Below are 144,179 nucleotides of genomic sequence, written 5' to 3'. Positions count from 1 at the left end.
TTTTGAGGGAGTTTTAGCTACTGTTTGCGTTGATATTAATGCATGAGTATGAGTCTTGATAGGTTACTTAGCTTACAAGTTAATTGTGTAGTTAAATAATGTAAATATGCTCAAAATTTGTTTTAAAATGCCAAGTAAATCATGTTGCCTTAATTCCCATTCCAAGACCTAATTCTAGACCTTTAAAAATGCATTGGAATGTGAGAATTATAGGTCATATGGTTCTTGCATTCTATGAATAAATTTTAGACATATTTGCATTCATTTTGCCTTTATTTTCTATCCTTTATATTCTAATATTTCTCTTGCTTTACTTCCTTTGATATTGTCATGTGCTACTAACTCATTTCATGTTTCATCATTTCATAAGCATCTCCATTTCATCCCATATCCATCTCTATTTCCTTCTTGCAATTTAATTTGTATCAAAATTAGAATGTAAAGATTTAGGAATTCTTGTACAATTTTACTTTCACACTTTTAATTTTCTTGGCAAAGAGGCCATAGAATGTATCTAGGGTATGATGTAAAGGACAATGGACTCTAATGATGTACACCGACACAAGCACCGACACATGCACACACACCACTATAGCTAGAATATGCATGTTTAGATGTATGTTTAGGATTGTATGTTTAGATGAACGCCTAGGACTTACACTTAGAAAAAAAACCAATTTTTCAAACAAATGTGAACAACTTCACTCAAATCTTTTCCAAATAAACCTTGGGATCCAACATCCCATTGAATTTTCCTTTTGTTTTCTTAATCAAAAATTCAATGAACTCTAATCCTACTTTGACCATATTTTGCAATTCACTAATTCAACCTCACTACTTTCCAATCTCATGCCCTTGAGGCCTCTTTCTATTCTTCAAAATTTCATTTTCAAACTTAAAATCAACCAACGAAAACAAAAGCATTTTTTGAGAGAGAACTACGGTGGATTTGATCCCTTAATCGGGTACGTAGGCAAGGAACAAAATTCCTTCAATTCAAATAAAATAAAAATCCAAAAACATTCTTCTCCCTCCAATTCTTCACTTAGAATATTCTTAGGTTTAATAAACATTTTCAAAATAGCATTTAAAAATAAAGCGCGCGCGTAGAAATTAAAGACGGTTCCTATAGGTTACTATAGTCGTTATGGGTGCCTAACACCTTCCCGTAGCGAAAACAACTCCCGGACCCCGATTCTCAAGGGTTTTGCTTACTTTTTCCCTTCCCAAGAAAAAATAAGATATCACCGGTTTAAAAGGTTCAAACGTAATCAATGTTTGACACCCGAAAACCAAGATAAAACAGCTGGCGACTTCACTGGGGAGATTCGAGAGTTACGCCTAGTCTTTATTTCCACGCTTGCGCTTGTATTTTTACTTGCTTCCTTTACTTGCTTTCCTATGTGAATAAATGTTTAATTTCTTGCAAACGTGTGGGGTGAGAATATCAAAAGTCCTGCACCCGGGCTGAGTGAACTTAGGACTTAGGGGGGATATAATCGACAATTCATTCCGGGGGTTGCCTCGTGTTTTGGATTATGCGATCAATCCCACATAGCTGAGGCATTTTGGAGGTGATGTTGTCGGCGCGTGTCGTCGCGTTTAGGCACTTTGCTTCTAATTGTTCTATGACGCTATGAACCGTAGATAACCAAACCCATCCATGGCCATTTTCTAGGATGTAGTGCGGAGGCTAAACCGAGTGTCGTCTCGAATTTTAGTCGTCACGCGATACTACACTCAAGTTAGACCTTCCACGTATAATCATGGAGCGAGTGTTGTCTCGTGACACCATGAGATACGTCGGAGAGGTTGCAACTTGGGAACCTTTTTAGAACCCGGTTACTATTATCCTAAAGCCCTAGTTTCACCGGACACCGTGTCCACCCATGACTCCTCGACTTTGAACTTTAACCCACCATGTTTTCTCCGAATTTGAACATAATCATGCATTCATGCATACATGCATACATGCATAAACTTTTGTCATGCATTGTTATCGAAGGGCTTAGACAAGTTGAATTTGTAAACATTGTAGAGATGAAGATGACTAAGTCCTACAAGTTCAAGGAGGTGGATTTGGCTAGTTTGAGAGATTTGGCACTCAAGATTGAGGATCCGACTGGTTTCCGACGCCGTTACGGGGCTTTACTTCCTATTCTCCATACTAATGTGGATGAGAAGCTTGTGCACACTCTAGTGCAATTCTATGATCCGGGGTATCGGTGCTTCACTTTCCCAGACTTTCAGTTGGTGCCTACTCTAGAGGCTTATTCTTCCTTGATAGGTTTATCTATTGCTAAGGGGATACCCTTCTCAGGACCTGAAAATCCTCCTCCTCCATTGGTTATTGCTAAAGATCTCTATCTCAAGACCACCGATGTCTCCAAGAATCTTATCACTAAGGCACGCATCCGAGGGTTCACTTCAGAGTATCTTCTTGGGAAAGCCAACCTCAATACCACTTGTCAGGACACTCTCGAGGCTATTCTTGCACTTCTCATCTATGGGCTTATTCTCTTTCCGAATCTTGGTGGCTTCGTGGACATGAATGCTATTATGATCTTCCACTCCAAGAATCCGGTTCCTACTTTGCTAGCTGACACATACCATGCTATTCACGATCGTTCTAACAAAGGTCGTGGATACATTCTTTGTTGTGTGCCTCTCCTCTATAGGTGGTTTATTTCGCACCTTCCGAAGTCTTTCCACGACAATCCGAGGAATTGGTCTATTTCACAAAGGATTATGGCTCTCACTCCTAATGAAGTGGTTTGGCTCACTCCCGCTTCTAGGGTTAAGGAAATTATCTTTGGCGGTGGAAAGTTCCTTAATGTACCTCTTCTTGGTACCCGGGGTGGAATCAACTATAACCCGGAGCTTGCTTTACGACAATTTGGTTTCCCGATGAAAGATAAACCCATCAATCTTGCTATAGCTCCTTACTTCTTTCACTACTCCAGTGCTCCCACGGGAATTAGAGAAGATTTCATGCAAGCTTGGACCAAGCTTCGGAAGAAAGAGGTGAAGCATATGGGTGTAAGGTCCGGTATTGCTCATGAGGCCTATACACAGTGGGTGATAAACCAAGCTGAGGAGATTGGTATGCCTTACCCCTCTATGAGATATGTGTCTGCATCTGTTCCTACCATGCCTTTGCCGCTACTTCCACCTACCCAGGAGATGTATCAGGAGCATCTAGCTATGGAGAGTCGGGAGAAGCGTCAGTGGAGAGCTAGATACTATGAGGCTGAGAACTTGATCATGACTTTGGATGGAAAGGGTGAGCAACAGACTCATGAGGTCTTGACACTGAAGAAAGAGCTAGCTAAGGCTAAGAGAGAGATTGAGGAGAAAGATAGATTGCTTATGAGGGACTCCAAGAGAGCTAGGGGTGCCCGTGATTTCTATGCACGATACTGTAGCTATGAGTCCGACTCTGAGGATGACGCTTCCACTTCCTATGCTTGAGGACTTCCATTTCCTGTTGTTGTTTCCATTAGTTTATGTTGAAATTGTCTTGTAAAACTATATGTTGGTTGTTTGTTTCCCGTTTATGTTAATTGTTGTTTAGTAATGTTTACGAGTTTTTAATTTGTCTAAAACCCTTCGATAACATAAAAAGAGTCTTTTTTGCATGTGCATTAACACATTTCATGCATCATATGCACTCATCGGTCACAAAAAACTTCTCTCGTGCTCATTGCCTCCTGGTTTTGTCCGCCGCAGTCTGAAAAGTGGCTTGTGTTCGCAAAGTCTACCAACCAGATAGAATTCATCAAACAAGATTTCACAAGAGAAGGATGATGGCTAATTTTGAAGAAGAAAATGCTCAGCTCCGTGCCGAATTGGCTGCTATGAAAGAAGACTTGGCCAAGGCTCATGACGCTATGTCCGCTATGATGGCTTCACAAGAACAGCCAGCCACTTCTGTTCCAGTTACTGCTGAGGTGATTCCCTCTATCCCACTATCTACTGTGGCTACTGATGCTCGTTTTGTTATGCCCAACGGCCGTCCTTATGGCCTCTCAGCTTACTACTCTCCTAATACTGCTGCTGGTGTCTCTGGTTTTGCTGGTCAAGGACAGATTCCCGTGTCTACTGCTATGCCTCAAGTAACCACTGTTGTTACCGACCCTATTGTACACACTGTGCAACAGGTGATTGATGTTGACACTCCGCGTGGACAAGATCCCGCAATGGAAGCTATGAAGAGACAATTAAGGGAGTTGGCTGGAGAACTCCGTGAGGTCAAGGCTAGCCGACGAAACAATGGTGCTCCTGCTAAAGCTCGTGATCTATGCTTGGTATCCCGATTTGAAGTTCCTAAGAAATTCAAAGAGCCAGAATTTGACAAGTATAATGGGACTTCTTGCCCACACAACCATGTTATCCGGTATGTCCGAAAGATGGCTAACTACGCCGACAATGATGCACTGATGATCCACTGCTTTCAGAGTAGCTTGACAGATGATGCAGCAGATTGGTACACTAGTCTGAGCAAAGACAACATTCATACTTTTGAGGAACTCGCTGCTGCCTTTGAAGGTCAATATGAGTTCAACACCCGTCTGAGACCAAATAGGGACTCTCTTAAAGCCCTATCTCAGAAATCAGATGAAACATTCCGTGAGTATGCTCAAAGGTGGAGAGGGGCAGCTGCCCGTGTTTCTCCTCGACTTGATGAGGAAGAGTTAACACAAACATTCCTGAAGACTCTGAAGAAAGAATACAAGGAGAGAATGATAGTCTCTGCCCCAAACAACTTCTCTGATATGGTTACAATGGGAACTCGTCTAGAGGAGGCTGTCAGAGATGGTATTATTGTCCTTGTGAAAGGTGAATCTTCAAACAATGCACCAAAGAAGTATGGTAACGGTCATCACAAGAGGAAAGAATCTGACGTAGGAATGGTGTCTGGTAACCCATCTGCAGCTGCTACACAATTTCCTCTGCCTTATCATTACATGCAGTACTCTCAACATCCTTTCTTCCCACCATTCTACCAACAATATCCTCTGCCACCGGGTCAACCACCAATGCCCGTCAATGCCATTCCTCAACAAGTACAACAACAGCCTCCTGCTCAACAGCAACGGCAGCAACAACAAGGTCCCCGACCCAAACCTTCTTTTCAAACGATACCAATGCGGTATGGTGAGCTGCTCCCAACTCTATTGGCTAAGGGACGCTGTGTTACTAGACCAGGCAAGCCTCCGCCTAATCCATTGCCTCCCAGGTTCCGTCAGGACTTAACATGTGAATTCCACCAGGGTGCTCAAGGCCACGATGTTGAAGGTTGCTTTGCTCTGAAATATATTGTGAAAGATCTGATAGAAAAAGGACGATTGACTTTTGAGAACAGTGTTCCTCATGTCCTTGACAACCCGCTTCCAAACCATGCTGCTGTCAATATGATTGAGGCCTTTGAAAGGGTTCCTGTCCCTCCAGAGGATCCCATTTTGGATGTCCGCAATGTTGTTACTCCTTTGGTACCGTTGCATGTCAAGCTCTGCCAGGCTACTCTGTTCAATCATGATCATGCTGCTTGTTCAGAATGTCTGCAGAACCCTATGGGCTGTTGTGTTGTGCAAAATGATATTCAGAGTCTGATGGATGACAAACACTTGATTACCAGTGATGTATGTGTGATTGTACCAGTGTTCCATGACTCTCCTGCTGGAAGTGTATCTCAGGCAAAGAATGTTGAACCTTTGGTGATCAGGTTACCTGGTCCGGTATCTTATACCTCTACCAAAGCAATTCCCTACAAGTACAATGCAACCATGATTGAAAACGGAGTGGAGGTGCCTCTGGTGTCCCCAGCTACAGTTGATAATGTTGCTAGTGAAGTTACAGTCCTCAGAAGTGGAAAAGTCCGTCCACCTTTGTTTCAAAAGAAAGTGGTGACACCTATTGCCACGGTAACTCCACCAATTGCTCCTCCTGTTGACAAGAACACCGGCCCAGCAGGCCAATCTATTGAAGAGTCCAATCTGGACGAAATCCTGAGGCTTATCAAGAAAAGTGACTATAAGATTGTTGACCAGCTGCTACAGACCCCATCAAAGATATCCATCTTGTCTCTACTCATGAGCTCAGAAGCTCACAGGAAGGTGTTAATGAAGATACTGGAGCAAGCTTATGTTGACCATGAAGTCTCTGTGGATCAATTTGATGGGATAGTGAGCAATATTACTGCCTGCAACAACTTGGGGTTCGGTGACGATGAGCTCCCCGAAGCAGGGAAACGCCACAACTTGGCTCTACATATCTCGGTGCACTGTGGATCCGATATGATATCCAACGTATTGGTGGACACTGGATCGTCTCTGAATGTAATGCCTGAATCCACACTAAGGCAATTGAGCCATCATGGAATTTCTCTGAGGGGTAGCAGTTATCTGGTTAAAGCTTTTGATGGATCCCGCAAGGATGTTCTCGGGGAAGTGGACTTGCCAATCACCGTTGGTCCCGAGACATTTCAAATAACTTTCCAAGTCATGGATATCAATGCCTCTTACAGCTGTCTCCTCGGAAGACCATGGATCCATGACGCTGGAGCAGTCACATCCACTTTGCATCAGAAGCTCAAGTTCATAAGGAACGGTAAGGTTGTCACTGTATATGGTGAGGAGGCATTTCTAGTTAGCCAGGTATCATCATTCTCTTGTGTTGAAGCAGGATCCGCAGAAGGGACGTCATTCCAAGGCTTGACTGTCGAGGGTGCAGAACCCCGGAGGGCTGGTGCTAGCATGGCCTCACTGAAAGATGCCCAGAAGGCTGTTCAAGCAGGGCAAGCTGCTGGCTGGGGCAAGGTGATTCAGATCTTGGAAAACAAGCGTAAAGAGGGCCTTGGATTCTCCCCAACCTCTGGTGTTTCAACAGGAACTTTCTACAGTGCTGGGTTTATCAATGCCATTGCTGAAGATGCTGCTGAGAGTAGTTATGTGCCTACATTTGTTGTACCAGGAGGCACTGTGAGAAATTGGGAGGTCATTGATGTTCCTTTAGTCATGCATGCTTCCATGTAATGTGTCGTGTTGCTCATGTTTTCTTTGTTTTCAAAATAACAATCCTGTCGCTCTGCCCAAGGCGAAAGTGATATCATTGTAAGGGCGTGTTTGTTTCGGCATTGCTGTTATCAATAAAAGTTGTCGTCTTTTCCGCGACTCTTTGTTTTTTTACTTTTTTTAGTGCCTTTTTCTTGGAAATAATGGTAATGCCAGAAAAAACCAAAACATTTGTTATTTTCTTATTAATTTCAAAAATCTGCATAAAAACTTTTTCTAAAAACATCCCAATCATATTATGCAGATTGAACCACAATAAACCCGTTGAACACAGTGACCTTATGGTTCCTCCAAATTTTGAATTCCCTGTATATGAAGCTGAAGATGAGGATGATGATGATGATGAGATACCGTATGAGATCACTCGACTGATCGAGCAAGAAAAAAGAGCCATTCAGCCTCACCAGGAAGAGATTGAGCTTATCAACCTGGGTACTGAAGAGAACAAGCGAGAGATCAAGATTGGTGCCGCACTCGAGCCGGAAGTGAAAAAGAAGATCATTCAGCTTCTCCATGATTATCCAGATGTCTTTGCATGGTCCTATGAAGATATGCCGGGTCTAGATCCCAAGATTGTGGAACATCGGATACCGACAAGACCTGAATGCCCTCCTGTCAAACAGAAATTAAGAAGGTCTCGTCCAGACATGGCTCTTAAGATCAAGGCTGAAGTACAAAAGCAAATTGATGCAGGTTTCCTTATGACAGCTGAATATCCTGAGTGGATTGCCAACATCGTACCAGTACCAAAGAAAGATGGGAAAGTTCGAATGTGTGTTGATTACAGAGATCTGAACAAAGCCAGTCCAAAAGATAACTTCCCATTGCCCCATATTGATGTGCTTGTTGACAGTACTGCTCAATCCAAAGTGTTCTCCTTCATGGATGGTTTCTCTGGTTATAATCAGATACGAATGTCTCCTGAAGATAGAGAAAAGACGTCCTTCATCACTCCGTGGGGAACATTCTGTTATAAAGTGATGCCGTTCGGCTTGATAAATGCTGGTGCTACCTACCAAAGGGGTATGACCACTCTGTTTCATGATATGATTCACAAAGAGATTGAAGTATATGTTGATGATATGATTGTGAAGTCAAGTGATGAAGAGCAGCATGTTGTGTACTTGAAAAAGATGTTTGAAAGACTGAGAAAGTACAAGCTGCGGTTGAATCCTAACAAGTGCACATTCGGTGTACGATCTGGAAAGTTGCTAGGCTTCATTGTCAGTCAAAGAGGCATTGAAGTTGACCCTGACAAAGTCCGAGCCATCAGAGAGATGCCGGCCCCTTAAACTGAGAAGCAAGTCAGAGGTTTCCTCGGACGTCTGAACTATATTTCAAGATTCATATCTCACATGACCACTACCTGTGGACCAATTTTCAAATTGCTCAGAAGGAATCAGCCTGTTGTATGGAATGATGAATGTCAGGAAGCTTTTGATAGCATTAAGGAATACCTGTTAGAGCCACCTATCCTTGTCCCACCAGTGGAAGGAAGGCCTTTGATTATGTATCTGTCAGTGTTAGATGATTCAGTGGGCTGTGTTCTCGGTCAGCAAGATGAGACTGGTAAGAAAGAGCATGCTATCTACTATCTGAGCAAGAAGTTCACCGACTGCGAGACTCGGTATACAATGCTCGAAAAGACTTGTTGTGCTTTAGCTTGGGCTGCCAAACGCTTGCGTCATTATATGGTGAATCATACAACTTGGTTGATTTCCCGAATGGATCCAATCAAGTACATCTTTGAAAAGCCTGCTGTTACTGGAAAGATTGCGCGTTGGCAAATGCTGTTGTCTGAATATGATATTGTATACAAAGCTCAGAAAGCAATCAAAGGAAGTGTCCTTGCTGAGCATCTTGCTTGTCAGCCTCTTGATGATTACCAGCCAATTAAGTTTGATTTCCCTGATGAAGAGATTATGTATCTGAAAGCAAAAGACTGTGAAGAGCCACTGATCAATGAAGGGCCGGATCCCAATAGCAAGTGGGGATTGGTGTTTGATGGTGCTGTCAATGCTTATGGTAAAGGAATTGGAGCCATCATTGTAACTCCGCAGGGGCATCACATTCCTTTCACCGCTCGAATAACTTTTGAATGCACAAACAACATAGCTGAGTATGAAGCATGCATCTTGGGCATTGAAGAAGCCCTTGACCTGAGAATCAAACACCTTGACATCTATGGAGATTCTGCACTCGTTATTAATCAGATAAAGGGTGAATGGGAGACTCATCATGAGAAGCTGATCCCTTACCGTGACTATGCAAGACGTCTGTTGACATACTTTACAAAGGTTGAGCTGCACCATATCCCTCGGGATGAAAATCAGATGGCTGACGCTCTTGCCACTTTGTCTTCCATGTTTCGTGTCAATCATTGGAATGATGTGCCTGTAATCAAAGTGCAGCGTCTTGATAGACCCGCTCATGTGTTTACTATTGAAAATATGCCAGATCAAGCTGACAAAGATGTGAATGACAAAAGGCCTTGGTATCACAACATCAAACAATTCTTGCAGAATCATGAATATCCACCTGGTGCTTCCAACAGAGATAAAAAGACCTTGAGACGATGGGCTAGCAGATTCCTTCTGGACGGAGAAATCCTATACAAGAGGAACTATGACATGGTCTTGTTGAGATGTGTTGATAAGCAAGAAGCTGAGAAATTGATGCATGATGTACATGATGGTACTTTTGGGACCCATGCTTCGGGTCACACCATGTCAAGAAAACTGTTAAGAGCTGGCTATTACTGGATAACCATGGAGCGGGACTGCCACAAACATGCTAAGAGATGTCACAAATGTCAAATTTATGCTGACAAGATTCATGTGCCTCCACACGCTCTCAATGTTATCTCTTCCCCATGGCCTTTCTCTATGTGGGGCATTGACATGATCGGAAGAATTGAACCAAAAGCTTCCAATGGACATCGTTTCATTCTAGTGGCAATTGACTATTTCACCAAGTGGGTTGAAGCTGCTTCCTATGCAAATGTGACCAAGCAAGTGGTTGTCAAGTTTATCAAGAATAACATCATCTGTCGATATGGTGTTCCCAACAAAATTATCACTGACAACGGTTCCAATCTGAACAATAGTATGATGCATGCTTTATGTGAAGAATTCAAAATCGAACATCACAACTCTTCTCCTTATAGACCTCAGATGAATGGTGCAGTTGAGGCCGCTAACAAGAACATCAAGAAGATTGTTCAGAAGATGGTCACTACTTACAAAGACTGGCATGAAATGCTACCTTTTGCCTTGCATGGTTACCGTACTACAGTGCGCAGTTCAACTGGGGCAACTCCTTTCTCTCTTGTATATGGCATGGAAGCAGTTCTCCCTCTGGAAGTGGAGATTCCATCTCTTCGAGTGATCATGGAAGCAAAGTTAACTGAGGCTGAATGGTGTCAAAGTCGGTACGATCAATTGAATCTGATTGAAGAGAAACGTATGGATGCTATGACTCATGGACAGTTGTATCAAGTGCGAATGAAGAATGCTTTTGACAAGAAAGTCCGACCTCGAGAATTCAAGGAAGGCGAACTTGTATTGAAAAGAAGGATAAGCCAGCAACCCGACCCAAGGGGCAAATGGACACCTAACTATGAAGGTCCTTATGTTGTCAAGAAGGCCTTCTCTGGTGGTGCTTTGATTCTTACCCACATGGATGGTGTTGAACTCCCAAATCCTGTTAATGCCGATATAGTCAAGAAATACTTTGTCTAGAAAGAAAAGAACAGCGTGGTAGGTCGAAAACCCGAAAGGGCGGCCTAGGCAAAAATGCGCTTCCCGGTGGATCGAAAACCCGAAAGGGCGATCCAGGCAAAAGTTAGGGACAAAAAAAATGAATATGAAAAAGCTCGCTGAGATTGTACGCAACTCAGGCAAGAATGAGCGCCTCGATGAGCCGAAAACCCGAAAGGGCGGTTCATGCAAAAATGAGGTCAATAAAAGACAAGTAACTATATCTGGCAAATCACCATCACCCCTTGGGGCATCTGCAACTGTCAATGATCTTCTCCATCAGAGGCTTTTGTACTTGTGGATTCAAAATTTCTATGAAATGTAGCGGTCATCGTGTTCAATGTATCACCAACCAATAAAATTACCATTTTCCAAGCTTTGTAAATCCGTGAAGTCATGCCTTTGGCTGACTTTCACTCTTCTACATCAATTTGAGCCTTTCTACTGTTTGAAACTCTATTTTTCTTTCTACTTTCCAATGCTATATACCAAACATTTTCTTTCTATTTGATAATGTCAATATCTGAAACAAACATTTTTGAAAATTGAAAAATCTTTTTCTGTCTATTTTGAAAGCAAACCTGAGCAATAGGGTACATTTCAATGAAACATGCATGAATAAATGAGTGTCAATGTCTATTTCAATACATGATACAAGCAGGTTACTCCCCAGGGTGATCTGTGGTCAATGGCAAGAATGAAAAAACAGAATGAAAATGAAAAAAATGATGAAAATACAAATGAAAAGCTCGCTAAGTTGAAAACCCGAAAGGGCGGCTTAGGCAAAAATGAGCACCCCGCTGATTGACAACCTATGAAGGCAATTCAGGCAAAAATGGGGCAACGAAAAGAATTTATTCCCCGGTGAATCGAAAACCCGAAAGGGCGGTTCAGGAAAAAATGGGGTTTGAAAATGAAAAAAGAATGAAATATTGAAAAAGCATTGACCACAGATGCGAACATCCAATGTTTACCCAGCACTGACACGCCTAGCAACGGCGACCTGTATCCAAGGACTTTCCAAGGGTCCTTCCTCTACAAGTTTTATTGCCCTCAGCCATGGTTTTGATGCATCTCCCAAACGACGGTCTCTCCAAAGAGGTTTTCCCCCTGTGAATATGTTGCAGCACGAGCCACTATGCGCCCAATCTTCCAATGTTTCATCTGCCTTTGTGAAGCTTCTCTATCCAACTGCCAATCAATCATGCATTTCAAGCATTCATACATGCATAATCATGCATTTTATGTGCTCATACGTCCAATAATCTTGCTATACCATACGTACATGTCGCATATCCAACTTTCAACTGTCAAATTCAATCCAAATTTCAACTGTCAAACTCAACTTCAATTTCAATTTCAATCTCAATTTCAACTGCCAACTGTCAAATTCAATTTCAATTTCAATTCCAACTGTCAAATCCAATTCAATGTCAAACTGTCAAATTCGAAGCAATTTCCAATCTCAATTTCAATTTCAACTGTCAAATTCGAAGCAATTTCCAATCTCCAAATTCCAATTCCAATTCCAATGCCAATTCTAATGACAATCTCCAATGTCAATATCAATCTCCAATTTCAATTCCAATTTCAATGACAATCTCCAATGTCAATGTCAATGTCAATATCCAATGTCAATTCCAATTCCAATGACAATATCCAATGTCAATGTCAATTTTCAATCCAATTCCAATCCAATCTCAATGTCAATGTCAAATTCCAATTTCATTCCAATTTCAATGTCAAATCTCCAATGTCAATTCCAATTCCAATGTCAATTTCAATTGCCAATGTCAATGTCAATGTCAATGTCAATTTCAATTTCCAAGCCAATGTTAATGTCAATGTCAATGTCAATTTCAACTCTCGATGTCAATTTTCAGTTCAAATCAATGTCAATTTACTCTCAATCTACTCTTGGGCCAACAAAAATGGTCATGTCTATTTGCAAATCAGGTCAATGACAATTTACCCTCAATTGGTATCTTGTTAAACCAGACTCTCAATTTGTATCTTGTTACTGGTCAAGTGCCAGGTTCGAGCCAAAAAGAACCACTTGTACCTACTTGTATACCTCTGCTTCCGGACAAACGGCAAGTTCGATTTGAAGAACAGTTTGTACCCAGCTCATGCCTTGTTATCAGTCAGACGGCAAGTTCAATCTGAAGAACAGTTTGTACCCAGCTTATGCTTTGTTATCGGTCAAACGACAAGTTCGATCTAAGAGAACAGTCTGTACTCTCCCACATGATGTGGTGATAATCCAACAAGCAAGTTCGATCCAAAGAAACAGCTTGTATCAACCCTTTTGTCTATGTCTCCAGCCAAACAGCCAGTTCAATCCAAAAGAACAGTTTGTGTCTGCCTATCTGTTTGTATCTCCAACCAAGTGTCAAGTTCGATCCAAAGAACAACTCATATCTGCCTATGTGTCTATGTTTCAGGTCAAGTGTCAAGTTCAATCCCAAGAACAGCTTGCACCTATCTCTTATTTTGTATTCCTTGGTCAAGTGACTAGTTCGACCCAAAGAACAGCTTGTACCTTATTCTCTATCCCTGGTTTGTCTACCCTGCCAATGTCTATCTGAATCCCCAGCGACATGATAGGTTCCATAGACTCCAGTTGTTTGTCTTGCATTCATAATCAAATATTGCATAACATTCATGTTTTTGAATATCTGAAAACGTATTTTTATGTCCAAAAACAGTGCAAATGTTAATATTTAAGTATCTTCGTCCCGTCAACTCTAAGACTTCGTCTCTTGACTCTCCGGACAAAGAAACTTAAATAGGGGCAGCTGTTATACCCTAATTTTGGACCTAAAAATATTAGCTCAATTCCTCTTTTCTTGCATTATAAGTCATTTGAACTGTCTCTGATCAATTGCATTTTTCTCTGCATTTCATTTCAATGTTATTTGCAAAATTTACATGCAAGGGTATTTTGGTCATTTCCTATGTCAAATCTCTCTCAGTCTTTCAAAATTTTGTTTGAGTCCTTTCAATTAGTGTGAATAAGTCCTCATTTCAATTCTATGTCAAAATCCATTTTAAAAATTGCATTTGAAGTCATTTTTGAGTCAGTTTTGCCCCTAGGGGCATTTTAGTCTTTTCATGTGTTAAAACCCTGTTTAAATTCTAAAAATTGTCTCTGAGTCTTTTAATTTTGCTTGTATGAGTCTTTGATTCAATTTCTGTCAAAAATCCATTTTTCAACTGCATCTGAGTCATTTTTGGTCGTTTTCAGCCCCAGGGGCATTTTGGTCATTTCACGCGAAATTTCGGCAGAGAGGTACTTTAAAGTACCTCATTTAGGCCATTTGTTCGTTTTAGTCCGTTTTGTCAATTTTAATCGTTTCACTTTACGTTATTTTCCAATTACCAATTTTAATTCATTTTATTTTTTATTATTTTTAAGTCCTAAATTCCTAAAAATTGCATTTTTAGTCCATTTTTGTCCAAGTCATAGTCCAGTGCCACATGTCAGTCTTTTATTTGTCCAAGAGTTAGTTACGCCACATGGCAGTTTGTCATTGGTCCAGGCAGTACAGTCATCAGCTATATAAGCCACATCACAGTCAAAGGGTCAAAGATACCATTCATTTTCTGCCAACTCAACAAACTCATTTCACTTTCTCTCTCCCAAGAATTTTCGATCAAAATCCCAAGAAACTCAGAAAATCACATGAACACCATGAACATTCATCCACCTCCAAACCCTAACCGAATTGCTTGAACTCAGAATCAACATCAATCCTTCAAATTCATGGCAGTTTCATCATAATTCGATCAAATCCAGCAACGAATTCACAAAAAAACTAACTCGAATTCCAGAGATTCTCAGATTCCGTAAGGAATCTTCATCATCGAATCCCCCTCCTTCCTGCAATTCGAACCAGAAAGCGATCACAAGAAAGAGTTTGAGAGAAGAGAAGAAAACGGATTGAATTCGAAATCGAATTAGAGGAGAAGAAGATCGAAGAAATCAGGGCAAGAATCACAGCAAAACTTGAAACCCTAGGGTTTCGAATCAAAATCGAAGCATCAACGAAGCAGATCAAGAATCAAACAAGTTCACAGAAGTCAAAAGAAGAAGAACATTCGAAGAAATTCATTATCTCTTCCGTCCAGGTACCAAACTTCTTCTTCCCGTTCTTTCTTCATTGTTCCTCTGCAAATCATGTTAGATTACCTCATATCTATGCCGTTTCTTCAACAAATCAACGTAGACAGAGGATCTTTCTCCAAAACGCCGTTTAAAAGAATTTGAAAACAAGAACGTGGCGTTAAGTCTCTTTCTCCGATCTACGTTGATTCGTAAGTCCTTTGCCAAAACGAGCCTTAGAATCAAAAAGAGGAGGTCAAGAACGTCAAGAAAACATGATTAGGTTTCCGTTTAGGGTTCCGACGCGGCGGCGCCACCGCCGGCCACCGCGTCGGAGAAGTGAGGAAGATGACCGGTGTTTGGTCGGAGAAGAGAGAGTCTGCAGACTCTCTCTCTCTAAGATTTTTGTAGAGAGAGAAAGGAGTGAGAATTGTGAGGTTTCTTCTTTGATTTTGCTTATATACCATGCCTTTGATCCCACGCGCGCGCGTCCTTGCTCCTTACTGTGTTCTCTGATGTTTAGACCGTTAGATCTGTCCTGTTATGTGCTGTGTGGTTCTGATGCGTGCTGGATTTGCTTCACTATGCCTTGTGCGTTTTCAGCCCTTGGATCTTGGTCAAAATTGGACCTGGATCAATCCAATGGCTGTATAGCTGATGGATGATCCAGATCCATGCATGACCTTGGGCCTGGGCGTGTTTCTCTGCAAATTTTTCTATCTCCTCTTATTTTTGCTATTTTCTAACACTGTTTTGCTTTTTACACCTCTGTTCATGATCAAAATTACTTGAAAAATTCTATAAATTTTTGTACATGTTCTTGTTAATTTTTGTGATGTTTTTATGCATTTTGTTTACTGAAAATCTTGATGAAAAATATTATTGCATTTTCTTGCTTTATTTCCTTGATTGTTTGAAAATTCATGAAAATTTTGTCCAATTCCATTTCAAATTCTTGATAGTTGTGTGTGATACATGTTATATGATTTTGAGGGAGTTTTAGCTACTGTTTGCGTTGATATTAATGCATGAGTATGAGTCTTGATAGGTTACTTAGCTTACAAGTTAATTGTGTAGTTAAATAATGTAAATATGCTCAAAATTTGTTTTAAAATGCCAAGTAAATCATGTTGCCTTAATTCCCATTCCAAGACCTAATTCTAGACCTTTAAAAATGCATTGGAAAGTGAGAATTATAGGTCATATGGTTCTTGCATTCTATGAATAAATTTTAGACATATTTGCATTCATTTTGCCTTTATTTTCTATCCTTTATATTCTAATATTTCTCTTGCTTTACTTCCTTTGATATTGTCATGTGCTACTAACTCATTTCATGTTTCATCATTTCATAAGCATCTCCATTTCATCCCATATCCATCTCTATTTCCTTCTTGCAATTTAATTTGTATCAAAATTAGAATGTAAAGATTTAGGAAATCTTGTACAATTTTACTTTCACACTTTTAATTTTCTTGGCAAAGAGGCCATAGAATGTATCTAGGGTATGATGTAAAGGACAATGGACTCTAATGATGTACACCGACACAAGCACCGACACATGCACACACACCACTATAGCTAGAATATGCATGTTTAGATGTATGTTTAGGATTGTATGTTTAGATGAACGCCTAGGACTTACACTTAGAAAAAAAACCAATTTTCCAAACAAATGTGAACAACTTCACTCAAATCTTTTCCAAATAAACCTTGGGATCCAACATCCCATTGAATTTTCCTTTTGTTTTCTTAATCAAAAATTCAATGAACTCTAATCCTACTTTGACCATATTTTGCAATTCACTAATTCAACCTCACTACTTTCCAATCTCATGCCCTTGAGGCCTCTTTCTATTCTTCAAAATTTCATTTTCAAACTTAAAATCAACCAACGAAAACAAAAGCATTTTTTGGGAGAGAACTACGGTGGATTTGATCCCTTAATCGGGTACGTAGGCAAGGAACAAAATTCCTTCAATTCAAATAAAATAAAAATCCAAAAACATTCTTCTCCCTCCAATTCTTCACTTAGAATATTCTTAGGTTTAATAAACATTTTCAAAATAGCATTTAAAAATAAAGCGCGCGCGTAGAAATTAAAGACGGTTCCTATAGGTTACTATAGTCGTTATGGGTGCCTAACACCTTCCCGTAGCGAAAACAACTCCCGGACCCCGATTCTCAAGGGTTTTGCTTACTTTTTCCCTTCCCAAGAAAAAATAAGATATCACCGGTTTAAAAGGTTCAAACGTAATCAATGTTTGACACCCGAAAACCAAGATAAAACAGCAGGTTACTCCCCAGGATGATCTGTGGTCAATGGCAAGAATGAAAAAACAGAATGAAAATGAAAAAAATTGAAAAAGGAAAATGAAAAGCTCGCTAAGTTGAAAACCCGAAAGGGCGGCTTAGGCAAAAATGAGCACCCCGCTGATTGACAACCTATGAAGGCAATTCAGGCAAAAATGGGGCAATAAAAAGAATATTACTCCCCGGTGAATCGAAAACCCGAAAGGGCGGTTCAGGCAAAAATGGGGTTTGAAAATGAAAAATGAAAGAATGAAATATTGAAAAGCATTGACCACAGATGCGAACATCCAATGTTTACCCAGCACTGACACGCCTAGCAACGGCGACCTGTATCCAAGAACCTTCCAAGGGTCCTCCTTTACAAGTTTTATTGCCCTCAGCCATGGTTTCGATACGTCTCTCAACGACGGTCTCTCCAAAGAGGTTTTCCCCCTATGAATATGTTGCAGCGCGAGCCACTACGTGCCCAATCTTCCAATGTTTTGTCTATCTCTGTGAAACTTTCTCTGTCCAACTGCCAATCAATCATGCATTTCAAGCATTCATACATGCATAATCATGCATTTTATGTGCTCATACATCCAATAATCTTGCTATACCATGCATACATGTTGCATATCCAAATGTCAATGTCAATATCCAATGTCAATGTCAATGTCAAATGTCAATGTCAATGTCAATGTCAATATCCAATGTCAATGTCAATGTCAATGTCAATGTCAATGTTAATGTCAAATGCCAATGTCAATGTCAATGTCAATGTCAATGTCAATGTCAATGTCAATTTCAATTTCCAAGCCAATGTCAATGTCAATGTCAATTTCAACTTTCAATTCAGTTCAAATCAATGTCAATTTACTCTCAATTTACTCTTGGGCCAACAAAAATGGTCATGTCTATTTGCAAATCAGGTCAATGACAATTTACCCTCAATTGGTATCTTGTTAAACCAGACTCTCAATTTGTATCTTGTTACTGGTCAAGTGCCAGGTTCGATCCAAAAAAGAACCACTTGTACCTGCTTATATACCTATGCTTCCGGACAAACGGCAAGTTCGATTTGAAGAACAGTTTGTACCCAGCTTATGCTTTGTTATCGGTCAAACGACAAGTTCGATCTAGAAAGAACAGTTTGTACCCAGCTCATGCTTTGTTATCGGTCAAACGGCAAGTTCGATCTAAAAGAACAGTTTGCACCTACCCCCCATGATGTGGTGATAATCCAACGGCAAGTTCGATCCAAAGAACAGTTTGTATCTACCCTTTTGTCTATATCTCCAGCCAAACGGCCAGTTCGATCCAAAGAACAGTTTGTGTCTGCCTATCTGTCTGTATCTTCAACCAAGTGTCAAGTTCGATCCAAAGAACAGCTTGTATCTGCCTATATGTCTATGTTTCCGGTCAAGTGCCAAGTTCGATCCCAAGAGCAGCTTGCACCTATCTCCTGTTTTGTATCTCTCGGTCAAGTGGCAGGTTCGATCCAAAGAACAGCTTGTACCTGTCTATTTGTTGCCCGTTCTTTCTACCTTGATGTCTATAAATCCCTTGGTGGTGTGACACAGCCCGTAGATTCCGGTTCGATTGTCTTGCATTCATAAATGAAATGTTGCATGGCATTCATGTTTTTGAAAATCTGAAAACGTATTTTTATGTCCAAAAGCAGTGCAAATGTTAATATTTAAGTATCTTCGTCCCGTCAACTCTAAGACTTCGTCTCTTGACTCCCCGGACAAAGAAACTTAAATAGGGGCAGCTGTTATACCCTAATTTTGGACCTAAAAAATACTTGTTCAATTCTTCTTTTCTTGCATTATAAGTCATTTGATATGTCTCTGATCAATTGCATCTTTCTCTGCATTTTATTTCAATGTTATCTGCAAAATTCACGTAGAAGGGTATTTTAGTCATTTCCTGCATTTAACTCATTTTAATCCTTGAAAATTGTTTGAGTCTTTTAAAATGGTTTGTATAAGCCCTTGCTTCAATCTCATGTCAAAATTCATTTCAAAAAAAAATATCAGTTAGGGCATTTTTTAGTCAATTTAGCCCCTAGGGGCATTTTAGTCATTTCCTGTGTTAAAATTTCTTTCAGTCTTTTAAAAATTTGGTTGAGTCCTTTCAAATAGTTTGAATAAGTCTTCATTTCAATTCTATGTCAAAATCCATTTTTAAATTGCATTTGAAGTCATTTTGAGTCAATTTTGCCCCTAGGGGCATTTTAGTCTTTTCATATGTCAAAACCCTGTTTAAATTCTAAAAATTGTCTCTGAGTCTTTTAATTCGCTTGTATAAACTCTTGCTTTAATCCCTTGTTAGAAAAACCATTTTAAAATTGCATTTGAGTCGTTTCGAGTCATTTTAGCCCCTAGGGGCATTTTGGTCATTTCACATAATATCTCTGTTTCATTTTAATCTGCTGTGTTGTTTTTAATCGTCTCATTTTACGTTAATTTTCAATTTACTTTTTCAATTCAATTTTAGTTTTAATTTTCATTTTTAGTCCTCGCACTTTTGTTATTTACATTTTAATCCCTTTTAAGTTTGTTAGAGTCCAAGTGCCATGTGTCCAAATGCTATTGGTCCTTAAGAGTTTGTTACAAGTCTAGTGCCACATGTCCCACTCCAATTGGTCCAAGCCACTCCCACATCACCTATAAATAAGTCCAAGCCTTGGTCAAAATTAACAACTAATCATTTTTACACTAATTATTTTTCAATCATTTTCACAAAACTTTTTCTCTCAATTTTCCCTCCACCTCTAACAAACTTTAACCACCTCCATCACCACCCTAACAAACTTTCTCCACCACTCTAACCACCATAACCAACTTCCACCACCATCTTCAACAACCGTAACCACCACAATCCTCCATAACTACCACCCCTTTATCCCTAACAACCTCAAATCTCCATCAATCTATCACAATTTTCTCACAAACCTCAACACAAATCATCACCGAATCGGATTCAAGCACCACCGGCGATAGCAAAATCGAACTCAAACGGTGAAACACAACAATCCGGCTCAAACTTTCGAATCGAGTACCTAAATTGCACAACAGATCAAAACGCAGAATGCAATGGAGGAAAACCATTCGAGAATCTGGATTTTCACGTGAAGCTTGGTGAAGATGGCTTCGGTACAGTTTTCCGTTGCTGCAATGTCGAAGCTAAATGAATCGTGGCTGTTAAACAAAGCAAGAACAAGAAGAGGGAAGAGAGAACGTGAAGCTGTTCTTCACAACTGAAGGAGATGTGCAAGACGAAAATGGAAAGGAAGAAAGCACATAAAAGCTGCGTTCAAAGAAGAAGATTGAATCCAAGGCGAAACTTGAGGTAATTGTTCTTTTATTCCTTCGAATCTCCATTCGTAGATCTAGACTCTGAGGTTTGGTTATTGAAAATTTCGTTTGCGGATTCGAATAGAGGAAGGAGAGAGGATTTGAAATATGTAAAAAATTTCACGTTTAGAGGAGTTTTGAAACTCCGGTGCGGTGGTGCCACCACCGGCCACCGCACCGGAAAACAAGTTTCCACCGGAGAAGAAAGAAGTGTGGGGCGCTGCAATTAGCCTTAGGAAAAAGGAAGAGGAACTTTCATGTATTCTTTAGTTTGCAACGTGACCATGTCTGTTAGCAACTCAACCATTATATCCTTGATCCATTTCCTAACCCATTCTTTCTAACAAACCATGACCCGCTCCAGGCCCATTTGTCTTCTTGTTTTTTTAAAAATTACTACAGTTTTGCTGTTGGCACCATGTTACATGCTAAATACACCTCCGCCATGTCCTTTTTATGTAGAAAAACTCCACAATTTTTCTTGTGACTTTCTTGACGATTTTGTGAGAATTTTTGACGTATTTCGTATGTTGATTTTGATCCAAAGTAGGTGAAGTAATTTTGATTGCGTCGATTTCGTTTTCTTTTAATTCTTGGTGTCAAATTGTGTTAAAAATTTCTAAGACTTGTGTGATTCTTTTTTGGCTCATAACCGTTGGTACTTGATGTTCGCTTGTGAAATGTGATTTCATGCTGAAATTCACTTCAAGATTATGTGCAACTTTCTTGTGCTTTTGGCTCACTTTTTCTTATAAAACTTTGTGCAATTTTGAAGTGATTTTGGTTCTTGAATTTAGCACATAATAGTGACTTTGAATATGCATTTTTTTGAGTGAATTGGCCTCTTGATTTTGTATGTACTTGCTGTTCGGATTGGTCTCTTATCATGGATTTTGTACTATGTGAATAATGTGTATTTCTTGCGTCAAGTAAAGTGCAAATAGACTTGGAAATACTATGATTGTATTGCATGCTAATGTCCCTTAATTTCTCACATCATGATGAATTTAAAACTCTTGGAATATTACCATTGACGTGAGGATTATAGGCCTTAGTTTTGTCTTAGAATTTTAGTAATCTTTCAAGTACTATTTCATCATGTTTTTTGATTAAGTTCTTGGTCGTCTCTTTGTTAATTTCTAGTTACTTCAATTCTCTTTACTTGTTTCTATTTCTTTTCTATATTTTTGTGCTACTAACCGCTTTCCTTTCATGTTTCATGAGCATATTTCATTCTTCCATTTTAGTTTCATTTCTTGCATATTAATTTTTACCAAAGCTTAGAATGTAAAAACTTAGGAGCTTTTGTAATATTTTACTTCATGTCATTTAAATTCTTGCAAGACCATAGAATGTATCTAGGCCAATGATGTAAAGGACAATGGACTCTAATGATGTACACCGACACAAGCACCGACACATGCACACACACCACTTTAGGTATATAGCTAGAATATGCATGTTTAGATGTATGTTTAGGATTGTATGCTTAGATGAATGTTTAGGCTTTATAATTAGAAAAACCATTTTCCAAAAAAATGTGAACAACATCACTCAAACATTTTTCATAATAAACCTTGGGATCAAAATCCCATTGTATTTTCCTTTTTCATTTTCTTAATCAAATTTCAATAAACTATAATCATACTTTGACTTGTTTTTTGCAAATAACTAATCAAACCCCACTTTTTTCTTAAGTCTCATGCCCTTGAGGCCTCTTTCTCTTATTCTTCAAATTCCCATTTTCGAACTTAAAATCAACCAACAAAAACAAAAACATTTTTTTGGAAGAGAACTACGGTGGATTTGATCCCTTAAACGGGTACGTAGGCAAGGAACAAAATTCCTTCAATTCAAATAAAATAAAAATTAAAACACATTCTTCTCCCTCCAATTCTTCACTTAGAAAATTCTTAGGTTTAATATCATCTTTCAAAATAGCATTTAAAATTAAAGCGCGCGCGTAGAAATTAAAGACGGTTCCTATAGGATACTATAGTCGTTATGGGTGCCTAACACCTTCCCGTAGCGAAAACAACTCCCGGACCTCGATTCTCAAGGGTTTTGCTTACTTTTTCCCTTCCCAAGAAAAAATAAGATATCACCGGTTTAAAAGGTTCAAACGTAATCAATGTTTGACACCCGAAAACCAAGATAAAACAATTGGCAATACAATTTCTTACATTAATTACATAGTATCAGAAAGCTTAATAATTTGATCGAAATACTTGTATTTCTTCCGATCAAGCAAGACACCAGCCATTGATCCAACAGCAGCGGCAAGTGATACTACAAATGCAAGCAAAACTGAATATATGTAAGCAAATCCATCTATTACTCTATTTTGGGAACGGAAGCAACGTTGATATAACAGTGGTTAAGGTAACAAACACTTTTCTCCAAACCAATCTGAACATTCAATTTAATTTGTATTTGTAAGGTGGAAGGCAAGGAATTTCAATTTTGAATTCTTTGTCAATGTTGAGCCATCTTTGAATTGCACTTTTATCCACAAAGGTAAAATTGGTTGAGAAAATACTTGATATGCTACACAAATGAACTACTATAGCTGCATTTGCTCTATGTCAATTAGCCAACATGGATTGTAGAATCCAAAACACCAGTTAGAAGATTTCCAGGTGCATCATCTCCAAAATGCAGCATATCCCATGCAGCCACAAAGCATGTAAAATATTGTGGTCACTGCAATACTTTCTTCATTGATTTTGCCTCAGATGGTGGAGATTTCAATGTGTCCTGCAGTATTAAGAATATTATATGGATATAAGTTCACTGACAAATGGTCTAAATAAATATTGGTTCAAGTTTCAACTAGTTGAATCATCTTCACTGTTGAATGAAGATTAGATGATTCATATTGTAGCTTTGGAAATTTAGGTTTGTTTGTAAATATAAACTCGAAATATGAATCGTTTAATCTTCATCCAACAACTAACATCTAATACGAATTCCATTTCCGAAAGGTATACCTAAATTTCAATGAAAACCACGACATAGGAATAGGCAAAGGCTATGTTGTCAAGAGCTTGAGAAGTCCTCCATATCATTTGAGTCTCTATAATAGCTCCAATGTATTCCTGTGAGGCAACCCAAGATAGTACCATTTTATGCTAATGAATAAGCCATACTATTATCAGTTTATGTGAGACTCTCAACATATATACTCTTGTAAGTTGATAATAGATTTTGATACTATAACAAATTATTAAAGGCTTCAAAGTCCTACAATACTTATATTTTATTTTATTTAAAATAAGTATGATACTATTTTAGTGTTTTGTTATGGGTGGGATTATACCTCTTCTCACTCTTTATATTTGTCAAATAAAAAAATTTAAAAATTTATATAGTCACGATTCTGACATTTTTTTTTACAAAACAAGAACATATTATCACCTTATCATATGCTTTTTATAAAATATATGTTATGTATAATCGTGTATATAATCTTGTTTCGTTTGAGAAGGACATCATCGTTTGATGGTGGCTAGGGCTATCTGTTGTTGTTGTCGTCACTTTTCCGGTCATGTTAATTTGGTTAAATGAAACAAGTAGACATTTTTTTTATATTTTGTATGTGATCTCGTATTAGTCTTTTTCTGTTTTCTTTTTTATTTTTTGATCATATCTTTTCTCGGTTTATTTCAAGTCACATATATATTACTACAATCGCTAAAACCTTGGATATTTGATCTAGTTCCTTTTTAATTTTTGATACGTATCATTTTTGTTTATTTTAAGTTACACTAATGTATTTTCTTGGTTTGGTAAAAAAATGTACTTTCTCGGTGTTACCCATGTTATATACATAATATAAATGTTTTTTTTATGTATAATATTTATTAAAAGTTCATATAACTCAGGAGTTATAAAAGTAAAAAGATTACTCATATTATGACACATATTTTATTAATAAATTATTAATATTGTCTTCAAAAAAAAAAATTATTAATATTTGCTTAAATTATAAAATAAATAAATTCTAGTTTTTTTTGAATAAATAAATAAATAAATTGTAGTTATCTTAATTGAAAAAATTATTAATAATATTATTATTTGTGTTATATGTATAACATTTATTGAAAATAAAGTAATTTAAAAGTAATAAACGAAAAAAATTGTTATCCCAGTGAGTTTAGCTCAGTTGGTAAGGACAATGCATATGCAAGGTCTGGGGTTTGAACCCCGGACACCACCAGAAAAGAAAAGGAAAAATGATTGCTTATATATCTATACTATATATAAAAGAAATTACCCCTTTCAGCAATTTCGGGTTGAATTTTTCTTTCCAAAAATGCCCTCAATTTTCAATACAAATAACACATACAACAAATAGATAAAAATAAATTTAAATATTAAAAAAATGTAACAAACACGATATGGATATATATATATATATATATATATATATATGTGTGTGTGTGTGTGTTTTTTTTCCCTTATCATTTAAAAAGTGTAACAAACTAGATAAGTATATCTCCTTCAAAAAAAAAAAAAAAACTAGATGAGTATATTTATAATTACTTTTTCATTATCCCAAATATACTTTTAAAGAAATTTATCTATAATAAAGATTGTTGTTGGTGTCATTGAAAACAAATTAGATTATATTTTTTTTGTTATATTGTTAGTGTCATTAAAATAAATAATCATGATTAGTTTGATTGTTATAACTTGAATGAAACAAACATTTATATTTTTAGTTTTGATACAAATCAAAATTTCATAGAAAAAAGCATCGTTAATAATATTCAAACGTTGGCGCACTAAAAAGAATGTGCCCGTCTTTTCGCTAGTAACACATAATTTTTTTGTGGTGATTCGGGTTAGTCGATCATTGGACTAGATACCGAGTTTTAAAAAAACTAATTAAAATATAAAATAAATAAATCCTAGTTATCTAAGTTGAAAAATTATCAAGAGTGCGTGTTTAGAATGAAAATAATGAACAAATGTAGGAAAACAAAATTATTTGCTTGCAAATATATGAAATTGATTAAAATAAATAGTTTAATCAAATAATTATCTAAACTTTTCTCTATCAATTTAATATTTTAAAAATGAATTAATTATCTATTAAATTTGACAAAATCTATGCTAAATAAGATATAATTTTAAAAAAAAATCTCGCAAAAAAGATATAATTTAAAATGAAATTTAAAGAAAAAGAAATTTAGAAACGAATAAAAAGTTTGAAATCAGGACGAAACTTGTGAATTTCTTTATGTGTTTTTCATATGATTCTTAGATAAAAATACACTTTTCATGAGTAGTTTATTTAAAAACCATGTGAAAAGCATAACAAAATACACCTAAATTTCATGATAGAATCAAATTAAGGATAAAACTTATGTGCATTTTCTTAAATGTTTTTCGTGTGGTACTTCACATATAATATTCATACTACCTATGATTCTTCAAATCTACAATTTTTTCAAAGTTTGTTATAACCACGAAAAATGAATTTCAATTATGTGAAAAGAGAAATGACACACATTTTAACACACACTTTTCGACACACTCTCTTTGATTGGTTAAATTTCACATGGGATCCACCAAATTTATATGAGACCCACATAATTTGGGTTAAATAGAAATAATAAAAAGTCATCCCAAAATCTTTTTTTTTTTTAAAGAAGTCATCCCGAAATTTTATATTCCTTTATGTATAGTACTGATATAGATTTAAAATAGATTGCAAATTTTAATTTAAATAAACAAATCATTAATTACCTTATTTAAAAGTTAAATATATCCCATTACAATAGGAACAATTTATACTTTAAAATGAACATATTTTGATTTGTTCACCAAGATTAGTTAAATGTGATAAGTGCAGTAAAAAAAACAAAAGGCTATTATTTTTTTCTCCCTATTGTTTTCTCACGCGTCCTATTTTTTTCTCCAAAATATCTTTCATTCGAAAAATATAATCCAAATTGCATTTCGGATTGTATTTGCTGAAATCAGATGAAATCCAAAAAATGGCTATGAAATCGATATCAAAGGTCTTTGTGGACCATTGTACAATCCCCACATAAAATGCAAAGCAATTGCAAGGATTGTATGAATGGGCACATTGACCATGATATCATAAGCTACTCAAAACTAAAAAAAATAGAAATTAGAATGGATGACAAGTGAAGAATGAATGAAATTGTTGAAGGATGCAAGAATCGATCAAAAATGCACGTTTACAGTAAATTGATCAAAAGTACACGTTTATAGTGCCTAAATCGATCAAAAATAACATTAAACACACCACAAATCGTCCAAATCTTTGGTGTAACTCCACCGTCCACGGGTCTGGGATGGTTCAGATTGTATATACCAAACACATCTTAAACATTTTGATTTATATAATCCGAATTGTCCAAGAACATGTTTAACCTTGATCTTTATAGGGTTCTCATGGTGAATATCATACGAAATAAAAAGTACAAAAAAAAAATAATCAACGAAGTAAAAGTAAATAATAAAAGGAGAGGTTTGATACTGGATGAAGAGGAAGGGAATGTGTTCGAAGAGGTGCTTTTGTCCTTGATCTAGTTGGCCTGCCAACTGGCATATTTCTATCGGCATGTCAACTGAATCAAGTGCACAACAACCTCTTCATAATCAGATCTGCAGAATAATGGCGAAAGATAAGGTGTTTCAAGATTATTGTTTTGATTTAGATCATGTTGCTTTGCCAACCGACATATTTCTATTGCCATGACAGCAAGATCTAGCTCATATACAACAACCTCTTGGTATTCAGATTTGTCGCTTATTCATATTTACGATAAATGAACCAAACATATTAATTTATAGAAGTTTATGTGCCTCGTGGACCACAAATATTATCGGTTCAATGTGCACCACATAAAAATCTTGTATTTGACAAGTTCTGATTATATAATTCGAACATGTCTTTCACCTTACAACATGTAATAAAACAAAACATAACAGATCAAGGATCAACTAAACTACTTTCTTCATATGGTTCCTCCAACAGAACCCTGATCTCTTTATAGTTTCTTCAACGGTTCTAACCAATGAAGCATCCAACACATTTAGTAATGTACTGACCAAATATTGAGAACATCGTTCTCACGTCGTCATCATTCCTGAGCTTCATCTCGGTGAATTGCACTATTCCAGTTGAGTCGGTTAATGGACGTCGATATTCGACATCGTCCACCCTACTTGTGTCTTTGTGGTTGATTTGATTCAGTTGATCCTTCAACCTGAATAGCATGAAATCATTCCAAACCTTGAACATATGGGGTGGTTTTCCTTTGTTGTAGTAAACTGCAATTAGCTTGGTGTTCAGATCAATGACCGAAGTGTCCATGTTTTATTTTTTGTATGGTTTACTGCTTATGAAAACATGCAAACTAATTTATAGAAGTTTGTGTGTGTCGTGGACCACAGAAACTGTCGGTGCAATGTGGACCACAAAAAAAACTCTGTCTTGAACTGGTTTAGATTATTTAATCAGAACTTTCCGTCACCTTATAAAGTGTCAAATTTAATGCAGTCTTGAACTAGTTAAACATATATAAACCGAACATTTTTGGGATGAGTTCGACTAATATAATATGAACCATCTCAAAGTTTGGACAGTTACTTACTCAGCAAGAGTTGCTCGTTAAACACATTTTTTCTTTGGTATTGACTGGTCATGCCATGTTTTACCACTTTTTTTTACCGTAATTAATGGTATGTTGCAATTTATGCACCATCCTTCAAAAATTCCTCTCTATAAATACTCATCAATCCTTCACAATTTCTCATTCCATCATCTCACATTCTCTCCTTCTCTTTTCTTCTACATGTGCTTCCATCGTTGGTCTTTCGTACAAAAAGATAACTCTAGCTTTTTAAGGATTGTATGAATGGGCAAAAGACATGGTGCCACTCTGCAAATTTGGTCCATTTGTTTGGATGTCAAGTTGACCTGTCTAGGTGTAAGGTTGACCTTTAAAGTCTCCTTTGCCTTAGAGACGAAACAAATTTTACCCCAAACTCATTCCATCTCCATCTTCTTCTCCTTCCCCCCCTCCATCTTCTTATGATGCAGGTTTAATTTTAGGTGTTTAATGTTTAATTATTTTGTGTAATAAGTTTCGATGACAATGTAAATGTACTATGAAAGATATGATCTATTAATAAAATGAGAGTTTTTTTTTTTATAAGGCAAGAGCAAAATGACATAAAAAAGAATAGTGTCCGACTAAGTTGGTGACCTACTGTAATCTTTTGTCAATTGTTGATAGTTGTGTGTGATACATGTTATATGATTTTGAGGGAGTTTTAGCTACTGTTTGCGTTGATATTAATGCATGAGTATGAGTCTTGATAGGTTACTTAGCTTACAAGTTAATTGTGTAGTTAAATAATGTAAATATGCTCAAAATTTGTTTTAAAATGCCAAGTAAATCATGTTGCCTTAATTCCCATTCCAAGACCTAATTCTAGACCTTTAAAAATGCATTGGAATGTGAGAATTATAGGTCATATGGTTCTTGCATTCTATGAATAAATTTTAGACATATTTGCATTCATTTTGCCTTTATTTTCTATCCTTTATATTCTAATATTTCTCTTGCTTTACTTCCTTTGATATTGTCATGTGCTACTAACTCATTTCATGTTTCATCATTTCATAAGCATCTCCATTTCATCCCATATCCATCTCTATTTCCTTCTTGCAATTTAATTTGTATCAAAATTAGAATGTAAAGATTTAGGAATTCTTGTACAATTTTACTTTCACACTTTTAATTTTCTTGGCAAAGAGGCCATAGAATGTATCTAGGGTATGATGTAAAGGACAATGGACTCTAATGATGTACACCGACACAAGCACCGACACATGCACACACACCACTATAGCTAGAATATGCATGTTTAGATGTATGTTTAGGATTGTATGTTTAGATGAACGCCTAGGACTTACACTTAGAAAAAAAACAAATTTTCCAAACAAATGTGAACAACTTCACTCAAATCTTTTCCAAATAAACCTTGGGATCCAACATCCCATTGAATTTTCCTTTTGTTTTCTTAATCAAAAATTCAATGAACTCTAATCCTACTTTGACCATATTTTGCAATTCACTAATTCAACCTCACTACTTTCCAATCTCATGCCCTTGAGGCCTCTTTCTATTCTTCAAAATTTCATTTTCAAACTTAAAATCAACCAACGAAAACAAAAGCATTTTTTGAGAGAGAACTACGGTGGATTTGATCCCTTAATCGGGTACGTAGGCAAGGAACAAAATTCCTTCAATTCAAATAAAATAAAAATCCAAAAACATTCTTCTCCCTCCAATTCTTCACTTAGAATATTCTTAGGTTTAATAAACATTTTCAAAATAGCATTTAAAAATAAAGCGCGCGCGTAGAAATTAAAGACGGTTCCTATAGGTTACTATAGTCGTTATGGGTGCCTAACACCTTCCCGTAGCGAAAACAACTCCCGGACCCCGATTCTCAAGGGTTTTGCTTACTTTTTCCCTTCCCAAGAAAAAATAAGATATCACCGGTTTAAAAGGTTCAAACGTAATCAATGTTTGACACCCGAAAACCAAGATAAAACAGCAGGTTACTCCCCAGGATGATCTGTGGTCAATGGCAAGAATGAAAAAACAGAATGAAAATGAAAAAAATTGAAAAAGGAAAATGAAAAGCTCGCTAAGTTGAAAACCCGAAAGGGCGGCTTAGGCAAAAATGAGCACCCCGCTGATTGACAACCTATGAAGGCAATTCAGGCAAAAATGGGGCAATAAAAAGAATATTACTCCCCGGTGAATCGAAAACCCGAAAGGGCGGTTCAGGCAAAAATGGGGTTTGAAAATGAAAAATGAAAGAATGAAATATTGAAAAGCATTGACCACAGATGCGAACATCCAATGTTTACCCAGCACTGACACGCCTAGCAACGGCGACCTGTATCCAAGAACCTTCCAAGGGTCCTCCTTTACAAGTTTTATTGCCCTCAGCCATGGTTTCGATACGTCTCTCAACGACGGTCTCTCCAAAGAGGTTTTCCCCCTATGAATATGTTGCAGCGCGAGCCACTACGTGCCCAATCTTCCAATGTTTTGTCTATCTCTGTGAAACTTTCTCTGTCCAACTGCCAATCAATCATGCATTTCAAGCATTCATACATGCATAATCATGCATTTTATGTGCTCATACATCCAATAATCTTGCTATACCATGCATACATGTTGCATATCCAAATGTCAATGTCAATATCCAATGTCAATGTCAATGTCAAATGTCAATGTCAATGTCAATGTCAATATCCAATGTCAATGTCAATGTCAATGTCAATGTCAATGTTAATGTCAAATGCCAATGTCAATGTCAATATCCAATGTCAATGTCAATGTCAATGTCAATGTCAATGTTAATGTCAAATGCCAATGTCAATGTCAATGTCAATTGCCAATATCCAATGTCAATGTCAATGTCAATGTCAATGTCAATGTTAATGTCAAATGTCAATGTCAATGTCAATATCAATGTTAATGTCAATATCCAATGTCAATGTCAATGTCAATGTCAATGTTAATGTCAATGTCAATGCCAATGTCAATGTCAAATGTCAATGTCAAATGTCAATGTCAAATGTCAATATCCAATGCCAATATCAATGTCAAATGTCAATGTCAAATGTCAATGTCAAATGTCAATATCCAATGCCAATGTCAATGTCAATGTCAAATGTCAATGTCAATTTCAATTGCCAAGCCAATGTCAATGTCAATGTCAATTTCAATTGCCAAGCCAATGTCAATGTCAATGTCAATGTCAATGTCAATGTCAATTTCAATTTCCAAGCCAATGTCAATGTCAATGTCAATTTCAACTTTCAATTCAGTTCAAATCAATGTCAATTTACTCTCAATTTACTCTTGGGCCAACAAAAATGGTCATGTCTATTTGCAAATCAGGTCAATGACAATTTACCCTCAATTGGTATCTTGTTAAACCAGACTCTCAATTTGTATCTTGTTACTGGTCAAGTGCCAGGTTCGATCCAAAAAAGAACCACTTGTACCTGCTTATATACCTATGCTTCCGGACAAACGGCAAGTTCGATTTGAAGAACAGTTTGTACCCAGCTTATGCTTTGTTATCGGTCAAACGACAAGTTCGATCTAGAAAGAACAGTTTGTACCCAGCTCATGCTTTGTTATCGGTCAAACGGCAAGTTCGATCTAAAAGAACAGTTTGCACCTACCCCCCATGATGTGGTGATAATCCAACGGCAAGTTCGATCCAAAGAACAGTTTGTATCTACCCTTTTGTCTATATCTCCAGCCAAACGGCCAGTTCGATCCAAAGAACAGTTTGTGTCTGCCTATCTGTCTGTATCTTCAACCAAGTGTCAAGTTCGATCCAAAGAACAGCTTGTATCTGCCTATATGTCTATGTTTCCGGTCAAGTGCCAAGTTCGATCCCAAGAGCAGCTTGCACCTATCTCCTGTTTTGTATCTCTCGGTCAAGTGGCAGGTTCGATCCAAAGAACAGCTTGTACCTGTCTATTTGTTGCCCGTTCTTTCTACCTTGATGTCTATAAATCCCTTGGTGGTGTGACACAGCCCGTAGATTCCGGTTCGATTGTCTTGCATTCATAAATGAAATGTTGCATGGCATTCATGTTTTTGAAAATCTGAAAACGTATTTTTATGTCCAAAAGCAGTGCAAATGTTAATATTTAAGTATCTTCGTCCCGTCAACTCTAAGACTTCGTCTCTTGACTCCCCGGACAAAGAAACTTAAATAGGGGCAGCTGTTATACCCTAATTTTGGACCTAAAAAATACTTGTTCAATTCTTCTTTTCTTGCATTATAAGTCATTTGATATGTCTCTGATCAATTACATCTTTCTCTGCATTTTATTTCAATGTTATATGCAAAATTCACGTAGAAGGGTATTTTAGTCATTTCCTGCATTTAACTCATTTTAATCCTTGAAAATTGTTTGAGTCTTTTAAAATGGTTTGTATAAGCCCTTGCTTCAATCTCATGTCAAAATTCATTTCAAAAAAAAATATCAGTTAGGGCATTTTTTAGTCAATTTAGCCCCTAGGGGCATTTTAGTCATTTCCTGTGTTAAAATTTCTTTCAGTCTTTTAAAAATTTGGTTGAGTCCTTTCAAATAGTTTGAATAAGTCTTCATTTCAATTCTATGTCAAAATCCATTTTTAAATTGCATTTGAAGTCATTTTGAGTCAATTTTGCCCCTAGGGGCATTTTAGTCTTTTCATATGTCAAAACCCTGTTTAAATTCTAAAAATTGTCTCTGAGTCTTTTAATTCGCTTGTATAAACTCTTGCTTTAATCCCTTGTTAGAAAAACCATTTTAAAATTGCATTTGAGTCGTTTCGAGTCATTTTAGCCCCTAGGGGCATTTTGGTCATTTCACATAATATCTCTGTTTCATTTTAATCTGCTGTGTTGTTTTTAATCGTCTCATTTTACGTTAATTTTCAATTTACTTTTTCAATTCAATTTTAGTTTTAATTTTCATTTTTAGTCCTCGCACTTTTGTTATTTACATTTTAATCCCTTTTAAGTTTGTTAGAGTCCAAGTGCCATGTGTCCAAATGCTATTGGTCCTTAAGAGTTTGTTACAAGTCTAGTGCCACATGTCCCACTCCAATTGGTCCAAGCCACTCCCACATCACCTATAAATAAGTCCAAGCCTTGGTCAAAATTAACAACTAATCATTTTTACACTAATTATTTTTCAATCATTTTCACAAAACTTTTTCTCTCAATTTTCCCTCCACCTCTAACAAACTTTAACCACCTCCATCACCACCCTAACAAACTTTCTCCACCACTCTAACCACCATAACCAACTTCCACCACCATCTTCAACAACCGTAACCACCACAATCCTCCATAACTACCACCCCTTTATCCCTAACAACCTCAAATCTCCATCAATCTATCACAATTTTCTCACAAACCTCAACACAAATCATCACCGAATCGGATTCAAGCACCACCGGCGATAGCAAAATCGAACTCAAACGGTGAAACACAACAATCCGGCTCAAACTTTCGAATCGAGTACCTAAATTGCACAACAGATCAAAACGCAGAATGCAATGGAGGAAAACCATTCGAGAATCTGGATTTTCACGTGAAGCTTGGTGAAGATGGCTTCGGTACAGTTTTCCGTTGCTGCAATGTCGAAGCTAAATGAATCGTGGCTGTTAAACAAAGCAAGAACAAGAAGAGGGAAGAGAGAACGTGAAGCTGTTCTTCACAACTGAAGGAGATGTGCAAGACGAAAATGGAAAGGAAGAAAGCACATAAAAGCTGCGTTCAAAGAAGAAGATTGAATCCAAGGCGAAACTTGAGGTAATTGTTCTTTTATTCCTTCGAATCTCCATTCGTAGATCTAGACTCTGAGGTTTGGTTATTGAAAATTTCGTTTGCGGATTCGAATAGAGGAAGGAGAGAGGATTTGAAATATGTAAAAAATTTCACGTTTAGAGGAGTTTTGAAACTCCGGTGCGGTGGTGCCACCACCGGCCACCGCACCGGAAAACAAGTTTCCACCGGAGAAGAAAGAAGTGTGGGGCGCTGCAATTAGCCTTAGGAAAAAGGAAGAGGAACTTTCATGTATTCTTTAGTTTGCAACGTGACCATGTCTGTTAGCAACTCAACCATTATATCCTTGATCCATTTCCTAACCCATTCTTTCTAACAAACCATGACCCGCTCCAGGCCCATTTGTCTTCTTGTTTTTTTAAAAATTACTACAGTTTTGCTGTTGGCACCATGTTACATGCTAAATACACCTCCGCCATGTCCTTTTTATGTAGAAAAACTCCACAATTTTTCTTGTGACTTTCTTGACGATTTTGTGAGAATTTTTGACGTATTTCGTATGTTGATTTTGATCCAAAGTAGGTGAAGTAATTTTGATTGCGTCGATTTCGTTTTCTTTTAATTCTTGGTGTCAAATTGTGTTAAAAATTTCTAAGACTTGTGTGATTCTTTTTTGGCTCATAACCGTTGGTACTTGATGTTCGCTTGTGAAATGTGATTTCATGCTGAAATTCACTTCAAGATTATGTGCAACTTTCTTGTGCTTTTGGCTCACTTTTTCTTATAAAACTTTGTGCAATTTTGAAGTGATTTTGGTTCTTGAATTTAGCACATAATAGTGACTTTGAATATGCATTTTTTTGAGTGAATTGGCCTCTTGATTTTGTATGTACTTGCTGTTCGGATTGGTCTCTTATCATGGATTTTGTACTATGTGAATAATGTGTATTTCTTGCGTCAAGTAAAGTGCAAATAGACTTGGAAATACTATGATTGTATTGCATGCTAATGTCCCTTAATTTCTCACATCATGATGAATTTAAAACTCTTGGAATATTACCATTGACGTGAGGATTATAGGCCTTAGTTTTGTCTTAGAATTTTAGTAATCTTTCAAGTACTATTTCATCATGTTTTTTGATTAAGTTCTTGGTCGTCTCTTTGTTAATTTCTAGTTACTTCAATTCTCTTTACTTGTTTCTATTTCTTTTCTATATTTTTGTGCTACTAACCGCTTTCCTTTCATGTTTCATGAGCATATTTCATTCTTCCATTTTAGTTTCATTTCTTGCATATTAATTTTTACCAAAGCTTAGAATGTAAAAACTTAGGAGCTTTTGTAATATTTTACTTCATGTCATTTAAATTCTTGCAAGACCATAGAATGTATCTAGGCCAATGATGTAAAGGACAATGGACTCTAATGATGTACACCGACACAAGCACCGACACATGCACACACACCACTTTAGGTATATAGCTAGAATATGCATGTTTAGATGTATGTTTAGGATTGTATGCTTAGATGAATGTTTAGGCTTTATAATTAGAAAAACCATTTTCCAAAAAAATGTGAACAACATCACTCAAACATTTTTCATAATAAACCTTGGGATCAAAATCCCATTGTATTTTCCTTTTTCATTTTCTTAATCAAATTTCAATAAACTATAATCATACTTTGACTTGTTTTTTGCAAATAACTAATCAAACCCCACTTTTTTCTTAAGTCTCATGCCCTTGAGGCCTCTTTCTCTTATTCTTCAAATTCCCATTTTCGAACTTAAAATCAACCAACAAAAACAAAAACATTTTTTTGGAAGAGAACTACGGTGGATTTGATCCCTTAAACGGGTACGTAGGCAAGGAACAAAATTCCTTCAATTCAAATAAAATAAAAATTAAAACACATTCTTCTCCCTCCAATTCTTCACTTAGAAAATTCTTAGGTTTAATATCATCTTTCAAAATAGCATTTAAAATTAAAGCGCGCGCGTAGAAATTAAAGACGGTTCCTATAGGATACTATAGTCGTTATGGGTGCCTAACACCTTCCCGTAGCGAAAACAACTCCCGGACCTCGATTCTCAAGGGTTTTGCTTACTTTTTCCCTTCCCAAGAAAAAATAAGATATCACCGGTTTAAAAGGTTCAAACGTAATCAATGTTTGACACCCGAAAACCAAGATAAAACAATTGGCAATACAATTTCTTACATTAATTACATAGTATCAGAAAGCTTAATAATTTGATCGAAATACTTGTATTTCTTCCGATCAAGCAAGACACCAGCCATTGATCCAACAGCAGCGGCAAGTGATACTACAAATGCAAGCAAAACTGAATATATGTAAGCAAATCCATCTATTACTCTATTTTGGGAACGGAAGCAACGTTGATATAACAGTGGTTAAGGTAACAAACACTTTTCTCCAAACCAATCTGAACATTCAATTTAATTTGTATTTGTAAGGTGGAAGGCAAGGAATTTCAATTTTGAATTCTTTGTCAATGTTGAGCCATCTTTGAATTGCACTTTTATCCACAAAGGTAAAATTGGTTGAGAAAATACTTGATATGCTACACAAATGAACTACTATAGCTGCATTTGCTCTATGTCAATTAGCCAACATGGATTGTAGAATCCAAAACACCAGTTAGAAGATTTCCAGGTGCATCATCTCCAAAATGCAGCATATCCCATGCAGCCACAAAGCATGTAAAATATTGTGGTCACTGCAATACTTTCTTCATTGATTTTGCCTCAGATGGTGGAGATTTCAATGTGTCCTGCAGTATTAAGAATATTATATGGATATAAGTTCACTGACAAATGGTCTAAATAAATATTGGTTCAAGTTTCAACTAGTTGAATCATCTTCACTGTTGAATGAAGATTAGATGATTCATATTGTAGCTTTGGAAATTTAGGTTTGTTTGTAAATATAAACTCGAAATATGAATCGTTTAATCTTCATCCAACAACTAACATCTAATACGAATTCCATTTCCGAAAGGTATACCTGAATTTCAATGAAAACCACGACATAGGAATAGGCAAAGGCTATGTTGTCAAGAGCTTGAGAAGTCCTCCATATCATTTGAGTCTCTATAATAGCTCCAATGTATTCCTGTGAGGCAACCCAAGATAGTACCATTTTATGCTAATGAATAAGCCATACTATTATCAGTTTATGTGAGACTCTCAACATATATACTCTTGTAAGTTGATAATAGATTTTGATACTATAACAAATTATTAAAGGCTTCAAAGTCCTACAATACTTATATTTTATTTTATTTAAAATAAGTATGATACTATTTTAGTGTTTTGTTATGGGTGGGATTATACCTCTTCTCACTCTTTATATTTGTCAAATAAAAAAATTTAAAAATTTATATAGTCACGATTCTGACATTTTTTTTTACAAAACAAGAACATATTATCACCTTATCATATGCTTTTTATAAAATATATGTTATGTATAATCGTGTATATAATCTTGTTTCGTTTGAGAAGGACATCATCGTTTGATGGTGGCTAGGGCTATCTGTTGTTGTTGTCGTCATTTTTCCGGTCATGTTAATTTGGTTAAATGAAACAAGTAGACATTTTTTTTATATTTTGTATGTGATCTCGTATTAGTCTTTTTCTGTTTTCTTTTTTATTTTTTGATCATATCTTTTCTCGGTTTATTTCAAGTCACATATATATTACTACAATCGCTAAAACCTTGGATATTTGATCTAGACATTTTTTTTATATTTTGTATGTGATCTCGTATTAGTCTTTTTCTGTTTTCTTTTTTATTTTTTGATCATATCTTTTCTCGGTTTATTTCAAGTCACATATATATTACTACAATCGCTAAAACCTTGGATATTTGATCTAGTTCCTTTTTAATTTTTGATACGTATCATTTTTGTTTATTTTAAGTTACACTAATGTATTTTCTTGGTTTGGTAAAAAAATGTACTTTCTCGGTGTTACCCATGTTATATACATAATATAAATGTTTTTTTTATGTATAATATTTATTAAAAGTTCATATAACTCAGGAGTTATAAAAGTAAAAAGATTACTCATATTATGACACATATTTTATTAATAAATTATTAATATTGTCTTCAAAAAAAAAAATTATTAATATTTGCTTAAATTATAAAATAAATAAATTCTAGTTTTTTTTGAATAAATAAATAAATAAATTGTAGTTATCTTAATTGAAAAAATTATTAATAATATTATTATTTGTGTTATATGTATAACATTTATTGAAAATAAAGTAATTTAAAAGTAATAAACGAAAAAAATTGTTATCCCAGTGAGTTTAGCTCAGTTGGTAAGGACAATGCATATGCAAGGTCTGGGGTTTGAACCCCGGACACCACCAGAAAAGAAAAGGAAAAATGATTGCTTATATATCTATACTATATATAAAAGAAATTACCCCTTTCAGCAATTTCGGGTTGAATTTTTCTTTCCAAAAATGCCCTCAATTTTCAATACAAATAACACATACAACAAATAGATAAAAATAAATTTAAATATTAAAAAAATGTAACAAACACGATATGGATATATATATATATATATATATGTGTGTGTGTGTGTTTTTTTTCCCTTATCATTTAAAAAGTGTAACAAACTAGATAAGTATATCTCCTTCAAAAAAAAAAAAAAACTAGATGAGTATATTTATAATTACTTTTTCATTATCCCAAATATACTTTTAAAGAAATTTATCTATAATAAAGATTGTTGTTGGTGTCATTGAAAACAAATTAGATTATATTTTTTTTGTTATATTGTTAGTGTCATTAAAATAAATAATCATGATTAGTTTGATTGTTATAACTTGAATGAAACAAACATTTATATTTTTAGTTTTGATACAAATCAAAATTTCATAGAAAAAAGCATCGTTAATAATATTCAAACGTTGGCGCACTAAAAAGAATGTGCCCGTCTTTTCGCTAGTAACACATAATTTTTTTGTGGTGATTCGGGTTAGTCGATCATTGGACTAGATACCGAGTTTTAAAAAAACTAATTAAAATATAAAATAAATAAATCCTAGTTATCTAAGTTGAAAAATTATCAAGAGTGCGTGTTTAGAATGAAAATAATGAACAAATGTAGGAAAACAAAATTATTTGCTTGCAAATATATGAAATTGATTAAAATAAATAGTTTAATCAAATAATTATCTAAACTTTTCTCTATCAATTTAATATTTTAAAAATGAATTAATTATCTATTAAATTTGACAAAATCTATGCTAAATAAGATATAATTTTAAAAAAAAATCTCGCAAAAAAGATATAATTTAAAATGAAATTTAAAGAAAAAGAAATTTAGAAACGAATAAAAAGTTTGAAATCAGGACGAAACTTGTGAATTTCTTTATGTGTTTTTCATATGATTCTTAGATAAAAATACACTTTTCATGAGTAGTTTATTTAAAAACCATGTGAAAAGCATAACAAAATACACCTAAATTTCATGATAGAATCAAATTAAGGATAAAACTTATGTGCATTTTCTTAAATGTTTTTCGTGTGGTACTTCACATATAATATTCATACTACCTATGATTCTTCAAATCTACAATTTTTTCAAAGTTTGTTATAACCACGAAAAATGAATTTCAATTATGTGAAAAGAGAAATGACACACATTTTAACACACATTTTTCGACACACTCTCTTTGATTGGTTAAATTTCACATGGGATCCACCAAATTTATATGAGACCCACATAATTTGGGTTAAATAGAAATAATAAAAAGTCATCCCAAAATCTTTTTTTTTTTAAAGAAGTCATCCCGAAATTTTATATTCCTTTATGTATAGTACTGATATAGATTTAAAATAGATTGCAAATTTTAATTTAAATAAACAAATCATTACCTTATTTAAAAGTTAAATATATCCCATTACAATAGGAACAATTTATACTTTAAAATGAACATATTTTGATTTGTTCACCAAGATTAGTTAAATGTGATAAGTGCAGTAAAAAAAACAAAAGGCTATTATTTTTTTCTCCCTATTGTTTTCTCACGCGTCCTATTTTTTTCTCCAAAATATCTTTCATTCGAAAAATATAATCCAAATTGCATTTCGGATTGTATTTGCTGAAATCAGATGAAATCCAAAAAATGGCTATGAAATCGATATCAAAGGTCTTTGTTGACCATTGTACAATCCCCACATAAAATGCAAAGCAATTGCAAGGATTGTATGAATGGGCACATTGACCATGATATCATAAGCTACTCAAAACTAAAAAAAATAGAAATTAGAATGGATGACAAGTGAAGAATGAATGAAATTGTTGAAGGATGCAAGAATCGATCAAAAATGCACGTTTACAGTAAATTGATCAAAAGTACACGTTTATAGTGCCTAAATCGATCAAAAATAACATTAAACACACCACAAATCGTCCAAATCTTTGGTGTAACTCCACCGTCCACGGGTCTGGGATGGTTCAGATTGTATATACCAAACACATCTTAAACATTTTGATTTATATAATCCGAATTGTCCAAGAACATGTTTAACCTTGATCTTTATAGGGTTCTCATGGTGAATATCATACGAAATAAAAAGTACAAAAAAAAAATAATCAACGAAGTAAAAGTAAATAATAAAAGGAGAGGTTTGATACTGGATGAAGAGGAAGGGAATGTGTTCGAAGAGGTGCTTTTGTCCTTGATCTAGTTGGCCTGCCAACTGGCATATTTCTATCGGCATGTCAACTGAATCAAGTGCACAACAACCTCTTCATAATCAGATCTGCAGAATAATGGCGAAAGATAAGGTGTTTCAAGATTATTGTTTTGATTTAGATCATGTTGCTTTGCCAACCGACATATTTCTATTGCCATGACAGCAAGATCTAGCTCATATACAACAACCTCTTGGTATTCAGATTTGTCGCTTATTCATATTTACGATAAATGAACCAAACATATTAATTTATAGAAGTTTATGTGCCTCGTGGACCACAAATATTATCGGTTCAATGTGCACCACATAAAAATCTTGTATTTGACAAGTTCTGATTATATAATTCGAACATGTCTTTCACCTTACAACATGTAATAAAACAAAACATAACAGATCAAGGATCAACTAAACTACTTTCTTCATATGGTTCCTCCAACAGAACCCTGATCTCTTTATAGTTTCTTCAACGGTTCTAACCAATGAAGCATCCAACACATTTAGTAATGTACTGACCAAATATTGAGAACATCGTTCTCACGTCGTCATCATTCCTGAGCTTCATCTCGGTGAATTGCACTATTCCAGTTGAGTCGGTTAATGGACGTCGATATTCGACATCGTCCACCCTACTTGTGTCTTTGTGGTTGATTTGATTCAGTTGATCCTTCAACCTGAATAGCATGAAATCATTCCAAACCTTGAACATATGGGGTGGTTTTCCTTTGTTGTAGTAAACTGCAATTAGCTTGGTGTTCAGATCAATGACCGAAGTGTCCATGTTTTATTTTTTGTATGGTTTACTGCTTATGAAAACATGCAAACTAATTTATAGAAGTTTGTGTGTGTCGTGGACCACAGAAACTGTCGGTGCAATGTGGACCACAAAAAAAACTCTGTCTTGAACTGGTTTAGATTATTTAATCAGAACTTTCCGTCACCTTATAAAGTGTCAAATTTAATGCAGTCTTGAACTAGTTAAACATATATAAACCGAACATTTTTGGGATGAGTTCGACTAATATAATATGAACCATCTCAAAGTTTGGACAGTTACTTACTCAGCAAGAGTTGCTCGTTAAACACATTTTTTCTTTGGTATTGACTGGTCATGCCATGTTTTACCACTTTTTTTTACCGTAATTAATGGTATGTTGCAATTTATGCACCATCCTTCAAAAATTCCTCTCTATAAATACTCATCAATCCTTCACAATTTCTCATTCCATCATCTCACATTCTCTCCTTCTCTTTTCTTCTACATGTGCTTCCATCGTTGGTCTTTCGTACAAAAAGATAACTCTAGCTTTTTAAGGATTGTATGAATGGGCAAAAGACATGGTGCCACTCTGCAAATTTGGTCCATTTGTTTGGATGTCAAGTTGACCTGTCTAGGTGTAAGGTTGACCTTTAAAGTCTCCTTTGCCTTAGAGACGAAACAAATTTTACCCCAAACTCATTCCATCTCCATCTTCTTCTCCTTCCCCCCCTCCATCTTCTTATGATGCAGGTTTAATTTTAGGTGTTTAATGTTTAATTATTTTGTGTAATAAGTTTCGATGACAATGTAAATGTACTATGAAAGATATGATCTATTAATAAAATGAGAGTTTTTTTTTTTTATAAGGCAAGAGCAAAATGACATAAAAAAGAATAGTGTCCGACTAAGTTGGTGACCTACTGTAATATGGAGGGGAAACTTTTTCAAAAATAATTTGAATTAACTTCTCTATTGAGAGTTTTATTCATTTCTTGTCTCTATGCATTTTTCTTTTTGAATTTTAGTCATTTTCAATTATTTGTTCTTAATATTATATGCAATGTTGTTCTGGAATTCTGGGTTTCATCCAATTTCGGATTATATATTTCGAAATGCGATTCAGATTTTATTTTTTGAGCAAAGGATATTTTAGGGGGAAAAATAGGTCGCTTAAGAAACCAATAAGATGAGAAAAGTAACAATCAAAACCAAAAGCCTATAAACAGACACATTAACACGTTAGTCTTACGGCCAGTAACTATCATAGCCCAATTTGCTTAAGAAAAACAAAAGTAACATTTTCGAGTTGTCAACAGAGGTCAAGATTAACGATATATATATATATATATATATAGGGGTTTGCTAGGATACACCCACTAGATTTTATTAAGGTGTGTTTTAGCAAAAATATAACTAAAAAGTTGTTAAATACACCTTAAGGTGAATGTTGCTAAAACACATCTTCTAAAAAATAAGTGGGTGTATGTTAGCAACTCCTATAGGCATTTGCTAGGATACACCCACTTATTTTTTAGAAGGTGTGTTTTAGCAAGTTATAACTAAAAAGTAGTTTCTTCAAAAAAAAAAAAAAACTAAAAAGTAGTTAAATACACCTTAACTTGCTAAAACACTTCCACATAAAAACTAGTGGGTGTGTTCTAGCAAATCTCATATATATATATATATATATATATATATATATATATATATATATATATATATATATATATATATATATATATGTGTGTGTGTGTGTGTGTATGTAAAGAAAATATAAGCGTTCGGGCTGATTTTTTCCCTTTCCAATTTTATCCTTCATTTAAAGTATTTTATTTATTATTTATCCTTTTTATAACAATATTTAAATTATTAATTAAAAAATAGATAAATCTCATTATAATAGGAACAATATTATCTTAAATATATATATATAAAGGAAATAGGAATATTGGTTTGGATTTTTCATTATTCCAATTATAATCTTAAACAAACAAAATAAAACTGTAATAAAAGACTTGTAAAAAAAATTATAAACTGATTTTATATATAATTGGCGTTCAGATGAGCAATATTTTTAACTGCCTTATCATGTATAAATAATAATATTTTTTATGAACTATATATTTTGATTAAAATAAGTTAGATTTTGATAAAGATTACATGTATAGATGTTTGTGACTTTAAATAGTAACATCATATCTTTTCAATTACATAAACTATATAATATAAACTCTTATCATTTTCAATGAACTATATAACATTTTTATAGAAAAACTTTGTTTAAGGGTATAATTGGAATAATAATAAAAAATACAGTCCAAAATCTTCTATTCTCTTTATATATTATCATAGATAATATTATTCGTATCGCAATGAGTTGATTCCTATTTAATGGAATTTAACTATTTTTTAATTAATTATTGATGTAATATTGTAAAAATGACAAAACAGTGAATAAAATACATTAAATGAATGGCAAAAGTGGAAATAGAAAAAGACAACCTAAATTCATGAATTTTTTTATGGAAAATGTTAACCAGTGCTCTTAAGGAAGCCAAATGTAGTAATGTTACATTGGAACTTGTGCATTCAAGGTCATAAAAGTATAAAAAGTGACATTTTTAATTTAAAACTTTCCCTTTTAACTTCCTTAACCAGTGCCCGGGGGGCACTGGTTAACATGACCCTTTTTTTATACATAGTATAGATGTTCCATCTTTTTATAGTTAGAATATTCTCTAAGATTTTTTTTTATTAAGTTAAATTAGCTCACTAAAATTGACATCGGAGATAATCGAATCTGAAATATTAAGGAGTGACACACTCCCAGTTCCAAAGTCAAACTGTCGGGTCAACCAAGTGAGAGAATAATCTAAAATTAAGAAGTAATGACCATTTTGCTCAACAATAAACATGTAATCAAAATTTCATATAAAATACTCCCTCCGGTCTCAAATGTAAGAAATAAAAAAATAAAATTGATGGTCTCAAATATAAGAAAAAGTATAGTAAAATGAACCTATTAAATGCCACTATTTCAAGTTTACCCTCATTAAAACCACTTCATTAATGTCTTTACTACTCCAAGACAAGGGTAAAATTAGAAAAATAATACTTTTTATAATGACTTAAATGTGCTCAATTCACTTTCTTAATATGTGTGCATTTTTTTTCTTATATTTGAGACCGGATGGAGTATTTAACTAAATACCACGAATAATAAATCTTGGGAAATGTTAACCGGTGTCCCGAGGGCACTGGTTAAGGAGTTATAAAAGGAAGTATTCCCTTGGAAATTGTGTATTTTATGTTTTAAAAGTTAAAAAAACTGCTATTTTTAATGCAGATTATAACTTTTCTTTCTACTTTTAGTTTCTTAACCAGTACTCCGGAGCACCGGTTAACAAGACCCATAAATCTTCAGTCAAATAATCCTCTAGATGAAAATATTGGGCATTTTTTAAAACAGTTACCGTTTCTTCTTTTTGTTAGTCAATGCCAATATTATACTCCCTCCGATCACATTTATAAGCAAAAAGTAGTTTTTTAGGTACATTGAATAATTAATGTATCTGACCTATAAATGTGACTACATACATTAAGTATTCAATGTATCTAAAAAAGTGCTTTTTGCTTATAAATGTGACCGGAGGGAGTATATAATTAAACCGTCGTTAACTATTATCACAACTTTCCATTGTCGTCCAGCGGTTAGGATATCTGGCTTTCACCCAGGAGACCCGGGTTCGATTCCCGGCAATGGAAACTTTTGTTTTTGCTGCTGAAACCCATTGTTTTTAATCAATAATCATTTTTGCTTTCACCCATTGTTTTCGATAATCCATAGAGAATCGATTTTTTTCACCCAGGAGACCCGGGTTCGATTCCCGGCAATGGAAACTTTTGTTTTTGCTGCTGAAACCCATTGTTTTTAATCAATAATCATTTTTGCTTTCACCCATTGTTTTCGATAATCCATAGAGAATCGATTTTATATTACCTAGAAGTTTAGTTACAATTGTTGCTTGATGTCAGTAGGTTCATTGAACTACATTTTGGACAAAATTAAACCAACATAACTTTATGTTTTTGTTGTTTCTGATATTTTTTTATACACTATCTTCATTCTTTTTTGAAATGGCACTATCTTCATTCTTAATATCTAATAACTCCAAGGATTTCTATAAGAATAAAATTAAGAAAAGTGTTACAAAATTCAAGTCGTAATATTGACTGCCAAAAAAAACAATGGACCAGTTCTTCATATGTACTTTTAGCTTATTGAGTTTAAAAGTATGTTTTCTAACTAAATACTACTAATAGTTTTAAAATTTAAAGCACTTATTATTGTACGTTTACACGTGATGATTTACATATAGTTGGCTCAGTATAAAACAACAACATCAACAACCTAGTTCCAAGGTCTCTAAACTCCCACCATCCACTAGGTCAAAGAAAAGCATTACAGTAAACAAATGACTTGCTGGAAAAGTAGGAGCACCACAAAAGATCAGAACAAGGATCATGCAGTTCTTCTAGTTTCCAAAGTCTTCTCATACTCTTCAATGGATTTGAAAAGCTCCGAGAAGTTTCCTTTTCCAAAGCCCCCACATCCTCCCTTTTGATACTCCTTCCCTTCTTCGTCCTTGAGCATGCATCCAACTCTCTGAATTATCTCTATAAATATGGTTGGCCTGCACATTTTACACAAGTAGCAAATCAACACCAACAATATTTAACTAATCATTACTCCCCCATTATACGGCAAGAGGCTTAAACACACTGACACAACACACTATCAAATTGATAGTCAGAAATAAACAGGGCGAGAGGGACTAAGAAGACAAAACACTCTCAATATATAAAATAATGATTCAGATTGCCTGCAGTAAAAATATAGCGTAGTTTTACACAGTAATCAGTTTCGGCCATGTGATTTGAGATCGAATGGCTTAAGATTACACATTTGCTAAATCAATTTTAAACAATCTCAATCATTAATTTAGATTGAAGGTCGAGATCAGTAATTATGTCCCAACGAACTTGTTCCCATAAATTACTGTCAAGTCAAGGAGTATTTTTATGACTCAAGTACACGAAAGCATCAAACCAAAATAAATGATAAATTAAGCGATTCAATTCCTATATGTTGGGTTGATTACTAAACTACTCCTACCTATTCTGACATTCTTCGAAAATTATGTAGGGAAAATCTTTCATGTTACATATTGTAAAGGGAACAAAATGTTAATCAAATTGTAAACAATATTTACCAATACTCCCCTTAAACATTACCATTACCGATCATTACTATATGATGAACCAGTTAAGTCGACCAGAGCCACACACCAAGCAGGTTTAGTCCAATCCTGTTCAGGTCCATTTGTGGCTAGGTAGGGTAGGGGTTAGTTTTTGAGGTTAGTTAAATTACACTTCATTATTGGAGGAGAAAACTTATGATTCTGATTATGCACAAGAATGGTTCTAGCAACGCTAAGAAACTGATCATGCACAAGAATGGTTCTAGTAACGCTAAGAAACTGATCATGCACAAGAATGGTTCTGGTAGTGTCTTTGATCCCTAACTGAAATAATCGTTGATCAGTCAATGGATAGTCCAAATTAGTCAATGGTCTTTTCTCCCAAACATAATACAGAGAGTTAAAACTAAAACAGGAGTTTGATCAAGATAGTCCACAAACGTGGTAAATCAGTTAACACAGATCATGTGTAACATTATTTTGCCCTATGATTTCCATCCGTAGCGTAGGCAATAGAGATTATTCTCTTCAAAGAATTTGAAGGCACTGAAGTGGCTTTCTGCTCTTAACTGGGCACTTTACATGCACAAGAATCAGATTTGGAACCCCTAACTATCATCATTGCGTAAATCACGTGTAATATAAGAGAAAGAGAAAGGACAAGGGTTTGTGCATGCATTAAATCAACTATTGAAAAGTTTACACGACACCAATGCAGCTGTTGCAATGTCGTTGGATTCAGGTGCAGTATTGTATCCAACGGCTCAGGTGCAGCCGTCAAATGATCCTGGCCCCCAAAACAAACAAATAAACTACTATAATGGTATAAGTTGCTATAGTCATAATCCGGAGTTCGGGGGATAGAGGTAAGTAAAACCTAGTCAATGATTGTTCTAGGCAAAATCAAACTCAAGTGTTTCATATCGATTTGATTCTAACTTATCTGAAGCTTATTAACAACATAGTCTAACCACTTGACTATAGTCTAAGTTGCTATGCTAATAATGAAATCAAGACAACAATGAATAAAACTACCAAAATGACATGTAATTACACGATATGATTCAAAAAGAGCATTACATACCTATCTCCAATAGGCTTGGTAAAAATCTGAAGCAGAGTACCCTGATCATCTCTATCAACCAAAATCCCAAGCTCTTCACACTCCTTAATCTGTTCATCACTCAAAACATCGCCAACGCGATTCTTCAAATTACGATAATAAGTGACCGGAGGAGAAGGCATAAACTCAAACCCACCAACACCACTTCTCTTTCTCATTTCCCTCAATGTCCTAAATATATCCTCAGACTTCAATGCCAAATGTTGTAACCCAGCACCTTCATTATGTTCCAAATACGTTTCTATTTGACTCTTCCTCTTTGTTCCATAAACCGGTTCATTCATCGGAAGCAACACTGTTTCTTCATTGTTAGCTAACACCACTGAGTTTAATCCACTCTCACTCGTTCCAACGTCTTCCGCTGTAAACTCAGCAAATTCATGAAAACCGGTGAAATCTTTCACGTATTTCACAGCGGATGAAAGCTCCGGTACATTTCCAACGGCATGGTCTAGTCGCCGGATTCCGAAATCTAACGATGAATTAGATGATTCATCTGATACACGTTCAAAACCAGGGAGGAAGAACAGGTTCGGATTCTGGTTTGGGTTCGGGTCGTTGTAACTGACGTAACGTAGAACAACGTCGCCGTAGAGACGAACTTCGGCCAGTTTGACGTGGTTTTCGAGGATAACTGGAGGAGACGATGGAATGGCACCGTTGTTTACGCTGGTGGTGAAAGCCAGTTCGGCGTCTTCGACTTCAACAGCAACAGCACGGACGGCGAGGCCGTGGGAAGCGGAGAAGGAGAAACAAGTGGATGCGGAGAAAGTGGGGATTGCGGCAGTTGAGGAAGGTGAGGAGAGAGAAATGGAAGGGGAATAAGCGGCGGAGAAGAGGAAGTTGAGGTCGCCGGAGCGGAGGAGATAGGAGGCGTGAGTTTGATTTCCGGTGGAGAGGTCTGATTTAGCGACAATCGGCATACCGAGTCCGTGAGAGAAACGGCGTGCGGTGTTTGTTGCGTCGGTGCACCAGAACTCAACATGGTGGAAGCGTTTTACTTTGAACCGGTCTGATTTTGGATTGGCTCGGACGAAGTTCTTGAACCCAACTAGTTTGAACCCGGTTTGGATTTGAGTTTCTGTTTCGATGGCCATGGAGATTGTTGTTTTAGTGTTTGTCTTGGTGGTGTTGTTAGAATTTGTAAGAGTGTTGTTGTACTTGTTGGTGTTTTTATGTTGAGGGAAGGTGAAACGTGGAGAAATGTGATTGGATGAGAGTAATGGAGCGACGGCGTAGTTGGAATTTTGTGTGTTGCGTGGGAGAAATGGTGTGTAAGAGTGGATGGATGAGGATGAAGGAAGAAATGGTGAAGATGATAATTTCATAGGAAATAGACAAGAAATAAAATATTGGAAGTGGAGAAGAAAAACACGACTTTCTATAGTAGTATTGTTTTAGTTTTTTGTTTTTTTTGTCGGAATGTTTTTAGAAATATTGAACCGGAAAAAACATCCTCCACACTCAACTTTCATTAAAGTAACCTAAGTTAGTTAACTCCAAATAAGAATGGCAAACGCAATCGCAATTTCATGAACTGATATTACTTTCTTCGATCTTACGATCGAATAATTTGTCACAATTATACTTCAGTAGTGGTTGATCGAGATTGAATAATTTATATTAAAATATGAATAGTTCGGGCTCGATCAAACGACTACTGATGTATCAAACGTGTGAACACGACAAATATAAACATCATATTTTCCTTATCCATTAAAGTCTACGTTAAACATGTCAACCATTAAAAGATGTTTATCTAACACAAGATAAGCATGACATCAAACATCCTCACACATAATAATTAATAAACCGACTTCTGCGCAAGAATATAACTAAAATCTAGCATCCTCATCACCATATTCTTTAAATACATTGTTAGAAACCAATCAAAATTTACATTGCCAAAAACCAGCATAGCACCTTATATCTATCTACAAAACACATTCTCTATCAGTGCCTCCAACCACATCTTAATTCTGCTCATACTTATGAGCTACCACAATTATTTCTTATTAGATTTAAATTGTCAGCATCATTTATCTAAAAGTGTCATATTAATTTAAGTGTCATTTTTTTTCTATATATATTTTTCAGTGAGGTACATCAAACACCTAATATGTACATCTGTTTCAACCGAGATTTGTATGCGGTGAAGTGAAAATCTACACTCAATTCTTGTTGATATGAATGAACCAATTTATTAGTTAAGCTAAATAATTTAGGCAATATGTTTTTTTTAAGAGGCGTAATATGCTTAATTCTTGCTTAGTGTATATACCCGAGTTTGATTCTTGGATGGAACAATTTTTGGTCAGGCTATGATTACCTCGCGGCCGAACTCTAGATTACTAAGCCTTTTTTTTTTTATAAGCAATAAAAATTATTAAAAATAAAAGAAAAACCTCATTAAATACCACATCTTTGAACTTTGGATGGGAATTGAGACATACTACAACCCTAAAAAAAATCAAAAAAAGAAAGAAGAATCTCATTTAACTGCTTCTGTACAACTTGAGATAGATATGATCCCATGGCATGGACCATACATTGATTAAGTTTAGTTTGCAAGCTGTGCACCCACCAATACCCTCAACTAATGCCCTTTTGAAATTTATTATTCTTGATGATAGATGCAAGGTTATTTATCTCACACTTGGTATTTTCATGTCCATCTCATGAAGCAACTTTGGTGACATCTTTACTAGATCTGTTGTATTTCATGTGGCTTTTAACAAGCTGCCCAGCTGCAATTGCAGACATGAGTGAGAGCTCTCCTGCAAGGACTGAACCAGCTACTATAGTTGCCAATAGCCTAGAGTTTGCTCCTGGAGTCTCTTTACTAGCTCCCTTAACACCAAGTAAATTAAGACAAGCTGATTGAGATGCAAGTTGTGTGCCCCCTCCAACTGTGCCCACCTCAATGGAAGGCATAGTGACTGAGATATGAAGGTCCTTGCCATCATTAACAGCTTCCATCATGGTCATACAATGAGAACTCTCAACATTTTGAGCAGGATCTTGACCAGTTGCCAAGTAAATAGCAGAAACAATATTACTAGCATGTGCATTGAAGCCACCAAGAGCACCAGCCATGGCTGAACCAGTAAGATTTTTAAGCATGTTAAGCTCAACCAAAGACGCCACACTAGTCTTCAACACTTTCTTCACCACCTCTTCTTTAATTACAGCCTCGCACACCACTGATTTACCTCTCCCTTCAATCCAATTCACCGCCGCAGCTTTCTTGTCCGAACAAAAATTTCCAGATATACCAATAACATCCATGTCAGGAAAATCGGTTTGAAGAAAATCAAGTACGTTTTGTACGCCTTTTGATACCATGTTCATCCCCATTGCATCACCCGTTGAACAAGTGAATCTAGTGTATAAATTTTTTCCTGCTATAGTAGCTTTAATACTTTGTAATCTCGCAAATCTACTTGACCTAAATATATATCCAAACAGAATCAATTAATTATCCAAATGAGTTATTTCAACAAAAACTAAAATGAAATAGAAGAAAGAAAGTTCAAAATTGAAAAATACTTACTTGTTGAATGTATGAGAGATGGAATCAAAATTTAGAGGATCTTCCAAAAAGAATTTCAACTGAGAAGCTCTTTTAGCGGAGTTGAATCTTACGACGGGGGCTCTGGTCATTCCATCACGAAGGACAACTGCGGAAGCACCACCGGAAACATAAATAGCTTTACAACCTCTGTTGGTACTTGCAACTAAACAACCTTCAGTGGTTGCCATTGGCACGGTGTATTCTTTACCATCGAGCAACAAAGGACCGGCAACACCCACCGGAATCTGAACAAACCCTATTGGCATCTCGCAACATTGTCCTAATATAGAATCATAATCAAAACCTTCCATTGGTAAACCTTCAAGTGACCTTCCAGTAACTCTCTCCACAGCTTGGTTCCTAATCACAGCAGCACGTCGGCAATCTCCAAGCTTCGATTCAAGCGAGTAAGATGGAATTGTTCCAGACACCACTGCACCAACAACCTCCTCGTCTTCCATCGACAAAACTTTTTGAACAAGGATTTCCTGTTGTAGCTTTGGATTGACTTCGGTGGTTTTCACAGCAATGTCAGCAACTTCATCTTCTTCTTCATCGTAATGAAGGATGAAGGCAACGCCGAAGAAAGCCGTAAGGTAGATTAGGCAAGCAATGAGGGAAACTAGAGCGAGAATCTCGGAGATTGTGAGGACATGGAGAGGTGTAGAGGTTCGGATCTTTTCACGCCACCGGTTAAGAAGAAAGTATGCGACGGAGAAGAAGAGACCGAAGAAAAAAGTGTTTGTTAAGTAAAGTGAAGAAGGCTGTGACAGTGAATTCTGCTGCTTTTGGTTCTTCTTTGTTTTGCTGGAGGGATCAGAATATATTTGGCGTTGAACTTCCATTTCTCTCTTGTTAAGTGAAGGATTTGAAATCCAGAAAATGAACAGAAAGAAAGGAGTTCAGGGAATGATTGATTGGTAATTGGTTTGAAACTTGAAAATGAAAGCCAAGATTTAGAATGTTATATAGACAGACAAAGAATAAGAGAGTGAGTGAGTAAGTTTCATAGTTAGATCGTAATTAACTCGTGAACAACGAGGGAATATTGTAGTAATGTCAAGATAATATATTTTGTGGAGATGCTAACATCACATCATCACAAGAAGCCCTTACTTGACCATACACGAAATAATACTACTTCTCATGTGCACAGACTAATTAAGTATATATATTTTTGTTGTTGAAATAAACTAGAGTTATAAAAGAAACAAATTTGAAAGAAACAAAGTTTTAAATAATACATTGAACGTAATTTTTTATTTTATTTTCAAACTTTGCGACAAACGTTTTAAATGATGGAGTTATCATTATTATTATATAGCTAACGTCCATTGATTTATTGTAATATTTAAACTACACAGTCTATTAGCGTGAGTTTTTCATTCCAAATTGTACAACACATTGTATCCATTTTAAAACAAGTTCACGCACCAGATTAAAGAGTAACTGAAATATTCTTCGTGAATTTAACTCAGTTGGTAGAGGCGTTGCATTACATATGCAAAGGTCGGAGTTCGAACTCCAGACACCTCACTTATTCACCTTAAAAAGGTTGGACTATTTGGAAGGAAAAAAAAAAGATAATTGAAATAAATTTAATAAAATGCATGGTAATTCAATTTTATTACTAGACTAGATTCGGATGATACAATTCCTGAGTTGGAAGGATCAGCTGCAACCAAGTGACTAATGAAACAAGGGACAGCTACACAAACCCTTCCTCAATAATGAATATCTTTTAAAGAAGAAAGGAAAGATCATCAATGATAATGCCACTGTCTCAATCTCAAAGGGCTTTAGCTACACACACAATGTTAAGAATCCTCACATGAATATTCAGAAGCACTTTTAACGAGTGATTTGATCAATCACTATAATATCGGTGGATTAGCTTTAACAGAAGCCTCAAGAAAATTTCTCGTGAATAAGCCAGCATTGATTGAATTGGTTTCATTGTGCTACTTTCAATTACAAATGGGTGTTGCTCCTTTGTTGAATGAAAGTTCAAGCAATATTACTTCAACCATGAGTTGAAAATGCAGTAAAATGTGAAGTATTCATCAAGTCAAATTCATGGAAAGGACAATTGCTGACTCATAATAGTTCATGGCAGATTGTAATAAAGGTTAGTACAGTCTCACCACAAATCATGGGAGTCCTAAAAAAAACTGAAAAGTCGGTCTCCTAAAAAAAATCAGTTATTATAAACCTAACCATACGAAAATATTTGCTGATTCAACTTTTCTCTTTTCTTTATCTGAGTGTCAATTGTATGAACTCCAACCATCTCCATCCAAATTTTTCCCAAAAAAGTGAGAAGTGATGATATGGCTGATCACACTCAAACAGCCTCATATGATTGGTCGAATGCTTATAAAAATGATAGTTTTCCTCCCTAATTAAGCACCATAATTGTAACTAGATCCTAGTGAATTTATTTACACGTATTTTTCACTGAGCTTACTCTAAGATCATTAATAGTTAGCTGAAATGAGTGAGTCAACCGTAACTAAACTAATTTAACATGGTGATCATATGAAACAAAAAAAAAACTTTAATCAAGAGAAATGATATTTGTGAAACTATTTTATGACAATTTTTGGGACAACTCTCCCTCTTTCTATCTTTTTGTCCCAAAAAAAAAAAGAGGGGAAAAAGATTCTCTCAAAAGTTGTCCAAAAAATGGTTCTACAAACATCATTTCTCTTAATAAATCAACTGCAATACTTTATGCCAAAATACAACCCAGCAGTGCAAAATACAAGTACAACAACTTGAAGTATTTAATTTAGAATGTCCAGAAGGTGTGGTGAGTGTCGAACCGTTGTCCTCTGTAAGGTGTGGTGAGGACAACATATTCAAAGGGTTTGTGGCGTCATGAATCTTGGCTAACTTTATAATCAACCTCAAACAAAACAAAAATGGCTAATGCTATAGACAACTATTGATAATTACATAACATAGTATACTAAGATCAGTGTCCTATATAATCTGGTAAGCTATCACCAAAAAAAAAAAAAAATTGTAAACAGAACATTCAATATATACTAACAAGAGGATCATCATGATCTTGAATAAAAAAAAAAAATTGTAAACAGAACATTCAATATATACTAACAAGAGGATCATCATGATCTTGAAGATTGTTAAGAGCCAATATATGTTTCTGAAATGAAGTTGCAGCTTCTTCCCTTTCCTCTAATTGCCCAAGTTTGTCATAGACCATGGCCATCAGGTAGAATGCTTCAGCCGCCAATTCATGAAACTGCAGAGCACTCAAGATGTAACTTTATAATGCGTAACAATAATGAAGTCAAGTCGCATATAGTATTTTCTATGCAAGAGCAAATAGTAGCACATTTATTTTATTTTATTTACAAATGAAGGAACAATAACCGATTAGTACTAAGGATTTCAAAATTATAGAAATTTGACTGGGAATATGAAATATCTTCTATGTCAGTTTTTCTGTCCACTTGGTAAAAGAAAACCAAATCATATGGAAAATATACTAGAGATTTGGAGGTTGAGAAGAAAGAGTTGCTAAGATGAGATGCGAAGAGAAAAAAATCGTCAAATACATCAATTCTCGTAGTGGTATTTTATTAGGGACTTTCCAGTTTCCACATCACAACATAGCATAATCTCATGTCTGAGGTTTATAAAATCAACTTCAAAAGAGTTTATCTATATTCTATATGCAAGCATATGATGACATCTCACTTTCACTTTAATTTATCATTGTAACAATTATTCGTAATAAAGTATGAATATCTTTAGTTTCATATGCATAATTAGTGCCGATGAAGTAAATAACCTGACCCGACAAATAAACACCAATATTGTCCAAAATATATGGTACCGATAAAGATAGGTTATAATTGGATAAGATAATCTATGAACGTCATTATAAAAGATCAAAAAGAGATGATTCACATACTTAGAAAACAAAAATAATGAAAATAAAATATCCAAAACAAGTTACAAACTACTGCAACCGCATTATTAAAAAAAAGGCACAATATATCATTAAAAATGTCTCTTCCCACCATAAAGGTGTCCTATCGGTGTCAGAGATCTATCAGATTGAAAAAGTTATTTTGTTAGACGGACACCTAAATGGGGATGTTGATACACGTCAGACACGGGACACATGTAAAACCAGAGGTGAAACAGATGCTTCCTTTTCGCTTACAAACGGAAAACAAACAATGGAAAATCACATACACAAGACTAAAATGCATAAAGTCTGCTTACCTCCAAAGGTTGGAGTTCTTCAGAAGCTTGTTTTAATGAATCTATCACAAGATTGTAATCTTCACCAACTGAAATAACAATTCAAATGAGCAAAAGGAGATTTAGTTGAAGGTTCAACAGGGGGGGAGAGGATAGGGCCTCCACCCTCTCAGGAAGCTATATGACTTGAAATCCACAAAATATTTTTCAAACAAGTTTACAGTCATCCTCTAAATTGCTAAAACTCATTGTTGCCCAAAGTTTCAATTAGTTATGGGTCTGATTGCCCCAAGGATTTATTTAACCTTTTCAAAGCTTGCCAAAATTACCTCACATAAGTTTCAATCTGACACCATTTTTAATAGTTCTTACATAGTTCTCCAGCTATTTGGCCAATATCTCTTACAGAATTATAAATTCAGTTTTGCAGAAACAATATATGAAATATGAATGTAGAAACTAAGAAGCTTGAATGAACAAATAGCAGTCTTTTTCTTTTGGGTGCAACAATGTATAGCATAGTCTAAATAGTCTACCATCTAGAATCTTCAGCAACGTACCATTGAAATTTGTATCACATAGATAGCATTTTGCTTCAACAATATAGGCCCGTGAGCGGAGCTCCAAACCTCCATGACCAAGAATTATCGGAAAAGCTCCATGGACAAGGTTCAGTGCCCGTGTGGCATGGCTTGATCCAAGAGAGAGCCATAGCTCAGCTAAAGTAAGAGTAGCTGAGGCTTTTAGAAGATCCAAGTTAAATGATATGCAGAATGAAAGGCTTGCTAAAGCATATGGTATCCCTAAAACCGCATTGCCAGATTTCTGATAAAATTAAACATAATAAAAATCAGGGATTTAAAGCAAACAAACTGTGGAGAGCATATGATGATTTAAAGCAGTATACATCAAGTAACATAGAATGTGCATATAGATAATGCATTAAAAAGAAAATAAATCATCATACAGTTAATAAGAAATAAAAACACGCAGAGTCATGACTTGTGACAAATATTTTTCCTTCAATAATAGAGTGATGCTAGTGAGTGCTTATTACAAGCTTAAATAACATCACCAACATATGTCTTTGTTTATTAAATATTCATATAATAGCTTGTTTAGCACATAATCTTAACTGTTTGATACACAACTGACATTTCGTGCAGTGAATTGGAGAGGGGATATCACCACACTGTCAATTGTAACCCAACAGCAAATTTTGATTAAACAGAAAGCTATCCGAAAAGAGACCAAACACGATAAAATAGCTGGATCTCAACTACATGAATTGCATAGTGTATCAGACAGATGTGATCACATACCTTATGAATCTCAGCAAGCAAAAGAAGAACAGATGCATTCTGAACTTGCAGATTGTATTTGTAACACATGCAAAAGAGGGAGTGTGCCACAGAAGCTGCCTGAAAAAGAAAATCATTATTCAAAAATTAAATAAAACAACAATTTTTCTGTTCTCAATTTAGCCTAGTAAAAAATGATTGATTTAACTCCTGTGTTTTTCCTCAAATGCATGAGAAGCTATGATCCCACAGAAATACTCTAAGACATAAAGGTCCGGCAATTTCGGCATTGACAATGCACAAACGACACATGTATTTAAAGGGGGTGGTATTAATTCAGCAGCAAAGTAGTCATTCATGAGTATAAAAATATCGCATCAGAGTAGTACTACTATCAATGACAATAACGCAAGGATTCTGATAGAATAATATATTTCAAGACTTTCACCTCTAATTACCCATAAAGAAACAACTACATATGCACTTATACTTTAAAAAATATCAGGATTTTCTTATATTACTAATATTACTAATCTTTAAAATATATCGCATCAGAGTAGAACCACTATCAATGACAATACCGCAAGGATTCTTATAGATTAATGTATTTCAAGATTTTGACCCCTAATTACCTATAAAGAAACAATTACATATGCACTTATACTTCAAAAAAATATCAGGATTTTCTGTATATTACGGATCTTTAGAGCATACAGAGGGAGGGGAAAAACCTCTCGGAATTGCTTTGCTGCGAGCAAGGTACGGGCATGGCGAAGGCTTGCTTCTGTCTTTATCTCCATATCTACACCAGTAACAGGTGATGCCAAAGCACCAAGTTCATCACACAGTTTCTGGGCCAGCTTTAAACGTCCGCTGCATAATTCTCAATTAAGTTATTAACAGTTCTTAAATCATAGCTGCTTGCAGAATTTAAGAATCTGAACTGTTGACCTAGACTACTCACCCGTGTAAAGCATGCTCATGAAGCAGCTGCAGCTTTAGCAGTATGATTTGTGATTTTGAGACAGATAGAAACTTCTCTTCTGCTATTTTAAGGGCAGAAAAGGCCTCTAAACACAGAATGAAAACAGAAGAACGATAAGGAGCAAATAAAAGAAAGAAAAAACAACTCGTATTAACAAAAGACAATTTGCATTACTAATGAAATTATACACACACACACACACACACATATAAGGGCAGGACCGCAGGAATCTATTCTATTTTATGCAACCAATCTAACCTTTGTATCCTTTAAAGACTGCTAAATGTTGAATGAGCTTTACATATGCTAAGGCTGCATCTGATGAGCTGGAGTAACCAAAATTAAAGTTAAAGCAAGCATAAAAATAGTCCTAAATATATTTTTAATCCCTAAAATATGATGATTTTTAAATTAGCCCTTATTTAAATTTATTTTGTTTTTAGTCATAACATTTAATAAGAAATAGTTTGCTTTAGTCCATTTGAGGACTAGAAACCTTTTTTAAAAATATAGACAAAGGTGAAAAAACGATAGAGTTTATTTTAGAAAAAATGTTTTTAGGGATTAAAACATTTAAGAGGAAAAAAATGGCTGTTAAACAGCTGCTTTATAATAAACAAAGGCGATATAGAATTAGCAACTCAACATAATCTTTGTAGTCTCTAGTATATTCAGCTCAGTAGTTACCTTGATGCATCAGCAAAGCAAGTTGCATGCACTAGCGCATTTATGCGAGACATAGGAGTGCTAATGACAATTCAAAAAAAGAAAAAGAACAAATTCAGATGACGAAATACACACAGCAAGCTTCCAAGATATTACAAAAATATGAAGAAATAAACATTATACATGCATATCCAACAAGTAAATATTGTTCATCGCCCCAGAATGATGAAAAGATCTCAAAACAAAACAAGCATTTTGGTTGATTTTGTTTATCCAAAAGTCTGGTATAATAAAATCAAGGCTTCAAGAATTTTGGTCAATATGGTTGTGCTTATGTACCACCCATTTTGATACAATTTATCTTGCTGAGTTTGAAAACCATATTACAACAAAAAAAACAACCAAGCCTTATCCCACTATGTGGGGTAGTCTACATGGATCAAATTACGCTATAATGTTCTATCATAAACCAAGCCCGGGTAATCCTGCCTATGTTTGCCTTGCTATACATAGCCGGTCCCAAGCCCGGGTAAAAGGAGAGGGTTGTGTTAGTCCTCGACAGCCAACGTAAAACTTTGTCGAATCTCTATGACATGAACACCATATTAACTAGATTAAATCCGAATATAGAAAACATCCTGAATGACTACTCGGTCTGCATGCATGTTTGTAAGTAAGGCCTTACCACCTACTAAACGGTTTAATTATGGTATTTAACATTACAAGGATATCTGTGTACACACTTATTATTGGGAACCACTCTCCCTATCAAAATATTCTCTGTTTTAAAATATCTTAATTTATTTTGTTGACTTAACTCGGAAGTTTTTGTTGCAGCCAACACTCAGTGGATTTAGTCCCACATCGGATAGATAGGATTCTTGAGAAGAGTTTATAAAGAGGAGGCTCACCTAACCATACAAGCCGATTTTGTAAGGATGAGATGGGCCCCATAATTTGTGACAGTTCTATAGGAATCATGACTATTGCTCACCTTTTGCATTCATTCCACTCTGGTACTCACTCTTAATGATATCATTTTTCTCAATACATTAGCTTTTTCTGTACAAATTTATTACAGAGTTTTAGCCCTTCTATTACAGGCTCAATTACATTCTTTGATTAAATCATTATGACAGGCAGTTTGAAGAAAAAGAGAATAATAGTTCAATGTAACCTTAATTGATATAATCATGTATATCTATAACACAGATAGCAACTTTACCTGCCATATAACTCCCAAGCTGTTGCACGAAGTATATAAGATGATCCCAGTACTTGCAAAACAGATCCAGGAATTGATGTTGGTTGGGCACAGAACTGGGGAATATTAGAACTGTTGCCAGATCCAGAATCCTGACAGAAAATATTTGAACCATTTGGCTTTTGTAAATTCCTGAGCCAAGCTGTACTGAAGGCACCATCAATTGTCATTGCAGAACTCTCAGAGCTAAAATCACTAATCAAATGAGAACTCAACCTGAGTTCCTGCCAGATATAAAAGAAAGAAAATGCATTAAGTAATTAATCTAATTCTCTAGTTCTCAAACAGTCACTAAACAAGAATAATCACAAATTTTTACTACCTTGGAAACGTTAACTGGGCATGTACTGAGCTTCATGGAAGATTTTGGACCAAATGATAACAAGGGCCTTTGAACATGCTGCAGAGAAGATACTACTATGATGTAAAATGGGATCAGATAAAATTCAAGTTTCATTTGCAGCTAACAAGACTAAAGAATCAATTCAGTTCACACTGGTAGAGCTTTAAGTAACTTAAATATGACAAATAATGATGATATACTGTTAGCTACATGGACTACGGATTCAGCCATAATAGAAATAAGATCTTAAAATTTATTATAGAATTAGGGCCATATTTGAAGATACCTCCTATTTCGTTTCCGTTTCCATTTTTTGTTTTCAATTCCTATTTTTACTTTAAAATTTAAATTTCAAAAATGCCACGCTGTTTTCAATTTATTTCTTGTTTCCACAGTTTTGTATAAGAAACAATGAAAACATCCTTTTTTAAGTATTTTCGCTGTCTCCTATCCAAATCACTGAAAACAAGAATCAAAATAAAAACAAGATGAATCATTTATACTTCAACGTAAAAAAAAGGAAATGAAAACGAAGAAAGAGAACAAAACACTAATGGTCACTAGATTCCTGCGGGAAAGTTCGTACTCTATTCTTTCCTTCACCGGGAATAATGGCCTTGGATTCCCAGGGGAATTCCTAAACTGTACAAGTTCAGGTATGTTATGATCCCTAACTTTCATCTTCAATAACCATTCCATATATTTCATATAATTCTTTTAACTCCAACTTATCAAAAGCCTTCAATTCAAACCTTCTCTCCACAACTGAAGTTTAGAATTTATTGTTTCATAAACAAGGAACACGTAAGTAAACAACCGTCAGTAAAAAAACATAAACTAAGGTAAGGAGATATGGACCATTGTTATATACCGTGCTCAAATCCACTACATCCCACGTTTGGGAATGTTCATACTCAAACCAGGTCTTTTGTAACCCAAAACATTCAAAGCAATGATCCAAACTTAGGTAAAGAAGCAATAAGGACTTATAAAGTAAAACATAGATCAAATGACACATTTAGAGGTTCTTTGAGGGATAAAAAGATACAAACTTTTTTCATCATAACAACGGCCTTTCTACTTGGTATAGAGCAAATGCTATAACTTGAAGTTTATGCATGACAACAATCAAATCCTAAACAAACTTCAATCTTAGATAGCAAATCAACCAAGTCATGCCCTACAGGAAAGTCATGCTACATGCCGAAATGAATCAGAATCCATTTAGCTTAACAAAGATATTGACTAAAAGTTAACCCTCCTCAAGAGCCTTTCAAAAGACTTCTCGTAATACCCCCTAGCGCACATTTTCTGAATCTCAAACGTGACCATGTGTGTGTCTTTTTATTTCCTTTTTATAGGTGCATCAAACCTTGCAATAGATATACAGCTTCTGTCGTTGACCTCCTTGGATAAAACCAAACCAATTCTCTAATGTGAAGATCTCATCTAAATCTACCCTCAATTACTTTTTCCCATATTTCTAAAGAGTGGCTCTGTCTATAATTTGCACAATTTTGTATCTCTCTCATATTCTTATGCTAGCAAGCTACTCCCTCCGTCCCTAATCTTTGGTTCTTTTAGCTTTTTATTTTTGTCCTGCAACTTTGGTTCTTTTAGGAAACCAAGATACAACTAATGATCTTTTTCCTTTTATACCCTTAGAAAAATAAAAAGCATGCATTAAATGATTTTTTTTTTTACTAAATACATGTAAAAGGGTCTAAATACCTTTATTACTTTTTAATATGTGTACCCAAACTTCCTTCAAAAAAAAAAAAAAAAAGTGTACCCAAACCTTAATGGAGCAAAGATTACGGACAAACCTTAAAGGAGCAAAGATTAAGGACAGAGGGAGTAATGTACTTGAGGATTGAATTTCTTGAGATACTAACAAGCTAATGTTCTTATACTGACAAGACAACAATGATTTCACACTATCATTTAGGGGACAAATTCAAAGAATGTGCTAAATGACCACTTTCATATAGAAAAATTATTAACAGTGTAACCAAAAAGTTTAATGTGGTCAGAAAATCACATTACCGTTAAATCAAACTTCGCCATTGCCAAATGATTGGAAGCCAACAACCGTTTTAGCTTTAAATTTTCTGCTCTCTTCAAAGAACCTCTCAAGAGAACAAACAATTGTTGCTGAACAGAGAGTGAAATACCCATACTAGTAAACGGTGAATATGATGATCCTAGTATCCCAGCAGTGCTTGAGATGCCATTTTCAAACAGCAAGTTTGAGATAGCTGCTAAAGTATATGCAAGATTGGTATCGTTACTGTGCTGCATAAATGAAAGCTGTCAGTATTCACAGCACAACATATAGCTAATGTATGGGGAAGAAGTGTTTGGGTTTAAATGGAAACACTTGCTGAGATTTATTTTTCCAAGTATCTGTAATACTATAGCATATATACTGTAAGGTAACATTTGCTGTCGCCTTAGTTCTGTGCTACTTGATGAACACAGATCAGGTCAGCAATTTTAATGAATAAACAAAAAAAAAATTATATGATTATTACCTGCTGAGAAACACGAACTGCTTCAGTCAAAACCTAAACATAACCAAACAATATAAGTAACGCACCAAAGTATAATAGACATTGCGTGCTGACAACATAGTATAAATGATAGAAAGCCTTTAGGTCTAAGAAAGGTAGAAAAATGGAGCAAGTATCCAAATCAAAATGTTCAAAGAATTCACCTCCAAAGCCAGCTTTGGATGCCCAAAGTGGAAATGCATCATCCCCAAACATAATAAAGCAATTTCATATGTTCCAGAACTATTATTACCAGCCGGAGGAACAAAATCAAATCCTTCTTTCCCTGCACTTTTGTCCAACAAACAGGCATTTTATTAGAACCTAGGGTTGGAATGATTTATAAACTTGAGCAGCTCCCATAATCACGTGGAAGACAACAAAGAAACAGAATTCTTTTAACAGAAGGTACTTAATTCCTAGGCAACAACTCATTTTCTACATAATTTATTTGTATTGTTTCCTTACTCACTCAAAGCAATTCATTATATTTAGAGTAAATTACCCTCCCCTCCCTTCAAATATAGTGATATTACAACCCCCTCCCCTCATATTTCAAAACATGCACAACCTTCCCTTCAAAGATGCAAAATTATATATTTTCATCCGAATTTATATTTTTCCGATAACTTCCGTTTAACCCTGTTAAAAAAAAAAATATTATACCAAAATGACCTTTGTCCAATCTTTTTTCACTGTCATGTTTTCTATCTTCCCCATTCTATTGTGGAGATTCCATCCCGTCATCCATCATCGCATTTGATGTTAATATATTCTCTTAATTTTTAACAAGTTTTGTTGAAAAGATAGTGCACTTTGCTATTATTGTTGTGTTTGTGTTGGAGCTTCGAAATTTTGGGTGGATTATACGGAGACCTACTTCAAAAGCTTGGGACAAGAGCAATTGATCTCCTTTGATGGCTAAGAAAACCGATAGATGAATTGGACAAAAAAAGGTCATTTTGGATCAAAATATATAATTCAGCACCTTTGAAGGGAGGGTTGTGTATGTTTTGAAACATGAGGAGAGGGGGTTGTAATATCATTATCTTTCAAGGGAAGGGAGAGTAATTTACTCTTATATTTATGATTTTACAATAGATTACTAGGAATCGTAAATCAAATAGATATAATATCAACAGTGAGCTATGATCATTGATCAGACATGTCTGCGAACATATGTTGACCGACCGAAAATTCATCAGGAAGTTTAATACTAAGAATTTACAATTAAATTTTCAAAAACATAAACTGGAAACTATAACGTAAAATTGAATCCAAGAGAAAGAGATTGTAGAAAAAGTAAAAAAAAAAAAAAAATGGAATGCTGGCAGGGTGACGAGGGCTTTGGTAACATAAAATAGGCAATAGAGATATTAGATATATAACTAACTGTTCAATTACCTGTAATCAAAATAGCAATGAAGATTTTCCAAAGCAGCAGTATAATCATCATGAGAAAGAGCATTCAAGTAGCTCAAAAAGTGAACCTGCATAGAAGTGAAACTCAAGCATTAAACTTCAGGGAAATCTAGAAAAGAAAAACAGGTTTAATAAATGTTATCCAAATTTACCCCCTAAACTTACTCGATGCAGTTCAGGTGCCAATTTCTGTAGCTGTCGCAGAACAATTTCAAACCCATTCAAAGAAACGGCACTACCATTTCTGCAAAATGAATAGAATTTGAAAATAACATATACAACCATACAGTTAAAAGTATGTTTAAAAAATCATACAATTTCAGAACTTCAAGTTGCTTACTTTTCAATTGTATCAGCATGTTCTTGTAAGTAGCCTTGTATCTGCCAGTTTGTGCGCAAAAATACTGCACCACTGGGATCAATATCCCGTACCATGTTACTTTGGCGGTCTTCATATGGACTACCTACTCTTAATTTATCACTCTGTTTGGATACTGAATCAGCAGGCACATCAATATCTGCGTGTGAGTTCCATAATTGTGTCAATCAGAAAGACAAAAAGCAAAGCCATAAATAGAGAAAACCAAAAGTGAAGTCGGGGAAAAATAACGGTCTGAGCAGAAAATTGGGATTTTGTTACTTTAAAAAATCCAGGTCTTTAGAACTTCCTAGTGCTTTCAGAATTACATACAACACTAAAGAAGGGATCCCGTTTATACCATCTACTAAACTCAGAAGTGCATTAGGTGTATGAAGATGAAACGGAACTCTTCCACTGGCCTCCTTTCTTGCTTCAATTTCTTCTGAAACCTTATCATAGAAAAAGTTCTCCAAGTCCATGTTCTCGTATTCTGAATACGTCTCGAGATTACTACTAGAACCATCTAAACTAGTTTCTTCGTATGGAGGAATACTTGAGAATTCTTCTTTACAATAGATCCCTATGTTTGTTAAGAGACGGCATACACCCTGGACATTTAAATTAATGATTACACGGATGATACAATTTCGCTATGAAGAATAAAAGTAAAATGAGTAAATATAAACTTGGCATATGAGACAGAAAAAGTAAAATATTTTCTTTGTTGGGAACATGTTATTAATGGCAGATGCGGTTCATGGAGGAAAGCCAAAAATCTACCCATAATATATATGTATATATATATTTACACACACACACAGAGACACAGTGAACAAATAAATAAATAAATAAAACAAAAGCTGACAAAAATGGAGAAACAAGAGAATAGCAAAGTTGAAATGCTCAAACAAATCTGAACTAGTGGAGAAAAGAGAATAACAAAATAACAGGACCATGAGAACAGAGCAAAACTAACAAAATGCTCAAGTAAAAGTGCAGTAGATAAGAAAAAGAAAACCGAATAACAGAACCGTGAGAACAGAGTGAAGATAAAACAATGCTCAAATAAAAGTGGACTAACACGCACTTACTAAACCTACTGCTGCATTACACCTTCTCCAACATTTCACTAATTTGTATAACGGTCTTAAAATATACTGGTCACAAAAGGAAAGTAGGAAAACGCCATACCTCAAACGGTAGCAAATTGAAAGCAAGTATACAACGTCGAAGAAATATCCCCAAATTACTGTTCGCATCCAAAATAACCTGATCAGCTTCGATATCACCTGAATCGGGACCTCCAATTATTCCTAAACAACAACATTTTCATATCAATAAACACAAAATAACCAACTACATTGCAACTAGCACGTTAAAATAAAAAGCGAAACGAATTAATCAAAATTGAGCTTGTAAAAACAACGCCGGTAAACTAACCTCGTATATCGGTGAAAAAATTAAACAAATCATCGGGTGATGAGAGACATGACAGTCTACTAATCAACTGATCAATTAGCCAAGTTGCTTCCCAGTTTTGGCTTATCAATCTCAATTGACTAATGAGTTCTTCCAATTTTGGCTCCAAAATATCATCACATGACTGCAGAATTCACACAAGAGTCACATCACAAACATATAATATAATACAATAGAATGAACATTGTTAGCTTTATAGCACCGACACTTCTGATCAAAGACATCTCCGGTGTCTGACATGTGTCAGTGTTGGACACTGATGCAACACCCACACGTGTGATTTCATTGAACTATGTTAAATTTTCAAATTATCAGGATCGACATGTCTGTTTGGATGAAGAACTAATTCAGACATGACACTGACACCACAACTGACACATGGAATAACTATTGGTGATGAAAATTCAACATAATTCAGTGAAATCACGTGTGTTGGTGATGTATCAGTGTGGGACACTAACAAGTGTCAGACACCGGATACGCCTTCAATCAAAAGTATCGGTGCCACAGAACATAGAATACAGTGGAATAACTATTAGTGATGAAATCGACGGTACCTTGGTGAGAGCTAAGATGAACAAGCCAAGACGATTATGTTGAGCTACAGATTCGAACGGAAAAGGAACGGAAACTTGACCTGGAGGAGCGTAGATCTTGAGGAGTATACAGAGCGATACTTTGTGTGGAGTTATCGTAAATGCACCTGGTTGTTTCAACATCACAGCCATTGATTCTCAGTTTTCTATCGCTCTGTGTGTTTGCCTACTATCTGTTCGATGAAATGACAGAAAGAAAATCAAGCAACTGATGAAACTGTACTTGGAAGTTGGAAGTTTTTTCTAGGGTTTGAATTTTGAACTTTGTTTTCTCAATCTCAAAATGAAAATGAAAACTGTGGGTACGCTACGGTGCTAGTTTAGATAACCGGGAAAAATATTTATATGCCTCTTGGTTTAAAATTCAAAAGTCGAAATTATTTTTCTTCTTTCAAAAATAAAAAAGTGAAAATTATTTTTTAATAAATGTTTTTTTAAGGCAGAATAAAGATTATTTTTTTAAGAATCTAACCTTGTAAATTTTGTAATAATCGGGAGCTCTAGTTCTTACACATTAAAGAATATATTCTATTTCCGCCTCTTTTTCATCGGTCATGTCTTTCTCTTAGAGTTTTTATTGAACCGACCTTACTAGAGATGAAAGAGACAAAGGAGAAAGACAAATTAGGGGTCTAACTGGTAATTATTTTAAACTGATACTATTTATTGTTATCTACCGTGATTTTGTTTTTTTTTTCTTGTAATTTTTTTTTCTTTTTTTTTTTTAAGAATTCAACCTTGTAATGATAAAATTATTCTCTTTTAATCTTTTGTGTCATTAGAATGTGCAACCATTATTATTTTTATCAAAATGAGATTGAAATAATTCAAATTTTAAGAGGGTTTAAAGACATTATTTGCAGGGTTTAGAGACATTATTTGCTAAAATTAGATATATCATTTATTAGGCAATAATAATTTATCATAACTGAACCTAGATCTAAACCACATTTTCCATCTTGAGATTTTCTAAATACTTTAATTGTTTTCCCAAACTTAACCTTTTACTTTTACTGTTGTGACAAATGTTTTATTTTATTTTTCTCCAAACAAGTTTTCTTTTGAAAAGTTATATGAAGTTATAGATCAATATCTTTTTATACTGTAACTTGAACAGTGTATACTTGCACTTAATCTCTCCATCTTAAAATACTCTTAGTGTTTTGGGAGATGTATCATACTTGCACTTGTACTTAGAATGGTCGTTGCATGTTAATCTAGACGTTGTAATAAATTATAAAACTCATAAGTTTCATAATTGGATTATAGCTACAAATACAAAACTTACATTGAGTGTGTGTAGGATTTTAATTGTACATTGGTCATATTTACTCGTGAAATATATTTTTAACTTGTTCTCAACACAATATATGACAACTATCTAAAATCATGACTCTTGTTTGAGTGTTTATTTCGTACATCCAAGGATTTAACATCATCATTATAATTGAAGAATCATGTTAAACTCTCTACGAATAATGTTTCATTCTTCATTCACCATTTACACATTTGAAACTAATAATAAAGGTAATACATTTGAATGTTATAGACCATTCTAAATGGTTTAATGTTTATGTCTTTTTCCCTAATAATGAATAGATAATATAAGGTCATTAAAATAAAATTTCATTTGTATAAGTTAACACCAAATAAAATAGTGCTGCATAAGAATGTTGAATAATATTAATCAAAAAAATTGTTGAATAATAGTTTTAAAAAATAACGATTCTCATTCAAAAATTAAAATTTTTGAATAGGGAATGATTTTATGAAGAGTGGTGAAGCAAAACCAACGGGAATATAATAAGACTCTTTTGAAGGAGAAGATTGCAACATAAGGTATGGAACGCGATTTCATTCAAAAACTAAGTACATATTGTGACAAGCACAAGGAACAAATTAAGCTTTACCATGATTATGGTTTAAAGCGTTTAAGGCTAAACTAATCCTTAGACGCTAGTTGAATGACACATATTCCGTTATTTTCTAAAAACATCCCACTTCTATTGAAGTTGAATACAATTCAGATTCAAAATTAGGATTTTTGATCATATTTGATTTCACTGAAAATTAATATTTTTTCAATAAACGCATTTCAAAACGTTTTAACTTTCACGAGGGAGATATAACATCATTTGAATCTACACCTATAAACTGAAAAGTACATTTTTCCGACATTGTTTCTGAAGAGAGTGATGACGAGAACGATAGTGAGTTAATGAGTTGATGACACAATGACATTGACATACAATGACAAACCAAAAATGTCTATGAATAGTGTCCAATGAGTGTAAAAAATAGGGCGAATAAATAATGTATGGTGTGGGAAAAATAATAAGTGAATTATTAACCTTTCTTTCCTTTCTATAAGTGGCCCGGACCAAACACTTAGCCCAATAACACCGATCTGTTTCCTTTATTTCTCTGTCTCATTCATTTCATCTTCATCTTCATCTTCATTCGCAAGAAAGAACAGAACAGGTTTTTGAATCAAAGAACCGTTGTTTTCCTTTTAACATTACCAAGAATTGACGGTAGCATCTTCCCAACGTCGTCGCTTGTTTCTTCTTTTCAAGAGTAAATGAATATTGCTACTGCTTCTTCTGCTGACGAAGACAAAGAAGAAAAATCTTTAACCCCCGATTCTCCTTCTCTTGTTGCGACTGTGTCACAAACCGTTCTTCCTACTGAGGTTGAAGAAGATATTTTGGCAAGTTGTACTCCTCACCACTTAATCAAACTCAAAGTAGTATGCCAATTCTGGAATGACTTAGTCTCAAACCCTTGGTTCTGCCGTAAGCAACTCGAATTTTCAAGGGGTCGGTTAAACAATTAGAACCTCTATCTGATCACTGAACAAGGATACATGGATCGAAGCTGTTGGATTCCGAAGTTATCCAATGTTTTCAATGCAGTAGTGTCGGGTGCCGAGGATGTCGAATTAGGTCCACCCAACAATAACAACTACCCTAATAGGTTTCTTCAAATTCCTGTCGTCTGCTATTGTGATGGAATACTTGGATTTCTTGATTACTTAGATCACTCCATTATTCTATGGAATTCTTCCATTCACAAATCAAAGGCTATTGAACTTCCGGTTTGGGTAATCAATTACACTACATCACCTTGTCTTGGTTACTCTAAATCTTTCAAGGATTATGTTTTGTTTGCTGCTACTTCCTTTTTGGATCAGAATGATATCTCGTATTGCACCGTGGTTACGATTCATTTCTTAGGGAAGAATTCATATTCTAAGTTCGACCTGTTTCTCTACAATGCCGAGCCGATGAGTACACACTCCCAATTTCTAGACGACACCGCTTATTGGTTGGCGACTGACAATGAATACAACGATTTTATTGTATCAATTAACTTGGTTTACCTATTGCAAAAGACCCTACAGTTTCCATTTTTGGGTTGTTTACCTATCTGCAATTTCATTTAAATGATTAAAGGTTCATTCCACTTATAAGTGAATTCACCAGGTTTTTCTTCCCATCGCCTAAATGGGCAAAGTCGCGCTTAGTGCAGCGTCAAGATGCTGAATGCAAGTAATTCACTGTCAAATTGCTTCATTTGGCTTCATTCGCGCTTAGTTCCATGTCTTACTATCATATTCAATGTTTCCTGTTTTGGGGTAAACTGTGAGGAAATTTGAAGACTCTGATAAACAATAATGAACCAACATAGTTATTAGGGATGATGAACCAAATAACAAGACTCACACATCTAGTTCATTCAAATCAAATTTTCTCTCTTGTGAGTCAAATTGAATCACAACTCTCGATTTATTATATTATAATATCACAATGATAAATTGTTCTTTCAAAGTTAAACGACTTTAAATTTTCTCCAACTTTGTTGTTTGCCTTATAGAATCAATTACTAATATCTTACTTCACTAGTAATGTCAAACATCATTTCTAAGGGATGTTTCAATATTAACGAGGGTCAAAATCTGTTGGTTATTTAAATATCACTCAAGTCTGATGATTTTTCCTTTATCGAATAGAATTTTCTCTAAACAATAATTACTGGTAATTAGATTAATCTAACAACAATATGATGAAAATACCACGATTTCAAAAAACACCATAACAATTTTAAATGACAAATCGAAGTAAGTTAATGATACATCAAACCAAATAGAAGTAAATTATTTGATGTGGAACTGTGAGAGCTTACCGGAAGGCAAGGCAATATAGGTTTTATGTTTATGGGATTATGGATTTTTTGTTTGTTTAAGGTTTTCTTTTAAAATAAAATTATAACAATTGATTTCACTTACAAACGAGTTTAGTATTTGACCTATATAAAACAAATGCACAAACTAAATCAAAGAACATAAAATCATAGTGACTCTCGGTCACCGACTTGCAATACAATAGATGCAATTAATATATCATTCTTTAACCAACTATTTGATTATCTGGCAATTTCATTAAATTTGTTTGATCGAGGGATACCATGATGTTTTCATAATTATCTTTTAAGATTTTGCAATTGAATTTCCTATGGACTATTCTAAAATCTATGTAATTTTTTAAATCCACGTTACTGATTGATATGGTGTTTTGCAGGCACTTTATCACATAGTGAACATGATCATTCTTCTTTCTCTCGGTTAACATTCATTAAACTTTTTTCATACTATATATTCTTAAGATTTTCATTGGAGTTTGTGACACACTTAGTTGTATAGAGAAATTATTTGTGTATAATCTCATACCACGGTGTAAATTAAAATATTATTAAGTCACAACCCAAAAACACTTGAAGAGATGGTAAAAGATTTCTTCAAATTGAACGAGAAGCTTTGTATTCGAATCCAACATGAGAATACAACATTGTTGAATATTTCGAGGAAATACTTTGTCACTGATCATGACCCTATTTAACATCCATTAAACTTTTTCCCTACTGTATATTCTTAAGATTTTCACAGGAGATTACGACGCACTTAGTTGTATAGAGAAATTATTTTCGTATAATCCCATACCACGATGTAAATTAAAATATTAAGTCACAACCCAAAAACACTTGAAGAGATGGTAACATATTTCTTCACATTTAACGAGAAGCTTTGTGTTCGAATCTAACCACGATGTAAATTAAAATATTAAGTCACAACCCAAAAACACTTGAAGAGATGGTATAAGATTTCTTCAAATTTAACGAGAAGCTTTGTGTTCGAATCCAACATGAGAATGCAACATTGTTAAATATTTCAAGGAAGTACTTTGTCACCTATCACGACCCTATATGAGTTGAAGGGTTAGTCTTTACAATTGAACATACGAGATACACGATTCACACCCAAAACAAAATTTTTGGAGTACTATATAACAAAATAAATAAATAAATATATATGTGTATATTTTTTCTAGGGGAAATACATATATAATATCAATATAATATATATATATATATATATATATATATATATATATATATATATATATATATATATATATATATATACATACACAACAATAGAATCAGATGAAAACAAATGACTATCAGAATAACGAATATGGCGTTTGGTGATAAATGTGCCGAAAGTATAAGCTCTTCTAATCAGCTCCAATAACCCAAGTAATCTTCTAGAAGTAGAAAGATTGTGGTCAAACGGATGTGAGTTGAAGCTGTGCTTCAGTGCAAAGCGACGTAACTCTTTCACGTACACCGGCTGCAGTGATGGCATACGAAAAGTAAAGGGAATTCCTGTTCTAATCACCCGGAGCATGCTTAGTACAAGCCCGAAAACATTCTTCTCCTCAACCTGGACATAGTTATCTGTTGGAACAAAATGTGTTTAACAATAAACCTTAAAGAGTTTTGATGATAACAAGGTATTAAAAATTGTAAATTGGACTAGCTAATATTTGTTCAAGTGTACAGGACCATAATTATAAAGTTACATCATCATTGGTTCTGAATGAGCAAATAAAGAGCTATGGAAACAACAAAAATTTGAAGCTTGGACGCTCCTGAAGGCAACTTGCTACTGAAGAGAAAAAGCGCTCCTGAAGTCAAGCTGCTCCTGAAGAAATAGCGCTCCTGAAGTAAGATGCTCCTGAAGAATAGTGCTTCTGAAGACAAGAGGTCCAGAAGCCACATCATCAGAAGCTGCGTCATCAGAAGCTGCAGAAGTCATATCATCAGAAGCTGCATCATCAGAAGCTGCCTCATCAGAAGCCATTTCACCAGAAGCTGAATATCAACTGGATTTGCAAAGAATCAAGAATTGAAGAATTATCAATGCAAAAGCTGTCTATTGGATTCGAAAACACAAACAAAGGATTAGTGGAGTTTGCAACGGTCATTTCAAAGGTGTTTGAAGGCGTGTGTTTGCAATTTGGACGAAAGCGTTGACATTGTACTTTGTACGAATTGTACAACCACGTTCTCCACTACTCTGTTTTGTGTCCACGCTACAGGACAAGAAAACAGCTCCAGAATACGGTTTCGCCTGCATAGATGTTCCTTTGGATAAGGAATGGATTTCAAATTTGTTCTTCATAGGACAACAACCAAATCAGGCAAAAGATCATTGGTGAAAGATCAAGCTTCAACAACGACTCTTTGGTGTGCTGGCAATTTCACAACGTCTCTTTCACACCTCTATATAAAGGAGTGAAGACCTAGAGATTTGGTAATGCAAGAACGCTGAACGAAAGACTCACAAGATTTTCACAAGTACCAAACCTCTGCTGAAATTGTTCTGCATTCACTTAGAATTTCTGTGTCTCAAAGTCATATCTTAGAAATTCTTAAGTCCATTGAGTCTGTATCTGATTTGTATTGCGAGCACCTCTGATTGTATATCAAGTGTTCAACCTTAAACAATTTTCTGTGTAATTTTGTTTAGTTAGGAAGTCTCTTGCAGTTGTGCTTGAGCAGGAAGTCTCTTGATTGTGTTCTTGAGCAAAGGAAGTCTCTTGCTTGTGTGCTTGAGCATTGGAAGTCTCTTGCTTGTGTGCTTGAGCATTGGAAGTCTCTTGCTTGTGTGCTTGAGCATTTGTAATCAGATATTACTCATAGTGAAATCTCCTTGGAAGTGCAAGGGGGACTGGACTACTTCCGGATTGTGGAAGGAACCAGTATAATTGCTTTGTGTCGTTCTTCTTCTCTCTCTCTGTTTTATTCCGCTGCATTTAGATTCTGATCATCACTTCAGAAGCTGTCTCACTTAGCTTCTGATCAGTGTATTCAGTTGTTTAGAGAAACGAAGAATTTTTCAAAACACAATTCAACCCCCCTTCTTGTGTTTTTTCTCACCTTCAATTGGTATCTAGAGCCTTGGTCTGTTGTGTATCACTTAACCGTGCAACAGTCAAAGATCTGAGAAAAACATGACTACTCCTCCTCCTGATGGTGATACTAGCTATAAAAATGTCTCACATGATTATAGTGATAGTAAGAAAACCAGTGTTGGAAAAGTTCCAAAGTTCAATGGAGATGCTGAAGAGTTCTCTTGGTGGAAGACCAATTTTTACAGTTACATCATGAGCCTAGATGAAGAATTGTGGGATATTCTGGAAGACGGCGTTGGTGGTTTAGTCCTTGATGAAGAAGGAGCTGCTGTGGACAGAAAGAAACATACTCCAGAACTGAGGAAACTCTACAAGAAGCATCATATTATCAGAGGAGCTCTTGTCACGGCCATACCCAAAGCAGAATACATGAAGATGAGTGACAAATCCACTGCTAAAGCTATGTTTGCTTCTCTCTGTTCAAATTATGAAGGGAGCAAGAAGGTCAAAGAAGCAAAGGCTCTCCTGCTTGTACATCAGTATGAGTTATTCAAGATGAAGGATGATGAAACTATTGAGGAGATGTACTCAAGGTTTCAAACTTTAGTTTCTGGGCTACAGATTCTAAAGAAGAGCTATGTTGCTTCTGATCATGTAAGCAAGATACTCAGAAGCTTACCTGCCAGATGGAGACCGAAGGTGACTGCCATTGAGGAAGCTAAAGATTTAAACACTTTAAGTGTCGAAGATCTTGTTAGTTCTCTCAAAGTTCATGAGTTAAGTCTTAATGAACATGAGTCTACTAAGAAGAGTAAATCAATAGCTCTTCCATCCAAAGGCAAGTCATCAAAAGCTCTCAAAATGGTTGAATCTGAAGAGGAAGAACAGTCAAGTTCAGATTCTGAACCAGATGCTGCAGAAATGGCCATGCTCTCAAACAGACTTCAATATCTGGCCAAGAAGAACAGAAAGTTTCTCTCCAGAAGGGGTAACTCCAGAAGCTCAAGGAAAGAAGATCAGAAGGGATGCTTCAACTGTAAGAAGCCAGGTCACTTCATTGCTGAATGCCCTGATCTTCAAAGAGAAAAGTCAAAGGACAAGTCAAAGAGGTCTACACTCAAACCAAGCAAATTCAAGAAGCAGATTAAGCAGAGTTTAATGGCAACCTGGGATGATTTGGGTAGTGAATCTGGATCTGATAAAGAGGAAGCTGATGAAGATGCAAAGGTAGCTGTTGGGTTGGTAGCAACAGCAACTTCAGAAGCTGGGTCAGATTCAGACTCAGAAGATGAAAACGAGGTATATTCCAAAATTCCCAGAGATGAACTTGTTGAGTCACTTAAAGAACTTCTTACACATTTTGAAGTAAGAACCAATGAGTTGAAGGATTTAAAAGAAAAATATGCTGATTTGGTACAACAGCAAAAATCAACTTTATTGGATCTGAAAGCTTCTGAACAAGGACTTAGGGGCTTTGACTTCATGTGTAAAACATATGAAGATCAGCTCAGGTTCTTATGTCAGAAGCTACAAGAAGAGTGTAATGAAAAACCTTTAAGTAACCATGAAATTGCTCTTGAAGATTTTATTATATCTGGCATTGACAGAAGCAGAGTGGCTTCTATGATTTATAGCATTTACAAGAACAATGGCAGAGGAATTGGCTTTCCAGAAGTGAAACTGGAGAAAACCAATCTAAAGTCTTGTTGTGAATGCATCAAGGAAGGTCTGAAAACATTCTTTGTACCAGAAGGGGCTGAGTTGGAAACTGTTGTTCAATCAGAACCTGAAGCTTCTAGTTCTAAGGCTAAGATTACTTCAAAGCCAAGGAACTCTAAGTCAAAGGCTATGATCAAATCTGATTCCAAAACTTCAAAGGTTAGGATCCTGAAAAGATCAGAACCTATTCCTCAGAGTCTGGTGAAACCAAAATCTGGGGTTCTGAAGTCTAAGTTTCAGAAGAAGACAGTTACTACTTCTGAAGTACCAAAACCTAAGGTGATGGTTAATCAGAAGCAATCCAACTCACAGCACAAGGTACAAGAAGTGAAGAGTAAAGCCTTATGTACTAACCTTCCAGGACCCATAGAGCAATGGGTACCTAAATCTAAAAATGTCAATGATGCAGGTATGTCTAAGAGCAGTGCCAAAGCAAAGATCATGGTACCTAGACAGTGGTTGCTCAAGACACATGACAGGAGACAAGTCCATGTTCCTCAGCCTAACAATGAAAGAGGGAGGAAATGTGAAATTTGGAGGCAACCAGTCAGGCAAGATCATAGGTACAGGAACTATTGGTAACTCCTCTACCTCGATTAATAATGTATGGTTGGTAGATGGTCTTGAACATAACCTTTTGAGCATTAGTCAATTTTGTGATAATGGTTATGATGTGTTTTTTGAAAAACCCAACTGTACAGTAATCAACAAGGAAGACAAATTCATTGTGTTCAAAGGAAAGAGAGTTGACAATGTCTATAAAATCAATTTTTCTGAACTGGCTGATCAGAAGGTGATTTGCCTACTATCAGTGAATGATAAGAAATGGATGTGGCACAGAAGGTTGGGACATGCTAACTGGAGGTTAATCTCTAAGCTTAGTAAGTTACAACTGGTGAAAGGGCTACCAGACATTGACTATCATTCAGATGCACTCTGTGGTGCATGTCAGAGAGGGAAAATTGTGAAATCATCTTTTAAAACAAAAGATATTGTTTCAACCTCAAGACCTTTAGAATTACTCCATATTGATTTATTTGGACCAGTAAGTACTGCATCCTTATATGGAAGTAGATATGGATTAGTCATTGTTGATGATTACAGCAGATGGACTTGGGTGAAATTCATAAAGAGTAAAGATGTTGCGTGTGATGTATTCAGTAGCTTCTGCACTCAAATTCAATCTGAAAAAGAATCAAAAATTTTGAAAGTCAGAAGTGATCATGGTGGAGAATTTGAAAATGAGCCATTTGAAGCTTTTTGTGAAAAACATGGAATTTTCCATGAATTCTCTTCTCCTAGAACACCACAACAAAATGGAGTTGTAGAGAGAAAGAATAGAACTTTACAAGAAATGGCCAGAACCATGATTCATGAAAACAATTTACCAAAACATTTTTGGGCAGAAGCAGTGAATACAGCATGCTATGTTCAAAACAGGATCTATATTAGACCTATTTTGGAGAAAACAGCATATGAACTCTTTAAAGGAAGAAAACCCAATATCTCTTACTTTCATCAATTTGGATGTACTTGTTACATTCTGAACAACAAGCTCTACCTAAAGAAATTTGATGCCAAGGCCCAAAGAGGAATCTTTTTAGGTTACTCTGAAAGGTCAAAGGCATACAGAGTGTATAATTCAGAAACACTCTGTGTTGAAGAATCTATGCACGTTAAATTTGATGACAAGGAGCTTGAAGATAAAACTTCAAAGCAGGGTGAAAGTTTTGCAGAGATACAGGTTCCTGAAGCTACTCCAGAACCTGATCAGATAGCTGAGTCTGAAGATAGTCCAGAAGCTGAACCCACATCAGAAGCGCAAGATGAAGCTGCTTCTGATGAAGCACAAGATGGCTCACATCAAGAAGATCCTCCCAGAAACACATTCAAACACAAGTCTTCACATCCTGAGGAGCTAATCATTGGAAACAAAGATAGTCCAAGAAGAACAAGATCACATTTCAGACAAGAAGAGTCAATGATTGGACTAATCTCAATGATTGAACCTACAACAGTTGATGAAGCACTTTCAGATGATGGATGGATCCTAGCTATGCAAGAAGAGTTGAATCAATTTCAAAGAAATGATGTGTGGGATCTGGTACCCAAACCTCAGCACAAGAACATTATTGGAACAAAATGGGTATTCAGAAACAAGCTGAATGAGCAAGGTGAAGTAACAAGAAACAAAGCCAGACTTGTTGCACAAGGGTATAGTCAACAAGAAGGCATTGATTACACTGAAACGTTTGCTCCAGTTGCAAGATTGGAAGCAATCAGGTTACTTCTTTCCTATGCAGTTAATCATGGCATAATATTATATCAAATGGATGTCAAGAGTGCATTTCTAAATGGTGTCATAGAAGAAGAAGTGTATGTCAAGCAACCTCTTGGATTTGAGGATATTAAATATCCTGACCATGTTTTTAAACTGAAGAAATCACTATATGGCTTGAAACAAGCTCCCAGAGCTTGGTATGATAGACTAAGTAATTTCTTAATCAAAAATGATTTTAAAAGAGGACAGGTTGATACTACACTCTTCAGAAGGACCCTTGAGAAAGATATTCTTGTTGTGCAAATATATGTTGATGATATAATATTTGGTTCTACTAATGCATCTCTTTGCAAGGAATTTTCTGAGTTAATGCAGGATGAATTTGAAATGAGCATGATGGGAGAGCTGAAGTTCTTCCTGGGCATTCAAATCAATCAATGCAAAGATGGAGTCTATGTTCATCAATCAAAGTACACAAAGGAGCTTCTGAAGAAGTTCAAACTTGAAGATTGTAAAGTGATGAACACTCCAATGCACCCTACATGCACCTTAAGCAAAGAAGATGAAGGAGCTAAAGTAGATCAGAAGCTGTATAGAGGTATGATTGGTTCTTTGTTATACCTCACTGCATCTAGGCCAGATATTTTATTCAGTGTATGCTTGTGTGCAAGATTCCAATCAGATCCTAGAGAATCTCATATGACTGCTGTCAAGAGAATCTTCAGGTATTTGAAAGGAACGACCAATCTTGGACTCCTTTATAGGAAATCCTTAGATTATAAGCTAATTGGATTCTGTGATGCTGATTATGCTGGTGATAGGATTGAAAGAAAGTCAACCAGTGGCAATTGTCAATTTCTGGGTGATAATCTTATATCCTGGGCTAGCAAAAGACAAACAACTATTGCTATGTCTACAGCAGAAGCAGAATACATTTCAGCTGCAAGTTGTTGTACACAACTACTTTGGATGAAACATCAGTTGGAAGATTATCAGATAACTGCTAACAGTATTCCCATTTATTGTGATAATACTGCTGCTATTTGTTTGTCTAAAAATCCAATTTTGCATTCAAGAGCGAAGCACATTGAAATCAAACACCATTTTATCAGAGATTATGTTCAAAAAGGAATTTTAGATATACAATTCATTGATACTGAAAATCAATGGGCTGATATATTTACTAAGCCTTTAACTGTTGAAAGATTTGATTTTATAAAGAAAAATTTGAACATGCACTTTGTATCTGATTAAATGCTTGCTTGCTCCTGAATAGGATTTTAGGTTCTGAAGTTAGTTCAGAAGCGGTAGTCCATCAGAAGCTCTTTATTGAGGTTCTGAGGAAAACTCGCTTCTGATGATGACGTCAGCATCTGAAGTCCAGAAGCTGGATTTGTTGCTTCTGAATAGTTGAATTAGTGGAAACGTTGGAAGTTACCTTTTAAAAAGTAACTTCTGGCCCACTAACTTGGTAGTTACTCTGTGAACTTCTTACGTGGCCTGTATGTGTTGGTGTATAACTAAAAGGGCAATGATGATTTAAAAGCTTTGAAAGTACTTTTCACGCGCCCCCAATTTTGTCATTAATGTTATGTTTGTTTGTCTCTTTTGAATTGCAATCGTTTTACTTTTAACACTTTGTCAATTCACACACTACTCACTCACAACAAACACATTTGCTCTCAAACCTCTTGCGAAGTAAGCGCATTCTCTCAACCTTAGAACCCTAAAAATCTTCATCTTCTTCAAATCTTCGTCAATCATCAAATGGCATCATCAAGCTCAAAAGTTTCAGAACCTACATCAAACAAGCAAAGCGTATCAGAATCTGGGTCCATCTACAAAGAGAAGACTATGGATATTCCATGGAAATCCTTAATCGTCCAAGTAGAATCACCAGTGGACTTCACTTCACTCAAGAAGTACGAAGTGGACATGGAAGGCTACGTAGAAACTCAGAAACTGTCTGGCTACTTCAACATGCTAAATGGGCCAACATATGTGAACTTGGTCAAAGATTTCTGGTTAAGGGCTGAAATTGTCAATAGAAAGTCTGTGAAGGCAGCAGATAAACCAGCTGGGTCGAAGAAAGGAAAGAAGGAGATTGAGTTGAATCTCACTTCCTTCAGTAGCCTTGAGATAAGGTCTGAAGTGATGGGTATTCCCGTAATCATCACAGAGGAGATTGTTGCTAAAGCTTGTAGAATGGATGCAGAAGGGAGGTTTCAAGAAATTGTTAAGAAGGATGATGTCCTGCTGCAAAACTACTACAACACTCTTCTGGGTGGTAACAAAGATGCTAAGCCTTCTGAAATGGAGATTCACAATAGAATGTTGGTGAAATTCAGCAACGATTGCTTCTTTCAAAGAGCAGGTGGGTCTGATCAACCCAACAACCAACAGAAGCTAGCAATCTACTTCATGACCAATCTGGAAAAGATAAACTTTCCAAGATATGTATTGGATCATCTCTGCTGGGCTATTAATGAAAGCACAGTCAAAGGAAGGAAACAAGTGCCCTATGGAAGATTGCTCTCTGAGATCTTTTATCAAGGGAAGGTGCTGGATTTGTTGAGAAGAACAAGGGATGCTTCTGATAAATGCTTCGAAGTTTCTACTGCAGAGAAGACTATCAGTAGCAAGACTTTGCATTCAATGCACTTTTTCAAGACAGCTCCTAAAGATGAGAAATGGTTGGAGTTGACCACAGAAGAATCTGAGATTATCAGGGACTTTCCTTCCATAGTTAAGGAAAGTAATCCTGAACACTTAGCTAGATTAGTAGCTGAGTACGTCTTGGAGGAAGATGCGAGGTCTCAGGAGGAAGCTGCTCTTGCTAAAGGGAAAGGCAAGAAGGCCAAAGCAGTTGCTGTGTCAGAAGCTGCTGTTTCTGATGCACCTAAAGGAAAAAGGGCCAGAACTAGTTCTGAATCTGATGCTGCTCCTACTAAAGGAAAGAAGGCCAGAACTAGTACTGAGTCAGAAGCTGCTAAACCTGTTTCTATCAAGGAAAAAGGAAAGATGCAGAAGGTTGGTGCTGCCTCTATTCCTCAGAAAAGAAGAAAAGGTAAGGCAGATTTGGTAATCACCCAAGAGCAGCTGGAGGAAGCTCTTGAAGAAATGGAGAAAGAAGAGGCTGATCCCAAGCTGAAGAAGAAGAAGGCTCCCCTTCAACTTGTGAGTCCTATGGTTGAGATGACTCCAATAAGGAAAAGGATGGCAGATGAACGTGCTTCTGATCTTATATCAGACAGAAAGGAACAAAAAGCACAATACATTCATCAAAGAGATGAAAAGCTCAAGGCCTTGGGATTGGAAGATTGTGATAGGTTCTACAAAGATAAATTGGCTGAAGTAAGAGCCATTGCTGGTAAGCCTACTGAAGACAATGAGGAAGACGATATGATGCTCATTTTTGAAAATGCTCCAGAAGAGGGAACTTCAGAAGTAGTTCCTCAAGCTGCTGATCCACAAAAGATCACTTCTGAAGCTGGCCCTGCAGATCAGGTAATTCAGATTCCAGTCACCTCTCTCCCCATTTCACCCTCTTCACCATCAGCACCTGAACCAATAGAAGACACTTCTGTCTTAGACAATCTTGCTCTCCACTACTCAGGTGAGTTACCCATAGACAAATCTACCTCAGAAAAGGCCTCTGAAACAACTCCAGAAGCAGCTGCTTCTGAAAAAGTTGTTTCAGAAAACCCTCATCAACAAACACCTGAACCACAAAAACCCACAACACCCCCACAATCACCAACAGCTACCATTGACCCCCAACTCAACACTCAAACAACAACTTCACCACAACAACCACCATCTGAAACTGAATTTCAACCTTTACCTGAACACTCTCCTGAACCAACTCCCATGGATGTTGACATCTCTCTAGTCAATGTTCAAGCCTCAACCTCCACCACACACATTGATTCTGACCAGCCCTCATCTTCTAACACACAAACACACCTTACCATTCCAGTTCCTAACCCTATTCAAGACTTAGAAATCAGTGATTCTGATCTTGAAATCCTTGAACATCCACCCACAAACATCCTGGAATCTGGATATATTAATTCTGAGCTTCTCTCAATCCTAAGTCAGTTGCATAATCTTGTGGATCAACGAAGGACAATTGATCTCACAAGTGCATATGATGACTCCTGGGCATCTCTTCAGAACCGGGCAACTGAGCTAATTGAAAGCATAAGGGCTAAGTGCATCAGAAGCAAGGAAGCTTCTGTCAGGAAGTTAATGGAGAATCTGAATCAGAGTCTCAGAGTAAGAAGTTCTACACTGCTCCTGGCAAACCAGCCTTTCTTCTCAGAAACGGACTACTTGACCAGAGAAGCCAGGTTGTGTAAGCTTCTGAAGAAACAGATGGCACAGCAGCAGCAAGAAGCTAAGGAAAGGGAACAGGCTCTTCTCCAGAGGCAACAACAGCTTGAAGAACTGTTGTAGAAGAAGATTGAAGAAATGGAGGAGATGAAGAAACAACATCAAACCAACCCTTAGTTGCACACCCTTGTGTTTTTCTTTTTGTTTGTTGTTTGTTTTAAATTCCTAGTCCTTGCTTCTGAAACCATTCTGATTTAATTCTCTTTGCATCTGAATGCTTACTGATTCTGACTGTTTAGCTGCTTCTGACAATTGATATACATGTTCATATATTTTTGCTCTGACTTATTTAGTTCATTTTCTTTTATACTCTCTCCTGTTTGAGTTTTTTTTTTCTCATATCTTTTTGTCTTTTATGCTTAAATTTATTCTAATTTTTTTTGATAATGACAAAAGGGGGAGTATATGTGACAAGTATTTAAAGGCTCTGAGCCCCATTAATGGCATTTGAAATTTTTGAAAAACTTCTATCTTTTTACCTTATTGGTATAAGCTATGAATGAACGAAGGAGTATCAAAATTCAAGTAAAGTTAATTGAACCATTCTTCTTATCTATAAGTTAATTCTTTCAATGATTCAATTTTGTTTTTAAGCTCTGATAATTTTATTGCGCGAAAAATGAATTTAATTAACCTGGATAGAACTTAGGGGGAGCTTACAAACCTCACCTTAAAGACTATCAGACTCAGGGGGAGTTTGAGCTTACAAACCTCAGATTCTGAGCTTACAAACCTCAGAACCCCAAAGTCAACTTGTTAATTAGATTAACAACAATTGATCAATTTTAAATACTTTTGTTTGTCATCATCAAAAAGGGGGAGATTGTTGGAACAAAATGTGTTTAACAATAAACCTTAAAGAGTTTTGATGATAACAAGGTATTAAAAATTGTAAATTGGACTAGCTAATATTTGTTCAAGTGTACAGGACCATAATTATAAAGTTACATCATCATTGGTTCTGAATGAGCAAATAAAGAGCTATGGAAACAACAAAAATTTGAAGCTTGGACGCTCCTGAAGGCAACTTGCTACTGAAGAGAAAAAGCGCTCCTGAAGTCAAGCTGCTCCTGAAGAAATAGCGCTCCTGAAGTAAGCTGCTCCTGAAGAATAGTGCTTCTGAAGACAAGAGGTCCAGAAGCCACATCATCAGAAGCTGCGTCATCAGAAGCTGCAGAAGTCATATCATCAGAAGCTGCATCATCAGAAGCTGCCTCATCAGAAGCCATTTCACCAGAAGCTGAATATCAACTGGATTTGCAAAGAATCAAGAATTGAAGAATTATCAATGCAAAAGCTGTCTATTGGATTCGAAAACACAAACAAAGGATTAATGGAGTTTGCAACGGTCATTTCAAAGGTGTTTGAAGGCGTGTGTTTGCAATTTGGACGAAAGCGTTGACATTGTACTTTGTACGAATTGTACAACCACGTTCTCCACTACTCTGTTTTGTGTCCACGCTACAGGACAAGAAAACAGCTCCAGAATACGGTTTCGCCTGCATAGATGTTCCTTTGGATAAGGAATGGATTTCAAATTTGTTCTTCATAGGACAACAACCAAATCAGGCAAAAGATCATTGGTGAAAGATCAAGCTTCAACAACGACTCTTTGGTGTGCTGGCAATTTCACAACGTCTCTTTCACACCTCTATATAAAGGAGTGAAGACCTAGAGATTTGGTAATGCAAGAACGCTGAACGAAAGACTCACAAGATTTTCACAAGTACCAAACCTCTGCTGAAATTGTTCTGCATTCACTTAGAATTTCTGTGTCTCAAAGTCATATCTTAGAAATTCTTAAGTCCATTGAGTCTGTATCTGATTTGTATTGCGAGCACCTCTGATTGTATATCAAGTGTTCAACCTTAAACAATTTTCTGTGTAATTTTGTTTAGTTAGGAAGTCTCTTGCAGTTGTGCTTGAGCAGGAAGTCTCTTGATTGTGTTCTTGAGCAAAGGAAGTCTCTTGCTTGTGTGCTTGAGCATTGGAAGTCTCTTGCTTGTGTGCTTGAGCATTGGAAGTCTCTTGCTTGTGTGCTTGAGCATTTGTAATCAGATATTACTCATAGTGAAATCTCCTTGGAAGTGCAAGGGGGACTGGACTACTTCCGGATTGTGGAAGGAACCAGTATAATTGCTTTGTGTCGTTCTTCTTCTCTCTCTCTGTTTTATTCCGCTGCATTTAGATTCTGATCATCACTTCAGAAGCTGTCTCACTTAGCTTCTGATCAGTGTATTCAGTTGTTTAGAGAAACGAAGAATTTTTCAAAACACAATTCAACCCCCCTTCTTGTGTTTTTTCTCACCTTCATTATCATCCGTCGCTTTTTGCGGAATCGGGTTACTAGCTCTGAAAATGTTGAAGGATGCAATAATTTGTTGTGTTTCATTAATATATATATATATTTAACGAGAAGCTTTGTGTTCGAATCCAACATGAGAATGCAACATTGTTAAATATTTCAAGGAAGTACTTTGTCACCTATCACGACCCTATATGAGTTGAAGGGTTAGTCTTTACAATTGCACATACGAGATACACGATTCACACCCAAAACAAAATTTTTGGAGTACTATATAACACAATAAATAAATAAATATATATGTGTATATTTTTTCTAGGGGAAATACATATATATATATATATACATACATACATACACAACAATAGAATCAGATGAAAACAAATGACTATCAGAATAACGAATATGGCGTTTGGTGATAAATGTGCCGAAAGTATAAGCTCTTCTAATCAGCTCCAATAACCCAAGTAATCTTCTAGAAGTAGAAAGATTGTGGTCAAACGGATGTGAGTTGAAGCTGTGCTTCAGTGCAAAGCGACGTAACTCTTTCACGTACACCGGCTGCAGTGATGGCATACGAAAAGTAAAGGGAATTCCTGTTCTAATCACCCGGAGCATGCTTAGTACAAGCCCGAAAACATTCTTCTCCTCAACCTGGACATAGTTGTCATCCGTCGCTTTTTGCGGAATCGGGTTACTAGCTCTGAAAATGTTGAAGGATGCAATAATTTGTTGTGTTTCATTAATATATATATATATATATATATATATATATATATATATATATATAGTAGACTTAGTCCTTTTTAAGCAAATTGTAAGGAAAAAAAACTTTCCCTCACAAAAAAAAAGGAAAAAAAACCTTATTTTCTTTATCCCTAACCAGCGATAAGTATAAATATAAATCGTTGCTGTTTTCATATTATAACAAATCTTGTTCTTTGTCAAAAAAAAAAAACAAATCTTGTTCATTTATTTCAATAACGGCAATAATCAATAGTATAGTGTGTGTGTGTGTCTAATATATATATATATATATATATATATATATATATATATATATATATATATATATATATATATAGTAAGGTTTTTTATGCCACGTGTCATTTGCACGTTTATTGGCAATATTTTTATTATTTTTTCTATTTTTAAAAATAATATTTTATTTAACATAAATATCTCAACATACTTTTAATCTTATCTATTAAATATTTTCCTTAACTTTTTTATTGAATTCCTAATATTTTATGTAACAGAAATATCTCAACAAATTACATACGATACCCTTCAACTATAAATCATCAATCAATACTATCAATCAATCAATCAATCAATCAATAATATCAATCAATCAATCAATAGTATATATATAAAGTAATGTTTTTTATGCCATGTGTCACTTCCACGTTTATTAGCGATATTTTTATTATTTTTCTATATTTGAAAACCAATATTTAATTTGGCATAAATCTCTCAACAAACTTTTGGTCTTATCTATGAAATATTTTACTTAATTTTTTTATTGAATTCCTAATATTTTATGTAACAGAAATATCTCAACAAATTACAAACGATACCCTTCAACTATAAATCATCAATCAATCAATAGTATATATATCAATCAATCATCAATCAATCAATATCAATAGTATATATATAAAAAATAAGGTTTTTTATGCCACACGTCACTTCCACGTTTATTAGCAATATTTTTATTATTTTTCTATTTTTTAAAACCAGTATTTAATTTGGCAAAAAATCTCAACAAACTTTTGATCTTATCTATTAAGTATTTTACTTAACTTTTTTATTGAATTTCTAATATTTAATGTAACAGAAATATCTCAACAAATTACATATGATACCCTTCCACTATAAATCATAAATCATCAATCAATCAATAGTGTGTGTGTGTGTGTGTGTATATATATATATATATATATATAGTGAGAATGAGTTAATTATGTGAGAATGGTGAGAACACTTATCAACCTTTAGATCAAAAATTAATGGTCTAGATTAAAAACTTCACATGTGTCTCACCCAATTCTATCAATTCTCGTTAACTCATTCCTTTGTTCATTTTCCCAGCACCATTCAACAACACCACTTTCATCTGTGCACCAACAACCATTGACATCACTCTTCACCACCATTAACATAAACAATGAGATCCAAATCTTTTAATTGAGTGTAAACTTGAAATAATGCCTCTTTGCCTTCATCTTTTTTATTGTAAATATGTTCAATTGACAATAAACCATAAACATTGTCCTTATCATATAGCAGAATTTCTACCGAAGAGTAATTGATTGTTTGTTCCTTTTTCAATCCAAAATTGACATAAAATTTTAATTAATTTGGGGAAAGAAAAGCTAAAGCAATTTTAAGGGGCCAATTTAAAATACAAATCTGGTGAGTTACACTATTTGGGTGAAATTGATTTGTGGTTTCTTTTATGGGGTTTCCGACCGCGAACATGTGCATGAAGGTGGTGACGGCGGGTTTCCGACCGCGAACCAATGGTTGAAGGTGGTGATGGCAGGCTTCGCGCCGGGGAGGTTTGGGTCGCCGGAGAAGTTCATTGATGGTGAGGGGAAGAAGAAATAGCTGCTTTAGAAGGAAGAAAAAGACTTGACGTAAAGAATGAAAGGCTGAATGAAAGGAATCGGTGGTGGAAGGTGGCGCCGGTGAGGGAAGATGAATTGCTGCTGTGAGAGATGGCCACCGGAGGAGAGTTGGTCCCGGAGAGAGATGGCCGAGAAAGAGAAGACGAACAGTGAAGGAATTTGGTGAGAGAGAAAGTAGAATTAAAATGGCACATGATAATGGTACATTAAGTGAGGTTTAATCTCAATCATTACTTTTTAATCTAATGGCTCATATTCATTCTCATCATTCTCATATAACAAAGTCATTCTCATATGATATGTCCTATATATATGGGTTATGATAGAAGACACCTTTTGTGAAGGTGTCTTTTATCAAGTTACTCTATGAGCATTTGCGAAAAGACACCAACTTACTTTTATGAAGGTGTCTTTTAGCAAAGTTATAACTAAAAAGTGAAAATCACACCTTAAGGTGTGACTTGTTAAAAGACACCACCAAAGGGTGTCTTGTAACAAAACCCTATATATATATATATATATATATATATCTTATTTTTATTATTTTTCTATATTTTAAAACCAATATTTAATTTGGTATAAATATTTCAACAAACTTTTGATCTTATCTAATAAATATTTTACTTAAATCCAAACGAGGTATTCGTAAATTACTAATCAAACAAAAATCTTTAATTAGGAGATCCAGTTATATATTATTTTATGTACCACAACAATTGTATAATTTTATTAATTTAATAACGAATATGGATTTATGTGAGTCCGAAAACTTAAAAAAAGTTAATTTTATTCTATATGCGTTAATATTTTTACTAAATCCCGTTAATTTTATCTGCATGTGCATCTATAAATTTACGAATATTTATAATATGGTTTATTTTATTATATTCGTGTGTATTTATTAAGATATTTGTCACATACCAATCCGTGATAAATTTTATTTGCGGATATCATACATATAATTTTTTGATCTTCTTGAATATGTTTAACCCGAGCAACGCCGGGTAAATACACTAGTATAACAAAAAAATAATAATTTAAATTCTTATCTTTCTAATGACACCAACAACAATCATTATTCTAAAAAAAAATGTTTTTGAGTATAATTGGGATAATAAAAAAGTCATCCCAAAATCTTAGATATATATTCGAATATAATATTTTGACACCAAAATATAAGCAATCAAGACAATCACACACCATCAAACAAGGTGGCATTTAGGGTGGGTGAGGGAAAAAATTTCCCATCATGGGAAAGTAGTTTTTACCCATTAGATTAAATAGAAACACTGATCTTATTTTAGTCTCTCCATACTAGATTTTTATCCACTTTATCTTCAACCTCTTAACCATAAAACAACCCAGAAAGCTCATCAACTACAATCATCCAATATGACATTTAATGCCCATTAATGGATTTATTCCCTTCACCTTCTCCATCTAAACCCTTTTTTTTTTTTGCGAGATCTAAATCTTTTCTTCTCCACCATAAATCCATTTCCTCATCTTCTTCTCTTTACCACTAAACTGGACATTCAAATTGAGAATGGCTTTACAGCTCATCTCCAAATTATTCAACTCACGAAGGAAAATCACAGGACAAGTCCATCCACTTATGTCTTCTCTATCGAAGTCAAATCGCTTATTAACATTGAATCACGTTTCTTCTCACGAATTCTTCTTTCACAGTGCCTCGAACCTCTATTGAGACTGATTTTTTTAGATCTTGAAATATACACCCTAAATTTTTCGGACATTCTTTCATTCGCTGGTTTTCGACCTCGTTTCCGTCGTTGGTCTTCTCTGATTAATTTGACGTCGTTGGTCATGCCCACATTTGAACCTGCGTTTTTCTTTTTTAATTACCATTTTTACACAGAAATTATCAAAACTTATAAAGCTTAGAATCAACAACTTAAATAAATCCATATTCCAATTTTAATTAGAATTAAGATCCGAAAATTATAATAAAAACTGAATCAGTAAAGGCATGATAGTTGGAGCATAATCATGATTCAAGTATGGGTAATGATGTTAGTCAGTGAGTTGGGATGGAGGAGAGAAGGGTGTGGGAGATAGTGTGAAAAAATTTAGTGGTGAGGGACTATAATAAAACTATGCTCTTCATTTGATCTAAGGGTTATAAATTAACTTTCCCATGGTGGGGAATTCTTTCTCATACCCACCCTAAATGCCGGGATTTAGTATGGGAAAGGGGAGTTTTTTCCCACCATGGGAAAGTTAATCTTGACCATTAGATAAAGTAGAGAACATACATCTATCATAGACACTCAACACTAGATTTCTTTTTTCACATTGACCCACCATCTGTTGTAGCTGTTGAATCTTATTCTTTTTCTTTCTCTCCTTCCTTCTCGTGTCTGCAGATCTTTTTCAAAAGCTTCATAAAGCTTTCAAAGAAAAAACAAGCCAAGAATGGCTTCTCTCCCCCAACAAACTAAGGAGTCTTCTTCCAGTTTAAACACATTGATGCTGATCTACAACCTCTTATGTTTGCTAAGCAACATCTTTCAAATCTCAATTAATAAAATTATTCACAGATCGATGGAAATCAAGTAATAAAAATAACCCAAGGATCCAAAATCCCAAAACGGATCGCAAAATAAAGAGAGAGAAATCCATGGATTGGATTTGGGTGTGGTTTTTCAGTTTGGGGGAATTGCCTTCAGGGATCAGAGAGAAGCACAAGCTCAAACTGAAAAAACTTGTATATTTTCCTCAATTCTAAATGAAATCCTTTCCATGATGTTATGTTTTAATTTATTTATGCTTAATTATTTGTCACTTGTAGAGAGAATCACATGCCCAAGAAAATTTTGTCCCTGTAGAAAAGGGGATCTACTACCTCATACTCATTTTAATTGTGAAATTGCGGTGACGGTGACAAGGGAATGGTTTTTAGAAAATCAATTTTTCTGTGCACAAGGTTTGAAGGAGAGGAAGAAAGAGAGTTGGAGCAGCCGTATGTTGGTGGTGAGTGTGAGAAAAAAATCTGGTGTTGAGTGTCTATGATAGAAGTATGTTCTCTACTTTATCTAATGGTCAAGATTAACTTTCCCATGGTGGGAAAAAACTCCCCTTTCCCATGCTAAATCCCACCCTAAATGCCACCATCAAACAAAGTGCAACTACTAGTCAGCATACCATTACCAGATTAAATTACCAACAAAGTCTTCCTCCCCTTAATCTTTCCCATTATATTAATTTAAATAAATAATTTATTTTCATTTAATTTTTAAAAATAATTTACTGTCTCAAATAATAGTATTTATATTCAACCATATAAAAAAAAAAAAAAACAAGAACAAGAAGCAAATCTGAAGAAACATAGTATAGTATCATCCATAAACAAAAACCTTTTGTTGGGTTTGAAACTTTGAAGCTTCCGACAAGAGTTGTTGATCTACGCCTTATGGCTTCTCCGGTATTCTCTCTCTCTCTCTCTCTCTCTCTCTCTCTCTCGTCAAACGTTGTTAATACTGAGCTGAATTTGCAATGTCGCAGCGAGCTGTTGAAAACACAGAGAATAGTTTGGAGAAGATCAAGCGTCAGCTAGCTTCTGCTTCTGGTAGAAATCTGTTGCAGGGTCCACTTCTTAAGAGATCCGAGACTGTAATTAACTTTTCCTCTTTTTATTTGATTAACTGATCACTTTGTTGTGTTATGTTTGTTTAATTACTAAGATTGCCCCTTTTCATATTAATCTTCAAGTTTCAATTTTTATTGTGTTAATGGAATTATGATTACTTTGTAATTCAAATGTGCTGTGGGATTATTGTGTAAATAGAATTAGAGTTTTTTTAGTTACACCCCAAAAACATCTAGTTACACCCAAAATTGATTAGTATTTTATCGTTATACCAAAGTTGCCCTTTGTCACACATAAATTAACACTTACGTGATCTGGTTTAACTTATAAATTAGATATAATTTCAACGTGAACTCAATTTACGTTGGTGTAAGTGAATTTAGTTCACGTAGTAAATTTTTCAATTGCAATCTTTTTTTCAATTTCAATAACCTTGAATTCAGGTATGCTATGAATAAGTCTAAATTATTCTATGATATGTTCCTAGATTTCGTACTGATCCATTCTAAGTGCAACCAAGGTGCAGAAGAAAAATAACTTAAGTAACCAATTCACGTGAATTAAGTAACACTTTTCAATTTCTTTTCATGTTTTTAATTGCCCTAAGTTTTGAATGTGTTGCAGTGATTATGTTTCACGTACGCTGCCAAATTTAGGTAAAACCAAGATGAATTGTAAAAGTTTAATTATGTTCAACTGTGAAAATTGAGTTCAATTGTTTTAATTGAATGCAGAAGAAGATGAAGAGGAGGAGTAATTGTTGAAAATTTAAAAAGGATTGAAGGGTATTTTTGTCAAATCTGGGTGTAACTGAAATTTCATGGGGTGTAACTAAAATAAGTCATAGAATTATGATTACCTTGTAATTCAAATGCGTTGTGGGTTTTGTGATCTCTGAAGCACAGACACTTAGTGTACGACACATTGAATTATGTCATGTTTTCAAATTATTATCGGTGTGGACGTGTCAGCGTCCCTGTTTGTGTCGGTGCTTCATAGTTTGTGATCCTTTGAATATCCAATCTTGTTTTGACTTTCTTAGAAAAAAATGCTATGCTGTTTGAATTTTCCCTCGAATGTTACCTAGCTTATGTGAAAAATTTGTTATTTTTTTGGTGACAGCTGAGGAAATGGAACGAACGTTGGGTGATCTTGGACCCAACAACTGGGAAAATGGAATACAAGTAGGTTTATATATAAATAAGCTTCATATATTATTTTTGTGTGAAGGGAAAAGTAGTAACACTTTGGATGCTGATCATCTGTGCTGTTATTTTTCTTTGATTTTTAGGTTAAGAAGAAATGAGCCAACTGTCAAGGGAACAATTCTATTTGACGCAAATAGCACCATTACTGTATCTCCTGTGAATTTCAAGTAAGCATGGTGTTTTTTTTTTAACATAACCCTATTTTACTTGGTGCCTTGGGTTCTAATATGATTCATGAATGTTTACTTTATGAATTTATCGTTTTATACTAATTTGATTTATTTCGGTGAATTACAGTGGGCTACCGAAGTATGATGGATGCTGCATTTGTATCCTTTTTTTGTCATTTTTATATTTTTATAATTTTCGGGTCATACAAATCATATATTGGTAATGTATGTATCAAAAATACTCTTCTTGTCGCATCTTAACTTCCTCATTTAGATATCGGGACACCACAGAAGAAGGATTATTTCCTATGCGCGGAGACTCCTGGTGCAGCTCGAGCATGGGTGTCAACATTGCAGTATGTTTCATAATCCCCGACTTTCCTCGCCTTGTTTTTAATTTCATATTGGTGTGCAATATATTTTGAAATTAAATGGCTCTAACGTTCTTTTGTACAAAACATGAATTTATAAGATATTTTTAGCGGGTGTAGTTACATACTTGAGCCAAAAACTCCGTTAGGTTCCTAAAAGGAAAAAGAGTAGAAAATAAGATGACTGCTTAGTTGTTTGGTAGGAGAGGAAACATATGGAAAGAAAGTTATAACTTTTTTGTTCTCTTGCTTGATTGTACAAAAATACCTTCCAAAAACTAAAATATAACAAAAAGACAGTTCAAATCAGAGAAAGAAAAAGAAATTATTTGCTTGCTGTTTTCCTCCTTCTGAGAGAGATATATTTTGTGAGGGCCACAAAGCATTTTTCCTTCCTCGCTCACTGTTACGGAACGCCAAATGACGGAGGAGTTTTTCGAGTTTTGTACTTTCCTTTTTCCGTCCAATTTTTCAGTTTGTTTTTTTTCGCTCTAAACTGAGCGTAAAAGTAATGTTACTTATGCGTATAGTTCTCCATTACTTTCACTAAATTCTTGCTAAAACTTGTAAGGAACGTTACAATTTCATGCCCTGTTTAAAATTATGGAATGTTCTTTACTGCAGTATCTTCCTTCAATAATTTTCTAAGGGTTATCAACTAAATGTTTTTTATACTCACGTTAATAGGTTTCTTCTTGGAAAGGGAGACCCATAGTTTAGCTTAATCTTCTATGTTCCTCTTATTGTTATTTATTCTATTCTATTATCTTGTGTTCTTGCTTTCCATTAAAATGGATCAATTTGTATGATTACTGCACTGTTTCTGCAATTTTTCTTGTGTAATAGTTTGCAATTATTTCCTTGTCTGATTTATTTTTACTCTCACACCAGTGCCACTCAGTTGGTTCTAAAAGCTCATAAAGAAGCTGTGAATTCCTTAAGTGGGAATGGTTCTACAAAATTAGGAACTGTTGCAACTGTTGTTGCTGCAGCCAACTCAACAGCCTCGGAATGTTCTAAAGAAATTGAAGCGGCAATGCAGATTTCTTTGCGAAATGCTCTTGGAATGATGCCAAATAGGACTACTGATGGTCCTATGGATGATTTAACAATCATGAAGGTACACCCTCATTTTGGTTTGTTCTATCTTTCTTTCTGTTTCAATGCATTCAGCTTTCATGATGGTGATGCAGGGTCGATGATCCTTATATTTTTCCCTTCAGTACCGTGTTTCAATCTTAATCTCCATATTGTAAAATTTTCTCTAAAAGCTTGGCTTTAGTACACCCTTTGTGTTTTTTTTCTTTCTTCCTTATCTTTGTCTGGTTTGGACTTTGCTGGATTCCTTTTGTTGCTTCTTGATGTGTTGAGTCTGTAAGTAGTTATCAGTTGCCATCTCTCTAGTCTTTACTTTCATCATACCTTATACTGTTAGAAGGAACGTTTGTTGAATTAGTTCAATCACTCTTAGTATCCTAGACAAACAATTCAATCGTCTTCATTGACTGGAGGTTTAAGAGAGGCAAGGATAGGTTAATTAATATTTAATTAATAACAATTAATGAAACCTTAATGAATGAAAAGGGGCCGGCATATACAGTCTCAGGTCTACATGGTATCAGCTAGGATCTTCACTCTTAACATCAAATTCACCTTCAATAATAATTGAAGTCTTCAGAAAAACACAATAAATGGGATCATAATAAAATTTGAGATAATTTGTTTTTTTAATTAGAAAAAACTGCAAAAGAAAAAGAAAATTAAGGGCTTTTCTGAGATGTTGAAATGTGTAGCTTCTTAAGAACATAGAAGTTACTTTTTAGAGCTTATCCAAGCTTAGCTTTGATTGGATACCTTTTTGCTAGAAAATTTTCCAAAAAGAAACCTAAAAAAATTGAGTGTGTGATTCTATGAATTTAATTGTCATACTTTTTATGCAATGCATCGAATTGAACAGTGGCTGTGGCAAGGTCCACATTATGGCTGAATCCAGTTTGTTGAATCATAATGAGGATTTTTTGTATGTCATGCACTGAACAAAAGAAATAGGTATTTCCTTATTACTACATTGCTTGTATTTTATAAACGGTTCAATTTTTCCCTTCGGCTTTAGAGTTTGTAGAGGCCCCTTTGTATCGCTGGTTTGTTGGCTCTCTGACCTTCATACACTTCTGGTTTGCGTTCTCTTGTTTCGAGAATAAGGAAGTGAAGGGAAAAAAAAAAGTGTCACTGGGAATTTCCTTTTTTTCTTAGTATATTGTGGGGCTTGAATCTAGTGGCAAAGGTTTCGAAGAAGAAATGCAAATATGATATATAAATAGAGAAAATGAAATTTTTAATTAGACAAGGAATATTTGTATAGGGATGTAGATCGGTATCTTGGGCCTTTATGGTTCTTTATTGCTTTGGATTCAGTCTGAAAATGCTGTTTTACTCAATAGGAAACACTAAGAGTTAAGGATGAGGAGCTACAAAATTTGGCTCGAGACCTTCGGGCACGTGATTCAACTATAACAGAAATAGCGGATAAATTATCTGAGACTGCCGAAGCCGCCGAGGCAGCAGCATCTGCTGCTTATACTATGGATGAGCAACGGAGAATTGTTTGTGCAGAAATTGAGCGTTTGAGAAAAGATTCTGAGAAGCAGCAGGAGGTGTATGCACAGAAGGTATGCTTTAATTTTTGGCGGATAGAAATTTGAGCAACTCTTGAAAAACTGTTTCGGATGAATGACCCTTGGCCAATGTTGTTAAATAGCGGTTATAGTGGTGCTATAGCGCTTTACCGTAGCGGAATTTGAACAAATCGTTATTGTTCTGCGATATGCTATTTAGTACAAAATGCTATCAAATAGAGGTTATAGCGGTGCTATAGCACTGCTGTGTAGCATAATTTGAATGAACCGTTATTTTCCACAATCAACAACAATGTAGCTATTGCTATGTGTATTATTTGCTATGAAATTTCTTGAATGTTCTATAAATTGTTTGTTGTAGCTAAAGGAGTACGAAGAAAAAATTATGGGCTTAAGCAAAGAAAGAGAGCAATTAACCGACCAGAGAGATGCTGCTATTAAGGAGGCAAATATGTGGCGTACTGAACTGGGAAAAGCTAGAGAGCATGACGTGATCTTAGAAGCAACTGTAGTAAGAGCGGAAGAGAAGGTCAGGGTTGCTGAGGCCAATGCTGAAGCTAGGATAAAGGAAGCTGTACAGAGAGAATCAGTGGCAACAAAAGAGAAGCAGGAACTTCTTGCATATGTTAACATGCTAAAAGCACAACTTCAAAGGTCAGCGTCTGGTTTTTTTATCCCTTGCTTGAAGCTTTGTTAATAACGGTTATCAAAATTGTGAATTGGAATATCGATTTTCGGAATCCCGAATCAAATCTTCTTATGAATCATAAGATCCATTAAGTAAAAACAAGCAACATAGCAAACCTATAAACTAATGTATCATCTACTAATCTGAAAATGATTCAAGATTCAAGTCTTAAATCAAATGATAAAAAAAGTGGCTGGCTATACAAAGTTGACAAAAAACGTGGCAGGCTACACCAAAGGATAGATGGTGATTCATCAGAGTGAATTGGACTCGATCGTAGTGTATCAGGATTTATCATAATGAATCAGGATCGACCACAATGAATCAGGATTCAAGATGAGATTAATGTTCAATATAGATACACACTAAAAATTCATATGGATTAGGTTCAATTTTGTATCGAATCGAGATACACATGTATCATAAGATGGAAGTATTATATATAATACTAGAGAATTAAATGGAAACTTCAGATGGTTTGTTTGTCTTTTATGAATTATGAGTTCGTTTTGGTTGAATTTGTATGCCAGCTATGAAATGTGGAGCATCAGAAAAACAAATTTGACATAGCATATTTTTTTTAACTGTTAACAGGCAACACATTGATGCAACTCAAGTTGTTGAGAAGACAGAGTCATGCTCAGATACAAAGCATGTTGATCCCACTGAAGAAAATGTGGATAAAGCATGCCTAAGTGTTTCTAGAGCAAACCCTATCCCTGCAGAGAATGTAGTTCACATGGCAACAGACCAGGTAAACAACATTCAGCCAGTTGGTGACAACGAATGGAGCGATATTCAGGCTACAGAGGCAAGGATAGCCGATGTAAGGGAAGTCGCAGCACCAGAAACTGATGGAAGCAGCTTGGATATTCCAGTGGTTAGCCAGCCAGGTATCAATCATCACCACGAACAAGGATCAAACTCTTTCCATCAGCCCTGATGATAACAACCAAACATGTACAAGATAGCAAAATTTTCAATATTAGAGAATGTAATTATATACCATTTTGTTGATTGAGTGTGTAAACTTAATTGATTTTTCATTTCATCAGTTGCTTATTTAAATTGTGTTATAATGACCTTGAAAGGGAGTACCTTTTTCTGACAAAAATGTAATACAGCTAGAAACTTTTAACAACAGTAAAAATCTCATATGATTTAATACTGATGCATTGCTTAGTTTTCTAGAAAGCCTATATAAGCTTTAATATTTATTTAATGATGACTTACAGTGTCAATTGTCTGCTACTGTATTTAAACAATAAAACGAAACACCCTCAAATTGGTTTCTTTTACGTGTTTTTTTCTTCTTCTTCATAAGAACCATAAATATTATATCTTCACACTCAAACCAACATGATTGCCCAAATTACTCTGGCATGCTTGTTCACCCTCAAATTGTTACCAATAATTACTTTGGTCACCTATTGATACTAAGTTTTGAAGAGAGAACAAGAACTATCTTTCATTACTTTATAAATGCACATAAAAAGAACCAAAATCTTCTGTATATAGATTATGAAAAAATAGATAGGGATATAGTACATGTAAGATTTGTCAAACTTCAATTTTTTTTGGATTTAATTGTTATGTATGGTATGTAAAAATAATTATATCAGTGTGTTATATTGTGTTTTAAAGCCTCTACAAATATCTACGTAGCGAAAAAAATAATTATATCGGTATGTAACGTTACATTGGGTTTTAAAACATCTCTACAAATATCTAGGTAGTGAACCGTGGTCGAATGTACGCATGTGAATATCCTCTAGAATTTGTAATAAGTTCACCAAAGACAGCTCCAAACAACATTATTTCCAAAATTTAATAGGCTGACCATTGACAATCAATCATTTGCTATACTTTTGATGACAGATAAAATTTCTTTAATACCACCACATATAGAAGAATACTGTACATGTGATAATTGATGAAACCAATTTCTTGATCGCTCTAGCTCTAAGAAACACATCCAAGTGACTTTGTGAGTTGATGAACAAACATTTTAGGATAAATTAAAAATACGAGACATAATTTTAAGCATAAATACGAGACTATTTTGTATATTCGCAAATTTTAAGGATAAATTATGTGACCCTTACAATTTTAGGAGGCAAATTTGTGAAATTTTTTCAAGGTTCGTTTCATTGAACACGTGCTTCCAAAATCCAAATCATATTAGGGAGCTTTGGTATTTCAGATGTTTTATAAAAAAAGAATTGAATCTTACTATTTCAACAAACTTGTCTTGACCTTCCGGTAAAAAAAAACAATATTGTCTTGACCTTCTTCAAAAATAAAACAATTTTATCTTGACTCTATTGAAAGAAAAAAAATAATTTTATCTTGACGGTCATTTTTTAATCTTGCTCATTGAAGGTCATGGTTGAATTTTATTATAATGAACCCACAAATTTTCTTTTATTAAAAAACAATTTTATCTTGACGTAGTTTTTTTTTTTAATCATGCACATATAAAGTTATGGTTGTAACATTACCCACTAATTTTCAACAACTTATACGGTGTGAATTTTTTTTTAAGAAGTTAAATTAGCCCACTTAAATTGATACTGAAGAGGATCAAACTTAAGACCTCAAGGAGGAACACACTTAGAGGTCCCAAACCTATACCATCAAGACAACCCAAGTGGGTTTTATACGGAGTGATATTACATTAATATCTTCATTTATAGATGTCTAATGTGTTTTGATAAAAATGTGTCAAAAAAAAAAGTGTTTTAATAAAAAAAATGTTATGCTGAAAACTTTCTAATGTCGGGTGAATTTTATTATAATGAACCCACATATTTTCTTTTATAAAAAAACAATTTTATCTTGACGGTGTTTTTTGTAATCATGCACATATAAAGTCATGGTTGTAGCATTTAATATATAATCAAACCACTAATTTTCAACAACTCATACAATGTGATATTCCAGTAATATCTTCATTTATAGATGTCTAATGCGTTTTAATAAAAAAATGTTAAGTTGAAAACTTTTTGGTGTCTAAAACTTTATGTATATGTACCCACACAATATAGATCTGATTTTTGTTTTTTAGTACTTTTTTGCTCTTTTGTTAAGTAAAAAATAATTATAAATAATGTATTTTTATACGGCATCAAAATATATTGTCAAATTTAAAATGTTCAAATCACACTGATTTACGAATACAATGACCAATTTAGTAGTTTACTCGTCTAAATATTATTGTTGAAAAAGGACGAAATTAAAGCAACAAGCACATAATGCCCCCATATAAATAGACAATAATGCTCTTATGGAGACACACTACCAAGCTCACCGCAATAACAACAATTTTCTTACCATTTTCCTCAAAAAAGACAAAAGAAAACCCCATATCACATGGCCAACGAAACACAAAACCAAACCGGGTTCAAGTTAGTTGGGTTTAAGAATTTCATCCGAACCAACCCAAAAGCAGACCGGTTCAAAGTAAAACGCTTCCACCATGTCGAGTTCTGGTGCACCGACGCAACAAACACCGCACACCGTTTCTCTCATGGACTCGGCATGCCAATCGTCGCCAAATCCGACCTCTCCACCGGAAACCTTACTCACGCTTCCTATCTCCTCCGCTCCGGTGACCTCAATTTCCTCTTCACCGCCGCATATTCCCCTTCCATTTCTCTCTCCTCACCTTCCTCAACCGCCTCCATTCCTACTTTCTCCCCCTCAACTTGCTTCTCCTTCTCCAACTTCCACGGCCTCAACGTCCGCGCCCTCGCTGTCGAAGTTGAAGACGCCGAATTCGCTTACACCGTCAGCGTAAGCTGCGGCGCACTTCCATCATCTCCTCCCGTCGTTCTTGAAAATGGCGTCAAACTCGCCGAAGTTCGTCTCTTTGGCGACGTCGTTCTACGTTACGTCAGTTACAACAACCCGAACCAGAACCTTTTATTCCTCCCTGGTTTCGAAACTCTTTCAGATGAATCATCTAATTCATCACTAGATTTCGGAATCCGGCGACTAGACCACGCCAACGGAAACGTACCGAAGCTTTCATCGGCGTTGAAATACATCAAACAATTCACCGGTTTTCACGACTTTGCGGAGTTCACAGCGGAAGACGTTGAGAGTGGATTGAACGCAGTAGCATTGGCGAACAATGATGAAACGGTGTTGCTTTCGTTGTGCGAACCTGTTCACGGAACAGAGCGCAAGAGTCCGATAGAAACGTATTTGGAGCACAATGAAGGTGCTGGGTTTCAGCATTTGGCTTTGGCGTCTGAAGATATATTCAAAACTTTGAGGGAGATGAGAAAGAGAAGTGGTGTTGGTGGTTTTGAGTTTATGCCTTCTCCTCCGGTGACTTATTATCGTAATTTGAAGAATCGCGTTGGCGATGTTTTGAGTGATGAACAGATTAAGGAGTGTGAGGAGCTTGGGATTTTGGTTGATAGAGATGATCAGGGTACTCTGCTTCAGATTTTTACTAAGCCCGTTGGAGATAGGTATATATATGCTCTATTTGAATCATATTCATATCATACATATAACATACATGTCATTTTATTGCCTTGAATTCATTATTAGTAGCATACTAACTTAAAATATAATCAATGGTTTGACTCAACTGGTTAATAAGTTTCAGTTAAGGTTGAATTGATATGAGCGCACTTGAGTTTGATTGTTATCTAGAACAATAACTAGCTAGACCTTACTTGACCCCGCAGGAACTCCGGAATCCAGATAATTATTATCGCATCTTAGACTATTATAGTAGTTTGTTTTCGTCCTTTGCAGTGCTGCAGCTTAGCTGTTAGATCTAATAGTGCATTGAATCTGATGGTTTTGTAATAGTTGGATTGTGCATGGTGCTGCATAGGATTTTAGTTAGTTGATTTATCTTGCACACAAACCCTCATCCTTTCTCTTATGTTACACCGTTTTTACCAACTCTAGATCACTTGAGCAACGACGGCTCTAGTCTAATACGCATGTAGTTCTCATAAGCAAGTAGTTCAGAGTTTGGACATTGATTTTTTTGCATGTAAAATGCCTATTTGAGAGGAGAAAACCACTATAATGCCCTGAGATTCTTTGAAAACAATAGTCTCTATTGACACTGCAAAATACTAGGGGTGGCAATTGGATCCATCAAATCCATATCCATCCGATCCATCCAATACAAAATCCATCCGATCCATCCGTCAAACATTTTATTTTTAATGGATTGGATTCAATCCATCCATTTAAAAATATGGATGGATCCAATCCATCCAACTTATTTTAATGATCCAATGGATCATTTTTTATTATTTATTTTTTATCCAATTAAAATATAAAAAAACAAACAACTTAAAAAATTAAAAGCTGATTTATTCAAAAAAAATTTAAAAGCTGATAGTTTACTTCTTCCCCCACTGAACCCTAATTTTTGTTCTTCCCCAAACTCCTCTTCGAAGAAATTCAGAATGACACCGGCATTCTCTAGATTTCGAATCACACCATGAATCTGTAGCAATTCTCTTCTGTTCCACCCATTCTTCAGTCGTCACCGATTCTTCACTCGTCAGTCATCACCGATTCGAATTTTCTGATTTTGTAAAGGTGAGATTTTAGTGTTTTTTGAAATGGGTTTCTAAGATTTTTGTTGTTTGTGAGTCTCTAATTTGTTGCAATGTGAGATTGTTGAGTTTTCTGAATTGGGTTTCTAAGATTTTAGTTTGTGAATTTTAACAATTGATTTTTGTAAATGTGAGATCGTTGTGTTTTACTTAGTGTTTGTTTGATTCTTGTTTTGTTTTATGATTTACACTTGATTTATTCAGCTGGGTTATAATGTTTAATCATTCTGATGTTGATTTTGAAGTGAAATTTGGGCATAGAAAGCATAGAAAATGGATAATAATGTATTTGTCTCGTATATCAGCCATTCTGAAGTTCATAGAAAATGGCTCGATGAACTCAAGAGTCAGTAGTGCTGCTGGTGCTCTTAAGCCTAGTAGAAAATCTCGTAGTTAACTTGAGAATTTTGTAGGATCTGTTTGGATAAACAAATTAAAAAGCTATTGTTTAACAATCTCATAGTTAACTTGAGAATTTTTTATGTTAGCTATAAGTTGTTTTCATAAGCTCTTCTCGAAAGCTTATGGAAAATAGCTTATAGATATATCATAAGTGGTTTTCATAAGTTCCCCCAAACCCACTGTCAAGTGCTTATACCAGTAGTTAAGCTCAGAAAAATACCATGTCCTTGTAAAAATGAAGGGTATCTACTTATGCTTGTAGTACTTGAGTAGTTAAGCCTATTTTATGTTTTAAAAGTCTCATTCTTTTTACTTGATTATTTGACATTCTTTCTTACTTGTTTCAAAAGTATCATTCTTGAAATTTATGTATCTGCATGTGTGCTAGCAAACTTAGTTTCCAGATTTTATCCTCTCAGAAAAACACCATGTCCTTGTAGAGAAAATTGGATTCAAAACTTGCTCATGATATAATATGATTTTGTGCATGTATAGGAAATATGTCAAATGGAGGGGATGTCTCTGATGAAGTTGAAAGTTCAGTGCCAAGTTCAAAAAAACCAAAAACTTCAGTAGTTTGGGAGTTTTTTGAGAAGTATCTCGATGAAAATGGACAACCAAGGGCAAGATGCTTAAATTGTGCTACAACCTACGCTGCAAAAAATACTAGTGGTACGTCAAATTTGAAGTCACATTTGTTGAAATGTGTCGAAGGAGGGGATGTTTCCTCTTATCCACCACTAGATCAAGAAAAGTACAGGGAGAAGATAGCTCAGGTGATTGTCAAGAATAGTTATCCTTTTGCATTTGTTGAACATGACGGAATTGAGGATTTGCACTGTTTCTTACACCCTCATGTTAAGGGGATTTCTAGAAACACAGCAAAGTCAGATGTTCTAAAGCTGTATAGAAAAGAAAAGGAAAACTTGAAATGTTATTTACGGTCAATTCCAGGAAAGATTTGTTTAACATCTGACTTGTGGTCATCGATAAATACAGATCAATATATGGTGTTGACTGCACATTTTGTGAATAGGAGGTGGGAGTTAGAGAAAAAAGTGCTGGCCTTCTTTCACTTTCCACCACCTCATACCGGAGTTAATTTGGCCGAGAAGTTACTAAGTCTGTTGAGAGATTGGGGTATCGAGAAAAAGATATTCACCATTACTCTAGATAATGCATCTAACAATGATGCAATGGTGAATATTTTGAAGAGACACCCATCATTTGGACCTTCCCTTATAGTTGATGGGCTATATTTTCATGTACGATGTGGGGCACATGTTTTGAATTTAATCGTGCATGAAGGTATTAAGGCAGTAGGTGCTTCCTTGGATAAGATCAGAGTGTGTGTGAAGTATATAAGAGGCTCAGAGGCACGAAAGATGAAGTTCGCATCATGTTTAGAGCAACTCACACAAGTGACTTCTAAGCAACTCCGTCAAGACATGCCTATTCGGTGGAATTCCAGTTATTTGATGCTTGATAGTGCTATCGGTCTAAGGGAAGCATTTACCCTCCTACAGGATATTGATCCTCACTTTGATAATTTATCGGACGAGGAGTGGATTGAGGCACAAAAAATTGCTGAGTTTTTGAAGCCGTTTTATGATATCACAACTTTGTTCTCGGGTACCACTTATCCAACCGCCAACCTCTATTTTAGTGGTGTGTGGAGAATTCAGATGAAAATCAAGGAAGTTGCATGTGTTTTTCATAGTGAGTTTGAAAATCAAGATCAAGTATGTTGCATGGCCAAAAGAATGAAGGTTAAATTTGATAAATACTGGACCTCTTACAGTGTTATTCTTTCATTTGCTGTCATCTTAGATCCTAGATTTAAGTTACAATTTGTTGAGTACTGCTATGGGAAGTTGTTTGGCAGCGATGGAGAGAAACTTGCAAATGATATCCTTGATAAGCTGAAAGCTTTTTTTCAAGAATATCTCAAGTCCTCTAAGGAGATAAGTGGTTCATCTTCACAAAGCTCTGTTAGAGGTAGCCCACAAATTACATCAAGCGACTTCGCAGATTTTGGTAAATTTCAAAGTAAACTGTGTGGACCGTCAAGAAAAGAGTCTGATTTGCAAAGTTATTTGGATGAACCAAAACTTGACCATAAGAAATATGAAGACTTAGATATCCTTGAATATTGGAAAGCAAATGAAGGGAAATATCCTGAAGTAGCTATGATGGCACGTGATGTTTTGAGCATTCCAATTACCACTGTTGCATCAGAGTCATCGTTCAGTATAGGTGGACGTATACTCGACAAGTATAGAAGTACTCTTTTGCCTGATAATGTTGAAGCATTATTGTGCACTCATGATTGGCTTTGTGGAACTCCAGGTTAGTTTCTCTTTTGCCTGATAAAGTTCGTATCTTTTTTATGCTCTTTTTTCTTTCCATTCTAATTTGCTACTTAGATATTGCTTTACGTACACATGCCTCATCTTTAAAGGGGTCTCATTTAGGCTTAAATTTGATTTGAGACGTAATTTGTTCGAGTTCTGAAATATAGTTTTTGTCAAAATCACATTTGAGACGTAATTACGGTTCAGGTTTTGAAATGGTTGTTATTTGTCAGGGGTGCTAGTTTTCTTATTTTGATGGGTCTGATTGTTGTGGTCTGGTGTGTGTTTGCATAGGTTAATGCAAGGATGTATAGGAGTATTATATTTATTGGTTTCTAATGCTTAAAGAGACAAATATACTAAACAAAGAATTCATAGAATTCCAAATGAGATGCTAGTAATGTGTTGAAATAAGGCTTGATGATCGCCTGCCTGATAACAAACTTCTGACAAACATGTACTTTTTAGTTTAATCATAATTTGTTTATCTTTGGTCAAATGGAAATATAAGGTCTATCTAAGAAACATCATGTCCATTTGGTTATCTGTGCTTCCTCTAGATTGAGACAATTAGTGACAGCTGATTAGAGAGAAAAAAATGTGGTTTATCACTAATTATTTTTAATGTACTAGTTTCAATATTTTTAAAGTAATAGAAAAGTAGCAGCATACTAAGTTTTGCATTAGAAGGTACTTTAACTATATATACTATATAGCATCAAATTCAAATGTGGGCATTCAGTTGGTAATGTGAAAGTGACACACCCTTTCAGTGGGTCTCCACCCTCAAGAGTTAGCTAGCTCTGATAAGTTATCCCAACTGTTTTTATAAAAATTGTCGGGACCTAGAAACAGGGTAGCTTTTGTGTGTGTGGGTTTGCATAGGTTAATGCAAGGATGTCTACTTGGTCATAGTCCATGAATAAGTTATCTGGAATACCCCTTCTTTTTTCTAAATCATGACAGATATTGCTTTAATTGTATTTGAGATAGTTGTAGCAGTGTGTTCACTTTATCTAAATATTCTCCACATAATGTGGTTATCTCTTTTCATTTAACATGGTTTTTTTTTTTTAATTAAGCGTATGTTTAATTGTTTTCTACTTCTGGTTCTCTTTTGCAGCTGGAATAAATCTTGATGGTCGTGAATTTGTTGAGGACCTTTCAGCCTTCTCTTCTATAGATTGAAGATGTTCAATATGAAGATGTCATTACCATAACTTTAAAGATGTTCAGTTTGAAGATGACATTACCATAACTTTGAAGATGTTCAGATTGAAGATGTCATCCATTTTGATGCTTGAAATGTTTGAATTTTATTAGTATTTAGTATTTGAAGATTAAATATTAACTTATGTTGGGGCTTATGTTGTTTTGTCCTTGTATTATTGTTTTGAATTGAATGTCATGTGATCAAGATTTTATGTAGGATTAAGTAGATTTTGACATGAAGTCTTTATGTTAATTGAGTGTCTGAAATCCATACTCTTCTTGCAGTACACTCTATGATAAGTAATTATGTTGGCCTATCATGACAAAGTTATCTTAAATACATGCATTCTTTTGAAGAGTTGTTAAATAAGTTGTTTTACTTAAATAAGATGTTTTGTATACGTTGCTTTTTTTAAAAAGAGATCGTAATAAGTTGTTTTGAATGAAATAAGTTGTTTTGTATAAGTTCGTAATAAGTTGTTTTGCATAAATTAAGTTGTTTTTAAAGAGATTGTAATAAGCCCATTTGCATAAAATAACTTATGTATAAGTTTTTTTATAAAAAAAAAAAAAATTGTAATAAGTTGTTTTGCATAAAATAAGTTGTTTTTAATAAGCTGTTTTTTAGTAAACAATTGATAAAGATAAGTTATTTTTCATAAAAAATATTCATTTTGGTATTTTATTTTATGAAATTAAAAAAAATATATGGATGGATTGGATATCCATCCATTAAAAAACTTAAAATGGATGGATTGGATGGATTTTATTTTTCATGGATTGGATTGGATTGGATTATTTTAAAAAAATTGAGTGGATTGTAAAGGGACCATGGATATTTTTTTATCCATCCATTTACATCCAAATCCATATCCATCCAAACCATCCATTTGCCACCCCTATAAAATACTATACTCCTTATGCAACTCATGGGCCAAAAAAACATTACACATGATTTGTGTTAAGTGATCTACCACGTTTACGGACTATTATGATCAATCTCCTATTTTGGTGTTAACCCTTTGATTTTTTAGGAGAAATACCATTGACAAATCTAGAGTTCGCTCAGGAAATAAGAAAAATTTGATCAAATATTATTCTAACTAGACATCAAACTCAAGAATTGTCCAACTGATTCTTGTGCATGATCAAGCTACTAGCTTTTTATCCAAAAATAAAGTAAATAGCTAACCTTAGCAACTAACCCCTACCTAGCGGCATTTGGACCTTAACGGGATCGGCCTATGGTCAACTCAAAACTGGTTCATAATACAGTAATGATCTTTAATTTTCAAGGGGAATATTGGTTAACATTGTTAGTTTGGACAAAATTTACATGTAGCGATACAGGTAGTTGTTCTTCTCACAAAGAGATATTTTTTTTATATAAAAAAGACATCCTTTTAAAATTATTGATGACGGTCATACTATATTTTTAGTAGAGAACAGTAGGAACAATGCCTATAAGCACTATACCAAAGTTTGTAATTATTGTTTACAATTTGATTAACATATCATTTCCTTACAAAACTAATAAAGTCTTGGAGGTTAGAAGAATGTCGGAATAGGTAGGAGTAGTTTAGTAATCAAATCAGCATATAAGGATTAAAATTGATTGATTTGTTGATAGTGTGTTGTGTGTTTAGTACTTTTGCCTTGTAAACTGGGGGGATGATGACCTTTGTAAAATATGCAGGCCAACCATATTTTTAGAGATAATTCAGCGAGTTGGATGCATGCTCAAGGATGAGGAAGGGAAGGAGTACCAAAAGGGAGGATGTGGGGGCTTTGGGAAAGGCAATTTCTCTGAGCTTTTCAGATCCGTTGAAGAATATGAGAAGACTTTGGAAACTAGAAGAACTGCATAATTCATGTTGTGATCTTTGGTGTTCCTCCTTCTTTTCCAACAAGTCATTGGGTTACTGCAATGCAAATCTCCATTGGTCTTTTCATCCTTTCTTTGACCAAGTGGTGTGTGGGAGGTTGGAGTCCATGGAACAAGGTTGTTCTTATACTGAGCCAACTAGACGTAAATCAATATGTGTAAACAGTTAAATAACAAATGTTTTATGCAGTCTTGGGTTCATGTTAGAAATGTATTTTGGGAGTCTTGTTTTTATTTATTTCTCCTTGTAAGCATAGCATGCAATAATAATTATGGAGTGTATAAAATGGTTGCTGAGTGCTTTACTCACTCAAGCACTTTCAGAGAATTTCTTCTCCCTATTTTTTACACAGCATCTGAGCTCCTGACTTAGGCAAATCTACTTACTTCCGCAAACAACTCTTGAGCAAATCTGACTGAGTACTTTTGCTGTCATAATTTTCAAATCATCTAGACGGAGCACAGCATGCTGTCGAGTTATTTCGTACCGTACAGTTTCCTGCTGTCGTCTGTACAGCTCATTCACTGTTTGTGCACTTTCCAGCCACCATCTGTACACTTTCCGGCTCCTGTCCGGACAATTTCCAATGACGCGTACATTTTGGCATCACCTGTTACTGGTGTAGCGGATGTTTCAAGCTGGTCCAAAACTGTGTGATGAATTTGGCGTTTTGCCATCACCTGTTACTTGTGTAGGTATGGAGATAAAGACTGGAGCAAGCCTTCACCATGCTTGGACGTTGCTCGCACAAAAATAATTCCTAGAGGTTTCCTCCCTCCCCCTCTGTATGCACTAAAGATTAGTACCATACACGAAATCACATATTCTTTAAAGTATAGTGCATATGTTATTTTTTCTTTCATAGGTAACTAGGGGTCATAAGCTTGAAATATACTTTATGAAAATCCTTGCTGTATTGTCATTGATGGTGAGTGGTGTAAGATGTTAGTGTTGTTGTCAATTAATTGGGTTCTACCCTGATAAGATATTTTTATACTCATGAATGACTACTGCCAAGTAGAGAACAGAAAAAATGTTGTTTTATTTAATTTTTGTATAACTATTTTCTTTTTCAGGCATAGACAGCTTCTGTGGCACACTCCCTCTTTTGCATGTGTTACAAATACAATGTGCAAGTTGAGAATGCCTCAGTTCTTCATTTCCTTGCTGAGATTCTCAAGGCATGTGGTCACATCGGTCTGACACACTGCACAGTTCATGTAGTCGGAATCAAGCTATTTTATCTTTTTTGCTTTCTTTTCGGGTGAGTTGCTATTTAATCAAAATTTGCAATTTGGTTGCAATTTACTATGGGGGTGATATCTCACCTCCAGTTCATCACATAAAATGACGATTGTGTATCAAACAGTTAAGATTACATATTTAGCAAGACTCCACATACAAGATGAGAAGGAAATCAAGCGGGAAGAATTGAAAAAAAAAAAGAAAAAAGAAAAAGATTATATGAATATTTAGTAAACATAGACAAATGTTGGTAACTAGCATTTCCACCCGTGCAACGCACGGGCTAGAAAAAATTTATTATGGCTTAAATCAAATACTTATAGCCTCCCATGCTTTTTGAGGAATATGAAATTGTAGACTTAATTAAATAGAAACTTAAATGAAACACATGTAACTCGATGTTTTAAAGGAATATGAAACTTTGGACATTTAATAGAAATTTAAATCAAATACTTTATAACATCCCGTGATGCATAAATTGATAAGTAAGAAGTGGCAAAATATTTAGTTAGTTAACCTTATACAATTTAGCCTCCCGTGATCCTCTTATGTTTTAATATCCTCATATAATTTCCAGAGCATCAATTTAGCTTTATTAAATTTTTAATATATATGGGCTGAACAACCATAACCCTTGCTCAAGGCCCATTATTAAATTAAATACTTTTACACCTCTAAAATTACTAATTGTTTAGATTTTTAAGCTTTTGTTGGACAGTATCATAACTGATTGTGTTGATCAAATTTTAGAATATTGACTAATCAAAATGATATTTTGATTCTTACCAACTTAGATGTTAATGAATTTGAACTTATAATCAATTTGAAAATGAATTCATCTATGATGGTTGAGTGCAAATCTAAAATTAATTCACTGGTTATAAAATAAAATAGTACTTGTAGGATTGCCACAAAGTGTGATTCACCTATCTAGAATGTAAATTTCACAATTTACATAATCATCAATTCATTAAGATCACCAAAATAATAACTCTCATTTATAATATAACAACTAAAATTTATGTTTGAGTTCTGGATTTAAATACATGATTCATTGAAAAATCTGTAAAAACAAACTCACTCTATTAGTATAAGTCTATAAGTGAAATAGCCAACTAAACATACATGTTTTACTCAAAAAAAAAAAACTAAACATACATGTCATTAAATTTGTCAAAAAAAATAAAAATACATGTCATTAAAAGCAATACCTTAGTCAACTGAGATGTATATCCAACGTCATTAGAATAGAATTGCAACTAAATATAATAATAAGTCAATAACTTAAATGATGATTATTATAGATAAAGTCAAAGCTCATAATTAATATTACATCCCCATTACATAACCAAAAAGACAGACTCAGAGTACCAAAACATTATCAGCTAACCAAATAACATCAAGACTATTGTCACCTAATATATTAATGACCAGCAATTCTTGTTATTCCAATACATCAATTAAAAAGGGGACCAGTTAGGAATACTAAGACGATAATTTAAATCTTCTCAATCTTGACAGTCCTCCTGAGTAGCTTCTTAATTGGAACATTCATGTAATCATCATCATCATTGGTGGGAGATGCCCTTTTGCTTGATGAAGATGCAGAAGCTGAGGGGGGTATCTCCTGGCAATATAAGCATGGCAGGATATTAGTGATACAATGTGCAATAAGCTGCACCTTGTTCTAATAAAATGAGGGCCACATAGCAAATTTTTTTATGACAATTCTCTCCCACAAAAGTATGTTTTCAACCCAACTTATAAAGGAAAGACATCAAGAAATGAATCACAATATAAATAGGCGAATGAAATGTTGTTAGTAGTTTAGGGAGATTATTTACTTGGTTAATTAGTTTGATAGTTAGTTAAGTCTCGTATTCATTTTTCAGTAAGCTTCCAAAGCATTTGTCACTCAAATTTCAAGCAATTTTTATAATCCTAATATTGACTTTGACCATACCAAATGAAAACTATAACAAACAGATCCACAAAAAATGGCCAGGTTAAATTGGCACAACAAAGCAGTTCTAAAAATTAAATAAAACAGTTACTAAAAAGTTAAAGTTGTTGTGACCATCCGGTAACTAATTCACGTCATCAAACATCAGCCCTTTAATTCACATCAAGAAAGACTATGATTATTTGTTCTTTCTCTAATTCTTTTACATCAAAAAATAGTCAGAATTAGAATGAAGTTCAGCTGAGGCATATATGCAATAAAATCCATGAAATAGTTGTTCTTTATCTTAATGCAATATAATCCATCAAGTAGATCTAACCCACAAACATTAACTTAGAATGTTACATTGCAGTTGAGGCATGCAAACAGAATGGTGAATGCACAATAAAATTAATAGTCAATTCCTAATCCATGAATCAAATTAAGGAATGAGAAACAAAACTATGGTACCAATAGCACTATACAAATTCTGAAGTGAATAAGCTAAGAAAAGCAAAGGATATCATACGACCATGACAGATTTTTACTATAATTTAGGCAATTATATGACTATAATTAGAAACAAAAGTCAATGAAAAAATGGACAAAAAATCATAATTGCTTTAGCTGATATGTATTTTTCATTGAGCAACTTCTCATTGTTTGGCAATGTAAGCATTCAAGATGAGTGTATATGCAAAGATAAAAAAAAGTATGGAAATTAAATCCCAAAACCTTGCATTTCAGTAGTCAATTAAGTCATTCATTGCTAATGATGGCAAACAAAGGAAAGAGATAATACTAATGAAAGTAAACAAAAAATCAGAATCCAATTTTTATCCATTGTTACCTTTGGTCTTTATGATTTCCCCAAACTGGGCTTCATCCCTACTCCTTGAAGATGAGACCTCGCTTTTCTTTCATCAAAATTTTCTTCATGTTACATTTCCTTCAATAAAGAAAGAACAGGGAAATATTCAAAGGATTAGAAAGAAGGGGAAAAAAAACAGAGTGAAAACTTACATCCAATCAAAACATGAAACCTCCGTTTTCCAGTTAATATAACCATAGTATACTGCATAACTCAAGCAACATTTTTGAAAAAAATAATATTGCAAGATTGAAAAAAAAGAGCTAAAAACTAAACCTTTAAGCAAAACATAAAAGTCAATAACATATTGCCAAATTAATGTGTAGTCATTTTGAGGTATAATAAGTTGGATAGAGACTCAAATTACCGTAAAGAACAATTAAAAATTTAGATCAATAACATAAAAGTATAGTGAAAATTCAAATCTTATAAGTTTGGTATAATTATCAAATTGAAAGAAACTACAAATACAAATACAATAAATGTAATAAATAATTCAATAGAAACAATCAATGCATAGGAGGAACATCAAATACAAAGACCAACTGAAAGAACCTATAATAAATTAGGAAGAACTTACAAATAATAACATCCGATTGATGCTCCTGTTAAGTATAGAGCTTAAAATCAAAGAGCCTGCAAATAAAATAATTGAATTGAATGTGACTACAACAAATAAACTCAACAATATCACAGCTAGGCTCATGTCATATATAAAAGAAATATAGAAACTCAATTATAAAATATAGTACTCCATTCAAGTAAATTGTGTATTTGAAGAAATTATGGTTGTAAGTGAATAAACAAATTTCAAATCATGGTTATCGTAAAAAAAATATTGTCTGCCTCAATATAAAAAAAACTCCATGAAAATTATCAGAAGAAAAAAATCAATATAAAAAAAAAAATCACCTTGAGATGCAGACAACCCATTCAAATGTCTGCCTTAACAATCCCATGGAACCTTTTTTTTTTTGTCCACTTTACTCAACTGCATGAAAAATCAAAACAGAATTATAAAAATTCAAAGAAATCAAAACTCATGAAATTCAAGAGCAACAAATTCATCATCAAATTCATCCTATTTCCACTTAATACAATTAATTTACATACCTATTTTCACAAATTTATCCTCAAATTCATGCGCAACAATCTCTGATTGAATATGCAAAAAAAAAAAAAAACTTTAGTAGAGTAAGAAGCAATCTCATGTCAGATTTAAGGAACAAAATAAAGTGGTTCTAGATCTGAAGATGAACATGGATCTGGAATCCAAAAACGGAAATAGTTTTGGAGTTCTTACCTCTTCTTCTTCTGCACGTTGCTTCTGTATTCTTTTCCGTCAAACCGACGGCGGTGACATAGGAGAGGAAGTGTGGTCGCGAGACAGAGAATGAATGGAAAATAGATTATGGAAGTAATGAAGTGTGAGAGAAGATGAGATTCAAAATTAAGAGAGAGAAACCGATAAATGGGAATGAGATTGTGTTTGAAGAGAGAGATTGGAGAGAAATTAAGTCAGATTGGGATGAGAGGAAAGAATAAAATAGAATGGGAGAAAAGTGAGTTAAAATTTGAGAGTGATGTTTGTTGGGATAAGAGAAAAAGTAGGAGGGAAAGAATGATTTGAAAAATTTTGAAATTTGAATTTTGAATTGGAGAGGGAAAATGTGTGATAATGATATTTTATTGTTTGTATTGTGTAATTGCTTAAAATGGCAAAAGTAAAATTATTTTTTAATAATGATGTGACATGTAGTGGCTTGAGGATGTGACACATTGGATTGAAGATGTGCCACATTGGATTGGTGTAAAAAAAGTTGCTATTTGTTGCTTCATGTTTGTATATTATTAAGATGTCTCTTTATGCTTGTAATATGCACATTGGCATCACTCTTCTGTTCAATGAAAAATATTTGTCTTGAGTCATGACTGTGCATGTTTTTATTTTTTATTGATTTAAACTATACAATGATTTCTCTCTTTTTTTTTTTAAGCATTATCTAGCTGTGCATGCTAAGTTAATTGATGTATACTACGCTTCCAATCTACCGGCTTTTCAATAAAAAATAAAACAGAGACATTAGTCAGTAAATAAAAACTTGTGTTCATAACGTCTCTTTATGCATGTAATGAGCACTCATTCTTTTGGATATCTCCTCTTGCTCAAAACTGTGTCAGTTTATCCTCTCTTTCTCGATATATTTCACATTTTCCCTTTAATCACATAACAAACTAATTTTATGATAAAACATGTTATTGGATTAACAGAGCATGATGAACACATTGTCCATGGCATCAAAGATGGTGACAGAACAGGATAATTTTTTTGGAAGGGGCTTTACATTATTATTATCTACAATATTTTAACTTTATTAAATTACATTTTTTTCCTGCCTTGTACCAAAAACAAAAAAACACTCATAAACATAACACTTGGGTTGTAAACACGTGATGTTTTTAGTCATGTGTCGTGCATTTGGTAAGGCAACTCTCAACATAAACAGTATAAAATGTTAATTGGTCCCACAAGTTTGTACTCTTATGTTATAGACAAGACCGTTAAACCAGTTATATAAAATAAGAGATGACCGTTAAACAACATCAATCTATGTTGCATTTATTTAAAAATATCTGTGTTAGAAAATTTCCCTCACTTATTTAAAGTCACCGCAGTAACAACAACCTCAATAGCAACAATACTACAACAAACACACACCAAGCTAACCAAAGTCACAAAAACCTGCTTACGGTATCCCAGACCCAAACCGGGTTCAAGTTAGTTGGCTTCAAAAACTTCGTCCGAGCCAACCCAAAATCAGACCGATTCAAATTCAAACGCTTTCACCACGTCGAGTTCTGGTGCACTGACGCAACAAACACCGCACGCCGTTTCTCTCACGGACTCGGAATGCCAATTGTTGCTAAATCCGACCTCTCAACCGGAAACCTAACTCACGCTTCCTACCTCCTCCGCTCTGGCGACCTCAATCTCCTCTTCTCTGCTGCTTACTCCCCATCCATTTCGCTCTCCTCACCTTCCCCAACCGCCTCCATTCCCTCCTTCTCTGCCTCTGCCTGCTTCGCCTTCTCTGCCTCCCATGGCCTCTCCGCCCGTGCCCTCGCTGTTGAAGTTGATGACGCAGAACTCGCCTTCACCACAAGTGTAAACCATGGTGCTGTTCCGTCGTCTCCTCCCATCCTCCTTAACAACTGTGTCAAACTCTCTGAAGTGCGTCTCTTTGGTGACGTCGTTTTACGCTACATCAGTTACAACAACCCGAACCATAACCAAAACACGTTGTTCCTCCCTGGTTTTGAACATGTATCAGATGAATCAATTGACTCATCACTCGACTTCGGAATCCGACGACTAGACCATGCCGTCGGAAACGTACCAGAGCTTTCACCCGCTGTGAAATACTTGAAACAATTCACCGGTTTTCATGAATTTACTGAGTTTACAGCAGAAGACGTTGGAACGAGTGAGTGCGGGTTTAACTCAGTTGTTCTCGCGAACAACGAGGAAACGGTGTTGCTTACGATGACTGAACCGGTTTATGGGACGAAAAGGATGAGTCCGTTAGAAACTTATTTGGAACACAACGAAGGTGCTGGGATGCATCATGTGGCGTTGATGTCGGAGGATATATTCAAGACACTGAGAGAAATGAGGAAGAGAATGTTGGATTAATTATTTAATTAATCAATTATGGATTGACAATAATCAATTATTATAAGTTGATGTCATAATATAAATTATGGTCTATTGTGTTAAGCACTAATTATATGATGAATTTGAGTGATTGGGCTTTTGTTACTAAATGGACCGTGATGGGTTGGACCATTTAGATAAGCCCAATGAGAGGTCCCTGCCCTCAGCCGTTTAGCTATTTAAACGTCATCCCATTAGACGGTTAATTATTCTGAATATCGGTGAAAACCTAGAGCTAGACGGAATGAGGGTAGTTACCCCTCTCAAAGCTGTCGGCGTTGTCTACGGTTATCCTTCATCAACCTAATTCAAAGGTACACAATTTCTTGTTCCTTCTTTTTTGTCACTGATGATATGCTATAATTTGTATCTAGTGATCTGGATAAACCCTAAAATTTCATCAATTGGTATCAGAGCCTACTAGATACAGTATATGGCTATTATTTTGATCTATGTTTACAACATGATCGTACTTGGTTAAATTGAAACTATTCTTATTCTTGATTATATATATTGTATGATCATGTGTGCACTCTTACGATCCCTAGTTATTATAATTCCTATGTCAAAAGGTATACGGTTAACAAGTTTCAATCACAAATTAATCATCATCGATGCCAACAACCTAATGATCATTCTGTAATTTGTGATTGTTTATTTATTTTGAATTTTCGTTTCTCTGTTATGTTGGTCGAGTCCCCGTTTGTTATTTTATGTTATTATTGTAAAATTTCGAATCCAAATAAAACGGGTGTAATTTCTAAAAATACTTTTGAGGGTTTTTTGATTAAAGGTAAACGATCAACGTTCTGCGCAATTATGCAGTTTAGTTAGCTTGAATTCTAAAACCTGTAGCAAGAGATAGATTCGGGTTGATTCCGGGCCATCTACCGGGTAGGATACGACCCGTTACAGCAAAACGGGTGAGGGAGATAACAATCTCCTAAAGCCACACGCACATAAAACTGTTGTCAAAGCCTACAGGTGCGTGGGAGTCCGTATGACAAATATATTCCTATATATATATATATATGTGTTTTTTTTTATGTGCCTGATAATTATAATGTAATTTTCTAATAATTTTGGCATAATTTTGACAATTATAAATATTTTCAGTCTTTCAAATTTGAGATTAATGTGTCATGAGGAATTTTAAATCCCCAATTAATTAGTAACTATTAAATTATTTTGGGATGAAAATATAATTTTTCTTGCACCCAAAATATTCTTAAGAAGATTTGATTTATTCTGTACCCATAAAAATTGGGATTTAAATTAGTTTATGAGATCTCTAAATATTTGATGTATACTAATATGAGAATCATATGTTCTTTTAAATCATGCATTCTTTAGATTTGAGTCTAAAATATAACACTTATGTAAATTATTATTTTAAAGTGTTAGTATTGTGAAGAATCTTTAGACTCAGTCTTATATTATTGTCTCAAATATCTTGTATAAACTAATATATTTTTGAGAATTGTTGATATTGTATTTTTTTGATGCATGGATTTCAAAATTTTGTCAAATCTTGAAAAGATCATATATCGATTAAATTGAGAGTAATTTATTTCAAATCATGTATTCTCAATATTTGAGCTTAAACTGTTTTTGAAAATTCTCTCTTATATTTACTATTGTGAATTTATAGAAGGCTCAATTTTGTTAATTTTAATGCCAAATATAATTAATCTAAATTTTACGTTTTTTAAATATTATTAGCATTATAAATATTCTAATAAATTATATTCTTTAATTCATATTGTCTTAGCATAAAGATCCAAAGTTTACTAATTGATCATTCTTTTGGCAACATATTTAAACTAAGACACTTGTCTTTGATTCTTGTCACAAATTGTTTTGAAGGGTCCTCATAATATTTTGTTTTCAAAATGAGTATAGTGAGTTGTATATATATGTCATTTATATTAATTGAATATAATATTGACATATTTCTCTTTAATATACATTATGTTTTCTGCTATACTCTCTAATCTAGACCCGTAATTTATTACTCTAAATTTTGTGATAAATACTATTAATGTGTCTTGTCGCAATTAAATATTTGGATCACAATTATGTTAAACTATGTATTTTTGTATATAGTAAATAATGCATTATTGCATTTTTTATGCTAAAATTATAATGATGAATTAAAATTTGTAAGCATCTTTGTTGTTTATCTGTTAACTATTATCAAAACAACTTATGAAGAATGGAGGCAATTTTTGAAATATGTATCATCCTTACATCTGAATTCTTATATAAATCATATTGATTTATAATTAGAGTCTCACATATGCTTATTTATAATTGCTTATTCTTTATTGATGAATATTTTTGAGATGACTATATTATAAGATATTCTCGTTAAGTCATCAAAATTCAGTGGCTCTAAGTATAAGGATGAATGTCACACTCTGCGAGGTAAGTTGTTATTTAATCATTTTATCCTCTTGTGACTTATTGCTTATTATTGCACATATGAAGAAATTTAGTTCTTCTTCTCTTTTGTTGAGCAATTATGATATCCTATATAGAAGTGAAATCCTTTTTTTTAGAATATTCTAAACAGAACTCTGTTGTTATATACTATTTTCTTACTATAATACTCCATTTTTGTATTTGTGTTCTTTCTAATATATAGTGGGAGTATTGAAAAATTTTATTCTAAGAGTTCTTTTCTGGATAAATTAGAAAACTATTTGACACACTTCTATTCCAAATAACAACTTTTGTTATTATACTACTTCATAGAAAATAAATTCTAAAGTCATATTTATGATGTGCTAATTTAAAATATTGTTAAGCACATTTTTCTATCATTTGAATATGACCGAAGTTGAGTAAATTAAGTACAATTGTTTATGCATGATATTATTATATCATATTCTCTTAAGCATAAAAATTATTTATTTGTATAATTGTAATCTCACCTATCGTGGGTACAATTATGCGAATTTTGTTAAATAGATTAGCATTATATTGGTAACAGTCATACCCTATCGGTGTGTTGTTATTAATATAATTGTTATTATTCAATGTACCTAAAATGTTTATACTTATGTCAATTATAATACTCTATCAATGTCTAAATTTTGTAAGACATAAGAATGGTACATTGTGATGATATAGTTCTTACTTATTATCCTTAAGATCTTTGAATGAGATTAATATAAGTAAGTTATTTTGTTAAAAGACATGTAGAAAATTGTATAAATTTTGCAATCCAATATTATTATATTTTGAATTAAATTTATAACTATATGTGATTATATATATATATATATATATATATATATATATATATATATATATATATATATATTTTGGATTGCCACTATCCCTTTGTTATGTGAGTGGCGGACATACCCTATCGGTGTGACGTTACTTAACATATCATTTTGTGATAGAGAAATAGTTGAATAATTTATTTAAAATATTTTCAAACTTTTTAATTCAACTATCATTGTTTTTTCTCTATCAAGTGGGAGAATCGTTGCTATGTATTGTGTAACGTGATGGACATACCCTATCGGTATGACATTACTTAACATAATCATCCTTTTGTGGGTAAGATAGTTTAACTATCATTCTCCACCAAGTGGAGAAAATATCATTCTTCAACAAGTGAGAAAAATTCTACATGTCAACTAACTATATCTCATAAACAAATATATTTATTTGTTTTCATATTTTTAGATATGAAATTTTTGTAGAGACTTATATTGAAGATATTAGTTATGTTATTGCTATTCTTTAATACTTATGGAAGCTTGTGACTATTTTCTCTTATATCCTCAATAATAATAAAATATAAGTCTTGTGTATTTCCGCTGCTTGTAACCTAATTGTTTCTCAAATTTGTGTAAGTATAATTATAACATTTGAGTTTTGAGTGAGTTATTAAAATTGTGAATAGAGTCTCATATCCTATTTTATAATAATAGAGACTTATCTCACTCATATGATGATAAACCTTTTATATAATCATCATATTTGTCGTATAGAGGTTATTATATTTATAAAATTCTTTGGAATTTTAATTGTGAAAAAGGAGATTTTGTGTTATAAAATTCTTAAATGAAAATTTATGTTCTCCTTAATTCTAAATGCAGAATATGTGGTTAACTACGAAACCCAATTCTTGATAATATCTGCTATTGATAAAATATGTATTTATGGGGGTTTCATATTATTCTTGAGTTACCACTTGTGTTAATAATTCTGCTATGCTCATGTGCAAAATATGTGGTTGAGTTCATGAAACTCTATTGGCTAAAATTATATAACCACTTATGTTGATAATCTTGCACTGGTAATTAAGTATCCCACTGTTGAATATTACATTATTATAATATATTTTTTTTTTGTATCAGTGATCACTAATGAGAATCCCACTTACTCTTGTTTATATATATGTGGGATCAGTGGGAGTGTGTACACAACATTATATATTATGAGCTCAAATGAGAAATCTCACTCTTGTTTATATACATGTGAGATCAAGAGAAATGTGTACACAATATTATTCTCGTTATCGCCATATACTCTTGTGCACACTATAAAATATGGCATAGTTTAAGAGACTTTAAACTTTAGTCTCATTCTATATTGAGATATATGTTAAAATTCTATCGATATCAATGAGCATCATAATTGGATGCTTAAGTCAATTTTGTTGGAATATGCACAATAACTTCTTGGCATGCAAATATATATTGTGCTTCTGTTTTACCAACATTCCATATTTTTTGAGGTCATAAATAGTAAGTACAATGTATAATATCAATACTCCTATCGAGTATGATATTGTGTTCTTGTGGTACTTATAATTTGAGATAATCATAAATGTTCTTTTGTTATTGACATTTCAGTGGCCACATTAATCCACATTTTTTCTTTAAACTACGTGTCTATGTTAATCCAATTTGGGATTATTGAATTTCCTATTTTGCTTTTATGGATTTTCATAGTCACATTTTTTTTTTATAAAACTTGGATTAATTGAATGTCATAGAACATTTATCGACTTTGACTAAATGTAATTACTCTCTCTTTATAGGCTATCCCTATAAGTAATTACTATTCTTATACCTATGTGGATATATGACTTTTATGGAATTGAAAACTCATTGGCAGAACCATAACCACAGACTTATATATATGAGTATTGTAACTCATAATGATTTGATCAAGTCTATGTTATTTTGGGTTAGTGGGAGTTTGTTATAGCATTTTTTTAAAATGTTTGGGCTATTCTTTAGTGACATATTCTTTTTAATTCAAACGTGTCACTATAGATTCATCATTTGTTAGAAAAGTGAATCTTTGATCTGTATGATTTGTTTTCCCTATCGGATTCAATTTCTGCAGCATTAAAGCTTACTTCTCTTTTGAATGATTAGTGCTTTGACCATACATGTAATTTTAAATTTTAAATTCTTTATGACAAGTGAATTTTTTATTCTTTCAGTAATTGAGTATTGTCATCCAAGTGGGAGATTGTTGGATTAATTATTTAATTAATCAATTATGGATTGACAATAATCAATTATTATAAGTTGATGTCATAATATAAATTATGGTCTATTGTGTTAAGCACTAATTATATGATGAATTTGAGTGATTGGGCTTTTGTTACTAAATGGACCGTGATGGGTTGGACCATTTAGATAAGCCCAATGAGAGGTCCCTGCCCTCAGCCGTTTAGCTATTTAAACGTCATCCCATTAGACGGTTAATTATTCTGAATATCGGTGAAAACCTAGAGCTAGACGGAATGAGGGTAGTTACCCCTCTCAAAGCTGTCGGCGTTGTCTACGGTTATCCTTCATCAACCTAATTCAAAGGTACACAATTTCTTGTTCCTTCTTTTTTGTCACTGATGATATGCTATAATTTGTATCTAGTGATCTGGATAAACCCTAAAATTTCATCAGAGAAGTGTTGTTGGTGGGTTTGAGTTTATGCCTTCTCCTCCGGTGACTTATTATCGCAATTTGAAGAATCGCGTTGGGGATGTTTTGAGTGATGAACAGATTAAGGAATGCGAAGAGCTTGGGATTCTAGTTGATAGAGATGATCAGGGTACTGTGCTTCAGATTTTTACTAAGCCTATTGGTGATAGGTATATGCTCTTTTTGAATCATATTCATATCATATCACATACATGCCATTTTATTGTTCTTTTATTTATTATTGTCTTGATTTCATTATTAACATATGCACTTAGATTATACTCAAGTGGCTAATAAGTTTGAAATAGTAGTTAAAATGCCTCTTTTGTTTTTGTCCTTTTTTTCCTTTCCAAAATCCCTCCTCTTCCCTCCTACGCTTCCAAACGGAGCCTAAATTATCAAATTGATAGTGTGTTGTGTGTTTAGTACTTTGTTTAATATTGTTGGTGTTGATTGGGTTCTCTTTTGTAAAATTTGCAGACCAACCATATTTATAGAGATAATTCAGAGAGTTGGATGCATGCTCAAGGATGAGAAAGGGAAGGAGTACCAAAAGGGAGGATGTGGGGGGTTTGGGAAAGGCAACGTCTCAGAACTTTTCAAATCCATTTTAGAATATGAGAAGACTTTGGAAACTAGAAGAACTGCATGAAGATTGTGCATCAAACAATTAAGATTACATATTAAGCAAGCCTTCGCAAGATGAGAATGAAATGAAGTAGGAATATTTGAAAAAAACAGAAAAAAGATTATATGAGTATTTAGTAAACAAAAACAAATGATGGTAATGTGTTTATGTTTGTAATAATCACTCATTGGCATCACTCTTTTATTCAAGAGAAAATATTTGTCACGAGTCATGACTGTGCGAGTTTTTAATGCATTATCTATTGGCGCATGCTGGGCGGATTTTTATCTTGTTTCGCGTCTAACCTTAGCAACTCTCTTCCAAATCTCTATTGATTATATTTTGTTCATGATTTGGGTTTCTTTTACTAAGTAGACTGAAAAACCGACAAATAGAAAGATATTTCATATTCCTAGTCAAATCTCCATAATTTTGAAGTCTTTAGTACTAATTGGTTATTGCTCCTTCACTTGTAAATAAAATAAAATGAATGATGCTACTGTTCTTGCTGAGAAAATACTATGGGCTACTTGACTTCATTATAAAATTACATCTTGAGTGCTCTGCAGTTGCCTGAATTGGTGGCTTAAGCCTTCTACCCGATGGCCATGGTTTATGCAAATTTGGGCAATTAGAGGAAAGAGAAGAAGCTATAACTTCATTTCAGAAACATATTTTGGCTCTCAACAATCCTCATGTTAGCATATATTGGATGTTCTGTTTACCAAATTTTATTTTATGATAAGCTTACCAGATTATATATGATTCTGATCTTGGTACACTATGTTATGTAATTATCAATAGTTGTCTCGCATTAGTCATTTTGTTTTTATTATAAAACTAGCCGTTTTGCTGTAGAAATTTACATAAATTTCGAAAGATATACAATGGTAATGGATTAATTAGGGAGGAAAACTATCATTTTTTAGTGTGGTCCACCAAATCATCGTTTCTCACTTTTGGGACAAAATTTTGTGTGGAGTTTGATTGGAGTTCATACAATTGACACTTGATCAAGAAATGAGAAAAGGTAAATCAACAAATATTTTCGTATGGTTAGGTTTATAGCTGAAAGATTTTGTTAAATTTTTGAAAGTGAAACATAGTGTTCTTATTATCTCTAGGAAGAAATAGTATGCCCTCAATTATCTCTACCAATATTAAATTTTGCCAAAGCCATTGTGAATCCCACAAGCCGTCAAATAACCCTTTTTGATCTTCTTTTCGTCGTTTGACACATAATACCATTATTATGAACTGCATCGATATTACTTGGATCTACATAGTGAAATGTGATTGGATAAAGGGCAACCCGGTGTACTGAGGACTTGAACCCGTGACCTTACAGTCACATGACAACAACTTCACCAGTTGCGCCAAGGTTACCCCTCTATGATTTGATACACGTGTAAAATTTATTTACATCAACAATGCATATTAATTAAACTCTGTATTTGGTGGATGAAACTTTTCACTGGTACCCAATAAAGGAGTAGGTGGGACCGGAAAATTGTTATATGTACTTGTAGACTAGTAGTAATAGTAGTAGTTTAAAGTAGCTAGTATATGATGCTCTAAAATTAAATCTAATTAAAATCTTTACAATCATAAACCTTTGATGGATCAAAGGTAAACTGAACAACAGATGTAAGATCATCCCAATTGTCATTTGCAAATGCATCATCCACAACATTTTGATCATTCCAAAAACTTGAGTGAGACAAGGTGGTAGTTGGAACTTGTGCTACATTGCCTAATTGATTTAGAAATGAGTGGTTAAATCTTTGGTCAACATGTCCATTAATGAATGGTTTGGTTTCATGATTCTGTTGAACAACATGTTGTGAGTTTGTGAAAGTCAAGTATTGTGGTTTGCTGTTGTCAGATTCTATGCTGCATGTTTTGGAACTTGAAGAGTTAATAGTGAATGCTGCTTCTTCTGAGTCTTTTTTCACATTTGGTGTGTATTTTCTGTATGATGGGATTCGTTTGAAAATTCTGCATAGTGTCCACACTTCCTGCAATGCAAATTCCATACAGTATGTTAAAAACAAAAACACACTTTTCAAAGGTTGCTTGCTAATAAAGTAAAGTGAACTGAATTAGCGCAAATGTCAAAGTTTCTAGATCCTTTTGTCTATGTACATGTCATGTATGATGTATCCTAATAGATTTTGATACGTCCAAGGCATTATTTTAATTATAAAATTACTAATTTTTTAGTAATATGATGTAAATCAATCCATGCTAGAGAGCTAATGTGAATAAGTAAAAGTTGGTTTTGTAGGTCTTAATATTTATAAATTATACAACCTCCGGTTACTATTATAAGTAAAAATATATTTTTTAAGTTCATTGAATAAGTGATATATGTCGGCTATAATATAGACTACATACATAATTTATTTAATGAATCTAAAATGTTAATTTTTACTTATAATAGTGACCAGATGATGTATGTTTGATATTTTTTAGATTTTTTATTTTTTTTTTATATATTTTATGAGGTCTAGTATATGTTGCTTAAGTGTAGAATAATACTCCCTCCGGTCCTTATTATAAGAAAAAGTTGACTTTTTAGATTCATAAAATAATTAATGTATCTTATTGTAAATATAGACTAGATACATCACTTACACAATGAACCAAAAAAGTCAATTGTTTCTTATAATAAAGACCGGAGGAAGTACAAAGTTTAATAAATATGCTCAGCTCATACCTATCTTGAAAATGAACGAGTTTCCAACCCCAAATCTCAGCATTAATGTTGTTATCGTCATTACTTTGAATATGTTCTCTCTAGATTTGTCTTTACATACGATTCTAGATGGGTTTGCTTTTTATTATTCACAAAAAAATTGCTTTTGCTTTCACGTTTTATAAATCTCTCATCTATTTTCAGACAACATAATAAAAAAGTTTAAGCCAATCCCCTCGAAAAAACAAAAAAAGTGTTTAAGCCAATATATATTTTGCAAGATTAGTCAATTAAAAGTCATTTGGACTTATCTTATGACATAAACAAAAAATATATTCTTCGTAAATTAATTGTTTTGAATTGGTTTTTTTAGGCAATGTTTTGAATTGATTATTATAAGCTCCGCCAGATATTTTCATAAGTTTGTTTTAAACAATTTATGCATATTTATTCTCATTTTCTCAACAATTTCCAAAACAATTTATACAATAAACTTATGTACTTTTCTTTTAAAAAAAAACTCATGTATTTTTGGTAGTCCAAGATATCCACATTTAAAAGTCAGAGATTAACCATAACCATTTAAGATGTTATTCTCTTCCAATATAGTATATTCTTTTAAACATACCGGTCAAGGATCAAACCAATGAACACATGCTTAAGGGACTCGTTATCGAGTCACATTGTTGGCTAATAAACTCTTATATGATAAGTGAAGTTAATTAATATCAAACTTTTTATTCAAACACCCCTTAATTATAAATGCAAAACCAATGAAAGTTTTGATAAAAATGCAAACACAATGAAATCACTTACAGCTTCTTGAACATCATTGCTATGATTAAGAAGTGGATTATTGCTAGTTTTTCCTTTAGGTGGGAGACGAAATTCATGCATCATCCAATCAGTTTTGGTGCCTTTCCCTGCACTTCCACGGTAGTAAACCAATGATTTCTTGAGTCCAATGCATTCATGTGATTCTTTAACACAATATATAGGTTTATCAATCCCTGTAGCTTTCCAAAATCCAGATCCTGTCACTCTATTAGGCCTTATGCTGTTCCTGTATTTTCTTCCTCTTAAACAAAAGAAATAGCATTCCTTTTCCCCCACAGTACTAGCTTCTTCATATTTACGTCACAACCATATATGTAAATTCAAGAACAAAAAAGACAATTGAGATCAGAAACCCTATATTACAATCAAAATGGGGATAGTTGCACTTGCACCTAGCTATAGATCCATAGCCTATAATGTAAACATGCATATATATGTTTTAGTTAATATTTTTGTGAACAATTTGACATAATAATTTAGATTTTCACATTTTTATTGAACAGAAAAATTTAGATAATTTACCTATTATTGAACAACAATCTGATATAATAATTTAGTTTTTCACTTTTTTTAACAGCAAAATTTAGATTTTCACATGAAATGTTCAAAAGCTAAAAATATCAATTAAATTCATATTCTTTTTAGATAAATTATTAATTAAATTAGATTTTCACTTGTCAAATTATTAATTTAAGATAAATTAAGATGCTCTCTCTCTCAGTGTAGCAGCACATATTTTTTTTTCTTCTGAAAACTAAGATAACATACCACTGCATGCAATAAACACCTTTTTACATAATTTTTTTGTTGCACCGCTGTACCGTGGGAGTGGAACCGAACCGAGTACAATTATGATGAGTCTTATGCAATGTTTAGATCATCTACAACTGCTTTATAGCGCAACAGTTGTAAGATCTATTAGATTTAGAGAGATAAAGTTAATCTAACAATTACTACAACCGATGCATCATAAAGCAGTCGTAGAGATCAGGCTTATTTTATGAAAAATCGTAGAACAAATTTCTCTACAGCAGCTGAAATAGTGTATATATAAGTTTCATTAACATATAATTATGAGAGGAGAATAAAATCTTACTTGGTAAATCCCATGGATCATATTTGTATATGTCAATCTCTTTGATGAGTTCAATCCGAAGAGGCTTCTTCTCCACTTTTCGCCGTAGATAAAATCCGACAAGCTCTTCATCTGTTGGGTGGAATCTAAACCCAGGAAGCACAACTTCATCTTCTTTCTTGACATCAAAGTTATCTAACTTTGCCACATCCATATTTGTCAAAATCCTAGAGTACCACAAACTCTTGAAAACTTCTTATAGCATGCAAATAACTTTCCTCTTTTCGATATATATGCATTTATATATATAAAAAATATTGTATGAGTCACAATGAGTAATTTTCTGATCAATTAAGTTGAAAATTGGCCGTTGGAATTAAGTCAAATATGTCCATTATGAGATGTATGCATCTTAAGAAATAAGAGTTCAAAAGCTTACAAGTTTCTGACCTAATGATACATATAGACTTTTTTAGGGGCCCCCACAATGCCACCAAAGGACAAAAGTTGAATATTAATCATGGAAGGTGAAATGGCAATGACAATAATTTTTGAATTCATGTTAATTTGCTTTATAGAAACACACCAAAGGAAAGTCTACTAGAGTGGGCACGACTTTGACTATTCCATGCATATATGGATGGAAGAGAACAGTCATACATAATTGGTTTTGGCCATAGTCAAATTCAATCAACAATAAATACCGAAAAAAATTATTATTAAGAAAATTCTAGACCAAAAAAAAAGTTTTCTTGTATGGACCAAAAAAAGTCCGATCCTTACTAATTTTAGTAAAAGAATGAATTTTCTAATCATAAAAAATGAAAGATAACAAATATCTTGTAATCCTAATTACGGTGGGTTAACAAAAAAAGATGGAGATGGAACCTCGAACAATATTATGCATGGTCGGTATTTAAACTCAAACTTTTCACTTTTCCACGTTTAAAATGTGTGAGCCTTAATCACTATACCACTTGACAAAAAAAGATGAAGATTGACTATTTTCTACAAAAGAAAGCCACAAACAAAAAGAAAAATGAAATTTCAGAAACTTGTGATTTTTGTTTGAAATACAATTAATTCAGTTTTGGGGTTAATTGTGACTTATCAACAAACCTCATGCATACCAATTCTGTTTCATGTTAAATAATCAATACCGATAGAGATATATGGACATTTGTGTTTTAAAAAAAGGATATTTTTTTTGGTACCATAAAGAAAAACTAATCAAATATTTAAAAGATATAATATGAAATAATTGAAAGTTGAATACTATACCTAACAAAATTTAAAAGATATAATATGAAATAATTGAAAGTTGAATACTATACCTAACAAAAATGAGATTAGGGTTGGGTCTTACACTTAATTAAACTTTTGGTAAATATCAAATAGTTTAATTGTCATATGTTGTTAGTGCAAAACATTATATAATATCTACAATTTACAATTAATCATATGTGTGATTTTGAAAATATTAATAGGCCTTTTTTTGTTAAAAAAATATTATAGTTAAAATTAAAGTTATACATTATCATAATATAACGGTTCAATGTAAATTTTCTTACACTCAGATTGCATATGAATTAATTATTTTTTAGGCAAATTTTTTTTTTTTAAAGAAAGAGAAATGTTATCTTTATTATATGTTAGTGGATAGTGGGATTTGAAGCTTGACTTGGCTCTACAAGAGAATCTTGTGAAGTTTTTGGTTCATATTCTTTGCTATGACAGTGAAATGGCGGAAAAGGCAACAATGTGAAGAGAATATGCTAATAACTCCAAAATCGGAGGAATTGCTACAAAGTCGATATGCACATTTCATATATTTAATTTGAACGTGTCATTTTCTCTTAATTTTCTTCGTTTATAGAAAAAGTTTAGATGAATTAGTCTTGAGATTTATCACGGTTAAGACACGTCTTATAGCTCGAGGAGCGCTAACAAATATATATATATAAATCATCTATGAAAAAATTTCACGCTGATAGCAAGAGTTGAATCTATAATTTTATGGGTGGGTCAATTTTTTTATCAACTGAGTCAACCTTTAATATCTTCCTTTAATTTTTCAAAAAAAAAGTAGCATAAGTTAGGTTAAATATATGATTTAGCATTTGAATATTTATATTTTTTTTAGGGATTGAATATTTATATATGTTTTCGTTTTTATTATTTATTATTTATATAATGGAAGAAGAGACCAACTCGTGGTCAAGTCTGGAAAGAAACTTCTTTTCCCTTGGACCAAAATAATATATAAAGTCTACATAGTTTTATGTCACGACGACGTCATTATCATGCTATATTTGAAATTGCTAATATCTAACTTGACGATTCCCTCAAAAAAAAAAAAAAATCTAACTTGACGACCATTCCTACAAAATATATAAAAGAGCAAAAATTACAAGACTAACCCTTATTAATTAAGAAACTTGTTAAATTGAATAAGGGCAATCTACATTTCGTTGCTCACCATTATTAGCATTCAATAATCAGGTTGTCTCATTGGAGACTTTTAACTCAAAACAAACATAAAGTAAGACTCCTAGAATCCTAATTTTAGGTTTACATAAAAAGTTATTTGTCATTGTTTTTTTTCTTCTTTAAATAAAAAAGGTCTTTCTTCAAAAAAAATAAATAAAAAAGGTCTCGCATACAAACAAAAAGACTTCATATATATTGAAATTTGTTTTAAATATCACTTATTGGATCGGTTCAACTTGAGCCGAAGGTCGATCAACATTTGAATGTTTATCTATAATCGAGCAACACTATTTAACTTAGTAAATTATGCTCGGTCTCGCTTAAGAGAAATGTGAATTACATTTCTCTCCAATTTAATGTTAAAATATACATTCACATCCCTTGAAAAGTAAAACTTATACTCCTACTTCCCTAAAAAAAAACTTATACTCCTATTCTTTATGAGGTACTTGAATTACAAATTTACAATCCCATCCTTTACTAATTAAATATCCAGTGCACTTTAATCCATTTTAACATGAATAAATATTTTGATTTTTTTTTGAAGGGGAATAAATATTTTGATGATATCTATTAATTTTGAACCACCACTTAAGAAAAATAAATTCATTTCTTTATAATTTAAATGTTATTAAAAATTAAATTTAAATATTTTTTATTAATTTTATAATTTAGAATATAAAATTCACTTTCAATTAACCATATTTTATCAACTGTAGTATTTTTTCATTCATTTTAATTTTACTCCGTGTTGTTTTATATTTTACAATAGGGTGAAAAATATGTTAATGAAATTGCAACAAAAAAAAACCAAGAAAAATATGCATTCAAATTTTGATAATATTAAAATGGATTCACAATATTATTTTTCTTTGGAGTGTGTTATATTTTTAGCTAGATTATTCGAAATAAAAAAAATTACTAAGTGAGAAAATTGTAGATTTTAACGTAAGCAGAGAGAGAAATGTAAAACTTCTTTTAGGGGAGGAGAGTGAAATGTTTTCTAACATGTTTTGCATTGAAGGAAATGTTTATTTTAACATAAGATGAAATATATGTGTAATTCAAGTATCTTTTAAGGGATGAGAGTGTAATTTACACTATTTAATTTTTAATAGACCAATTATCATCATAAGGCCAATTCAATCAGAGAATTGAAGCTATTAATGAGAAGATGAATAATTTAAAACAAGAAATTGAAGGCTATAAATGCGATGACTAGTGATAATTGACTAAAATAAACGAGTGTAGAACAAAAAGAGATTAAATCATGTAGGCCCACATAATTAGTGGTTAACGAGGGCCAAAAGGATAATGTCAAAAGAGTCATGATTATTTCATTCATTTTTTGATAAAAGTTGTGAAAAATTTTCTTATGTAATAATGTAATAATAAATAAACATTATCGACACCTCATACGTCGAGAATGTTCATTCACCGTCGACAATGTTTTCAATTATTTTAATATAAATATGGAGTGCGTATTTAGTGTTCTTTTATCATTGTCGACACATCATGCGTCGTCGACCATGTATATTGACTGATAAATTTATTCGGCCCTCATTAATCAAATGAGTTCAGAGCCCTATTTCAAGTTTAGAAGGAAGTAACAGAAAGATCACAGATACACCATACTTGTCTTAAAACTTAAAAGCTTAAAAAAGTGATAGGAATAGGATTTCGGACCACTCCCTTCAGATAAAGAATTTCCAGGTACAATATACACTCCAAGTGTTCTTACTATATAAAGAATCATAATTGGAAAACCAAGAAGTTGATCCATCTACAAGGAATTCAGATCAGAATTACACTTACAAAAAAGTAAACAAAATAAAACTTCAAAGGGGATGATGATAAGGCATTTTCATACAATGCTTAGAACTGTAACTTGAAGAACTGTGTTACCACTTAAACAAAAATAAATGCTTATTGCTTCCCACAAGCCAGACTTACATGGCTTGTTCATTGTCTATTACTATCAACATTCAACAGACACTAATAATGAAAGTAGAAAACATGGCTTGTGCAATCTAGGTGCATCAATTATTCATTTTTTTTTACTCATATACAACTAAGAAAAACACTTGCAAAAACAAGTGTGCAAAATCCTCCAGAAGCAACCATAGGGGTAAGGAGTTCCGTCCATATTCAAAGAAAGTAAGGTGGCCTGTGCTTCAAGGACTCCATCCCTCAGTCCACTCAAGTAAGTGGCACTCATTAGATCTTGAATCTCTTCTGAGTTCTGGAATTGTTCAATTTCAGCATCATAGAGACTCGTCAATTCTTCTCCTCTTTCTTTTAATACAGCAGCCAGCTTCTTATGCTTTATAACATCTTTGCAACTTTCTTTTCCAATGTCTGCGCAAATCTTTGTGCTACCCAAAGAAGATTTTGAGTCAGAAATGCTTGATTCCTTTGTGTGGCAATCATATTCATCAGTGCCATCAGGGCTCTGATCCTTATTTGAACTATACCAGGAAAATTGAGTGTTAAGCTTCTCCACAAAATTGTAATATTGATTTTCTGAAGAAGGAAGAAGGCGACTATCTTTATCCTGAGCAGAAATTTCATTTTCATTCCCCTCAAACACGTGAGTTATTATGTCCATGTCCAGAGCAAGTAATATCGCCTGTGCTTCAAGGACACCATTCCTCATTCCATTTGAGTATGTAGCTGTCATAAGATCTTGAATCTCTTTTGAGTTCTGGAAGCCTTCAATTCCAGCATCATAGAGCCTCTGCAATTCTTCAGCTCTTCCTTTCAAAACAGCAGCCAGCTTCTCGTTAAGGCTGTGACCCTTCTTTGAATTATTCATAGTAGCAATTTCATTTTCAATTTCTTCAAATTTCTTGCGCAGAGCATTTTGTTCCTCCAGCAACTTGCAGAAGAGTTTACTCTTGGCCCTCTCCGATTCACAACTTCCTTGCTCCATCATCATGAATGCTTGCAACAAAGGATCATCATAGCTTGGAACCACTATTTCAGTCCAATTTATTGGTTGAAACATCGTATCATGGCTTTCCTTCCTTAACACGGTATTTAGTATTTCCCACTCCTTCAGAGTACGAAAGCTCAGCTTTGCTTCCAGCAGTCCATTGATAATTCCTTCCATGTATATCTTCATTTCTACCTCGGACTCTGGGAGTGACAATCTAACCCATTCACCTTTATTTAAGGCAGCAATCATGATAGTGTCTACATCTAGAGAAGGAAAGATACTATGTGCTTCACGAAGTCCCGTTCCCATTCCATTCAAGAATATCCCTGTCATAATTTCATCCTGCTCAACATTGCTGTCTTGTTGGGCCTCTGAACTTCCCTGGTGGCCAGAGGATGATGCTTCTCCTACACCTATGGCGGGTTTCATTTCATCTGTGTGATCAAAGTTTGTTTGCTCATCTTCATCATCCTTTGATTCATTGACTATCCGAAGAATCCATGCCAGGGGGGACTTTTTATCATCTAGTGGTTTACCTTCTAATGCATCTTGAGCCTCCTTATTTAGGCCACTCACAATCGCCATTAGCTCTTGTAAATTTCCTTCATTTGAACTGCGGCCTTCCATGTCTCTAGTTTCCCTCAACATCCCAGCTAACATATCATCTAGAGCTAACTGATCTATCAACTTCCTCTGTTCTAGCTTATCATCTTTTGGAGGAACTATTGTCATTGTGGGTGATATGTCAGTTACCAGCTGTGAGTACTTCAGGTCAGGACACATGAATTTGACATATTCTTTCATGTTGGTTCCTTGTTTGTACACAAATACTCCCCAATCACTTAGTGTCACATTGGACGGGGCTTCATATGAAACCTGCACTTGATTCCACTCATCCTTAAGTAATGCATCAAGACCCAGCCACTCCTCGTCGCTAAACAATAGTCGCAAATCACAAACTAGCACATGATTTTGTTCAATTCTGAAGTTGTAATAACCTTTACGAGGGACACAGAGACCATTTATAACCAAGTGAAGCTCAACAAGTAGCCGACGAGATTTTCTAGACCTCCCAGTCACTCCCTGGAATACCAATGCTAAAGCAACATTGGGGAACTTCTTACCAACCCAAAACCTTGGATTTCCTCCTTTGCATCTGTAGTCAAACAAATTTGGAACCCCAGTTTCCATTTGAGGCATCACCATCTGTAATCCACATCTCTCGCTTTTCACCTGTCATATTACAAAAACCAAAAAACCGGTATCATATATTTGTCTTTAAAGTCCATGTTTGCACTCTGTGACTGTGACATATAAAGCAAGCATTATAAAAGAGTGAATTTTTACCCACACATGAATGACAACATTAACTAGCCACATAGATGACATTATAAAAGTAAAATGATACTTACACGCCACATTTTTATTATACGATTCTTATTCTTTTATATTTTGATAAACTAAAATGAGGTAAATAATACACATACATATCTCCCTTATTACCTCCTAAAATAAAGCTATAAAGAGGTGATGTACCTGATTCCATAACATGTCCGACGTCTCTCTATTTAAGCGGAAGCAGTATCTTGCATCTACTTTTTGAATAGTGCATGGCAACTCTGATATGTGTTCAAGCATCACACAACCGTAAACATTCAGAATTCTTAAGTTGGTGCACTCAGGAATTTCTCTAAGCTTATTGCAACCACTGACATCAAGCTTTGACAAGTGAGCAGAGTCTTTAATGCACACAGGGAGAGAGATGAAATTGTTGTCAGATGCAATCAACTCTTCTAATTCAAGAAAAGAGATGAGAATCGCCTTAAGATCTTCATCGGACAAATCACTGTTTCCAAAATGCAATGTTTTTAATGTTGAACGACCATTGGCTGCTGAAGGGATATCATGTAGAAATCTTCTCAAGGATTCTCCAAGTTGAGAACATCCTCCAAATTTAAAGGTGACAGCATTTGGTAGTGTGAATAAGCTACATGGTATATACTTGAGCTTCCAACTACTTGTCATCTCTATAGAAACAAGCCCAATAAGATTACCAATGGAATCTGGCAACTTCTCAATTGCGGTATTTATCATATAAATCTTCAATGGCCTATTCATCTTGTTAACTATATTTGGGAAGTGTTCAAGTTCTACACACAAATTAAGGTCAAGGAATTCAAGGGATGGTAAAAACATTCTTTGCGGGAACTTCCGAAGTTTGGGGCATCCTGAAGCGCTTAAGTGGGTAAGGTTTTCGAGAAATCCAACCGATTCATGAACCATGGTTAGGTTCTTACATTTATCAAGTCTAAGTACTCTCAAATTTTCGACTCCTGAAACATCGGGCATTGCAGTGATAGATTCATTTTTTGTGAAATTCATGATAGTCAATTTTGAAAATACCTGCCAAAAGAAAAGTCAACCAAACATAGTTACTATTGTTATATATAAAAATAAAAATGAAACAAAAAATAACATATAAAAAGCTATGATTTTACCTTAAATGGCTCTTCCAGTGTAAGTTTGCTTTCAGGCAAATTGAAGACGATGATTTCCTCTGGATGAAACATTGGGGGAAATGACTTTGAAGGGTACTCCTCCCAATCAAGCAGATTTAAATATTTTGGTAGATGTTTAGGTTCTGATGAAAATGTCGTATTTCGAACAATGAGAATTCTCAGGCAATTCATCTTCTTAAAGACAGTATCACTCCAATCTTGTTGTTTTATAGGTTGGGGAGGATCAAGCTTTATCCCTTGAAGTACATCAGCACTTCCAGTTCCCTTTAAAACAAGTAAAAAAGATAAAATCAGGGTTTTCGAAAAAGGTATGTAATTATGATCTACCACGTCAATAATGTATAAATACATAAAAATAAAAGTAAATGATTTGATTCTTACATAATTTTCATCTGATAATACTTTAATAATATCCTTATGAGACCACAATCTACTACGTTTGGCGGGATTTTGTGGTGACTCTTGCTTGACAATATCTCTGCCCATCTCTTGTATTAGATCATGCATATCCAAGCAGCCATCTTTAACTATTAAGAGAGATTTATCAACAAGTTCTTCAATACTAGTTACTGCAGCGAAGTCATCAAGTATCTCTTCAACATAATCTATTCTATCCCCTTTGAAGAAGCATGCTATATCTAGGAAAACACTCTGAGCATTGGGCTCCAACACTTTGTAGCTTACTTGGAGCACCTGTTGAATCTCTCCATGTGGAATCTTGTCGTAACTTTTCAATGCATTTTCCCAAGCTCTTAAACTCTTTCCACCACCCAAATTGGAGCCTATTACTATTAAAGCTAATGGAAGACCCTTGGCATAACCAACCGCACGAGAAGAGAGAGCTTCATAACCTGTTTCAGGATGGTTCATTCCAAAGGCTTTCCGACAAAACAACTCAAGAGAATGTTGATCATTAAGTTCAGTCATTTCATAAATATATTTATCTCTTATTGCATGAGGACCCTTGAGCAAACCTTTGTCCCTTGTAGTTATGACGATCTTACTACCTGGACCGAACCAATCACTTCCTCCCGCCAAGTTTTCTAGTTGTTTTATGCCATCAACATCATCAAGAACCAAAAGAACCTTTTTCTTGCCAAGCTTTTGTTTTATTTCTTTCATTCCTTTACTTGGACTTCCCAACTCGGTATCTGGCTTCTCAAACATCTCTGATAAAAGTGTCTTTTGAAGATCTTCTAGGCCATTGATTTTGTTTGATTTCTCGCTAACTTTTGCAAGAAAACTTGCAGCTTCAAATTGGTGCACAATCTTGTTATACAATGATTTGGCAAGTTCTGTTTTCCCTATTCCGCCTATTCCACATATGCCCAACATGCATACAGTATTATCAGTATTGTCTAGAAGTGATTTCACCTTTTCTGTATGGTGTTCGAGTCCAACTGGATCGTTGCCAGAAAGCAAAGGTTTAGGAGTAATGTTAGCATGGACCTTTTCAACAATCTCTTTAATATGGTCAATTTCGGATCTGCAAGAATACAACACAGAATATGTTATCACGACTTGTTTCAGTCTAGTAATAAAAACAGAAATAACCGGTACAAAAACAAATTATTATACACGATCATAGAAATCTTTCGTAACAGGAAAATAAATAAGACAGCAGAAGTCAAGCATAAGAATTACCACTCATTTTTAAACATAAATGTTATTTGAATATCAATACTGGACAACAAAATTCGCATCGCCATAATCAAGGTTCTGCAGCAAATAACCAACGGATGGCTCTCCAGTCTCCACTCATCTTTGAACCAGACAACGAAGAACAACTCAAAATGTAACTCAAGAATTTGGGTTGGGAGGCTAACTCAACCTTACAAAACTGGCATTTAAGGTGAAGACTGTTCTCACTTATAAAGTTATAATGAAACCTTATCTCATCCAGTGTAGGACTCTTACATCACACACCCTCACGCCTGAGAGCGAGTGACCAGATATAGTATTTTTAGAAATTTAAAAAAAATACCAAAACATTGCTTAATTTGTTTCTAAAAATACATTATTCTTCTCTTCCATCTTCTCTCCAACACAATTATTCAATAAATGATTGTTTAATCTTCCTATTAGTATGTTCAAATGAATATAAATTTAAGGGTCATGCTTACATGTATCCAAAGCGCACATGCTCACGATTCTACAAGTAGGAAGTATTTATTGAGAAAAATTAATTTTCAACTATTTGATAAATAAATTGGCACAATTTCCAATACATCTTGAGAAAATGAAAAGTTTTCTTAAAGTAAATTGAGTCTTAACAATCCACTGGTTTAACAGAAAGAAAGACTGGTCACTACATACATATAAGACAACTTTAGTTACATACCCGGTATTGATATGGTGGCCTTTCAAGTCTGCTGCTTCAGACAATGCTGCTGTCCATGCTTTTACATTTTCTGAGTCTTTTCCAAACCTAATCTCATGAGCAATCATGGCTTCAGCATAGCTCTTTCCTTGATGTCTTACATCTGATGGATCAACATGGAAAAAGATTGGAAAAGCAATTTGTTTTTTGTTTCTTTTCGTACATTCGATGATCTTCACAAGTTCACCAAGACACCACCTCGAAGATGCATAATTCTCAGAAAAAACAATAACAGCAATCTTAGATTCTTCAATGGCTTTTGAAAGTGCAGGTGAAATGTCTTCCCCTATTCTCAGATTGTTATCATCAAAGAAAGCATTGATTCCACGATGCTGCAATGCATCGCGAAGATAACCAATAAAATTGTGCCGCACATCTTCTCCTCTAAAACTTAGGAAAACATCATAGGTGAAACCACTTGAGTGTTCTCCATGTTTTTCAATAGACATAGTGAACAGAAAAGATTAGAACACTGAAGTAGTTTATAGATTTTTTTTCTCCTGACAAAAGGTATATCTATAGATACAAATGTTACCAAAGCTAGTAGTGTATATATACTACTCCTAGTATAAACCCATTATTATGATATCTTTTAAAAACAACGAAAATATGAATAGAAAGATTGCGTATCTTTTTTTGTGTGTTAACCCTCAAGTTTCTATGGAAAGGAGACCCTAGCAATCAGTAATTCGGTAGAGATGTAAGTAAAGTCTGACAAAAAATTGTTTCAATCGAACTCGGTTCTCCAAACGATTCGTTCTAGGGGAAGTTCATTAACCACTTGAGTCCAATTACTTGGTTAAAAATTGTGCATCTTAATCATGCTTATATATTATAATGACGTGGGTAAAACGTGAGCTTTATTCTTTTGCTTTTTGCTTTTAAAAATTCAAAGGAAACTCAAATAAATTAAGTAGAACAAAGAAGGTTCACTTCTTAATTAGTTTTTTTTTTTTTTTTTGACAAGACTTCTTAATTAGTTATTGATGTGCTATTTGTCAATTCTTTCAACTAATTAAAAATTTAAAATGGTAGACAACCACCATGTTCTGAGATCTTTTTCAACTAAGGATAGGATACATCAATATTCTATGCATTCTCATTATCACGCTGTTCCAATCAGTTATGTTCAAATTTTCATCTATAGATATACATCAATATTATATTTGGATATGCAATCACTACAAGAATAAAATATAGTTTTCATCTTGACATATTTTTTTGGTTTCACACAAATAACAGGTTTTATTTTGAGTTCTGCATTTTTGGGGTCCCATGCAAAAGCACTGGCATGGCCAACATGTGGTTATTGCCAGAATTATATTAATGGCACATGAAATGAGAGTGTCACACTACATTATGTTGTCAGGTCAACACTTTCCATGTGAACATTTATGGTAAATCCAATATTTTGAATACATTAATAGTTTGTGTTTTTAATCCATTTTTTCTCAACAAAAAAATAATTCCCAAACTCCCTTTGAAACACTAGCTGCTAAAATAGAAAAGCTAAAAGTGAGACTACAAAAAATATCAGAGTGATTGATAACATCGGAAGGTAATTAGCAGAAAAGAAGTAAAACAAACTAGGAGATAACATCATGCCTTTTAAAAAACTAATCAAACAGATTTAATATGACAGCTGATTTTTTTTAAGCGTAAAACCTAAGCATTTCATTGGGCAAAGCTAAATAACAAATAGGTGTTTGATGATAGAATCGGAGACAAGAAACAATAGTATCACCTTAACTAGGTAGCTCGGTTTATGACCTAAGCAACACCAAAGAAGTTAAGTTGGACTTCCAAGGTTAGAACCCTAAAACTAACATAACCATTAACATTAGTCTATCGCGATCTGGACCGTAGAATCGTACGGTTCCACGATCTTGCCACCCCTTTCCGTGCTGGTGAGTGGCCGGAATCGGAAATTGGCCGGAACGGCTTGGATCGCCGCGCAAAGACGTGGACGCGTTGGTAACGTAGATCTAGACGAGTTAGGTTGAAAACCCAGAAAACCGGGTTCGCGGGTCGATTCGCGACCCGGTTGGTGTTTTGTTTTCCAGAAATCCGGATTTACCGGGTCGGGTTCGTGATCCGGTTCGCCAAAAACGAATTTTTCCAAACAGAAAGTAAAAAAAAAACGTTTTTCACCCTTCTTAATCTCTTAAACGGTTTTAAATCCTATCATTAAACCTATTGATCATTGAAGATCTTCCCAATACAGCCACTATCAATAATTAGGGAAATTTTTCAATAAACCCATAAATCAGGGAACCTTACCAATGCAATTTACATATTCATAGCACTAAACTCCCTCTCTTACGTTACTTATTTAATCAGTCTTCTACCAATTGAAGAGTACTGTTTTGAAGTTTTTAAGTGTTTTTTTTTCCTTCTATTAATGAATTTGAGTGTTATTTGAAGTTTTTTTTTTCTATTAAATTATGTTGCTTCATATGAATATGTATGAATTTATATGCAATATCTTTTTTTTTTTTTGAACAATCAAAAATGGATTATATAATAACCACCAAAAGCAACTCCTCTAGTACAAGATGTGCCAAAAGAATTACTAAAGTACAAAACAACCAGAAGCAAATCATTAAGCGATGCCCAAGCATTGAAACGGACTTGAGCACCACCTATCTGTACCAAACCTAAATACAACTTTTTTGGCTTTCAACCATGCTAAAGACATATATTTCACTTTGTCTAACAACCTGGGAATAGAAGTTACAACATTATTGAAGAGCCTGTTATTGCGCTCATTCCATAATACCCAAACACACAAAAGCCAAATAAGCTGAAGGAAGGATCGGGTTGCTTTTCCACCACCTGTTAAGTGCACAAACTGAAGTATAACATTGGTGTCAACACCTATAATACCCAGCCAATGGCGCACAAGAGGCCATAAAGATGAAAAGGTATCACACGATAAAAACAAGTGTTGCGCCGTTTCAAAGAAGCCACAATCTGAAACACACATAGAAGCATCTGTACTAATCACCCTTCTTTGGACCAAATTAGCTTTAGTAGGCAATCTGTCACGCAACAACCTCCAAGCAAAAATAGAGACCTTCAACGGCACCTGGTTATGCCAAATCAAAGATGCTGCAGGATCCGCAAAAGGAATATCCTTTGAAGTCAACAAGAGGTAAGAACCGCGAACTGTGTAACCCTCAACAGGGTCAGGCAACCACACCCACCTGTCTGAAACAAAATCTTGCAAAGATACATCAGTCAATAAAGTCCTACACTCATCTAACTCCTCTTCCTCCCAAGCCCACAACCTCCTCCTCCACTTCCATGCCTCCCCTCCCTGGTCGACTGCAAGAGAGAACAAACTTGCCACCGTAATGGATTTGTTCTTGGAGAGATCAAACAATCGAGGAAACCGCTCACACATAGTAACCGACCCTAACCACCTATCGTACCAAAACAAAGTGTCTAAACCATCCCCCAGCTTCTTCGACACACACTCCCCAAACCAACCACCACCAATATCACCGCCCACATCTCTAATACGTGCCACCTCCCTCCACCAAGAAGAACAACTCTGACCCCCGACCTCCAACCTCCCACCTACTTCGCCATAACGGGCGACTAGAACTCGATACCAAAAGCCACTCCTATCAACTAACATCCTCCAACACCATTTTCCTAACAAAGCATGATTAAATTCCTTCAACTGTCTCACCCCCAAACTCCTTGTTAAGGCACACATTATGCCACCCTATCCAAGATATTTTCCTATGGTCCTCACCCCCCCCCCCCCCACCCCCCCAAAAAAAAAAATTATTTAACAAATATTCAATGGAAGAGATTATACCTGATGGAGCTTTGAAGAAGGAAAGCGCATAGACAGGCAGAGAGGTCATGACAGACTTTAAAAGAACCAGATTGCCACCAAAAGATAAAAAACGACTATTCCAACCAGCCACCAAAAGATAAAAAACGACTATTCCAACCAGACAACTTAGCTTTTATGTGATTCACAATAGGTTCCCAGAAACTCAAACTGTAACATCCCAGATTGCATTTGGGATTGCCGACTGACCCTACAAACCAACACGAGTCTTTTCAACGTGCTTTGTCCTCACTCGCACGCTTACCGGGAAACTTCCCGGTAGGTCACCCATCCCAAGACTACTCCAAGTCAAGCACGCTTAACTGTGGAGTTCTTATGAAATGAGCTACCGAAAAGAAGATGCATCTTGTTGATATAGGTAGTACCAAACAATTCTTATAAGCCTTCCTTTAACCATGCAGTCTCATACCTACATGGTCTTAGGATCCCTCTCATTCCGATGTGATTCGGTTCCTCTAGAAGCTGTCAGGAGCCGCAAATTGTCATGCCTTTTGCCCCGGCAATCACTCCCTTGCCCTCGTCAGCCGTGGGTGTTACATTCCCACCAGCTTCCGCTTGGTTCTTCCCCGAACCACACCGTACTGGGAGAGGTCTGCTCTGATACCATTTGTAACATCCCAGATTGCTTTTGGGATTGTCGATTGACCCTACAAACCAACACGAGTCTTTTCAACGTGCTTTGTCCTCACTCGCACGCTTATCGAGAAACTTCCCGGTAGGTCACCCATCCCAAGACTACTCAGATTGCTTTTGGGATTGCCGACAGACCCTACAAACCAACACGAGTCTTTTCAACGTGCTTTGTCCTCACTCGCACGCTTATCGGGAAACTTCCCGGTAGGTCACCCATCCCAAGACTACTCCAAGTCAAGCACGCTTAACTGTGGAGTTCTTATGAAATGAGCTACCGAAAAGAAGATGCATCTTGTTGATATAGGTAGTACCAAACAATTCTTATAAGCCTTCCTTTAACCATGCAGCCCATACCTACATGGCCTTAGGATCCCTCTCATTCCGATGTGATTCGGTTCCTCTAGAAGCTGTCGGGAGCCGCACATTGTCATGCCTTGTGCACCGGCAATCACTCCCTTGCCCTCGTCAGCCGTGGGTGTTACACAAACGCCGAGGATTACCTCCGATAGGCAGACCCAAGTACAAGAACGGCACCTTACCCACTTTGCAACTTAAGACTGACGCCGCCTCATTTAACCAAGAGGGGACGATATTCACACCAACCAAAATGCTCTTATGAAAATTTGTAACACCCTTTTTTATTTATTTATTTATTTATTTATTTGATTGAGTTTAGAGTATTTCCGTTATAATTTAATTAATATGTTTGATAAGTGATATTTTTTATTATGTGTTGATATTTATTAGTAGCCTCTATTTTATATATTTAGTGGAGAAATATATTTAGTGGAAGAATATATTTAGTGGAAGTATATATTTAGTGGAGAAATATATTTAGTGGAAGAATATATTTAGTGGAAGTATATATTTAGTGGAGAAATATAATTATTTAGAATAATGAGGCTTTGGGGCAGAATTGGAATTAAGAGAAAATAAATAGGTTAAGGTTTATATAAAGAGGAGAGTCAGAGTTAGAAAATAAGGATTACGTGCAAACTGTTTTTGGGAGAAAGAGGAGAAACCTAGAGAAGAGAAGAACCAGAGAAGAGAAGTTTGTAGAATCCTTGCAATCAATCAATCTAAGGTAAGGGTGGGACTATCATTCAATAATCTTGAGTCTATGATTCTGAAATTTCATTTAACATGTTGTAGGTTTAGTTTTTGAGAATTGGAGAATTAGGGTTAAGAGTGATAATTGATGATTTATGTTATGTTGTTGTTGATTTGTGGTTGTTGATGATAGTTGTTGTTAATGTCATATTATGAATTGGGTATGAATTATGTTGAGTTGTTGTTGTTGATTGTGATGATTTTGAATGAATGTGAAGTTTGAATAATATAAGTTGCTTTTCCTGATTTTTTCTTATCTCTGTCTCGAATTTTGAAATAGAAACTGGTATTGATCGGTACAGAATTGGTCTTAGGTGTAAACACGAAAGTTGTAGGTATGGATGTTAGTTTTCTAATGTCGTTGGTCTGATGTCAAAATGATTTATAGAGCTTGAGTTATGGTCAAATTACTGCACGTAGGTCACAATGAATTTTTATGGACTTTCTGACTTTTTCGATTTCGAAACGAAAACTGGTATTGATCGGTACAGAATTGGCCTTGAGTGTAAACATGAAAATTTTAGATAATTTTGTTAGCTTTCCAGTGGCTTTGGTTTGACGTGAAAATGACTTTTAGTTTTTGAGTTATGATGAAAATACTCCAAGGAGGTCTTAGCGAAATTGTACAGTGACAGCATTCTCTGTTTCATGTTTTTGCGTCTTTTTCACACGTCTCTGTTTTAAATTGGTCTTTCGTATAAACATAAAAGTTGTTGATAATTGTGATATCTTTCTAGTATCCTTGGTTTGACATGGAAATATGTTATGTATAATTTATTATATTTTTACAAAGATGCATGATGAATTATTGATGTTTGAATACGATGTTATATGATGAATTGTTGATGTTTGAATACGATGTTATATGATGAATTGTTGATGTTTGAATATAATATTAATGATGATCTGTGAAGTTGTTATAAGATGATTTAATGTTGTTACTGATGATATATATAATCGTATATGCATTATGTGAATTATAAGTGATGTTTTGAGACGATGTTTACATTATGATATTGTTATATCTTGAGATTATTGATGTGCTGCCATGTTGCTGTTTACTATTGATTAAAGCTGCATGTGTCGGTCTAAGATGTGAGATGTTGATCCAAATTATTGGAGTCATATAAGACGTTCATGTTGTCTAAGTTGTAAGATGTTGAGTCCATGCATACTCATTTAAAGACGAGGGCTCATGCCCTAGGAGCTTTTGCTCAATAAAGACGATGGCTCATGCCCTAGGAGCTTTTGCTCAATAGCGACGAGGGCTCATGCCCTAGGAGTATATTTATGCTCAAAAGCGACGAGGGCTTATGCCCTAGAATGGTACCACATGCATGAGTAAAATGATAGAGTTGCATAGTCGAGTCAAGTTGCATTGTCGAGTCAAGTTGTTAAGTTGATTTATGAAGTTGATATTGATGTTGATTATGAAGTTGATTATGATGATGATAATGATGCTACATGACCATTGTTATGATATGTTGATGATGTTTATGTTGTTAAATATAATTGTTGAATTATATGCTTAACATTATTGTTTGTGAATCTCACCCCTTCTGCTTGGAAATGTTTCTCTTCGTATGAGTAACTTGCAGGTGATCGAGAATAAGTAGCTGTTGATTGCTGTCGTGAGTGGCTATCTCTCACTGTGTCTTTAGGTGCTCTGATACATAACGGGATGGGAACTTTTGTGGCTATTTTCTATTCCTTATGTACTGCTTATGATTTTACATGACTATGATTTAGTTTTTGGATTATTACGAGATGTTTTGATGAGGCCTTCGTGCCAAGACTAATTATGTTGTTGAATTAAAATCCGCTGCGAAGTTTTTGAATATTTATGTTGACCAATTTATGAAGGATGAATTGTTATTTATTCCATTTATGATTTTTAAGAAGTGTAGCATTCCGTTTATGTTGAAT

At 34.5% G+C, this 144,179-nt stretch overlaps 9 protein-coding genes, 2 long non-coding RNA genes and 1 other non-coding gene across 21 annotated transcripts; 6 read left to right on the top strand and 6 right to left on the bottom strand.

The window, feature by feature from the left end:
- The first annotated feature begins 45,148 nt into the window (after positions 1-45,148).
- Positions 45,149-45,220, top strand: TRNAE-UUC (transfer RNA glutamic acid (anticodon UUC)). Its single transcript has one exon. It is a non-coding gene; the product is annotated as a tRNA-Glu (tRNA).
- A 442-nt stretch (positions 45,221-45,662) lies between these two features.
- Positions 45,663-49,199, bottom strand: LOC146924822 (4-hydroxyphenylpyruvate dioxygenase-like). Of its 2 annotated transcripts, none has more exons than XR_015010272.1 (2): positions 47,533-49,199; positions 45,663-47,403 (listed from the first exon to the last, which is right to left on the bottom strand). XR_015010272.1 is itself a non-coding variant. In XM_085709768.1 (2 exons), the coding sequence occupies exons 1-2, from the start codon at positions 48,934-48,936 to the stop codon at positions 45,978-45,980; spliced, it is 1,308 nt and encodes a 435-aa protein (XP_085565894.1). In that variant the 5' UTR covers positions 48,937-48,984; the 3' UTR covers positions 45,663-45,977. The 2 variants fall into 2 exon arrangements, 1 of the variants encoding a protein (XP_085565894.1); XM_085709768.1 differs by having other exon boundaries at positions 45,663-46,149; positions 47,801-48,984.
- A 1,026-nt stretch (positions 49,200-50,225) lies between these two features.
- On the bottom strand, positions 50,226-52,351 carry LOC146924821 (3-hydroxy-3-methylglutaryl-coenzyme A reductase 1-like). Its single transcript, XM_085709767.1, has 2 exons — positions 51,393-52,351; positions 50,226-51,287 (listed from the first exon to the last, which is right to left on the bottom strand). Exons 1-2 carry the CDS (start codon positions 52,256-52,258, stop codon positions 50,516-50,518), a joined length of 1,638 nt encoding a protein of 545 aa, XP_085565893.1. The 5' UTR covers positions 52,259-52,351; the 3' UTR covers positions 50,226-50,515.
- Positions 52,352-54,181: 1,830 nt separating this feature from the next.
- On the bottom strand, positions 54,182-66,935 carry LOC146924820 (anaphase-promoting complex subunit). Its single transcript, XM_085709766.1, has 20 exons — positions 66,583-66,935; positions 65,987-66,149; positions 65,738-65,859; positions 64,905-65,154; positions 64,526-64,703; positions 64,351-64,429; positions 64,168-64,253; positions 62,928-63,054; positions 62,746-62,778; positions 62,258-62,506; positions 60,191-60,268; positions 59,830-60,092; positions 58,626-58,685; positions 58,197-58,264; positions 57,918-58,023; positions 57,685-57,826; positions 56,975-57,073; positions 56,213-56,477; positions 55,674-55,741; positions 54,182-54,681 (listed from the first exon to the last, which is right to left on the bottom strand). Exons 1-20 carry the CDS (start codon positions 66,751-66,753, stop codon positions 54,520-54,522), a joined length of 2,769 nt encoding a protein of 922 aa, XP_085565892.1. The 5' UTR covers positions 66,754-66,935; the 3' UTR covers positions 54,182-54,519.
- A 2,267-nt stretch (positions 66,936-69,202) lies between these two features.
- On the top strand, positions 69,203-70,066 carry LOC146924819 (uncharacterized). Its single transcript, XM_085711895.1, has 2 exons — positions 69,203-69,416; positions 69,537-70,066. The coding sequence occupies exons 1-2, from the start codon at positions 69,203-69,205 to the stop codon at positions 70,064-70,066; spliced, it is 744 nt and encodes a 247-aa protein (XP_085568021.1).
- A 20,465-nt stretch (positions 70,067-90,531) lies between these two features.
- Positions 90,532-97,058, top strand: SWAP70 (Pleckstrin homology (PH) domain-containing protein). Its single transcript, XM_085709765.1, has 10 exons — positions 90,532-90,655; positions 90,736-90,843; positions 91,943-92,004; positions 92,112-92,195; positions 92,326-92,357; positions 92,473-92,554; positions 93,461-93,689; positions 95,011-95,238; positions 95,567-95,859; positions 96,488-97,058. Exons 1-10 carry the CDS (start codon positions 90,644-90,646, stop codon positions 96,834-96,836), a joined length of 1,479 nt encoding a protein of 492 aa, XP_085565891.1. The 5' UTR covers positions 90,532-90,643; the 3' UTR covers positions 96,837-97,058.
- Positions 97,059-99,187: 2,129 nt separating this feature from the next.
- Positions 99,188-108,933, top strand: LOC146924817 (4-hydroxyphenylpyruvate dioxygenase-like). 7 transcript variants are annotated; one of them, XR_015010267.1, is made up of 5 exons: positions 99,210-100,374; positions 107,155-107,460; positions 107,888-108,110; positions 108,421-108,608; positions 108,714-108,933. XR_015010267.1 is itself a non-coding variant. In XM_085709761.1 (2 exons), exons 1-2 carry the CDS (start codon positions 99,266-99,268, stop codon positions 107,324-107,326), a joined length of 1,281 nt encoding a protein of 426 aa, XP_085565887.1. In that variant the 5' UTR covers positions 99,188-99,265; the 3' UTR covers positions 107,327-107,671. The 7 variants fall into 7 exon arrangements, 3 of the variants coding, with proteins under 3 accessions (XP_085565887.1, XP_085565888.1, XP_085565889.1); XR_015010268.1 differs by lacking the exon at positions 108,714-108,933 and having other exon boundaries at positions 108,040-108,110; positions 108,421-108,692; XR_015010270.1 differs by lacking the exons at positions 107,155-107,460; positions 107,888-108,110.
- Positions 108,934-109,855: 922 nt separating this feature from the next.
- Positions 109,856-112,971, bottom strand: LOC146924816 (uncharacterized). Its single transcript, XR_015010271.1, has 6 exons — positions 112,706-112,971; positions 112,516-112,557; positions 112,315-112,393; positions 111,983-112,038; positions 111,382-111,480; positions 109,856-110,216 (listed from the first exon to the last, which is right to left on the bottom strand). It is a non-coding gene; the product is annotated as an uncharacterized LOC146924816 (long non-coding RNA).
- A 287-nt stretch (positions 112,972-113,258) lies between these two features.
- Positions 113,259-121,918, top strand: LOC146924815 (4-hydroxyphenylpyruvate dioxygenase-like). Its single transcript, XM_085709764.1, has 3 exons — positions 113,259-115,086; positions 121,065-121,247; positions 121,558-121,918. Exons 1-3 carry the CDS (start codon positions 114,314-114,316, stop codon positions 121,727-121,729), a joined length of 1,128 nt encoding a protein of 375 aa, XP_085565890.1. The 5' UTR covers positions 113,259-114,313; the 3' UTR covers positions 121,730-121,918.
- A 1,359-nt stretch (positions 121,919-123,277) lies between these two features.
- Positions 123,278-126,861, bottom strand: NAC042 (NAC domain containing protein 42). Of its 2 annotated transcripts, none has more exons than XM_085709760.1 (3): positions 126,337-126,861; positions 125,220-125,524; positions 123,278-123,723 (listed from the first exon to the last, which is right to left on the bottom strand). In XM_085709760.1, exons 1-3 carry the CDS (start codon positions 126,527-126,529, stop codon positions 123,292-123,294), a joined length of 930 nt encoding a protein of 309 aa, XP_085565886.1. In that variant the 5' UTR covers positions 126,530-126,861; the 3' UTR covers positions 123,278-123,291. The 2 variants fall into 2 exon arrangements, with proteins under 2 accessions (XP_085565886.1, XP_085565885.1); XM_085709759.1 differs by having other exon boundaries at positions 125,220-125,527; positions 126,337-126,663.
- A 3,781-nt stretch (positions 126,862-130,642) lies between these two features.
- LOC146924813 (TMV resistance protein N-like) lies at positions 130,643-137,168 on the bottom strand. 2 transcript variants are annotated; one of them, XM_085709757.1, is made up of 5 exons: positions 136,604-137,168; positions 134,644-135,748; positions 134,242-134,526; positions 133,280-134,146; positions 130,643-132,976 (listed from the first exon to the last, which is right to left on the bottom strand). In XM_085709757.1, exons 1-5 carry the CDS (start codon positions 137,089-137,091, stop codon positions 130,877-130,879), a joined length of 4,845 nt encoding a protein of 1,614 aa, XP_085565883.1. In that variant the 5' UTR covers positions 137,092-137,168; the 3' UTR covers positions 130,643-130,876. The 2 variants fall into 2 exon arrangements, with proteins under 2 accessions (XP_085565883.1, XP_085565884.1); XM_085709758.1 differs by lacking the exon at positions 136,604-137,168 and adding an exon at positions 135,907-136,245.
- Positions 137,169-141,998: 4,830 nt separating this feature from the next.
- On the top strand, positions 141,999-144,170 carry LOC146924812 (uncharacterized). Its single transcript, XR_015010998.1, has 2 exons — positions 141,999-142,227; positions 143,852-144,170. It is a non-coding gene; the product is annotated as an uncharacterized LOC146924812 (long non-coding RNA).
- The last annotated feature ends 9 nt before the right edge of the window (positions 144,171-144,179 follow it).

This window comes from Medicago sativa, chromosome 5 (genome assembly GCF_051527215.1).
Source record: "Medicago sativa cultivar Bolivia chromosome 5, Bolivia_mono, whole genome shotgun sequence".
NCBI lineage: Eukaryota > Viridiplantae > Streptophyta > Magnoliopsida > Fabales > Fabaceae > Medicago > Medicago sativa.
Note: the sequence above shows the minus strand (reverse complement) of the source record. Positions and strands in the feature narration are given on the sequence as shown.

What these genes read in the sequence shown, in the direction of transcription:
- SWAP70 (XM_085709765.1), top strand. An exon ending in TTCTTAAGAGATCCGAGACT is followed by an intron (nt 90,844 to 91,942) that starts GTAATTAACTTT and finishes TTTTGGTGACAG; the next exon opens with CTGAGGAAATGGAACGAACG. An exon ending in ATGATTTAACAATCATGAAG is followed by an intron (nt 93,690 to 95,010) that starts GTACACCCTCAT and finishes TTTACTCAATAG; the next exon opens with GAAACACTAAGAGTTAAGGA.
- LOC146924822 (XM_085709768.1), bottom strand. Translation starts at nt 48,936, where the DNA reads ATGGCCATCGAAACAGAAACTCAAATCCAAACCGGGTTCAAACTAGTT. An exon ending in ACCAAGCCTATTGGAGATAG is followed by an intron (nt 46,150 to 47,800) that starts GTATGTAATGCT and finishes TAAAATGTGCAG; the next exon opens with GCCAACCATATTTATAGAGA.
- LOC146924819 (XM_085711895.1), top strand. Translation starts at nt 69,203, where the DNA reads ATGAATATTGCTACTGCTTCTTCTGCTGACGAAGACAAAGAAGAAAAA. An exon ending in CTCAAACCCTTGGTTCTGCC is followed by an intron (nt 69,417 to 69,536) that starts GTAAGCAACTCG and finishes TTTTCAATGCAG; the next exon opens with TAGTGTCGGGTGCCGAGGAT.
- LOC146924815 (XM_085709764.1), top strand. Translation starts at nt 114,314, where the DNA reads ATGCCAATTGTTGCTAAATCCGACCTCTCAACCGGAAACCTAACTCAC. An exon ending in AGAGAAATGAGGAAGAGAAT is followed by an intron (nt 115,087 to 121,064) that starts GTTGGATTAATT and finishes TCATCAGAGAAG; the next exon opens with TGTTGTTGGTGGGTTTGAGT. An exon ending in ACTAAGCCTATTGGTGATAG is followed by an intron (nt 121,248 to 121,557) that starts GTATATGCTCTT and finishes TAAAATTTGCAG; the next exon opens with ACCAACCATATTTATAGAGA.
- NAC042 (XM_085709759.1), bottom strand. Translation starts at nt 126,529, where the DNA reads ATGGATGTGGCAAAGTTAGATAACTTTGATGTCAAGAAAGAAGATGAA. An exon ending in TGATCCATGGGATTTACCAA is followed by an intron (nt 125,528 to 126,336) that starts GTAAGATTTTAT and finishes GTAAATATGAAG; the next exon opens with AAGCTAGTACTGTGGGGGAA. An exon ending in GCAATGATGTTCAAGAAGCT is followed by an intron (nt 123,724 to 125,219) that starts GTAAGTGATTTC and finishes TTTGCATTGCAG; the next exon opens with GAAGTGTGGACACTATGCAG.
- LOC146924813 (XM_085709757.1), bottom strand. Translation starts at nt 137,091, where the DNA reads ATGTCTATTGAAAAACATGGAGAACACTCAAGTGGTTTCACCTATGAT. An exon ending in GGCCACCATATCAATACCGG is followed by an intron (nt 135,749 to 136,603) that starts GTATGTAACTAA and finishes GTATTCTTGCAG; the next exon opens with ATCCGAAATTGACCATATTA. An exon ending in CGGACATGTTATGGAATCAG is followed by an intron (nt 132,977 to 133,279) that starts GTACATCACCTC and finishes GTAATATGACAG; the next exon opens with GTGAAAAGCGAGAGATGTGG.
- LOC146924817 (XM_085709761.1), top strand. Translation starts at nt 99,266, where the DNA reads ATGGCCAACGAAACACAAAACCAAACCGGGTTCAAGTTAGTTGGGTTT. An exon ending in ACTAAGCCCGTTGGAGATAG is followed by an intron (nt 100,375 to 107,154) that starts GTATATATATGC and finishes TAAAATATGCAG; the next exon opens with GCCAACCATATTTTTAGAGA.
- LOC146924821 (XM_085709767.1), bottom strand. Translation starts at nt 52,258, where the DNA reads ATGGAAGTTCAACGCCAAATATATTCTGATCCCTCCAGCAAAACAAAG. An exon ending in ATCTCTCATACATTCAACAA is followed by an intron (nt 51,288 to 51,392) that starts GTAAGTATTTTT and finishes ATATATATTTAG; the next exon opens with GTCAAGTAGATTTGCGAGAT.
- LOC146924820 (XM_085709766.1), bottom strand. Translation starts at nt 66,753, where the DNA reads ATGGCTGTGATGTTGAAACAACCAGGTGCATTTACGATAACTCCACAC. An exon ending in CATGAGCATGCTTTACACGG is followed by an intron (nt 57,827 to 57,917) that starts GTGAGTAGTCTA and finishes AGAATTATGCAG; the next exon opens with CGGACGTTTAAAGCTGGCCC. An exon ending in AAGAACTCCAACCTTTGGAG is followed by an intron (nt 54,682 to 55,673) that starts GTAAGCAGACTT and finishes AGTGCTCTGCAG; the next exon opens with TTTCATGAATTGGCGGCTGA.